The 121,896-nt window shown below is 32.3% G+C and overlaps 2 protein-coding genes across 2 annotated transcripts; one reads left to right on the top strand and one right to left on the bottom strand.

The window, feature by feature from the left end:
- The first annotated feature begins 10,831 nt into the window (after positions 1-10,831).
- Positions 10,832-64,371, top strand: LOC129225084 (integrin beta-PS-like). Its single transcript, XM_054859637.1, has 21 exons — positions 10,832-11,018; positions 12,835-12,893; positions 15,418-15,512; positions 18,405-18,512; positions 18,608-18,692; positions 18,775-19,003; positions 20,565-20,736; positions 23,612-23,695; positions 24,425-24,688; positions 24,778-24,854; positions 33,031-33,082; positions 34,829-34,984; positions 36,083-36,225; positions 38,654-38,726; positions 39,113-39,194; positions 39,819-39,928; positions 40,526-40,624; positions 40,714-40,843; positions 41,510-41,629; positions 51,109-51,275; positions 59,278-64,371. Exons 2-21 carry the CDS (start codon positions 12,842-12,844, stop codon positions 59,344-59,346), a joined length of 2,367 nt encoding a protein of 788 aa, XP_054715612.1. The 5' UTR covers positions 10,832-11,018; positions 12,835-12,841; the 3' UTR covers positions 59,347-64,371.
- Positions 64,372-75,745: 11,374 nt separating this feature from the next.
- Positions 75,746-80,002, bottom strand: LOC129224270 (nuclear pore complex protein Nup160-like). The gene has a single exon (XM_054858697.1). The coding sequence runs from the start codon at positions 80,000-80,002 to the stop codon at positions 75,818-75,820; it is 4,185 nt and encodes a 1,394-aa protein (XP_054714672.1). The 3' UTR covers positions 75,746-75,817.
- Between the last annotated feature and the right edge of the window lie 41,894 nt (positions 80,003-121,896).

Below are 121,896 nucleotides of genomic sequence, written 5' to 3'. Positions count from 1 at the left end.
GGAGCCTGTAACCCCTAGAGGGCGCGTCCCCAGGTGGCGGATAGGGGAATGCCTTCATTGGTTTTCCAATGGGTGGTAGAAGGGAAATAAAATACCTTCCGCGGACCAACAGGTAGAAGTGCAATCTCTCCAAAGCAATGACAGACACTTTTGTATCTATAATGGTAAAGTTGTGCACATTGCCAAGGCAGTCATCTTACATACAGCAAAGTTAAACTGTCGAAAATCTGGCTAAAGCAGACAAATTAACATTATGAACGTAATTTTCATATTGGTTAAATGGATGGTGACCTAAATGCAATTACCAACTTTAATTTTTACGGAAAATTTTAGCTAGGCTAATGTATTGGCATACAGCGAGCGAGCGAAGCGAGCATGGATCGCGAAGCGATCCACAGGGAACTGCGTAAGCAGTTCCGGGGGTTGGCGAGCGATAGCGAGCAGGGGGCGATAGCCCCCTAGTTACCTATAATTTTTCCTAATTTTGGGAGGATCCCGGGGTCCCTGGACTCCTTATATATATGCCCTTGTCCGTAACCGATCTTTAACTGTTATTAACGATCCTTTTAAAGTATTGATTATCTTTGCAAACACAGACCATCCACATTTTATTGTTATACCTATGTTTAAGCAAGAACTTCTTTGTATATAACATTTTTAGTTTTTTTTCCTGGTGCTATAACATTGGCCGTGTGAAAAAAGTCTTCTCTTAAATCGATCCCTGCTACTTTTAATGTATGTCCTTGTGACTTATTAATGGTTATTGCAAAACAAACTTTAACAGGAAACTGCACTCTTCTAACTTCAAAAGGATAGTCCGCCTGTGATGATGTTCTTAAAAACTACGTTTCTAGTTTTGAAAAAATAAAAGCAAAAGACAGAAATATTATGATTTGACTTGAGAAAAGCCTCGAAGAATCACGTGAGAAACAAAAACAATATCAAATTTATAGTTCGCTATCGACCAAAAGTTGAGATGAAGTACTGAATAATGATTTGAATGGAGGAAAGCCTTCGAAAATAAGGAATTTGAATTTCAATGATAGGTTTTAATTTCGCAGAAATTAAGAGGTTTTAATTAATTTCTCCTGAACTAATTGAGATTTCAAAAAATCCTTTCTTAGTGGTTACTTTCGTAATCATGCGGACATGCCTGCCAAATTTCAAGTCTGAAGCTTCAGCGGTTTCGGCTGTGCGTTGATATATATCTTAATATATAAAAATCAATGTCCTGAGATAATATATATACATATATATATACATATATATATACTAGCATTCCCGTACCCGGCATTGCTCGGGTAGTGGAATTAGCTGGGGTTAACAGTGCTTGGTGCACCTAGTTTCGAAAATCCCCTGTAATAATAATTACTTATTTTAATATATAAAAATCTTCTGTACGGACGTTTGTCACCATAAGGCTTTTAAACGGCTGGATCAATTTTGATCAAATTTTTTGTGTGCAAGCATGGTTTCGAAGCGCGATGGATCGAATCGGAAACGTTTTTGTTAATTAATTAATTAATTTGAACATTGGATGGTTATACCTCCCAAATGATTAATATTTATTTTAACCTATTGTTGAGCGAGAACTGAAATAAATATTTAACCTGTTGCCAAAGGACAATAAGAAAGCCAGTTCTGCTTTTTGGAATGAAATTTCCTACTGTGATATGTCAATTGAGAATAGATAAAACGTAGAGAGAGAATGAAGCTTTCCATTTCTTAAAAGCAACGATTTTAGGTCCCGTGATATATTTTAAAGTAAAGTACTGGATGGTTCACGCAAAACGTGTGTTCTGTCGTCATAGTTGAACCATGTGACCGGATCGGTGCTTTAGGTTTTCTTAACCAAATGATCAGAAAGTACCATACCTAGCAACATTTGTTTCTCGACTCAAATCCATCTGAGTTTTGGCACCAATGTCAAAAATACTTTAAGGATTATCTAATTAATCAGTACATTATTAAAGGATAAAATGATGGAATTTAAAGCCGAAACAAATTTTATTTTCGTCCAGATAAATTACAACAGGGTAGTTCTGTACACAAAAGATCAGTGCAGTGGACGATCTTTATCTTTGGTGGAAAGAACAAATTAGGCAATATATGAAGTTTAAAAAGTTTTCGTTCAAAAGATCGGAGCGCTAATCGATCGGAGTTGGCTTCGCTCACTTATCGGCTGGATTACAGTAACGTGGTGGCTTGGCGACTTTGGCTGTAAACAATAGAGTTGTGTGATCATTTGTTTACAATTTAAAGCTACTGTTAATGTAATTTATTGTATATTTTGTTTATTTGGCGAATTATTTCCAATTGCAAAGAGTTGCTTTTCGTTTTTAAAGAGTTTTTAGTCATTTTAGTTGAAGAAAGCGTTTATTTTACATCGTTAGGGGTGGGGGAGGGATGAGTGATTTTCGCTTATTCAGAAAACTGTTTTTACCTTTATCATTTTTTATACGATATCTTTTTCATTGTTTTCTTCTTTTTCATATGGGGGATGTTGCAACGGGATTTCCCGTTTGTTTTAGATGGGTAGTTAGTTTTTTACACTTAATATCTGAGGACGCTTTTTATCCTTTGAGTATGGCTGAAAGAACAAACCATCAAGTACGGGAGAAAAAATAGTTAATAAAACAACTGCTCAGTGGGCATTAGATAAATCAAGTTGTAATAAATATACGCATTCTGACACCAAGCAGCTTAAAACCTTTTCTTTTTACTTATTTTTTTCAACAAAACTACTTCAAACACTTGATAGTTTATTGAATTTTTTTTTACTTTTCAATTTACAAAGTTTGAACAGAACAACGTCTGTCGGGTCCTCTAGTTACCTATAATTTTTCCTAATTTTGGGAGGATCCCGGGGTCCCTGGACTCCTTATATATATGCCCTTGTCCGTAACCGATCTTTAACTGTTATTAACGATCCTTTTAAAGTATTGATTATCTTTGCAAACACAGACCATCCACATTTTATTGTTATACCTATGTTTAAGCAAGAACTTCTTTGTATATAACATTTTTAGTTTTTTTTCCTGGTGCTATAACATTGGCCGTGTGAAAAAAGTCTTCTCTTAAATCGATCCCTGCTACTTTTAATGTATGTCCTTGTGACTTATTAATGGTTATTGCAAAACAAACTTTAACAGGAAACTGCACTCTTCTAACTTCAAAAGGATAGTCCGCCTGTGATGATGTTCTTAAAAACTACGTTTCTAGTTTTGAAAAAATAAAAGCAAAAGACAGAAATATTATGATTTGACTTGAGAAAAGCCTCGAAGAATCACGTGAGAAACAAAAACAATATCAAATTTATAGTTCGCTATCGACCAAAAGTTGAGATGAAGTACTGAATAATGATTTGAATGGAGGAAAGCCTTCGAAAATAAGGAATTTGAATTTCAATGATAGGTTTTAATTTCGCAGAAATTAAGAGGTTTTAATTAATTTCTCCTGAACTAATTGAGATTTCAAAAAATCCTTTCTTAGTGGTTACTTTCGTAATCATGCGGACATGCCTGCCAAATTTCAAGTCTGAAGCTTCAGCGGTTTCGGCTGTGCGTTGATATATATCTTAATATATAAAAATCAATGTCCTGAGATAATATATATACATATATATATACATATATATATATATATATATCAACGCACAGCCGAAACCGCTGAAGCTTCAGACTTGAAATTTGGCAGGCATGTCCGCATGATTACGAAAGTAACCACTAAGAAAGGATTTTTTGAAATCTCAATTAGTTCAGGAGAAATTAATTAAAACCTCTTAATTTCTGCGAAATTAAAACCTATCATTGAAATTCAAATTCCTTATTTTCGAAGGCTTTCCTCCATTCAAATCATTATTCAGTACTTCATCTCAACTTTTGGTCGATAGCGAACTATAAATTTGATATTGTTTTTGTTTCTCACGTGATTCTTCGAGGCTTTTCTCAAGTCAAATCATAATATTTCTGTCTTTTGCTTTTATTTTTTCAAAACTAGAAACGTAGTTTTTAAGAACATCATCACAGGCGGACTATCCTTTTGAAGTTAGAAGAGTGCAGTTTCCTGTTAAAGTTTGTTTTGCAATAACCATTAATAAGTCACAAGGACATACATTAAAAGTAGCAGGGATCGATTTAAGAGAAGACTTTTTTCACACGGCCAATGTTATAGCACCAGGAAAAAAAACTAAAAATGTTATATACAAAGAAGTTCTTGCTTAAACATAGGTATAACAATAAAATGTGGATGGTCTGTGTTTGCAAAGATAATCAATACTTTAAAAGGATCGTTAATAACAGTTAAAGATCGGTTACGGACAAGGGCATATATATAAGGAGTCCAGGGACCCCGGGATCCTCCCAAAATTAGGAAAAATTATAGGTAACTAGAGGACCCGACAGACGTTGTTCTGTTCAAACTTTGTAAATTGAAAAGTAAAAAAAAATTCAATAAACTATCAAGTGTTTGAAGTAGTTTTGTTGAAAAAAATAAGTAAAAAGAAAAGGTTTTAAGCTGCTTGGTGTCAGAATGCGTATATTTATTACAACTTGATTTATCTAATGCCCACTGAGCAGTTGTTTTATTAACTATTTTTTCTCCCGTACTTGATGGTTTGTTCTTTCAGCCATACTCAAAGGATAAAAAGCGTCCTCAGATATTAAGTGTAAAAAACTAACTACCCATCTAAAACAAACGGGAAATCCCGTTGCAACATCCCCCATATGAAAAAGAAGAAAACAATGAAAAAGATATCGTATAAAAAATGATAAAGGTAAAAACAGTTTTCTGAATAAGCGAAAATCACTCATCCCTCCCCCACCCCTAACGATGTAAAATAAACGCTTTCTTCAACTAAAATGACTAAAAACTCTTTAAAAACGAAAAGCAACTCTTTGCAATTGGAAATAATTCGCCAAATAAACAAAATATACAATAAATTACATTAACAGTAGCTTTAAATTGTAAACAAATGATCACACAACTCTATTGTTTACAGCCAAAGTCGCCAAGCCACCACGTTACTGTAATCCAGCCGATAAGTGAGCGAAGCCAACTCCGATCGATTAGCGCTCCGATCTTTTGAACGAAAACTTTTTAAACTTCATATATTGCCTAATTTGTTCTTTCCACCAAAGATAAAGATCGTCCACTGCACTGATCTTTTGTGTACAGAACTACCCTGTTGTAATTTATCTGGACGAAAATAAAATTTGTTTCGGCTTTAAATTCCATCATTTTATCCTTTAATAATGTACTGATTAATTAGATAATCCTTAAAGTATTTTTGACATTGGTGCCAAAACTCAGATGGATTTGAGTCGAGAAACAAATGTTGCTAGGTATGGTACTTTCTGATCATTTGGTTAAGAAAACCTAAAGCACCGATCCGGTCACATGGTTCAACTATGACGACAGAACACACGTTTTGCGTGAACCATCCAGTACTTTACTTTAAAATATATCACGGGACCTAAAATCGTTGCTTTTAAGAAATGGAAAGCTTCATTCTCTCTCTACGTTTTATCTATTCTCAATTGACATATCACAGTAGGAAATTTCATTCCAAAAAGCAGAACTGGCTTTCTTATTGTCCTTTGGCAACAGGTTAAATATTTATTTCAGTTCTCGCTCAACAATAGGTTAAAATAAATATTAATCATTTGGGAGGTATAACCATCCAATGTTCAAATTAATTAATTAATTAACAAAAACGTTTCCGATTCGATCCATCGCGCTTCGAAACCATGCTTGCACACAAAAAATTTGATCAAAATTGATCCAGCCGTTTAAAAGCCTTATGGTGACAAACGTCCGTACAGAAGATTTTTATATATTAAAATAAGTAATTATTATTACAGGGGATTTTCGAAACTAGGTGCACCAAGCACTGTTAACCCCAGCTAATTCCACTACCCGAGCAATGCCGGGTACGGGAATGCTAGTATATATATATGTATATATATATGTATATATATTATCTCAGGACATTGATTTTTATATATTATGATTGATCATCGTATTTATCGGTGGGTTGGAGGGGTTATCAAAAACTAACTGTATTGAAAGCCCATGTGAGCAAAGTAACAAGCATTAACAAATCTCCTTCCTCGCTCTATCTCTCTGTTGATTGCTTCATCGATGTGTCTACTCCAAAAAAGAGTCTACCGTGCACTACCAATTTGCAAAAGAATACATAATTTTAAAAATTGTTTCCCTATTTTTCTCCGAATTTGACTCTAATCTACAATCCACTCCTTCTTTGTAAGGTTTCAAAATGCAGAACTTTATATATATATATATATATATATATATATATATATATATATATATATATATATATATATATATATATATATATATATATATATATATATATATATATATATATATATATATATATATATATATATATATATATATATATATATATATATATATATATATATATATATATATATATATATATATATATATATATATATATATATATATTTATACGCAGGGAACATTCGGCGCCGAGCACTTTGACCGCCAGGAACATTGATGGGCGCCGGGAACTTTGGGTACGCAAAGTGCTCGGCGCTCAATTGACGGCGCCAATCGACGGCTCCTAATCTTCCTAGATTGGGCGCCAAACACATTGGGCCCAATGTTCCTGGCAACCTATATGCTCGGCGCCCAATGTTCCCGACGCCCACAGTGCTCGGCGCCCAATGTTCCCTGCGCCCAATCTTCCCATTTTGCTTTCGAGCAATTCAAAAAGGACAGCAGGCAAACACTTTGAAAATGCGTAAAACATAAAAAGAGAGCATAGCTTTATGCATCACAAAGAAAAAGACAAACATAGTGAGACACACACACAAAAAAAAAGGAAAAATAATTTGAATTTTGACATCTTAAATTCAAATTATGTTTTTCGCAATCACGATTGTGTGTATAGGCGTGTGTGTTTGTGTGTGGGGGTATGTGTTTATGTGTAGGCATGCTGGCATAAGTGTGTGGGTGTGTAATGAATGTATCTGTTGGGGGGGGGGGTATGTGTATGTGTGTAGGCATATGTGTTTTTGTCTGTGTGCTGGCATGAATGTGTGAGTATAGTTGTGTGTATGTTTTTGTGTGGGTGTGTGGGTGTCTGCATGTATGCGTGTGTGTGTGCATGTGTTTGTGTGGTGTGTGTGTATGTAGTTGTGTATGTATGGCATATCGACCGTTCCCAAGCGGTAATTCTGTAAGCCACGATATGTTTTGTAAGACGGCTTGGTTTCTTCCGTGCTGGATAGATGGAGCCACTACTTTTTCATCATTTTTTGCGCTCTTTTTAAAAACGTCTTATGTCTTTTGAAGTTTTAACCATGGATAGCTTACTATCCGGCTTTACTTATTCAAATATTAATATTACAAAAGATCAAAATTAAAATTTAACTTTCAAAGTAAAAGAAATCACTGATGAAAATTCTGAAAATGTAAGTTTTAAACTTTCTTTTCTTAATTTAATTGCGAATAATCCCGAAAAACAAAATTAAAGCGGATTTAAATTATTGGAATTTAAAAAAAAATGTGACAATCCATGTGCCTATATATATATATATATATATATATATATATATATATATATATATATATATATATATATATATATATATATATATATATATATATATATATATATATATTCTTTTTTTTTTTTTGGTGATGGGGGTGTGATCGCTTCCTTTTGGGGGGAGAGGGGAACATATTCACCCTTAGTTTTATTTACCCATGTTTTGCAGCATTTTTTAAAATTAATTTTCTGTTTAGTTTGTTCTTTAAGTTTTGTTGTTTTTTCCACCAGTACTTAAATGTTCTTTACTTAATTGCTATGTTGGGCCTTTTTAGGTTAAAGATTTCTTAGATTGTATTTGTGTTTTAATAGAAATTGAATTAATTTCTCTTTTGAATGGCTTATACAGATTTAACTTAAATATGCTTGTTAATATTATACACAGAACTGGTTACAGCAATACAGTGAAGAAAGAAAACGTACTTGTCGTGTTGCAACAACATATCCGAAATAAGGGAGATTTAATAAATACAAAATCAGCTATCGCTGTGTGCATAAGACAGACAGAAGAGTTCATGGGGATGGTCCTTCAAAGCATACAGGATCAGAGCCTGATTACCGCAGGGGCATGCGGGGCACAGGCCCCTCCTCTTAGATTTCAGGGGGTCCAAAATCTCCTTTATTTATCATGTTAATTCAAAATAAATAATAATTTTCCTCAGAATCTAGAGTACAATGATGTCATTGATATTTTTGCAAATGCTAAGCAAGGAAAAAAATCTCTTATTTGTCGATAAAAATTCCCCTTAAAAACTTGATCTCTGTGCAAATACTAAAACCACTCCCAGTTTAGTCTGTATTTACTATTAAAAGTTATATCACAGATAACTTTAATATTTACGGTTTACTGCAACGGGCAAAGTGCAACTACATCTCTAATAATTATTGTATACTATATTACTTCTACTTTTTAAATATATAGTACTATATTTTGATATGAGGTACCACCAAATTTAGCATGGCTGTGCTAATACGCAAGTATCGAAATATTTTATAGATTCATTACATAGAATAAGCAGGAATAGGAGGGGTGGGGCACAAAATGAATTTCATGCCCAGTGTTCTCAAAAACCTTTGTCGGGCTCTAAGGGGGCCCTGAAATAGAATTGTGCCCCATGTCCAATGTCAGAATGATCAGGCTCTGTATGCACTGCTAAATTGACAATTACAATACAAAGGCAAGTTACTTTCAATTAAATGTACAATATGTTTATGAAATCCTTCAGCAGCTTTCATAAAAAAAAATCTCGAAAGAGTGCTACATGCAATATACCAACAGCTCAGTTATCTCATCCAGAGACTGCGGTGTTGTCCAGTACTGGACAGAGGGGTGGCAATTTAATGAGAGAATTTTTATTACATTTCTATACACAACTTTTTTTACATAATCTTTCTTGGTGAATTACGACTGCGGTGGCTTTTCGAGGGGCGGTTTAACAAGAGGTTTAACTGCAGTTCTGCCTTAGCTCTGGCTTAAGGCAGTAACTTACTCCTTAATAATACCCAAGAACACCATTGCTGGTGTTTCTCGCTGGTTTTCTTAATTTAATTTAACTGCCATTCTGTTGGTACTCTGAGCACCAATAAGAGGATATTTGCCTCCAGCATGGTTATTGACTGTTCCAAACTGATGAGTTCATAACAAGGACAAAACAGCAGCCTCTGGGTGGGATAACCAGGCTGTCTGGCAGATATGCATGCACATTGCATGAATAAGACCAGTCTGGTTAGTAGTTTTTACAATCCAATACCAGTTTCTGGTTCTCAATTTGCCTTTTTATTTATTTATATTAAGTTGATAAGGGTAATGATGATCTTTTCTTGAAATTATTTTTAAGCTCATAATCAGAAACATTGAACCATAATTTGGTTTTTAATTTTGATAATATAAGAACTGATACCCCCTATCAGTCCATCCCCCCGATGGACAGAATTAAAAGCATGATTATTTGAATGAAACAGAACAGAATTTTTTTTTCAAAAAAATAATCATTTCCATTTTATGTTAAATGCCCCGTTAAAAAAAAAAAAAAAAAAAAAAAAAAAAAAAGAGTCAATGTAATTTTTAACATGAAAAGTAAACTTTTGAGCATTACATACATGTTATACACCGTCATAAAACCTATCGACACATGATAAGGTGTCATAGATCATTTTCTCTTGAATTTCAACATTAAGATTTTTATTTTTTAATTTAAAAAGAAGATAGTAATTATATTAGCTATGAAGTTTTAAGGTATTTTATTTCTTAATTAATTGGTAAATTACACGTCAATAGGTGCACTGACTGATTACTTTTAATATCTTCTTCTCACACACTAAAACAAAGCTAAACTAACTGAATTTCTCAACAAAAATATAAGTTTTATTTCATGAAATAAACAATAAAATAGTGGTGCCATCTAGTGTTCACGCAAGAATTAGCACGTCTACAGAATTACCGCTTGGAAACGGTCAATATGCGTAGGTATGCGCGTGTGTGTAGGACATGGATGCAACCTGTAGACGGCTTTCGCTAGAGCCGCTATATAGACGATATATTCGGGTATATTCGCTAGAGCCGCTATATAGTATATATAGGGGCCTTAGCTTTCGCTATAGGAGCAGCATCGTGAGGAGCCCGTCGACGGTGACGGTGCGGATGCTGGCGGTGGGAAAATAAAATCAAAGGACGCCAAAAACAGTCAAATGAAAGCAATAAGCAATCGTGATTGCCCAAGAAAAAGAAAAAGAAACGTACCCCCGCCCCCAAACATGGCCTCTTTTACCACCGACAGAAAAGTTGTCCGGACTACAAAAAGGACCCCAGACCTGAATAAGCTTAGAACCCCGTTAAGTTTTGCATGTATTCTTCATGTGTAGAAATAAACAACAGTAACAGCCTCGTTAATTCATTTCTTCCAAAACAAATGAAAAAATTCCTTTTATTTTTGCCTTAAAGGTCCTTTTAATAAAAAAGAAAATAAAAGAAGAAGTTTTGCTTTGTTAAGCTATTTTTGTCTTATCTTTGAAATATTATTCTCAAGCTGCTCTTAGGAAAAGAAACAAATCAACCTGTGCAGTTTATCTGTAATCACGTGGTCTAGATTTAACCAACTAAGATGTCACTTATATGCTATTGCATTAGGATCAGCTTTTCCTGTGGTGTGAGGGAGGGATTACTAATAGAGAGCTTCCGGTGACGTCATGCAATAGTCTGTGACTCTTTCATGACATGCAAAGCCATAAATAGACAAAGCAATATTATGCTCCGTCTCTGTTGTAAGTCGCTGCCTCTCCCTAAATTTTAGTTGAATGTGAAAAAAATTCGCTTGTTTTTATTTCATGATTTTTTAAATCGAATACAACAAAACAACTCCGTTATTTTGGATGCATACTATATTTTATTAATACTTACTGTATAAGTTTCACATAGGTAAGTTTTCTTAAATTTTAGTAAATTCTGAAATTCTTTCAAAATTGTTTAAAACAATTTGATTTTTCTAAATTGAAAATTTTATTGCGTTAAATTAAATATTATGACTTAATTTGCTATGAAACTTCCTTCTAATTTATATGATGCACACTTTGTTTCACATGTTTCGTATGTTATGCTCCGAATTCGAAGAATATAATGTTATACATAGCTTCGAAAGAAATTTAAATAACATTTTCTCTAGAAATCTGCAATCCTAGCTAGCAAGTCATGAAGTAGAAATCACGTAAAACTTTGTTTTTTTGTTTTGTACCAATTCTGCGATCGTACAGTTTTTAATAAGTTTTATTTGTTTTGGGTTGGGTCTTTTAGAGTTGTGACATATGAATTGCATAACGCTTCAAATAACTAATTGAAATCATTCTTTGTACATTGTTACGAGTATTTCGATTCCTTGATTTAAAAGTGTGTCACCTGGGTTAGAATATTTCGTTAAAACAAATTGTAAAAAAAAAAAAACATGTGTTTGCATTGCATGAAACATCTGCTTTTTAAAAGATGCTTTTTATCAAAGAAAAAAGCACTAATTGAAATTTGTTTTGAATTTTTCAATAATGTTGTTTCAAATATTTAAATTATTTTAGTTGAATCAGTTGGAAAATATTGTTCCCCTTTCTGTGTAAATTTTTTTAAATGCCTTTATGTAAAGAAGTTTGTTGGTTAATTATTTTTTTTAGAAATAAAATTCATTATGTCAGCTCTTTTTCATTTCTGAATTGAAAGATTGTTTACAATTTATCATTATCTAAAAAGTAAAACCTTGGTACCTCTTGAAATAAAAATGTTATGAAGTTTTATCACTTTGTTATTTTATATATTTTAAGGGGAGAAACCAGTTTAGATAGGTCAAAAAATCCACTTATTTTTCATGCCATAAAATGTTAGTAAAACTATTCAAGAATATGTTGCCAAAATTTCAGTAAAAAGTTCTGATTAGTTCCGATTCTATAAGCACTTGAGTGACTGGAGATTTGAAAATGTTCACAGCAGTTTTTCACAAACGTACTTTTCTCAAAACAGCTATTATTCAATTGGTGGGCTTTCTAGCTCGAAAAGTTATTGACCAATCTTTCTGAAAATTTGTGCGAATATATTCTTTTTTCAACTATACTCTATATGAACCTAACTCTGGGATGCTATTATTAATAAATATATATATATATATATATATATATTTAATGCAAGAAATGTGAAAAAAATAGTAAAAAACTTTGACATTGTTTTCAAACACCTCAAAAACATGCAAGTTTAAACTTTTTTTGATCACTATTAGGTTTATATTCTTAGGAAATATGTTGTTTATAAGAAAGAAAAATTATGATGATCATAGATAAAAATTGTTGCTTGGGTAATGCCCACTCTGATGGTGAATATACAGCAGCTTCTAAGTCCACTGTTTCTGGTGGAAATGATTTGAAATAATTACAAGGTGTACTTCAAAAGTTGAATTGAAATCCATGTTTGAACAAATTGTGATTATTTATTTCTTTCCAGTCAGAAAGATTCACTAAAAAGACAAAAATTTTGGCATCCATAAACTGATTCTCCCCCCCCCCCCTTATTTGCTTGTCTATGTTTCCCATTTGAATTGTTTCTTCTGTTATTTTATATATTTTAAGTTAAAAAAACTAAAAATTATTTTGCTATCTTTATTTAAAATAGAAAGTAAACTTTAAAATATTTCTGTTAAAAAGTTAAATTTTTTTTATGTTTCTCTCTTGTGTACAAAATATAATTCCACTTCTTTATTTTGCAGATACACCATGAACGTTATTCTGCTTTTGACATCTATCATTGCTTTAAGCATAGCTCAAGGTATTTGAGATTTTGGAATTTAAATTGTTTTCTTTTATGTTTTATACTGTCCTTAATTATTATTTACCAGCATTGTTTTTATTAAAAGAAAAATAAGATTATTAATAACTGCATTATTTTCTTTACTTTTCCCTAAAATTATCGTAATAAAAATTCTTGCTGCAAAAATTGCTTGCTCTATAAAATCAACATAAGTAGGTGTCAAAGTGAAAAAACTGAATGTCATTTTTAATAAACAAAAATTATACATTTTGACCATCGCGAATCTCAATTGCAACTAGTCAAAAACAAGCAGCTAGGTTGCAATTCAAAAATTTTGCCATCAAATTTTGCATTGAGGATGCTGAATCTGGACATTAAATAATTTTAGTATCTGTTATTTACTTAATTGGGATCTATTTATCTTGAATTTTTAATTTTTATGAAACCCCTATAAATATTGACCATGAAATTATTGCTATATACATGTTTGCATATTTATATGAATAGGGGAGGGGGGCTTACATTTATAGTTGAAATTGCTTCAACTATAAAGTTTTGTAAAACCAATAAAATCGTGTACTGATGAAATATTTTTATGATATGTTATTCCTTTTGAAGGAGAACAGCTGCTAGTGTTCGAAATTAATGTGGTTAATAACAATTTATATTCATGAATTTCAATTAAACCAATCCTCTTATTTTTTTTAAATGTATAAAGGGTTCTTTATTACTAGAGTTTGCAAGTGAAAAGTAAGTCATATTCCCATACTCATGACATCTTACCAACAAATAATTTCTGATTTTCTTGTTAAAGCTGGGTACTTATTCAATTCAAGGTCTGATTTTAAGCGAGTTGGACTGTACATTCATAAAATATGTTATCAGGGGTCTGTCCAGGATTTTTCACAGGGTCCGTTTTTTGTGAAAAATAAAATAATTTTGTGAAAAATCAATTAATTTTGTGAAAAATCAAATAATTTTTTTTTTTTGTTGTAAAAACGAAAGTTAAGACCCTTGAGATGGTGGAAACAGCATCATTGACACTTCAAGTTGAGTGTTTTCTCTCTTTTCTGTTGAGAATATCATTCTTGAATGTTTTTCTAGTATTTGGGGAGGGGGGGGGGAGGCATCGCTCACTGGGAGATAGGCACCCCTCAAGTATCCATGTTTATCAACCATTCTTCATCATGTTAAATTATACTTGAAATGTTATTTGTATAGTATTTAAAATAACTGTAAGAAAAAAAATTCAGTCGGGGGTTCAGCATTTAACTTTTTAACCCAAGACACTGTTTAAGAGCACAGAGTTTCGTTTAAAACTTATAAACTCCAAGATTTTTTACAAAAATAAAAAAATATTTTATTTGTTTACCTCTTAGCTAAGCATACTAAACGTCGAAAATTCGAAAAATCAGATTTCCATAGCGGATGCAAAGAGATTGCAATCATCAAAGTGTAAAATAAATAAGAAACTGCTTCTAAAATAAATATTTTTGATAAATAATAATAATAAATAAATAAAATAAAAAATACACCATCGAAAATGGAATTTCACTTTAAAAACTTGAAATAAGCTTTGTTACAAAAATAAAGAGACTTTTCATTTATTTGCATCCTAATAAAGCAAAGTTAGCTTGAAAAAAGAATAATATATGATTCTCATATCGGATGTAAAAAAATTGCGTTTTTCAAAATGTAGACATCTATAGAAAAAAGGAATGGTAAACAAAAGAGTTTATTTAAAGTTAATTATCCTTTTTAGCATCGAAAAACCAAACCCATATAACTTTCTCCCAAAATAACAGTTTAACATTGCACCGCCAGACGCTCAAATTCGCTGTATATTATTGATCATTAAATCATGAGTGAGGAGAAAAGTGCTTACTACGCCTATTCAGAGAATGTTGACGCTTTTTCAAAGAAGTTTACAACAACACCGCTGCATAAAGCAAACTAGCAAAATTATAAACCAAACTGACTTTCAGCTGTTAATTTCTTTCAAAGAAACCAATAGCAGGCATTATATTTATTTGGCCGTAGTAATTATTTATGGCTTAAAGGAGCATCACAAGAGTGCCCATTTTTTTTTCTTTTGCAAAATTAGCTGATATTGTATAAGTTGATTCCTCTAATTTAACTTTAAGAAAGGTTCCAAACATTATCGTTTTTATACAGGAAATATGCTGTATTATTTTAATTTGAGATTTGCTCGTTCAATAAACAATTTGTGAAAGATCCGTTTTTGTTTATCAGAATTTTGTGAAGGGTCCGATTTGGTTGATTGGATTTTTGTGAAAGATCCGTTTTGGTTGATCGGATTTTTGTGAAGGGTCCGTTAACGGACCCAAATTTGCTCTAGCCAGACCCCTGGTTATAGACCATCTTGCTTTGCAAAGCTCAGTGAAATACTTAAAAAAAAAAAAAAAAAAAAAAAATCAGCAAGCATGATTTTATTAACCTTTTAAAAGATGTGCATATATAGATATCTTTTGTATAATTTTTTTTTTTGAAATATATCCATTTAAATATTTTATATTTTTAGCTCCAGAAAAATTTACCGGTAATCCTTGCATTTCTAAAGAAACATGTGGTGATTGCATAACAGCTGATCCAGAATGTGCATGGTGCTCACAAGAAGTAATTGTTTATTTCTATTTGCTTTTTTCTTGGATACTATTTGATATACAGTCGAACCTCGTTATCACGACACCTTTGGGACTGTCAACAAAGTGTCGTCATAGCCGGAGCGACGTCATAACCGGAATATTTAAAAATTCATAATTATACATTTGTTAACATTAAAATTAGATTTAATGAAGAAAATAGTAGTATGTATATATACATTTTAAATTAGATTTAACTAATCTAAATTTGAATTATTGGTAGATATAAAAAAAATATTTATTTCTTAAAGAAATCTTCACTTATTATTATTATTTTTTGTGTAACTAAAAACTTTTCTAACTAAATAACTTTTCTATAGCATTTTTAACACTCCTCTTTTCCACGAAAGTATCAGCAAGAAAGAAACTAATTCAAGACTCTCCACCTGCTTTGAATTCCTTTCTATTGTCCCTCTTGTCAAAGTATGAAACCTGTACCTTTCAGAACTTATCTACTTGCCCCCCCCCCCCCATTCTTGAGGTGTCATGCCTGGTCAAATCTCTTGCAGAGTCCGAAGTTCCTACAACAAACATTTCCTGATGTTTTCATTATTTTACAGAAAAGTTAACAATTGCAAAGAAATATTTGATCCAGTCGGCGCTGTTCGAAGTGTCGTCGTAACCGGAGGTGCACCAAAAAGACTGTCGTAAAATCCGGAGCTACTTAACGTTAGAATTATGTGGCATAGGTTCGGGACTTTGAAAAAGTGACGTGACATCCGGAGTGTCGTGAAATCCGGGTGTCGCGATAACGAGGTTTGACTGTACATGAAATACACTGCCAGCTCAGTCAATTCCAGCCAAATACTGCAGTTTTGTGCTTATATATTTGATATGTATAAATAATTTTGATTAATTAATAAGGTTAGAAAAATTATAGTAAATGTAATTTTTCTAACTTTTCTATAGTAATAAGGTTATTATTGCAAAAAATATATATATCTGGATAAATTCATGCCTGTTTTTGGTGTAGATATTGATAAAACTTAGAGATGCAATTTTCAGTAATCCAAGAGGATGAACATCACTGCTTTGCAACTCTTTAGATATCAGATTCAAATTCAATTGTTCTTCAAAGTTCAAGGAAAGAATACAGAATTAAAAGTAATTGTCACATTAGAAAATGTCAGCATGACCTATCTTTTACAAACATCATCAAAAAGAGGAGACTGCTCTTTAATGTATTGGAAATAAAGTTTCAAATATTTTCAACTAGCTGAAAATAATTTTTCAGCACCAAAGAGTACCACATACGTAAAGTGGATGAATATTTTTAAAAGCTGAGATTAAATTAAGATAAAAAAAAGGCAGTTAGCTAAAAATACTGAAAATTATTGTTTCTGCTTCATATGCATTTGTATATTAAAAAACAAAATAAGAATTCTTTTCAAACACTTTTTCAATGAAAAAATATCTATATATTTTCATTAAGTAACACTTATGTTTTACAAACCAAACATAGGTACAAACTGATGCAATGTGTCAGAATTCACCACAAAACTATCTTAATAGAAAAGTGTCTGAATGAAGATTGCACCATAATGTTTTAAGTTAATAAAAACTTATAGTCAAAGCTGAGAGTTACTTCATTTCTTTTGACGAAATTCTTATGTAGAGTAAAGAAACTGAAAAAGATTTAATAGATTAAGGGGAATAATGTATGTCTTTGAGAAGAAGGCTTTGTCTTACAAATTGTTAAAATGTAAAATGATTTTATGCTAATTTTTATAGCTGTCCAATGAGCATATTTGCTGTAGAGGTTTTGTTTGTAAATATATTGTATGATTTTAAATTTTGTATGGTATATGGATAGTAACAGAGTAATATGCAGTAAACTCCTGATTATTGGCGAGTGAGTAATCCGTGGCCTTTTACATTTTCAAAAAAATTTTTTTTTCCTGTTGTTGATTGACTGAATATAAGTAAATACATACATTTTAACTTTACAAGTGCAACATTTACTTTTAAACATTCCTATTGCTTTCTCCCTCCTATCCAATGACGTTAAACCTTTTAAGGTTACTGAAGCCTGACTCATTAAAACCTGCTTTTTACATCAACATTATGTACTGCTTTGCTTCTTAACTACGTATTGATCTTAGGACTTATCCTACTTACTGATTTTTATATCCTGCACTACTTACGTGCATAAACAAGTGACTGGATCAGTATTGAAAAAAATTCCCTTCCCTTTGCATACTGCACAGTTTGGTGAAACCTAGATTGATCTGCTGCAGTTAATCTGCTTGTACGATTTGCTCAAGTATGTGTAATCTGTTTGCAGTAATGAGCGATTTTTTTCTAGCTTAAGCATACACTGTTATCATTTCAGCTATACTTTCAATGTGCACAATTTTTATTGATCTTCTTATGCATTATTTGCATACACTAACACCATATTAACCTAAATTGCAGATTATCTGCAAATTCGCTAATCCTCAGTTACCGTGTCACCTTATTCCGTGGATAATCGTGAGTTTACTGTAGTTTTAAAATTAATTGTTATGTTTCAGAGATATTATGAAAATATTTTCATGATAAAAATACTCATACATCATTCCTTTAAAGGTATTCATAATGAAAATTAACTCAGGGGTTATTATTTGTTGCACGATCTAAATTTTTTTTATATGGTATGGCCAAGGCAAAAATTTAGCATTGATTGTTATACTTCATAGTGATATTGTGAAATATTTTTTAATAAAAGTACTTATACATCGAATAAAATATTTTTATAATAAAAGTACTCCTATTCAAGTATTCATGCAGAAAATCCTCTCCCCCCCCCCCCCCCGCTTGATATGGGAGGGGGATTATCATATTTTATGGCATTTAATAAAAATATTTTAATAAAATGAATTCTTAGGATTTTACATCTGATGGAAGTAGAAGGTGTGATTATACAGGAAATTTGAGAAACAAATGTGCAGATGACCATATAGTTATGCCTGCACAGGAAATGACAAAACTTAAGGTAATTTAATCGTTATTTTTTAACAATTTGAAATATTTTCTTTAGTATAGTCCTTTATCAAATAATTTTTATAAATATTCTCTGTATTTCTCTAGGACCAAGAGCTCAGCAATAAGGGAGTGAAAGAAGGTGAAGCGATACAAATTAAACCTCAAGAAATAAATCTGAAATTAAGACCAAGTAATAATTTATTTTAGCTGCTTTATTTTTATTTATTGTATTCAATAATATTTTAACAATCTTTTTTTTTCTCCCCAATCAGATTCTCCTTTTCCATTAGTAGTAGAATTTCGGCAAGCTGAAGATTACCCCGTAGATTTATACTATCTCATGGACCTTTCAAATTCAATGAAGGATGATAAAGACAAGTTGGCAGAATTGGGAAATACATTATCTGGTGAAATGGGGAAAATTACAAGCAATTTCAGACTTGGATTCGGATCATTTGTAGATAAAGTTGTTATGCCGTATGTTAGCACTGTCCCAGAAAAGTAAGTTGATACATGTATGTAGATACAAATATTAAAAATAAATTTGGCTAATGAATTTCATTTCAGAAGTTTTCTGAGTTATGTCGAGTTAAATTATGGTTTACTAAATGGTCTTACAAAAAATCCTCCATTGTGTTACTGTGGGTAATTAGAGTCAAAAAAAAAAAAAAAAGAACATAGATAGTCAAACCTGTCTATTTCGAATTTCATGGGAAGGGAAAAAAAATTCGAGATAAAGAGAGGTTTTGAGATACATAGGTTTTGAGAAACTTACTGAAATTTGGAATCTGATGGTGAAAGTTTTTGAATTTTATACTAAAGACAATACATGCAAAAGATTCAAATTCTTCCGTATTAGTTTTGTTAAGTATTTATTCTACTATTTTATACCATGTACTTTATTGCAAGTTTAAGGAATCATTTTGACAGTAATGAAATTTCAAGCTTTCCTTTTTCAAGCAAAATAGTTTTTTATTGTTTTATGGTGCCTAATTGTTTTTGGATTTAACTATTCTTTTGAGGTTGGCGATTTGCTGAAAATCCATCATTGGAAAAGTCTTCCGCTTTTCTTTGTCCCATTTATCCACTTACTGGAACACCGTTGGTCCTTGCATTGGAGGAACCACTTTATTTATTTATTTATTTTCATTAATGGATTGCCATCCAAAAATTCTAGAATTTTCATTTTTTTCTTCTTTCTTTTCATGCCTATAATCGGTTTTTAATTTGAATGACCTTTAACCACAAACTTGAAAAACTCACCCCACATTTCAAATCTGTCAAGCCCACCCCTCACCTCATTGTCCCATTCTTTGTCCTCTGTTGTGCTTCCGAGAAAGTGCTCGGAACGACTGTCCTTTCTTTGGTCTTCCTAGAAAACCAACGTATTCCTGGACGCATTTCTGCCTTTTTTCCACTGCCCTCTGTGCCTTTTATTACATACTACTGTTTCTGTGTTTAAGGGAAGTTGTTGTTAATGGTTTTGAATATTACTGGGCTTCGAACCCGAAAATGACCGCGTCGCTGGAATTCGAGATATAAAGGTTTTTGGATATTTTGTTTCAAGATAAACATGGAAAATACATTGAATTTTGGCTGCAAATGCAGGGAAATTAAAAAAAAATTGTGACAGACAGGATTTTGAGATAAGCAGGTTCGAGATAAACAGGTTCGTTCGACTTTATATATCTTTTTGTTGCAATTAAATATTCTTTTTCTCGGATAATATTGTCCCGCTATAATTTTAATTTTCAAAAGGGGAAAAAATTCCCCCTTTTTTAAAAACTTGTGCTGTAATGTTGGTAAAAAAAGATTAGATGAGATGGTTTTCCATTGCATTTTGGTCATTTTTTTAGACAGATCAAATTGATATGGGACATTCTGAATTCGAAAATTAAGTCCTGATTCTAAGTCAGGATGAAATGTTATAACAATTTAAAGTACTAACAAACAATATAAGGTTAATTTTATTTAAATCGATCTGCATCTTGAATCTCTTATACTATTGTGAAATTGATTGATATTTTTTAACTTATCTTTTAACCCAGGAACTTATTTTTAGACTTAAACAGCCTTGCACTGATTGTGCTGCACCATATGGATTTTTGAATCATATGCCTTTAACCACTGAGACAACAACTTTTGCAAAACTTGTGAGGGATGCTAGAGTCTCTGGAAATTTGGATGCACCTGAAGGTGGATTTGATGCCATAATGCAGGCAGTTGTTTGCAAGGTATGTATTCATTTTTGAATTTTAACTATCTTTTCATTTTGAGGTTAGTTTCTTAAGTTTTGTTTAATATTTAGTCAAATTATGAATTACACGGCAGGGTTTGAAATAGAGCATGGGATTGCACAAACCACACTCAAAGTTGATAAATCCTGCACAGCCCACAGTTTAAAATTAATTTCAGGAATTTCCAAGTTCATTTGCTGATAAAATAAAACATTTATCAGCAAATTGAAATGTGATCGCTTCAAATAGGGTTACCAGCCATAAATACCATCTATAAAAGTATTGTTCTAAAGTTATTTTACTTTAATAAACTTTTTATTTACCGTTTTTATACCATTAATGCTTTCATTTTGAAAAATGCAATCTGATTGCATCCAATATGAAAATCAAACTTTTACTCCTTTTTTCCAAGCTAACTTCGCTTTATATGAGGGCAAATAAATGAACAGTCTATTAAAACCATCATTCCAAAATTTTAAAACGAAATTCCGTTTTTGTTTAAGAGTTAAAAATTTAACTGCTGAATAGATGGTTTAATTTTAGTTTTACTGCAACTGTGTCGATAGATATTAATGATATGTTTATCATAGGCTTCTAAAATGAAATTCTAAAATAATTTTTAAAAAATTAATTCTTTTATGAGCCGTTTTTATACTTTTGGAGTCTTCACTTTGAGAATGGCAATCTCTTTGTATCTGCTTCGAGAATCAGATTTTTCGAATTTTTCAGTGTAATACGCTTTGTTAGGAGATAAACAAATAAATTCTCCTTTTATTTTTATTGATATCACGAAATTTAAATGTTTTTAACAAAATTCTGATATTTTAAAGAGTTTCAAAGAGTGAAATGCTCAACCACTGCTTGTTTTTGTTTTAATTAAAAATGGAAAATAATATTATTTACAGAAAAAAGAAAATTTTTCACAAAAACACCCATTTTGGAATTTCATTCTACAATCGCCCCCCCCCCCCCCCCCCAATAATTTGCTTTTTCATAAAACAAAGGACCCTGTGAAAAATTCTGGACAGACTCCTGTTCAATAGCCAATGCATGTTTGCAAATATCGGGTGCCCACCAAGGACGAGGGGGGGGGGGGGTCATCAGATTGCACCATTGAAACTTTTAGGGGTAGGTAATTTGAAAAAGGTTTTTGGCTCACTTCGGGGGTGGGGGGGGGGGGGGGGGGGGGGGTTCGCTCTCGAGAGGGAGTGTTTCGTAGTATTTAGGGAGGTGCGCCATGGTTTGGGGGGGGGGGGGGGCACCTCCTGCCTTATTTCAAAAACAATTTTAAAAATGACTCGTTTATTATTATTATTATTTTTTTATTGAAGCCACGCTGGAAGTTTTTGCAGACAGATTATGAAGTTCTAAAAGCTTGTTGCAGACAGCTATAAAACTTTTTGCCTCTGGGACTATAATATTTTCTGAATTAGTCAAGATAAACTTTTGAAAGGAGTGAATTTCATACACATATCTTGAACATTTTTGGACATCTTAAATTATTTAACACCAAAAGCTTAGGCAAAATGCACCAAAATATTTGATTTAAAAATTTATATTCTCAAGATGAAAATAATTGAGTTTGCCTTTTTTAAAAGCAATTTTACTATAAGAACCCATGTAAATACTGATTGGATCAATGATTTATATTTTTCACAAACTAGAAAACCCTTTTTAAATGGAAAGTTTAAACAAACGACTTTTTTCACAAACCAATATATTGAAGAAAGTATTGGATTCGTAAAACTATTCCAATTAACAATTTTGACAGATTTGCACATTTTGAGGTGTGCTGAATCCATTTTGACCATTTTTGGAAAATGTGTATGTCTGTTAGACCGGATCTTGGTAGTTGATCAAGCTTAAAAACTACTGTATGAAGTTTAATAAAATTTGGTACATGTATGCGCATACTTCCATGTAAGTTTCTTTTCTCCTTATTTCTGACTATTATATCTCAAGAAGTAAAGCAATGGTTCAGGTAAAATTAGATATCCAAGTAGGTCTCAAAAAGGAAAGGCATAAATTTATTTTTTGTGCTAGTGTTTTGAAAGGGAAGGGGGCATTGCAATAGAATGTTCTTTCTCTTTCATTGTGACTGCTGTATTTGAAAAAGTAATGGGAAGATAGAGATGAATTTTGTCTACAAGTGAACCTACAGTAGCAGATTCTGATTCAATTTTGGTGGCTGATTTTTTTAGTCATTGCATGGGCTATAATCAGCTTTGTGAAGTCAACAGTAAAGGATGAATCACATTTAAAAGTTTTCTTCACTGTCCTTGATTGTCTCAAGTACAGTTAAAGATTTAGAGATCAAACAAGGTATGAAAAAATTTGAAATAAACCAATAATTCCATTGTCAGGTTTCATCTTTGTAGGACTATTAATTAAAAACTGAATTGGCATTCCCATGCTATTTTGGAGGTGAAAACATAGTTGTACAATTAAATTATTGGTACCAATCAGAAGCGATTTTTCCTGTCTACTATTTTATTGGTTTATTGTTTGGAATTTCCAAACTTTAAGCCTTTCACACAATTTAATTTATTTGCAGAAAATTGGAGAAGTGGTTTTTAACTTTTATCTGTTGTTACTGCTATTTGTTAACAAATAAAATGCTTGCAATTAACTCAAGCAAGGCTTTGAAAATGATTTTCAATTTCGGCTCTTGATTCTTCTGCAAACAGCAAAAGATTAGCCACTTTACGTAAGAGACAAAAATTATTTAAAAAAAAGAAAGAAAAAAGAAAAAAAAAAAAGAAATTGTTTTAATGGTTACAAGATACTATTTGGAAATTGTAATTAAAGTTGTTTATACTATAGAATATTTTACTGTTTCTTTAAAAAAAAAAAAAAAACTTTTTAAACTTAGGACCAAATTGGATGGAGAGAAAAATCAAGAAAGATGTTGGTTTTTTCTTCTGATAGTGGCTTTCATTATGCTGGCGATGGAAAAGTAAGCAGATTAAATTATCTTTGAGATTTAATATACATGCATTATATATGCATATTTTATTACAATAATTCATGCAAACAAAAGCATTTTTTTCTAGCAAGGAAAATATTTAATTTGCATTTAAAAGTGTTTTCCACTTTCTTCTTCTGCCAAATTAACATAGAATTTTGAGCAAAATATTTTCATTTTAAATTTTAAGCATTACAAAGGCAGTTATATACTTATTTTTCTTTTTTACGAATACTTTCTTAATTCAAACCAGCAATGATTTACTGTTACAATTATTTAATACTACAAACATTAACCGCAATTGTTTAATATTTTGAAACTTGGAAAGCAGTTTTAAACCTTTTGTACAAGCTGTAATTATATGTTAATATATCGCTTATTTGGATGAAGATGCCACAATACGAAGAAATGAAGTTTTTGCATTAAGCAATTTGCATTAAGAAAAGTAAGTTTGCTGTGCTCTCCAGTGGTTAATATTCAAGCAAAAAATCTGTCATTATTTTCTAAAGAAGATAACATTCTTTAAAAGCATTTAAGCCAAAAAAATAAATAAATAAATAAATAAATAAAAATTTCTTATTGTGGCATTCTTTTTTTAAACGAGCAATATATTGTATATATGTATACTTGAAAAGCTGATCTTAAACTGAAACCAACATGTACTGTATAAATTATCAAAAAGAAACAAAATCTAAAATTGTATTTCTTTTTTTCTTTTAGCTGGGAGGTATAGTAAAGCCTAATGATGGTTTATGCCATTTGGACCAAGATGGCTATTATACTGAAAGCACTCATCAAGATTATCCGTCTTTGAGTCAAATTAATCATAAAATACAAGAAAACAAAGTCAACATTATTTTTGCAGTGACTGCAAAACAAGTTCCGGTTTATGAAAGACTGAGCATTTTATTGGAAGGTTCTAGTTCAGGAAAACTTGAAAATGATTCCTCTAATGTAGTAGATCTTGTTCGCAACCAGTATGATGTAAGAATTTTATTTTACATAATTTCAAATATGATGGCACATGTTCTATTTAGTTTAATTAATTAATTTGTTATTTTGTCATTTTTTAGAAAATTACTTCAGCTGTTGAAATGAAAGATAATGCTGGAAGCAATATTGAAGTTACATATTACTCGACTTGTCTCGGGTATGGTGAATTTTATTTTACTTGATTGAAAAAATCGCCTTTAATTTCAAAACTCTAGTTATTATTACTTTATAAGTAAAGAAAGTTTTTAAGAGAATTATATTTAAAATTTATGAGATGATTATATTTAAAATAAAAAAAATGGTTATAATTTTTTTGGTGGTAATCAAGTTTTTGAGAGAATTATATGTAAAATTTATAAGAAGATTAATATTTAAAAAAAAAGGTAATAATTTTTTTGCAATTGCCTTATTACATTTAAATTGACTCTTTTTTTCGGTTCTGTAAAAGCAGTATAACAAATAAAAGCGTGAAAGAAAATTTCAAAAAGAACCTTAATAAGAGAAAATGATATTTTTGGCTGTGGAAGCCAATAGTCATTTGGAGACGGATTAGAGGGTTATTTAATGTAGATCAATATAGCATTGAATGTATGCAAAAATATTTGTTTCATAAATTTTGGTACTTGAATATATTTGTTTAATGGTGCTAGTCAATTAGAGATACTTTATTATTTGTGCTTACATTTATTGTGTGCCTAGTTATATTTAATTGACAATGTAATCAATGTCATCTTCAAACTTTAACTAAAGTGTTATTAAAAAAATGAAGTTTTGCTGCTAAGATTTAGAGGTCTAGTCTCTGTCCATACGTAAATAGCATACGTTAATCGTGACGTCATTGCACGAGCACATCGTAACGGACGCTAACAACTTACGCACTCACCGTACGTACGGTAACTACTGTAGTCTCTGCCCAAAAATACCGGGAGTTCGTTAATACTCACTGGGATAACGAACGTACGGTAAGCATTAAACCACGCCTTTCTTCCTGTCCCTGTAAGCCAATGGAAAATTAGAATCGTCGACATGAGAACGCTCAGGAGACGAGGCTAGCCTCAGTTTTGTTTTGATTCTCCTTCCGACGTCTGCTCTCAATCATAGAAAGATGGAAAAAAATGTTCTTGTTGTTACTTACACCACTCGGGTATCCAAATCAGAAAAAAAGGCGTAAAAAAAGAGAACCTTTTGACCTAAGAATCATAATGATAATAAAAAAGAGTATTTTTGTTGGAGTTTTTACCATTTTTTTTGGAGCATTCAGTAACAAGTTCCTAAAAATTAAAATATCAACTAGCAAAGAAAACAAAGCAATGAAAGGTTCTAATTAAATTCATTTTTAATATTTCTTCATTGATCTGCCAATATGATAATGAAATTACAAAATATTCCTAATGTAGTGAAATATCATTCTTTGAAACATTATTTTGAATTGTTTTGTAAATTATCAAAATAGCTTTAACACTATAATGATTTTCAAGAATTTGGCTCAAAATACTTTTGTGCCAACTCTCAAATAAAAAACAGGCACTTCTGGCAACATGGACATATCCACCAGGGGGGGGGGGGTTCAAGGGGGGGGGGCATTTGTCAATGAGTTTGAAAGTGTAAACATCTTCTTCCAAGTCCATTAAAAAAGAAAAATTATTGGTGTTGAGTTAATACTGCTATCATTTTAGAATTACATTGCTTCCAAAATCTTGGGGGGAGGGGGGCTGGGGCTAAAAGACCAGTTCCCAAATTGTCCAAATTATGGCCCTGCCCAGGAGGACACTGAACTTAAATTTTTGGGAGGGAAAAAAGTCTTCAATTATTTGCCAAATGGAATGCCACAAATATTGTCGCTGAATGAGGCTAATTTTGCCTAACAGAACTCCTAATTTTGCTGAATCGGCAAAAAAATTTGTCGAATAAGGAAAATTTTGGGAGGCCACAACGACTTTGCATTGGGACTATCCTGGGCCTGCCCTCCCCTTCCATGTTGAGATGGTGACACCCTTGTGGCACCTGATTTTGTGGCACTTAGACAGAGTTTGAAAGCAGTTTTTTCTTCTGGATTGGACAATAGCGATGTGAATCTTCAGTGGGCAGAGTTTAAGGAAAAGCTAGCAAAAACGGTTGGGGATTATGTCTCTTTTAGGAGAAAGGGTGTCCACACTGAAATTTGGCCAATGTGGTTCTCCAGGGAAACTAAGGATGCTTTAAATTACATTTACGGATTCAGAAAAGAGAGTTGGAGCAAAGACTGGCAGATAACATAAACAGGAATCCCAAGATGTTTTTTACATACGCTAATTCGGGGAAAGTTCGAAATAGTCATATTGGGTCACTGGTTGATGAGCACGGAATTTTGATTCAGGACGATAGTGATATTGCTAATGTTCTTAATAACTTTTTTTCGAGTGTTTTTAATGATAACTGTATCTCAACAGTTGACACCAACAAGACACAAGCTATAGTACAGCTTGAGGACTTTGTATTTTCCAGGGATGACGTTTTACTTCATTTGAAAAAAATTAAAGAGACTAAGGCTCCGGGACCTGATAATATTTATCCAAAAATTTTAGTTGAATGTGCGGAGGAATTAGCAGATGTAATCGTAAATATTTTCAATGCTTCTTATAACTCGGGGACAGTGCCAGAGGACTGGAAGCTGGCTGACATTACACCGCTCTTCAAGAAAGGGTCTAAAGGGAGTGCGGGAAATTATAGACCTGTGAGTCTAACTTCGGTGGTTTGCAAAATTTTTGAAACATTGATAAAAATTAAGATAGTAAATTTTCTAGAGACTAATAATCTATTGACAAGTTTTCAGTACGGTTTCAGGAAAGGTAAATCTTGCGCAACTAATTTATTACATTTCTATGACAAAGTTACCATGGCTTTGGACAATAAGAAGCCTGTAGATGTTGTTTACATTGATTTTCAAAAAGCTTTCGATAAGGTACCGCATGTTGCTCTACTTAGCAAATTAGCTGATATAGGAATAGTAGGGAAAACTTTCATTTGGGTAAAAATCTGGCTAACCAGAAGGAAACAAAGGGTAGTTGTAAAGGGAAATTATTCTAATTGGAGTGAGGTTTTAAGCGGGGTTCCTCAAGGATCAGTGTTAGGGCCTGTTTTGTTCATTGTTTTTATGAACGATATTCACAAAAATATTTCTGGGTACATGAATTGTTTTGCTGATGATGTCAAAGTTATGGGGACTGTAGAAAATGAAGAACAAGCAAAACAGCTGCAAGAGGATCTAGATCATATTACGGAGTGGGCTGATAAATGGGGTATGGCTGTTAATGTTGGGAAATGTCAAGTGCTACATTTAGGGCATGGAAATAAGTGTACAAGTTATTATTTGCAAGGTTCAGTCATTAGTCAGGCAGACAAAGTTACTGATCTGGGGGTTTTAATAAGTCAGGATTTAAAATTTAGCCAACAGTGCAGCACTGCTAGTAACAAAGCCAATAAGATGCTTGGGTTTATCAATAGATCTATTTTAAACAAATCTAAAGAAGTTCTTCTGCCCTTATACAGAAGTTTGGTGAGACCTCATTTGGAGTATGCTGTTCAGTTTTGGTGTCCTTATCTTGAGAAAGACATTAATGTATTGGAAAGGGTTCAAAGGCGAGCTACAAGGCTAATAAATGGACTTTCTCACTTAGACTATGATTCCAGGCTTAGAAGGCAAAAAATGTACAGTCTTGAGCAAAGAAGAGACCGAGGGGACATGATTCAGTTGTTTAAATTTATTAAAATGAAAGATGTTACGGGGCTGAAGTTTAGCACTGAAAACAGGACAAGGGGGCATTGTTTTAAGCTATTTAAATCTCAGGCTAATATGGACGTTAGGAAAAATTATTATTTTAGCAGGGTAGTGGAACCTTGGAACAGTTTACCGGAAGAGGTGGTAATGAGCAAGGGAGTAGATAGTTTTAAGAGGGCCATTGATCTTCACTGGGGATTGTAAATTGACAAGGACCAGTCTAGCTGGGCCCAGAGCCTGTTGCTGGTCGTCACTTTTGTATTTGTATTTGTCTGGCCCTGATCAAGGATTGGGCCAACCAGGCTCTGATCTATAAATTTTTGGGCACCCCAGGCAAAAAATTAGCAGAGCCCCTACTGCCTACTGGAGTTCTACGCCACTGAAAGCCGGGAGCCCCTTTAGTATAGTGAGCCCCCCCCCCCCCCCCCCCCCCGTGCTGCAGGTAAGTAGATCTGGAGCTGGGGATAACTGAGCCCAGGTCCAAGGAGTTTAGAAACCCATCTCTCTTTAAATATCCAATGAATGAAATTTAATTTGTATTTATTAGGCTTTACATATGCAATTACGAAAAGAAAAATAATTGCTAAAATGTTTTTTCATGAATTTCTTTCTATTTGCAAAGTGAAAATTAAAACATCATTCAGAACAATTTGCATAACAGATTATCTAATAGTCGATAATATTCATTTCTGTGACTGCCTGTCCCTAACCGCATCCCCTCTGAACTGGAAATGTCTGCCAAGTCAATACTGGTACTGTTGAATACATCAAACTCTAGGATTCCCCGTACCTACCATTTTTGTTCTAAACTGTTGGATGGGGACCTGAAGACAGCTGTTTTTTGATCCAGGTCAGAAGACGAGTAATCTCTGGTCTAGCACTCCCAGAGGTATTAATTCTTTGATGGACTTTGACTGCGACATATTTAACTTGCCCCAGTCACCATTAACAAACATGGAAGATTTTTGACCGGCTGGCCTGGGACCTTTCGGGTAAGCAGGGGTCCTCCCCCAAGAGCAAAAGCACCCCCCAAAAAATACCTCTTAATTTTCTTCTCCCCCCCTTAGAAATTCTATTGGCGCAGTCTGTACCATGACCCCTTCCAGGTGGGCACCCCTGAGTTAAGAGTCTGACACCTTACCAATTCGGCCAACACACCCCACCTTTGGATAGGGGTTGTTAATCTCTGTATTTATTGCACCCTGTCTCACCCCTCTGAACCTTGAGGGGCCAGATATCCAGTACTGATTATGTCTTGAGGATATCCAAGGATGTCATGATACCCTAAAAAGCATAAAATCTTTGAGGCGGATGGCTAACAGGTTGGCGTGCAAAGTGAGCAGGGGGTGGGGCCCCCTAGTCTAAACTATTTATTTCTGTGTCTATCTTCCCTGGATTGGCCGTGTCTACCTGTACCATTGGATACAGGGCAACTGGGGAAGCCATTTCCACCCCTCTCTTTAACACCCCTCTAAACCTTTAGAGGCCTCCATTCCTGGGGATATCCAGGGATGTCTCGACACCCCTAAAATCATTAATAGTCACCTGCTGCAAGTGGCTTTGAGCCCCCACAGGTTGCAACCAGGGGTTGGCGAGCCAAACGAGCAGGGGGCAGAGCCCTCTAAAATTCCATTAGAATTATACTGCAGTTTGTACAGAATATGTTTTAATATTCCGTTTTATAATAAAATGACAGCTTAAGTAAGGAAATTTGTTTGAAATCAGCCGAAGGAATACAAATAAAGTGCATATTGAAGAAACAACGATGAACATTAATGTAAATTTGCATTTATTGGTTCCGCAACTATGTAAAATTTTGTGATGCGTATTAGGGGAATGATGATATGTATAGTGAAGAAGATGAATTCCAGATCCATCAATTGGGTGGTAAGGGGACCCTCTGGATTTCAGAAACAATCAAATTTGGCATTATTGTGCACGCATTTTATTGTTTTCTCCATATCAAATGCATCGAGCACAAATCTTTAGCCCCCCCCCCTCCCATGGAAAATTGTGAAATGAGACCCTACTGTACTTTGAGGGGGTCCTACGGAAGTATACATGTGTATCTGAGCTTACAGCTATTATGTGCAAAGTCTATGATAGCTGCTGAGTGTTGAATTTGCTCCTTTGAGTGTTCAACAAGAAGAAGCAGAAATATTGGAATGCATCAAAAGACAAGTATTTCAGGAGTCTCATACAATGTGTTGAATAGTTTAGATGCAAAGTTTGTCAAACTTTTTTTTTCTGACCAAAAATGTTCAGATTAACCTCACAGCAATGAAACATTGCTTTCCATCAGCAATATTACTAGCTCATTTGCTCCTTCATCATTATGGGATTACCAACTAATTTACCTTATCATTTGGCAAACACATCATTTTTAATTCCTAGCATTCATTTATATTTATTGATAGGAGTGAAGTAAAAGGTATTCCAGGTTGGCTCTAGAAACATTGTTGTTTATTTTATTTGCAAAAATTAATATTATTCGACATGAAAATGGATCATATCAAATCTATAAATAAATAAATAAAATTCTCAACCTGACCATCTCAGATTTTCATGAAAGTTTTGGAAGCCCTACTCTCTGGCATCTTAAATGTAACAGTAAAATCCCTCCTAACAGCCACCACTCTGATGCAGACAATGTTTTATTCTCCGATTGCAAGGAAAATGACATTATTAAACCTCTGTCCTGCGGACACCCATCTTTTGCCGACAAAATTTTTTCCCGGTTAGCGTCCGTATTAGAGGGGTTTTACAGTATATAATTTAAAAAAAACTTTCATACTTGATTAGTAATTAGTTTCTGAAAGTTGTTGAAAAGCACTTCTTTTTAACTTGCTGGCAGAGCTTAAAATTTTATAATTCAAGCTTTAAGAGAGCTACAGAGCTGTATTATAGCTCACTTTAAATAGAAAGACATGCACTTCAGTTAAATGTGTAATTTAAATACTTTTCGGGAAAAAATACTCTTTCTCAAAATTTTTAAATTAAAAAAAATGAGAATAGGGTCATTTTATAAAAAAGAGCATGATTTTTACTGTATTTGAGTGAATAGGGCCAAAAATTTTCAGAGTGGGACTACAACAAAATTTAAAAAAATAACTTTTTTAAAATTATTGAAATAAAAAAATGTTTAACTTGCAAGTCAGAGATGAAAGATCATGAAATTATCTTTAAAATGTGCTATTGTACAGCTCTGTAGCTCAAAATAAAAACTTAAGTTATAACTAGTGATGTGCCGGATCGTTAGAAGTTCAGATCTGCGGATAAGGATCACTAGTGTCTAGATCCGTGAGAACTTCTTGTGGGTCAGCACACGCTAGAAACTGAAAGCAGATAAATTTTAAATCGTGGAGCGACAAAGAAATTCTTATTACTCGCAAGCATAAAGGTGTAACATTGTACTCAAAATTTACTTTTATGTAAACAAGCTTATAACCACAACTTGGAAACTCCTAACAAATATTAAACGCAGAAAGTTTCATTCTTTCGACTAGTGCCAATATTTAAACACACATATAAGATCACACTATTAAAACAGCGAAAAACACTAAGTTGGTTTTTAATTAATATCTTCATTAATTCATAGGTGTCCACCAAAGGAAGGTCAGACTATGGCATTGAAAATTTTAAGAGGGTTGTTTTCAGGGGTATTTTTCTCTGTTGCATTTGGGGAAGAAGTGGACACCCATGGGTAATTAGTGTTACTAAGACACTTTCTAAGCTAAGAACACTTTCGATCAAGTCACCCTTTGAGCGTAAAAAAGAATGAACAAAATCGTTTCATCTGTTTGGGGGCTACGATTCCACAAATACACACAAATATACATGTCAAACTTCTCTTTCTTAATAGAGTCAGGGTTTAAAAATTAACTTTTTTAATTTCTGAAATGATTCCTTATTTAACTAAATCAAAACACCTAACTTACATAGAATTTAAAAATTTAAAATTGTGAAAAAATATTTTTACCTGAAATATTTGTGTTGTTACATATCAAAGCAAGGCACATGCAGTTTTTTTTTTTTAATGAGCTATTATGCAACTCTGAAGCTCCCGTAGAACTTGAGTTAGGTATAACATTTCAAAACACTACCGAGAAAATAGTGTTTAACAAATTCAGATATTAATTATTTATCAATTGTGTACAATAGATTTTTAAAAAAATTTATATATATTTGAGGTGTCAGAGAGTAGTAGGGTTTCGAAAAGTTTCTTGAAAATCTGAAACGATCAGCTTGAGAATTTTGTTTATTTTATTGCTTGGTTCATGACCCACTTACCTGTCGGAAAATAACTAAGCCATTGACTCTTTAACTTACGCACAAAAGGTTTACGCCAGAAAAATCATGGCGTTAATTTACCGCACGTTCGCGTTTTGGTGGTTGCCTTTTGCGTCCGGTAAGAAAGGGCAGAGACTAGCGAGTTTTGTTGCGTACGTAAAAGTGACGTCACTGGTGGGCGTGGCATGCGCTAAATTTTTACGTATTGGGCAGAGACTAGGCCTCTTAAGTTGTTTTACGTATTTTTTTCTTTTCTCCTAATTGAATTTTTTGTCTCCTCTTTTAGGAATAAAAAGGAAAAGACAAATATTTGCAAGGGTCTTAAAGTAGGAACTAATGTAAGTATCGGTTATATATATCCTCATTATTCTTGTATATATTCCAAATTACAGTCGACGCTCATTATAACGACCACACATTATAAAGACCGTCCCATTATAACGACCAGTGGTAAAAGTCCCAACTTTGTTCCTATGAACTCTATGTTAATTTGCTTTCATTATAACGACCTTTTTGTATCGTCTAATCCAATACAGCGACCGAATTCAGCGGACGCTATTTCTGGTGTTCTTTCCAATAAACAAATTTGTAGCTTGAAAAATGACTTTGATTATTGTTTACGGACATCTGCCTGAAGTTTTCAATGTCAAATCGAACTTTGAGAGGGGTGGAGGGATTACCATTCACCACTGCTAGCACAGAAAAAATAATGGGAGGAAAAATCGAGAAATTTCCAGATTCCTAAGAAAAGAGAGTTGACAGATGTGTTGGTAGTTTGGTGTTTGAATCTAGTGGTTTTTAAAATTTGGGGTTCTCGAGGGACTTTTAAATGCTTCTTTGAAAAGCAAGAAAAACACAATTTATCACCTATATCTGAAACAGAAATAATGTTTCGCAAAAATCTCTTCTGTCAAAAAGGCAAACATCTGTCTGGTTTTATCTTCAGAAAATGTTGTGGTAGTAGTAGTAGTAGCAGATTTGCAAGTGTGTAACATTTTCCTCCCTATATTTTCTACTTTAAAATTTGGTTAATATTCTGTCATAATATTTTGCACACGATTTTTCTAAAAAATTCCTATGATAAAAATAATTTGGGCATTTAACTGGAATGTTTGAAAAAGTACCATTTTTTTCGGAACAGCGGGGCATGCATGATGACCGTGTATATATTTTTTTAATTATACCTCTTATAACGACCACTCGTTATAAAGACCTTTTTCTCTGGGACGGAGATGGTCGTTATATCGAGCGTCGACTGTATTTGCATTGTTAACAGTCATCCATTGGAGCAATTACTGACAAATCAAGACTGGAGCTGCTTTTCCTGAAAATGAGCTAGGATAACCAATCTGTGTTGATCAAGAGTTGGATGTAGCTTGTGCTGGGACAACCAACTTAGACTTGGAAAAACGTTTTATACCATTCTTCAGTAAAAAACAAAACATGAACATTATATGTAAAGAGTATTTGCTTTGACAATATGAAGAAATAAGCTTGAGATGACAAAATTCTGAGTTCTTGCAAACATCTTAAAAAGTCAAAAAATTTTTTGATAAACAACTTTTTTGACAAATTTTAGGACATGTAATTTAGATTTAATACCATGCCATTGTGTACTGTCAGAACAAAATTCTATTCTTAACCAAACAATCAATCCTGTTTCATTAACTAAAACAACAAATGGAACAATACTGTCAGAAAATTGATTACATGATGAGTAAAACCTAAAGTAAAATGAGTATTTCATATTTAATTTGAATTTTGACTAAAGTTTTTTGAAAACTATCTTATTTTTAAAAAAACAAGCCTCATGTTTGAAAGTTAATGTAATGTTTTAACTTGAGATGTACTTATCATTTGGACTTCAGTTGTGGCATGTAATGTGTTTCTGATTTCATGTACAACTTTTTCTAATACTGTTCAGTGAAATTGTTAAAATTTATAATTGAAGCTAGTAGAAAAAATGCTTAGATTGTTAGGATAAATTGTTTTTTGTACTGTACTAATTTTTCGTATTTGTTTTGTTTCCTTGGTTCGTCAGTTTGAATATTAAATATCCAAGTTAAAAATAAATATGTTTATAGGTGACTTTTGAAGCTAATATCGAAGTGACTTCTTGCCCTAAAGATCCCAAGGAATGGGAGCAAACATTCCAGATTTATCCAGTTGGTTTAAATGAAGCTTTAACAATTCATCTGGAAATGATCTGTGAATGTAATTGTGAAAAACCTGAAAATGAAGTAAGACTTGCTTTCTTATAGTAAAGTAATGAACGTAGTTCTATGGAATCCACACTCATTAATCATGGTGAATGTATTGATCATTGTACATTCAAAACAAAATTAATTGTATGTTAAATATGAAACATAAGTAAAAGCAGGATTAATGTTTGACTCAAAATGTGTCATTTAATAGTCGTACTAAAAAGGCTTTGAGAAAACCCAAGAAACATTAAAGTTAATTAAAAATAAAGTGTAACCTCAGAATTCCAAACTTCAGACATCTGAAATTCTGGCTAAACCAAATAGCTTGTGAAGTGAAGGCCCATAATTAGATAAACATAAGCTGTTGAATTGTGGCTTTTTTCAATTGTTCCATTACTATTTATGGTTCAGAAAAGTTGACTTTTAGTTTGATTTTTCTTCCAATCATTGATTGTAGTCTTTCCAACATCAAATTCAACAGCTGATTTTGTTCCACTTACTTTGTCTAAGTTTGAGCACTTGAAGTATTCTTTAACTATGTAGGCAGTGTTTACGTTTTGTCGACACTTTACTTCGCAATTAATCTACTATGAGCAGGTAATAAAAAGCTTGCAACTGTCAAAACAGTAGGAGATTGATCAACTTGTACATGACACTATCACCTAATTGATATGTGCCTTTGGGCAGACACTTCATGTTCACTTGCTCTTACTTCTTAATATTGTATTGTACTTACAGCAATATTCCTGCTACTATAAAGTAAATGACATATTAAACACTCGTGCTTTATCACGGGAAAAACTGCTTTATTATTTTATTAACTTAAAACAAAGCATTTCAGATCACTATCGAGGTAATAACAAGCGTTTAAACAAGTTCACATAGTAAATCCAAACATATTTATTGTTTATCTTATAGTTTGAACATAAGAAACTTGCCTTATATGTTAATCAAGTGTATATGTAAGTGTTAGGGATCTTTGTTTTAAAAATGACAACCTTCCCCTTTCCAACTTTATCTTAAAAATTTTCATATATTTTCTCATGAACTCATCATTGCCCCTAATTTAGCTATTATTTCTTAATATTTATCAACTACATTTCTTATGAATTGATTATGTATTTCTATTTTTAGGAAAAAAATAGTCCTAAATGTACTTTTGGTAATGGAACATATGAGTGTGGTGTCTGTAGTTGCTATAATAATCGGTATGGTCGCGAATGTGAGTGTGATGCTAAAGATAGTGACCAGGCCACCGATGATATTGGATGTTATTTGTAAGTATTATGGATATTTTTCATATTTACCTAAAGTTTAGTATTTATTTCAAATACTGTCTTTGATGCTCTCATATCAGTGGTGTATATTGCAAGGAATGCAGGTAGATGCTTTTGGCATAGACAATAGGTAAAAGACCTATAATAAAAAAGGTATAATATAAATGTTGAACATGTTGTGCTTTAATTAAAAAGGCGTTTTTATTTAATCTTTTATGATTGTCTGCCACAATCACGCATTGGCAAAACCTTTCAAAAATGGTTGTGAATCGTTGGATGGCGGTCCGCGGTCAGGAGTGCTAATTTTCTAACCAACGCAAATGTCGACCATCTTTGAGAGCTAGTTCTGTCTGACTGTCACCTAACCCTTCGTTTGTTACCATGCGAGTTAAATGTAAATGGGCAGTTCTCAAAAGGTAGTAGCAAACATAGACCTCAACTTTGAAGCTTTAACACCAAATAACTTTCATTTTAATGAACTCAAAAAATTTTGAGTTAAATTATTATACTCTATAGAGATAAGAATTGACACAAATTATGGAAAAAATGCTCTTCAAATACCCTTTTAAAATATTTTCTTTGCTAAATGGCACAATTTTGGACATTCAAAATGTTAACTGAGCAAATGTACCATCAAAAAAATAAAAAATAAAACAAAATAAAATTGTTTCCATATGTTTCAAAAAAAAAAAAAAAAAATTAAGGGTATGAATGTCAAACTGAATATTTTTTTGATAATTTTTCCACACATTTTTAAAGTAAAGACATATTTATTTTGTAAACGATTTTAGAAAAAAAGGAAATTGGAAGTTTGATGTGTGTCCAAGCGTTACAATCTAGACAATGCTATTATTTGAGAACTAAATGTATGATTTATATGTTTTAGAGGTATTTTTCGATTCTCAAAATTAATTTTTAATTATTTTCAAGTGTTTTCATTTGTTTTTATGCAGTATCTTTGAAGCAAAGTCATTTTTCTTAAACCTATATGTGAGATGTCTAAATTGCGTTACGATCTAGATGCCGATAATTCTGTCCATTTATTCATTATTATAAATGACCTTCTGTCTTGTAACCTTAATAAAATAAAGGCTATTATAATGTTAATTTCTGTAATCCATTGGTATTTTGCACAATTAATACGTTATGCATCGAACATTTACATAAATAACAGTAGAAACACAAGTTTGCGATCGTAACAAAAGCATTTATTTAAACAAAACGGCGGCAGCTCATAACTCTACAACATTTCGAACATGATTATCTGTTATTTTTCTGATCTTTTGGATAAAATGTTTTCTAATTATGACAATAAATCAACATCTGAACTGCAATTATTTAATAAATAGCTCCTCAATGTTCTAATATTTAGATATTACTCTTCTGTACACAAAAATCGCCAAGCAAACCCCGATTGGTGACAACTCACAGTATACGATAAGCAAAGGGTTACCAGTGGGAAATTCCGGTTTTTGCCAACAATGTCAGTTTTTGCAACTTTATCACCTGCGCTGGCAAAATGAATATTTTATTTTATTTTTTTTGGATTCTACAAAACCATAACAAAATTTTCTTATTTAAAGACCAGTAAATAAAGTCATTCAAGTACTTCATAAATCCTCTATTTTTCATTGCAGAGTTTAAAAATAGATAAAATTTTCGTTGGAAAAGTTCAAAAACATTGAAACTTACATTATGATGATGTCCAAAATCTGTTACCTACTGGAACACTATGTCCAAAATCTGTTACCTACAAACTGATAATTAAATTTGCCATTTATTAATTTTTATAAATACCTGCTGTCTTTTTATGTTTGTATATGATGTTCAAGGTGTACATAATATGCAATAAAAAAATTGATGTCAAATTGCAAAATTTTAAAAATTGCTCAGAATTGATTTTTTTTGTTCCCATCTTTGGGGAACTACCCAAATAAACCATTTGGAAGATGTTGAATTGAAAATTGGAAAATGTGAGAGCTCTGTGCAAAGATGGAGCTTTGATTGTGAGGATATATTTGGCTAAACTTTTCCCCCCAACAATATTACATCCACCCTACAGCCCCACATTTTTGAAAATCCTTGTCATTTTTCAGACTCCTTGACTTTTTTCCTTAGGTCTTTGAAAACCCTGATTTAAAGACCAATCTAGCCCTAGTCTTCTTTGCCATTTTGTCACAAAAAATAAAGTTACTGACCATTCTGCTAAAGGTTATCATTAGCAGCTTGTTTTAAATCTTTACTGTTGGAAACTCTGTATTGGAAACTGCTAGTGGTCTGATTAGTCTTAGCAGCAAAATATTTTAAACAGCTCTGTTTACTTCAATTTAACATGCTTTGCTTTGTGCAACTTTATGCATGCCCTATTTTATCCCATTAAAGTATGTTTTTAATTATCAACATAAAACTAACCTGTCAATGTTTCTAGTGGTAATGATACAAAACCATGTTCTGGAAGGGGCGTCTGCAGATGTGGTGAATGTGAATGTTACAAGCGTCAGGTAGTTACTTTTTTGTCATTTTTTTGATTCTCTGCTTATTAAAACATAAATATGAAATTCCCTATTACTAAACAGAGCATAATAGATATTTCAACTTTTTTTCAAAAAATGTTGAAATTTATTTCTGGTAATTTGAAATTACTAATTATTCCAAGAAATGTAGTAAAGTACATCAAAAGTAATCGAAATGAAAAAATAATTAGTGGAGCCTAAACACAATTAAGTCCTGTACACATGATAAATTCCGGTTTACTATTTCCCCCCCATTGCTATGCTTGTTTATAATAGTATTCTAGTTTTAGTGAAATTTCAAAAGTAAAATGTTCTATCGCATTTTACAGAGAGAATGCATAGTTATAATTAATAATAATAAAATTTATTTATAGAACCCGGAAGAAAAAGTTACTGGGAAGTTTTGTGAGTGTGATAATTATTCCTGTGACAGATCTGATGGCAAAATTTGTAGCGGTAGGTTTAATTCTTGTAATAAAAATAAAATTAATTGTATTATTATACTTTTTGTGACATTTGCATTTCTAATCTTTTTTTTTTTAAATTTGTTAGTTCATAAATAGTAATTTTCTTAATGTGGGAAAAACCCAAAAGTGGGTCACTAAACTATTTTGAAGACTATGAAGTTTCTTAATCTGAAACATTATAGGATATATTAACTTGTAGGAAGAAATAAATTTTTGTTTCGAAATGTAAGGCAATGTAAATGCAATACTAATAATTAAGCAAGTATACACTTGCAAATACTGCATGTAAGTACCATGTATTCAAAAACTTATGTGCAAAATTAACAGGCATTGCAAAATTGTTGAACTAAGTTTAATTCATTTGCAACTGTTTATTGCTTATTTTATTAACTTTGTGCAATGAAAAAAAAAATCAAAGCAACTGCATGTAGAATCTATCGAATGAATTGCTAAATTTGATTTTGCTTTTTAAATAATCAGAGTTTAAACAATATTGGAGGCTTGTTAAGCAACTTTTTTGTTTTATTACTGTAAGAAATTAGTCTCATTACCTATGTTACATTTTAAAAAGTTATAAAAAAGGAAGTGAACCTTAAAAACTAATACCTACTAGGTCCTGATCATGGTGTTTGTGATTGTGGAAAATGCAAATGTAAACCTGGATGGAAAGGATCCGATTGTGGATGCAGAGATACAAATGAAACGTGTGTTGCTCCAAATGGGGTATGTATAATGGATTTAAATATTTTGCAATCAAACTTTAATATTCTAATTTTTTATAAGTTAAATATTTTTTAAAGAAATTTTTGTTCTGAATTGATGGAAACTTTTTTTTTTCATGTACTATAAAATATGATTTAAAAATAAGTGTTTTCAAACATGCTTAGTAAAAATTTTATAAAAAATATCATTTACTTATTTCCTGATATGTAATAGGATGAGTATTAAAAATAGTGGTGGATTAAAATTATTAATTTAAACTTGACTTTTTTGATTTATTGTGTGTGAAAACCCAAAATGAAACATAATAGGCATACACATAATAAGACAAAACATAATAACATAATAAGACATAAATAAAAATAAGCAAAAAAATAAAGTAAATAAATAAACAAATAAAATAAAATACATTTTTTTCAAAAAATGTAGTTTAAAACTTCTGAATTAGAGCAAAAAAAGTCACTAGGTTAAATTTTATTGTCAATTACATTAATTCTGAGCAGTGCAGTCCCTCTTATATGTGTTTTAAAACATTGAATTTAAGAATATTTTTTGCATTACTGCCATTAAAACAAATGAAAAACAAATTTAAATTTTCAGAAAATATGCAGTGGCCATGGGACTTGTGAATGTGGTAATTGCAAGTGTTATGATTCAGAAGAAGAAAGATACAGTGGTTCTTTTTGTGAACGTTGCCCGGTAATTTAATTTATTCTATTTTAATTCTTTGTCTTTCAGTAAATCAGAAATTTTTTAAATTATTTTAATTTTATTTTCAAATATTATAGACATGTCCTCTAAAATGTGATGCATTCCGAGATTGTGTGGAATGTCAGATCTTTCCAGATGACAATGACGTTAATCCTGAAAATTGTTCTGCGTGCTCCTTTATTACTATTGGAGTTGACAAAGTGGAAGGTATGTTGCATAAATTGATAAGAATTTTTCTTCAAATTCTTCATTATATATCGCTTACAGCTATTGAATTAATGTTGATAGGGAAAAGAAAAACATGATAAAATGCAGATCGTCAAAAATCTGCAAAATAAATAAATAAATAAATAAAATAAAAAATAAAAGAAAATAAATTAAAAATAAAAAAAAATAATAAAAAAGTAATAAATAAAAATAAATAAATAGATGAAATACAACAAAATGAGTTTGAATTTTCAGATCTTGAATTCAAATTATGTTTTTTCCAATAATGTGTTAAACGCTGATGCCTGACGACGTCAAGTATGAAAGTTTACAGAATTGCATAGGAACAGATAAAAAATTGCTGAATAAAAGCTTTTTTCTGCATAGTCTTAATTTCAAATAATTAGATTTAAAATAAGATAGAAAATTTTTGGTCAATCTTAAGCTTTTAATTTAAAAAAAAAAAAAAGCCTTGAAAAATCTTAAAACTCCTTTTTCATGTAGTGTGACAAACATTTGTAGTTGGAGAGTTTTTACAAGAGGAAATGAAAATGTTATTAAGGTTTGAATATTTGTATATTAATTATGATATTCATTCATTTGATGTAGTATGAAAGTATACCCTATTTTCTTAGTTAATTATGTGTTTATTTTAATCTTATCTAGTAAAAGAAGAAGAAAATGAGAAGTTGTGTGTATTTAGAGATGACAGAGATTGCCAATTTACTTTCAAATATAAGCTGGACGAAGAAGATCAACCCATTGTTCATGCTCAGCGAACAAAAGGTACAGTCTCTTTTTTAAGAATAAGTGGCAAATATTTTAAAGCATGTATTTATTTTAAATGAGATCAAGTCTTTGTTTTGTTTTTCTTCTTCATGAAATTCTGTATAACTTTTAGCGCTTCTGCCATGAACATTTTATGCTTTTAAAGCCGTAAAATTTAATTTTAGATTAAATTTGAGGGCCATTTTTTGAGTTCAAAATGTGCAATCTCAAGCATTAAACAACTTTTTTCTTTATAATTTTTATGCAGTTTTAAAAATTTTAATTGCATTTAAATTTAAAACATACTTTAATTTGTAAAGACCCTAAGGCCATGTTTAATTTTTTTTTAAATTGAATTATTAAACTGTAAAAGTAATTATACACAATTTAATCCAGTGGTTGGAAGTAGCGCGCTACAAGTAGTGACGCTACTGTAGTAGCTATGTTTTTAGTAGTTTGTAGTGTAGGCACTACTTTGAAAAAACGAAAGTAGAGTAGTGAGTAGTTCGATACCAAAAAAAGTAGTTTGTAGCGATTTCTAAAAACTACATTTAAAAAAAATTCAAAAAAAAAAAAAAAAAAATCCAAATAAAGAAAAGAAACAAGGCCACAAACAAATCTGACTGGTGCTTACATGAGTAAATCTTGCACCAATCAGATTTGTGAGACTGAAAAATGTGAGACCGAGTTGACCTCTGACATATTATTTTGACGCCATACATTCTATCTGTTTTACGCCAGAAGTCATTTGGCATAGAAATTTTCACATTTCCCCAACATTCACCTTGTATAGAGCATGGCTTACGAAGAAAAGAATAAGTGATAGCTGCCAATTAGTGCAGCTTTTGTGTTTTCTGGCCTGACATTTGTTCTTGCCCACGTATTTAATTACAGAAGAAATAAGCAAGGAACTTGTGTTTTCTGGCAGTAGAGAATGTCCCGTGGAGGAACATTTTAGACCCTGACTGGTTAACCTTAAATATTAATGTTATAGAAATGTATGATAACGGAATTTTTTCTGTTTCATGCAAACTTTGCCGCTTAAGCAAAAAGCTTTCAGTATCAATGTCATACGCATATACAATTGAATATCAACTTACTCGAGGGATGCGTTCCCAGACTCCTTGCGTAGGTTGAAAAAGTGTGTTATTGAATAAAAATACTGTTAGGATGAAGAAAACCAGTGGAAGAGAATGGTATAGAATGAAACAGTTCGGTGCATATAATATGTAGCAATAATAAATAGCAGCACTACAGTAGTACTGTACAGTAGATAGAGTAATTATATTCGAATCATTTTTAGCTGTTCATGCATATCGAAAATCTTTACATTTCTAGAGTTGTCAGAAACTTTCTATTTTTACATTCATTTTCAAACTTAAGATAAACATCCCGCTTATGTGAAATTGTTTCATCAACGTCATAATTAGAATAAAATGAATCTTAATTTTACTGATGCAAGACAAGAAGCAAATAAGTTAATTTTTGTGCTTGTCGTCCTTTTTCTTTTTTTATTTGTTGTAATTTGAGTTTCATTACACTACTTTTTAAAAAAATTGTTAGTTTTATTTATGAAATATATTGTTCATAACTGTATTAGGGAATACGTTACTGACAGGCCGAGGAGTCAGTCACCTTTCTCACCTTTAGTCACCTTTTGAAAATTTGGTTACTTTTAGTCATTTTTTACAACTTTTATCACCTTTCTCACTTTTCTTGAAATGTGTCTTACTAATTTTTTTTAAAGTAATTAAATCTTTGAAAAGTATATGAATGATAGCATTAAAAGTGGAATTAATTAAAAAAATAGCCTTAAATATGCCCCCCCCCCCACCTTGTTGTTGTTTAAGAAAAATAGCTATGCTACCAGGAATTCAGGGAATTTTTTTTTATCACTTGCAATTGCACCCTATGAGCAGAGCCAGTCTATCTCTCCCTTCTACAGATGGACTTGCTCCTTATTTTCGGGAATGTATGCTAAAAGAAGCGTGTTTTCCTATTATACTTTGAGCTGTGATGAAACTACCAATGTCAAAGACAAAAAAGAACTGCAACGAATAATAAAATATTGGTCTGAAAGCCAATGTTGCATCACAACAAGGCATCTCAAAATTTTTTCTTGGGCAAGGCAGTTGGTGAAATTTCGATTGAGAAGCTATGTGAAGCACTTACCGAGAGTAATTATCCATGAATAAATGTCTCATGCTTTCCTCAGATGGTTCTTATGTTAATAAAAAGGTTTTTAGGTGTTTGACACTATTATCCTTGAGACACGAGAAAAAAGCCTAATAAATATTGGTACTTGCAGTATTCATACAATGCATAATGCGTACGTCAAAGCATTGCAGTATTAAGTGAAGAAGCATCTGAACTTAGTACTTATAGCTATTTTGATGGTTGGCCTTCCCGTTAGGAGGACTTCGAAGATGTGCAAGCTCAACTAAATACACCTCATCGCAGTGGCGCCGACTTGGAAAAATTATTGAGGGGGCTGGGCCAGTCATCACCGGGGGTTTATGGGGTTATGTAATCCCGCGGAGGTTACCCCCCCCCCCAAAGAAAGGTCGTTTTTTGTGCCTTGAAAATGCCAATTTACATACTTTCTGGTGTGTATAATTTAAACAAACAAACAGTATGTGACATGGCGTTTTCAAAGTAAAACAATCCAAAAATTGGTATACAAATTTTTCTGGTTCAACTAGATCATGCCACTTGTCTTAGTAAGAGACATTTTTTTGTTCTATTTTATGGGGAGTCATGCAGTGCCGTAGCTAGGCATGGAAAATGTACGGCGCTTTACTTCCATTGAAGGGCACTCCCAGAAACTCCGACTTTAAAAATATTGGGGGGAGGGGGCATGCCGCAGAAAATTTTCTAAATCTGAGATGAAAAATAGTGAGTTTTAAAGTTTTTTTAAAGCATTTTAAAGTCATATAATCAACATTAGAACCCCGAAAAGTCGACAAGCCCGACACATATTTTTTGGCTTTGAAAAAAGGAAAAAATAAATACGAACACACACAGTATTTTTGTAAAAAGGTAATTTAATTTAAGCATGCTTTTTAAGACCAGTTGTTTTTTCATTAGTGATATCGGCTAACATATTCAAGCGTAAACGCAGTCTCTCAATGTCTAGGTCACTTTTGAAAAACTCAGTTGATTTTTCAAAATGTTTCACCTTTGTTTAATAAAAGCAAGCACTCTTGTTCAACTGCAATGACCTGTGTGCGTCCAGTTGATGTAAATCGCCCAACAATGCAAAATTGCACCATTTTACAAACCTCAATGTATATTGCCTTGTAGTACACTCGAGTCCCGACCTACGCGAGGGATGCATTCCAAGACCCCTCGCGTAAGTCAAAATTTTGCGTTGTGGAAAAAGGTATGTGTAAAATTTTTTATAAACGTACCCATTTATTTTAGACACTTGTAAACACCCCGTCAAACTGTTAAAAACCATCTCTTAACTCTACTCTAACTTTACATTCCTGTTTCTTATATAAAGAACTGAATGTTACTTGTTTTTTAAAAATACCGTTTTATTCAACATAAAATACTGCTACGATGTACAAAATCAATGATCAATGGGAAAGAAAGAAAAAATAAACCGGTATACGGTAAGCATAGTATATAGTAAGAAAAGCAAATGCATCTTTAGTTGTACTGAACAGTCGATCCATTAATGATATTTGTACACAATACATGAGCAGTTTCCATTTTCATAAATATTTGCATTTTACTAAGACACTACTCGGTGAATTTTTACGGATTTCATTTTCTTGACTTGTAATTGTATGTATGGAAGATTCACTCATATCTAATTCTCGTGCTACCTTCAACGCATTTTTAGTTGAGCTTCAGCTTTTCAAGAAGCTCTAGCTTTTCTTTAATTGTCAGAAACTTTCTCCTTTTATCTTCACAAACTTTAAATGAAACAGCGCTCTTAGGTGTCATTATATTTCATTAACTTTCGCATTTAAAATGAAAAAGGAACTTCCACTCTCAGCGATGCTAAAAGGAAAAAGATCCATTCATGAAAAAAAAAAAAAAATTAGTAGCCAAAGCCGATACGAACACACCACGATTCCCTCCCGAGAATTTTCGTGTTGCGGGTGCGGAATTCGCGTTAGGTCTGAATACTGGAGAAAAAATCGCGTTATAGCCATTTCGCAAAAGTAGGTGGAGTCAACTGTATTCCTTTTGGATTTTGAAAGTGTGCGGTGAGCTGCCTTCGTTGTTTTCACTTCTTTGGTATACGTCGATTCCGAGGAAGGGAAGGATCATCATTTTGTGAAGGTTTTCTTTTAAACACAATTCCTAAAAGTATTCAAAATTATCACGCCTCCCATTTTATATACAAATCATGCTCTCATATATTTTTTCCGGGTCAGCAACACTTAGGTGAGCGCGCCGCAGCGTTGCCCACCGGCAACAGACTTGACCCGTAATTCGCACACTATAACAAATTTTTACAGTACTCGCAGCACTGTTACACTATCATTATTCACACCACTCGTTTTCAGTTAACCTGCTTACACAACCGTAATAATTATTTGTTTTAACTCATTACTAAATGTATTTTACAAGGTAAACTATCTTCAAATAAGGAAAATAAAAGATAAATTTATGAGTTTAAAAAGCATAATGTAATTAATAATTTTTTTGATTTATTGGGGGGGCTCTGCCCCCTCAAAAATATTTTTGAGGTGGCTCGGGCCCCCTCAGGCCCCATGGAGTCGGCGCCACTGCCTCATCGCAAGTTCCTGAAATACACAACTACCTATTGGCTTACTCTTGGACCTGCAGCAAACAGTCTACTGGAACAGTGGGATGCTCTTCAGTATTATTTTTTTAAACATGTGCCTTTAAAAATGAATTCAGCTATGCAAAGCAGGTCATATAAAGCTGTTGCAAATGTTTTAAAAAGACCTTCTATAAAAGCTGAGCTGCATTTTATCATTTCATCTGCTGATTTGTTTATGCAGTTCACGAAACGCTTTCAGTGCCAAGCGTCTATGATACATAAATTGTACCAAGAAATAGAGACCATTGTTCAGACTTTTATGGCTCGGCTAAAAGCCTCTGCTATAAAGAAAGTTATTTTTGAAACGTAGACACGGATGAATTGGTTGCAGTTGGTAACAGACTACTTTTGAAGATCTTGTTGTTAGTGGGGAAGGTGACAGATGAACTGTCAGAACTGAAAGAAAATGAAAAGGTTATGTTTTTAAGAGCTGTTAAAAAGCATTGTGTGACTGCATGCAAGTTGTAATAGAAAAAAGTTGCATATCAAACGGGTAACTGAAAAGTTTTAAATTTTTGGATCCAAAAGAGAGAAGTAAATCTAGAAGCTGTAAGGATTTGATAAAGGTTGCCAAAATCATGCCTCTTAATGTTCCACTCGATAGGTTGCGAGATGAATAGAAACTTTTGCAGCTAGAAAAAGATGATAAAGCATCCGAAAACAAAACCATTGATATCTACTGGCAGCTGCTCATTTCAAAAAAGGACTCAACTTCCAATGACCTAAAGTTTCCTAATGTTTCTAAGGTGATAAAAGCTTCACTTGCATTATCACATCTTAATGCTGACATTGAAAGACTATTTTCCTTTTCAAAGCACCTTTTTGGTGAAAATGAAAATAAAACAGCAAGGACTGAAAGATTTTTAAGCAGCATACTTATAGTTAAAGATGCTGTAAAAGAATATCCTCATTTGCTTTCTTTACCAATTGGTCCAGAAATGATTAAATGTGCACAGCAAGCACACGCAAATTACACAACATACATGGAGAAATGTAAAAGGAAAAAGGATTTGAAATCGAAACAGAAGCAAAAAGAAGAGCAAAAAAGAAAGGATTGTGAAGAAGAAACTAAGAAAATGGAAAAAAAATTAAAACATCTATTGAAAGTGAAACGGTAGAAATCTTTACAAAAAGCATATAGGCTATTTTGGTAAAAGTCAGTAAAAAGAGATAATCCTTTTCTGTTTTTTGAGTTCTTAACAAATTGCTTTTGGTCACCTTTTAGTTACTTTTTTGTCACCTTTTAGTCACCTTTGTTTTCAAATTTCTCACTTTTTTCAAAGGCCATCAGCAGTCCTCGGCCTGTACTGATCAAAAGCATCATAAGTTCATTTAAGTTGTGTACATTTTTTTACAAATGTCCTAATGGAATTTAAAACAATGTTATTTTGTGTTCACTTTATTATAATTTAATTTAAAAAAATGAGAACTAGTATTTTTTTTTAGAAACATTATGTAGAAAACTAAAATCCATAAATAAAGCTGATCTAACAAAAAGTTCATGTATTTTCTAAGTGGAATCAAGTATACCCAATGAAGGGATCATGTATCCCTTGATGTGGGGATACATGATCCCTTTATAAAGTTATGGAAAAATTATTTTACCAAAACTATCTGTTTAATTTCAACTAAAAGAAATACTGATTAAAGTGAAAAACAACGTAAATAAAGCACAAATATTGGAGTAGATACAGCATATAGCTATTTCAAGGCTACAATGGAGCCTCTTCATCAGTGCAAAAAGCTCACCAACACAACCAAAAGTTGCGAGAGAACTGACAAGAACCAAGTGGACACCGGTATTTATACCAAAGAGGGCCAACCAATAAGGATACAGGAACAAGACATCAAACAACCAATCAGCGAACAGCATGTACACTCCGGGCTCAAAGCAGGGGGAGAGACAACCAATCAGAAGCCAGGCTCAAAGCAGGGGGAGAGACAACCAATCAGAAGCCAGGAGACAAAAAGAGTGCGAGACACCGAAGAAACAAGAAAGGCAATTATAGAAATTGCTTCCAAATATCATGAAAAAATGGAGTGCTGGAAAAATCATTGACAAGAGAATGAGAATTTTTCCAAACATAGTAAGCTTCCCAGAAATCGAGGTCATAAACCGAAGAACATTTACAAATAATCTTTGCAGATGAAAAATCAAAACAGTGACCAGAAGTCCAACAATGCTGAGCGATGGAAGAACGAGCAAGTTCTTTATGTTTAACATAGTTTTCGTGCTCTTTCAGACGGTGCTTGAGAGCACGTTTAGTCTGTCCAACATAACCAAGTCCACACTTGCAGGAGATGCTATAAATACCCCAGTTGCTATGGCAATCAATGGGGTCCTTTAAGTTTGTAAATTTTATCTTATTAACAGGAGAAAAAGCTGTATCAAAACCAAATTTCTTCAAAATCTTTGCAACTTGATGACTAACTTTCGGATAATAAGGCAAAACAATAGTATACGAAGCATTGGAAGCAGAAACCTTTTCAGAATGAGAGGGCTTAATTAACTTATTATAAATTGAATCAATGATGCTAGGAGAATAACCACGATCGAAAGCCACTGCTTTAAGATAAGAAAGCTCAGCTGAGCTTTCTTATCTTAAAGCAATTGCTTTCGATCGTGGTTATTCTCCTAGCATCATTGATTCAATTGCTGAGCTTTCTTATCTTAAAGCAATGGCTTTCGATCGTGGTTATTCTCCTAGCATCATTGATTCAATGCTGAGCTTTCTTATCTTAAAACAGTGGCTTTCGATTGTGGTTATTCTCCTAGCATCATTGATTCAATTTATAATAAGTTAATTAAGCCCTCTCATTCTGAAAAGGTTTCTGCTTCCAATGCTTCGTATACTATTGTTTTGCCTTATTATCCAAAAGTTAGTCATCAAGTTGCAAAGATTTTGAAGAAATTTGGTTTTGATACAGCTTTTTCTCCTGTTAATAAGATAAAATTTACAAACTTAAAGGACCCCATTGATTGCCATAGCAACTGGGGTATTTATAGCATCTCCTGCAAGTGTGGACTTGGTTATGTTGGACAGACTAAACGTGCTCTCAAGCACCATCTGAAAGAGCACGAAAACTATGTTAAACATAAAGAACTTGCTCGTTCTTCCATCGCTCAGCATTGTTGGACTTCTGGTCACTGTTTTGATTTTTCATCTGCAAAGATTATTTGTAAATGTTCTTCGGTTTATGACCTCGATTTCTGGGAAGCTTACTATGTTTGGAAAAATTCTCATTCTCTTGTCAATGATTTTTCCAGCACTCCATTTTTTCATGATATTTGGAAGCAATTTCTATAATTGCCTTTCTTGTTTCTTCGGTGTCTCGCACTCTTTTTGTCTCCTGGCTTCTGATTGGTTGTCTCTCCCCCTGCTTTGAGCCCGGAGTGTACATGCTGTTCGCTGATTGGTTGTTTAATGTCTTGTTCCTGTATCCTTATTGGTTGGCCCTCTTTGGTATAAATACCGGTGTCCACTTGGTTCTTGTCAGTTCTCTCGCAACTTTTGGTTGTGTTGGTGAGCTTTTTGCACTGATGAAGAGGCTCCATTGTAACCTTGAAATAGCTATATGCTGTATCTACTCCAATATTTGTGCTTTATTTACGTTGATTTTCACTTTAATCATATTGTAGCACAAAGCTTATATGATAATTTTTCATATAAAAGAAATACTGTCAGATAGAGGATATTTCTTCACGTACTTTTTTTTGTTGAAAAAAACTGATAATTTGCAGCCAAGAAAAAATTTGAAAACTAAAGTGGGGATCAAGTATCCCCAGTCTCCCCTATATGTTACTATGTTTTTTTTTGGTCACTTAAATTGACAGTGTTATTTTAAGGAAAATGTTTTTTTACTTCACACTTCAACTTTTCTTGGCTCTTTTTTAAAAAATGCTAAACTTTGAGGATTTTTTAAATGTAAATAAATGAATGATAAACACAATCTGTTCAAAAGTGATTGATAAATAATTTAAAATGTTCCCCTGCAACACAAAAATTTCACTTCTGTTGTGTGTCTTGACTTACGCCCCGTCTTTTTCATTGGACTTTGTATTTCAAAATTTAGTAATCATTTTACAATGTCGGATGTGTTAAAGGTGTTGCAGTTGATTCTAATGTAGCTTGAATAAAATAGTTTTTATAATAAGTCTACTTAGGTTAGTACAATAATGTTTTAAGTCTTGATTTGCCATATGTGAAGAACTAAAGGCATGAGTTTTTCAAAAATATAATTTCCTTTAATAAGGTACCCTATTTTCTGAATCTTCTAAATCTTAAATCCCCAAATAAAATTGAATTTGGTGGTAAGATGCCTCCAAGTAAGTTTAAAAAAAAAAGTTTAATATGGCTTGTATTGTTGTTGAATCATTTTTTACCTTGTCAACACTAAGCAAAAGAAACTTTAAGCTTGAAACCAAAGGAGACATTTTTTACTTTATTATTTCAACTGTTAAATCCTCATGTTACTGTCACCAATTAAGGGAAAACTTTTTCAATTTCATTGAAATTTTGCCATGAACTGTTATGTTTTAACTATTGAAATTTTAGCAGTTTTGATACATGAGTTATTTTATGATGTTCTAAACATTCTTTGTAAGATGCTTTGATGAAAGGATTATTATTATTGTTATTAATTTTTTTGTCATAACTTTGAAATATTCTTGTAAACTTTATTGCATTTTTAGATTGTCCTGAACCTGTTAATATACTTGCTATTGTCTTGGGAGTTATTGGAGGAATTATAGCTATTGGCCTGGCTCTCTTACTAATTTGGAAATTGCTTACAACTATCCATGATCGACGAGAATTAGCCCGATTTGAGAAAGAAAGACAAATGGCCAAATGGGATACTGTAAGTTCATAACATTACTCCTCAGTTGAATTTAATTTGTTGTACACAAAGTTATTTTACTTTTTCGGGGGGGGGGGGGGGGGGGTAAACCGATTAATTACAAAATATTTTAAATTCCTGTTTGTGTATAAACACAGCATCTGCTTGTTACTACAGTGGAATCTCAATAACTCGACACGCTAAGGGAACACAAAAATATGTCAAGTTAAGCGAATGTCAACTCACCCAGGTTTCACAATTTCAATTCCAGAGTTTTTTGTATCGCTTATTTACTCATGCTTACCATTCAAGTTATGAAAATATCAATTACAGTAAATAATTTTTTTTTTCTTTCTTTCTTTTTTTTTTAAGAGTACATAATATAAATAGAATTATTTGAATGTTTTTATTTTGACCTACCAAAGCTATGATTTAACTACAGTGAAACCTCAATAAGTAGTCGACCGGTTAAGTGGTCACTGCGTTTAAGCGGTCGTTTTTCTTTGGTCCTGACAAGGTCTCATTCACAGTAGTGTAAAATGACCCTCCTTTACTGGTCACCAAATTTAATTTTACCCGCTTAACTAGTCACTCAAAAGTTGTTTTCTAAAATTCCTTTTCCTTATTGGATCTTAGAAAATAGTGTCTGACTTAGTTGAAAGGTGATATTTATTTTCCTTGAAATCTCGATCCTCGGTTCTGGTCATTCAAAGCATAATTCTTGCTGTGACTCTGCCAAGTGCCAAGAATATAAATCTAACTCTTTCCAGCAAAGACAGACAAAATCTAATACCTGGAGAAAGTTAGTCAGTGTTTAACATCCGTTCACAAGGAACAAAAAACACAAAATTTAAAGCTTGATGTACGTTAGAGGAGATAGTTCATTTCTGCAAGCAACAACTTCATCAGTCAATATTGAAGGATTGTATTAATGTACCGTGACTACATTAAAATAAGTTGTTGTTATTAAGTAATGTATAAGTAAGAGAAAACAAAACAAAGTAACTATCATTAGTATTTTCCCCCCTTTTTAAAATTTCCTCTAATTTATAGACATTTCTTACATAAGCTATTGTTTTTCTCACAGAATTCTACTGCTATTCATAAATATTTTTAAGACGTTTTTTTTTTCTTCCTTAATTTCCCACTCCACATAAGTAGTCACTCCGCATAAGTGGTCAAAATGTTTTGGTCCCTTGAGTGACGACTTAACGAGGTTTTACTGTAGATCCTATTTCTACAAACTCCTTATTTAATATTATTAACTCCTTATTTGTTTTTCTTTTTCATGTTACTTACAACCCCTTAATTTTTATATTGTACAGTTCAATAAAAATACAAATCATCACTTTCAACCATTACCAATTCATTGACTGCTGGTTAAAGATCTTTTTTTAACTTTTGATTATTGTTGAAGGCCTATAAAATTCCTTAGTTCAGCATACTATCTTGTTAAAGGGTGCTTTCTAGAAGTTTTATCATTGTAAGGATGATAGTTGAATGCTGTAAAGGTCTAGACCTTTTGTCATTTCTTTGAGCTATATACAAAACTCCCAATATCCAATGCTCAAACATTTGACTGAAATCACTTTTGTGGGTACCTTTGTACCTTTTTTTTCTTTTAGTCCTTAAAAATACTTTTTTCCTCATCAATTTTGTCTCTTAAGTCTTTTTTTTTTTTTTTTTTTTGCATTACAATCCAAAATGCTTGAAAAAACTTAATAGTTAATTTGTTTTTAACCAATGAAAAATGAAAAAAATCTTAGATTTGGTTTTTCCTTGGCTGGTTATGTCACAGTAATTGCTTTGCAATTATCAATCAATAACCATTACATCTGTTCCAAAATAATTTCTTCTGGCTTAAAGGCATTTCTGAGAAAATACTCTTTCTCATTTTCTGAATAGATGTTCCGGTTTTTTGTCTTTACCCTTCTCTGTTCATGTAGGCTTTTCTTAAAAATTATAATTAAATTCAGATGGTGACACACAAGAAACAAAGTCTCTTGTTCTAATTTCAGGTGACTATGAAGCTTCTGGGAGCATATTTGTGGAATTTTTTCCACAAAAAGATAAAGAAATAATGCTATTGGGTGTAGGCTATATAATGTGTGTGTGTGTGGGGGGGGGGAGCATTGTTGAAGTATTTTAAATTGAACCCCCACCCCCATCTCATTAGAAATGTTTTACTGATCACAAAAATAGTATTATTTTTTCTGAATCATCAAAATTGAGTAAACTCTAGCCTTTTACTTGTTTTGTACAGTATGCCATTACATTGGGTGATGGGGGAATGAAATCGGTATTCATTAATTTTTATTTTATAAATATTTTCTCATCAAAAATATCTTTTATTGATGGACCTAATTTGGGCCATGCAAAATTAATTTTACTTGCTTCAGTCATGGGTGGAAGCCTAATACTTCCTGTGTTAATCCTTCTTTTCTGTTCTAAAGTGCTGTCAGTTAGCTCAAATCAGTTTAAAAAAAAATCAATTCTAGTAGCATTAAACGTAACTAGTCTTTTTAACTCAAATGTAATGAAGGCATTCCTAATCAAGATTTACCAAGTGGTAGTTTTAATAGTAAAAAATTGATTAAAAAGGATTAAGATTGAGTAAAGTAGATTGTTTTCATTCAAAGCACTTATTTTGATAAACTTAAGCTCTTTTATAGGTGTAAACATACTTTCAATACAAATTACAGTAGATATTAGTTAAATTAATATTTAATAAATTACATTGGGGTTCAAAATTGTTAAGTTTATTTAATAAAAATGTAAAATTAGATTTTTGTACGCTTTTGTAGAGGATATGATGTGTTAGAAAAAGTATGTTAACAGCTCCTAAGGTACCAGTAGTACATGCAATGTATTTTCTGTCCACTTCCCCCCATCTGAACTATTTGGAATATTTTTATCAACAATAGATGAAAATTTCCAATAAATAAGCCTAATATTGTACGATTGAAGCAGGGGTGTTTGTGATCCGAAAATTTTGGGTTGCCGTTTCTGAAAATTTTGGGCTGCTGACAACACGTTCAAGACTGAAATGCATATTTGAAGAGTTTTTCCAGGGAAGGGGCGGGGGTTGTACTTCCTCATAGTTTTCAAACATTTTGCACTGTTTTCAGAAAATTTTACTTGAGCCCACTATCACCGATGGGTTGAAGTCTCAAATATAATGCATACTGAAAATGACTCATTTAACTTTAATAAATCACAGTTACCAACTAATGCAGCAGTTTTTACAGTGAGATATATCAATAACTAAAAGTGAATAATTGATAATATAAAATGCAACCAAGCAATAGAATTAATTGATGTTTGGAATGCCAGTGATTGCTTCCCATCTTCATGCCTTACAATTAAAAAGAAGTGCGACAAATTGTATAAACATATGAACAAATGATTGACAAGAAGAATAAAAACAAATGGCAAATTCTTGGCAAAAGACTTTTTGATATAGTAACGCTCCCTCAATATAGAATAAGAAAGGTATTTGATAAAAATTTTTATATTGGTAAAAAAACAAGAATGTTATCCGAAGTAAATGATGATTGCATTAAGAACCTGGAGGGAAAAAAAAAGATTATCAGTGATTCTGGAATAGGTACTTTTTTTTTTGGGGGGGGGGGGGGGTTCAGAGAAACTAGTAATTGCATATTCATTAGACTTTGTTTCTTGATTAATATGAAGAAGTAAAAAGGTAAAAAAAAAAAAAAAAGAGAAACAGAAGAACTTAAAATAATTTTGTACTTATCTCAAAAACAGATTCTTTCAAACAGTGTACATAACACAGACAATGACACAGTGCAGATAATACATTAAAAAAAGTGCTTAGCACAAAAATAAATAAAGAAAAATTAAATATCGAGTATTATTCCAACTAATTATGAAGAAATTGATGAAATTACAAAGCAAATGACACAGGATGGAAATAATGATGGAATAAGGTCAAGTTCTGAAATTACTGGTAACGAGCTGATGTGTGCATCACATGACTTCCTTTTACTCCAATTTATTGTCATTTTCTCATTATTGGCAGTTTTAATGTGATTCAATAGTTTACTCTTTAAATATCACCAACAGTGGCCAAATTGAAACCAGATTAAAAAAAATAAAATAAAATTGCCAAATTTGTCGCCAAGTTTGCGACAAAACTTGGCTACCAAAAGACTTGCGATATATCGCCAAGTGTTCGACAAATTATAACACCACTTGAGTTTACATCGAAATTAACAATCATTTCCCCCAAAAAGAGACAAAAGACCCCCTTAGGAACATCCGAATGCAACCAAAAGGGGAGGTGCATAGCTCGACTCCACTAGGATTCTACGTATCAAATTTCAACTTTCTAGGACATACCGTTTTTGAATTATGCAAGATACATACACACATACATACGGACGTCATGAGAAAATTCATTGTAATTAACCCGGGGGTCATCAAAATGGATATTTCGGGTGTCTTTACGTTCCTAGGAATACATCCACTTGTGGTTGGGTCGAAAAAAAACATTCATTCGGGGGTGAACAAAATGGAAATTAAGGCCGATTTTTGAATGAAAATTTTTTCCCGAATACAATACTTCCTTTTTTGTAAAAGGAAGTAAAAATAATGAAAAATCAAGCAAAGAGAATTAAGTCAAGATTCAATTATGAGTAATTTAAAGGTGCTAAATGGTTATCAAGTTGAAGATATTACTACAACTGTTGATGATATTAGAGCTGTATTATGTAACATATCTGCTATAAATACAGAGTCGATTAAATTCAAGATGTGCCTGAGATTGAAATGGTTGCTGCAGTTTGAGATGGAGAGAGGAGTTTTGACAAAGTTATAAGCAAATAAGATGAAGGCACTGATACATATAGGATGAAATATATGAAAAGAGTTAGGAAAGACTCAAACTTGTACAGTGGCTCCCAAAAGTGTTCGTACACTTTGAAATTTTTTAGAAAAATCAATATAACTCGAAACTGAATTCGAATATGAACTTCAATATTTTTTCACATCATTCCTATGTCATTCTAAATACAACGCATTGGTTTTTTTCAAAATATTGACGGATCTTCTTTTTGAAATGGGTCAGAAAACGAAGAGACAGAGAAATAACACGCCACAAAAGTCATCGTACACTCAAATATTTTCGAATAAATTCATGATTAAAATTATCATATACCATTTTATTAATATTTTTGCATTGTGTTGACCCTTAAGAGTCATTTGACTTTAATTTTTTGTTTATTTATTCCTTAATATTGTGCTTATTACTGTAAAATGGCTGGTATTCGTAAAAACCCACAAACACCATTCAAAATTTGAAATTTTTCCACACAGTAGTGGTAAATTGGTTTGAAAAATCTCTAAATTAGTTAATTTATTTGTTTGTATAGTAAAGTGCTTGATAAAATGCTTTAAAGAAAGGAATCGGACCGAAAACAAGGTAAGAAAAGGTCAACCGGCAATGTTGACAAAACGTGATAGGAGATTTAAAGTAAAAAAATTTATGAAAAATACACATTTGAGTGCTGTAAAAGTTTCTGCAGAGGTAAATGAAACATTTTACATTTAATTTTCACCTAAACTTGTTCACCAAGTTCTCTGATTAGCTGGATTAAATGGGACCTCTTCCCGTAGAAATTTTCTTGGTCGTGCGAAAAACAGAAAGCTTCCACTTTTCGCCGCAAAATCAATGATAAATAAGCTAAAAACGTTTTAGAATCACGTCTTACTTACAGATAAAAATAAATTCAACTTTTTTGGTTAAATTGTTGTATAACTGTATGTAGAAGAAAAAATTAGGAACTTAATCTTAAGAACTTATTTGGATCACTTAATCAGGACGGTGGAGGTTTTCTAGTGTGAGGGTGCATATCAGCATCAGGACTTGGTAGTTTGTAATTTTTTGATGAAATAATGAATCATGCTGTTCTTTTAAATATTTTAAAAACCAATTTTGAACTCTTAGCCAAAAATTTGGTTATTGGAAACAACTTTGTTTTTCATCAAAATAACGATAAGAAGAACACGGTTTTCAACGTTTGCGTCTAGGGCCTCGAAAATTGTACTAAAGTTTAGAAAATACTCCCTCAATTTCCAGATTTTAACTTAACGTAACGTATTTAGAGATATCTGGAGGCTAGATTTCGAAAATAGGGCTTTAAAACGAAAATAGAGCTAGAAACAGTAAGACTCGAAGTGTGGTTGAACACTTACTCAGAAATTACGCAAAAAAAGAATAAAATCTATTCCCAGACGTTTAAAAGGTGTTATGAATACTGTATGATATTCTAATAATTAATAACTTAATCAAAAGTTAGATTATTCAATAAGATATAGACATTTTATAAAGTGTACGAAGACTTTTGTGAGATGAAATTTCCGGCACTTTTTGGTTTTTGATTTTTAAAAAATTAAGTTTTAATATTTTTAAAAATCTTTTCATGTAGTTTTGTTAAAAATTGATCATAGATCTTATAATTAAAAACCCATTCTGAAATATTAATTCTAACCAATGGATTGGGGCCCATTTCGTTGAAAGTCGTAGGTGTACGAAGACTTTTGGGAGCCACTGTATTAGATATGGCCTGTATAGGATGACACGCACAAAACCAAACACAAACAAATCATCATTATTCGTCCCACAATGGACGTTTAAGTACATGTTTTTTTTACAAAAACATTATTTTTGCACTAATTAAGCATATCTTAATAATGTAGCAACTAAAGACAGAGGCAATGTGTGGCTTAGAATGTATCATCAAGAACAATGAATCTAACTTTTTTATTTCCTTATGTTTGCAATGTTTTCGAAGCAATGCAAAAACGAAACATTAGAGTTAAAAATTTAAAAAACAACTAGAGTTTACACAATTTTTGTAATATTCAAAAAAATTTTCATCTGATATCATCTTTATATGGCATAGTATGATTTTAGGGGGTTGGATTTTAAATTCAGAAAACTTTTTTCCCCATAGCAATGTTCCCCCTTCCCAATAATGTGATGTAAAACCCAAAAGCTTTGCACTTTTTTTTTATATTTTATCATCAGATATGTTTAGGCATAGTATTAAGAACACTTAATTAAGATCCTTTTTTAAGTTTTATCAAAAGAGTCAAACTTTTGATATAGTTGAAACTACAAGATCTTTACAAAATCCACAAACACATTGCATTATTTATGAGACTTGAATCTGATGCCATGTTGAATACAATCAGTTAATCTGGCTATAATTAGTTTATTTTAAAATAAAATAATGAAAACCCGCTAAGTTTTTGTGCTTATACATACTGAGATCTTAGAAAACTTTTTCAGTACATTGAAAGGAAAGAAACAAGAAGCTTGATACTTTTAAAAGCATTTTGAAAGTAACCAAGGTTTTATTATCTGTACTTCATTTCAAAAGTTGTATGCCCCTAAAATCAGAAACCAAATGTGTTTTTAAGCATTGCAAAAAAATATTGAATAATTTTACCTAGCATCTTAGATATCCACTGAAAAGCTCTTCCTGTTTCATTTTTCAGAGAAATACTATAATTTTAGATTGTATTTTTTCAAATACTAATTTCATAACTTATAACAAAAGTTAAATTAATATTTTCGACCAAGTAAAACATGAGAATTAAAGCAGTACTTTTGTGCTGGAAATAAATTGATAAACACATTGTTAATGAAGCAATTTCACGTGTGTGTGGAAGTAGTTCTGTGTTTAGATTCTTTTGAACCTCTGCTTTTATGTATACGTTGTTAGTCTCTAATCCATAGTTTAGTTAGTTTTTAACTCTTGTAGATTGAAAAGATATGATAGAAAATAAATCGATAGATTAATAGATTATACAGCTCGATAATTAATCAATAGATTAATAGATTGCTTGATTTTACAAACTACTAATTTGCGAATAGGCTCAATTTTATGTTCTCTTTGTATCCTGAAAACAGTCCATAAAATCATGCATCATCTGTATTTTCCTTTTTTTTTGCTCATTTTCGTTAAAAACATTACTTTTATTCTTTTCAATCCAGAGTGAAAATCCTATCTACAAGCAAGCTACCTCTACTTTCAATAATCCAATGTATGGTGGAAAACAATAGAAGCTACACCAAAATGACTTTTGTGTGATGGGTGCTAAAAGAGTTTCTTGCAGTGGTTCAGTGATTTTAAGGTTTTTATAAATACTGTGCTTATGAATATTCTGAAAGGAGTGCTTATATTAAAGATAGTAACTTATGATCGTTAATGTTTGTAATTTTGAAAATTAACATTAAGAATGAAAAATGTTTTTTTTTTTCTTAAAAGTGTGCCAATTTCTTCTTTCTCAATTCTCATTATTATACTGTTCTTTTTCTTTCACTAAGTATTATTGTTTTATGTAATGAATACATGAGATGTAATATATTTTTGATCTATCTGTTGCCATTTTTTAACAATAGAAGCTACAGTGCTGGCCAAATTATTAGACTAAGACTGTTTTAAAAACAAATTCTTTATTGATTACCCAACTATAGACACATTAACGAATGGTGAAATAATTATGTAATATTTAGTATGCATTCCTTTGTTCTTGATGAGCATTTTAAGTCTTTTTGGCATTCTTTTCACAAGGCTTGCACCATTTCTTAACTTTTTAAAAAAGGAGGTAAAAAATTGTTTATACTCACGATTATATATACTCACTAATTACCTAAAACTAACTCTAAATATAACAGAACACACTGATAAAAAGAACTATTGAACTGTTTTAGCTGATTGAGGTTATGTTCCTGGTAGGTAGATAAACAAAGAACATAAACAAAGCAGACAGTGCTGCCACCTGCAAACATTAAATTATGCTAAAATAACATAATAATCAGTGTACAGTATGTACTGTACTTTAACAGTAAAATAAATAGTATTTTAGTACAAATAGTGTAAAAAAAAAAAGCTCTTTAGTCTAATAATTTGGCCATCACTGTAGAAATCCATTTAAAGTTAATGGAGCTGTCTAGTAGTGAAATTTGAAGTTTGAGAGTCAAAAAACTTTTTCTTCTCTTCAGAGTAGTTTTGTTTCAGCCTATTATGCTGTGAAATGTAAAATGTCATTTTCTTTAGTTAGCTATTGTAATTAGTAGATATCTCTTTTGCTTTTTATCTTCAAAGTGCTTTTGTGAATCTTTGTGTCATTTGCTAACTTTCAGAGCTTGCTGAACTGTTTACTCGTGCAATTACAATGACACATACTGCCATTTTTACAAGAATGTGTAAAATTAATGCTATGCTTTAAACCTAGCTTTAATAAGTATATATTTATTGATTTATATATTTTTTGCTTAGGATGTTGGTTTGAGTGTTTAAAGTAACTAAAATAGGTTAATGAAAATTAGTCATCATTGTCTTATATTTAGAGTAGTCGATTTTATTTTCAAAATATTAGTTTTCTATATATATGATCTGTTATCTTACATGCAGTCATGCTGTAGAGTTAATATCAATCAATGCAGTGTAAAAGAAGTTGGATTTTTTCAAAAAAGTGATTTGATGTTTGTATGCATTGGTCATGTACTAAAGACATTTTTTGTATATACAATGCATTTTATGTTATCATTTGTCACATTTTTAAATCTGTCAAAAATGTTTTTATTGCTTATGAGTATGATTGTACTTATTTTACATATTCTGCTTTCCTCTTGGTTAAACATTTCATACTTCTTAAGCTATACATGTTCAAATGTCGTCCATTTTTAAAGCATTTCAAGAACTATTTTTGCTACATTTTTTTCCCTTAATGTATGTGTTGCATTTGTTTTGCTTTGAAAAATTTAGATCTGAGCCGACAATCATTTCATTCAAGAAAAATCATCTGAATGTATCATTATTACTAAGTGCCATTATTATGTATAAATTATTTCTGTACTAATTCATTGAAGTGTCATTTTAAATATAGTCTCTAACAAATTAGTACTGTTAAAGCATTTACTAACCTAGGCAGCTTAAAAAGATATATTTTGGTTAGTGAATTTCATTATTTGTTATAGAAGCTAAATATTTTTGGTATCTATAAAATGTAGGTTATTTTATTAGTTGCAAAATTTTGTTTATTTATCTTGAGCGGGCAACTTTGTGCTTAACTTTTTTCCTCTTACATACAAAGGTTGAATTAAAATTTTGAAAAAAAAAATTTGTAATTGAAATATTCTGAATTTTGAATTGTTATTAGAAAAATATTTAATGGAAATTTATTAAACAAATTTACATGTGCCTGGTTTAAGTATTATTTACAAAGCAAGCAGCTTTGTATTGAATTGCTTGATTCAATTCCCCTCCCCCCCTCCTGTGACTTAGTGAAGAGGAAAATATTTCATAAATTTTATTTGGTGAAAAGAATGTGATTGTATTTTCCTACTATGTTAATAGTTTTTATATGGCTATTTTTGCTTCAATCTTGAAGTATTTTGAGGATCTGCTGACTATTTTTTTTTGCTGTTTTTAAACTGTAATTATTCTTTTTTTTTTTCTGACTGATCCAGAATTCTCCTGAATTGTGATAAATGCAATTATTTCCTCATATATTTAATGCTGATTCATAGCAAAATAATGAAACTTTAAATATTGTATAATATATATATATATATATATATATATATATATATATATATTTGTATAAAAATACCAAAAATATATGTATATATTTATCAGTGGCGAGAATTATGTGCTGCATGTACAGACGTAGGTATAGCCATGATCAGAGAAAAAAAAAGAATAATGAAAATCATAAATCGTTTCTAGATAAAATGATTTTAAAAAAAAATTAATCCTAAACATTTCTTTTCCCCCCCGCACCTTTTGAATGAAAACTAATTCACTAATAATTTTCAGAATTTGCTTTTGGCTGAATGTCATTCAGACAAGTATTTTTCATCCAACCACACCAAGCAAAACACACCAGCTTTAAGCATACGCTTTGTCACCTGAAATTTAGTGATAAGGAATATAGGAGTGTAATATCATCTCCCAGGGGGAATAAAAGGCTTGTATCATTTCATACTATTAAGAGTCTTTTTCATGTGGAAAAGAAATTTTAAGAGATCTGTCAAGCCCAATTGTTTTATCTTAATTATTTTGACTTTATAATAAAAGTTAACTAAAAAAATCAGCTTATAAAATATTAAATAGAGGAGGGGTTTGAAAGAGGTGCATAGTTAAGATATTGAATGTTTGAAGAAAAAAAGAAAATTATTGAAAAAAATACAGAACCTAACTTTTACGTATTGTAGCATAACATTTAAGTTTATTTTCCCATAGCAATGAGAAATATAATTATTTAGTTTTTTAACTTTGACAACCAGTCATTCTTCTGAAAGAGTAATAAGTTCCAATCTCATCTTGTGCCTAGTCCCTTAAGATTTTGAACTTCATTATCTCCTTGCATTTTAGTCGCAAATGTTTCAATTTTTTTGTGTTGGAATTATTTTTCAGTGGAGATTATTTCCCTAAATATAAGTAGCCTAGGGTCTATAAAAAAAAGGATTTCACCTTTTCACACTAATTTTCTTTCTTGCTTCCATTTTTTAATATCCTAACTCTGCACTTTTTTTTGAAATTGAAAGTATGTATCTATTACTAACATAGAAGGCTTGCAGGTTAAAAGGGGAAACGCTGTATATGAATGAATGAAACTAACTCACAGTTGTTGACTTCATCACTTACCATCAGCTTTGGAAAATTAAATTGATAACTTCCTGAAGAAAAAGAAAATAAATTGGTAAATTTTGATTAATCACAAAAAAAATAAAAAATAAAAAAAAACTTTTTGTAGTTACAGGATATTGTTGTTCCTTTTGGAACAATTTCTAAGTTCCAAGTAAGCCACGGATATTTGTATACATATATTTGTTATTGTGTCTGTAACTCGATAATTTTACAAAATATGCTTAAAATCATGATGTGTGAAGCACTTTTAATATGTATTCCATATGGTGGAAAAATACTCATATTTTCCAGTTAATGCATTTAGGAAGCTGCTTGTTTATACAAATTTAATGATCTAACTATCAACTTAAAATGAGAAAGAACAAGTAAAATTTGCCTGAACTTCGGATTGAACCAGGGACTTGGGTATTACCATTTCAATTCAGAATCCTCCAAGCTACCCATGCACAATGAAGCTAAAAAATCAGTTCCTGTGCTTTTGCTTGGGTAGCTCAGATGGCAGAGCATTGGAACTATGATTCAGTTTCCTGGTTCGATCTTGGTCCTAGGCAATATTCTTTCCTTTTTCTCATGTTCAGTCAATAATTGCAATATTTTGATATGTCTGTGTGTACAGTAGCCCATTATTATATTGCACTCATTAGGGGATGAAAAAAACAAACAATAAATCCTAAAATATGGTTATCACGACCTATTAAAGAATTATTAATGATTTGTGCTCACACAAAAACTCCACTTGTTCTTAAATTAGGATGACTGGCTACACAAAGCAATGCAAGAAAATAACCTTTTTAAGATAATATTTCTGATGTGTTGTTGAAATAAGGATTGAAAGCTGCAACTTATTGTAACCAATTCAGATGCAAAAAAAGAAAAAAAATCTCTGCTTTGTTCATCAACTGAAAATAAGAGACAGAGAAATTTTCCTGAGATGTACATTATTTTTACTTCAGTGTCAAACATTTAGAACAAGAAATAGAGCAAGATACAAAGAAATGCTATGATCCAGCGCTTAAATCCGGAAATAATGGTTAAAAGTTTTGTCTGTTTTGCTTCCCACTTGTTAAGAAATAGGTTGCATGTAATAAGTACCATGCGTAGGAGTTTTCTGCTATTAAACCTGCAATAAGTCAGTTGTTGGGTCCATGCAAACAGCTTCTTTTTTTTTTCAGCATTTAGCTTTTGGGGAAGCAAAGTATGAATATCCAAATGAGCTATATTATATAACAAAGGGTTATTGTACATACATTTGTTGAATTTCACTTGGCAGCCAAAAATCTCTATATTATTTGTCCTGAAATGTTGTTTTCATTATTGTATTTTTCATAAAATAGTTTGAATTAATACTGGATCAAATTAGAATCTCAATCATTTCTATTTATTTTATTCTACCAAGTCAAATTTTATGAATAAAACTCTTCAGTTGAATGCAGTTTTTTTCCTTCCTCCTTAAAATATTACAACAACATTAACAGGGGTTCAGATTCTTGGCCCTTGATTAAAAAAAAAAAAAAAATCAAAATTGGTATCTGTGCACATCTTGACAATCAACAATGTGCTGAAAGTGTACCACTACTGTCAATGCTGCACGCAGCCTATCAGAAGGGATGAGAGAAAACATGCCGTACAATGCTAGCTTTCTAGCCTGCTTCATTGTTACACCTCCTTCATAAACACAATGTTTGAGAGAATACAAACAAACAGAAGTTACAAGGGCTTTCGCTGGTGATCTTGCTGGATAGGCAAATCAGTCAAAGGGTTCTACCTTGAAACTTTCTTTTGGGATTGAAGTTTTTCTACCACTATATTTTACCATAAAATGATGCAAGTTCTTCCTCTAAGTGTTAAATGTGGCCTTGAGTGATGTTATGGTTCAATAAAGCATCGTTGTTTTTCACCTAATCCAGTGTTATCTTTACACTTCATCAACCTTTTTTCCGCCAGTAAAACTCTTAAATTTGTTAAATCATTAACAGAATCTTTTTTTAAAGAACCTACCAAATATTTAAGTGTTCAAACTGAATTTGTGTTTAGAAAGACAAGGTCAAAAACACACCACAGAAATGTTACATCACAAAAATAACTTCCATCTAAAGAATAATAATTAAAAAAAAAAAAAAATAAAAAAAAAGCTTGTGGATAAACAGGAGCAATATTACTATACTTTGCAGTCTCTAAAATTAAATTATACATTACGTTAATACAAAATAACCATGTTCAGTGCTATCTAAACTGAGGTAAACAATTATTACTTTCTGAGCAATAATAATGTCTGTACTGCATTGTTATTATACCCAGAGGATACAGCTTAGGGTGGTCCAAAATTTCGAAGGTGAAAATTTTTTGAGTCCTACCCTCCCATTTTGTTCCAATGTATTAAAAAATAAATCAGACAAAATTTGAAAACATTTCAATAATATTTAGAGGTAGCTCAACGCAGATCAAGTTTTCATCATTGCTGAATAGAATGCGTACGATACACGAATATTGACCTCACTAAGGTAAAATACAATTGCTATTTTTATTAACAAGAAAACAATTGCTTTATAAAATTGCTATTTTATATAGAGACTTAACAATAGCCTTTATGTAAATACAAGTAAATACATAAAATCTATTCCTTTAACAGTCATGATAGAATAAATTTTCAACTTGTTGTTGCTTATGTATGTATATAAATTGTTTTGGTTTTGATTTCACCACTGTTGAAATGGCAGTTTGCACTTATTTTTGAAACGCATATGTCTCTTTACTATAAAATAACTGAGCATGGCAAATACATCAATTAAATCAAAATCAGAGGTTTATCTTCTTAGTTCAACCATTAGTGAGCTGACAGGTAGTAAACTACCTTCGATTCGTATGGCATTGGGTACGTTTCTTCATAACCATACTGAATTAAAGAAAACCGTAAGAGAATCTTCAAGAAATACAATAGAAGAAATAAAATTTTGGCAGAAAGCCAGAATACCCGTACAAAGACCCCAAAACTGTCAGCCCAAGTTAGAAAAACTTTATTAACAATGGAAGTTATTGAAAAAAAAAACAAAAAAAAAAAAACAAAAACAGAAGTACAATGACACAAAAAAAATAAAGAAGGTTAGCTTAGCAGGACTGGGGCCTAACTGACAAAGTTTCTGCAATGTGCTTTGACACAATGAGTGTCAATACCGGGGAAAGCAACCGTACCCGTGTTTTACTAGAGCAAAAACTAAAGAAAAGGTTACTATATTTTCCATGTCGACATCACATTATGGAATTAATTATTGGTGCAGTGTTTAATAAATGTTTGGGTTTTTCTTCCGCACCAGACGTACCTCTTTTTAAACGATTCCAGGCCAACTGGGAATTATAGACAAAGACAAATACATCATAGGCATCAACAATAAGGACGTTTTAGCACAAGTGATAGATGTAAAGGATGATACAATAGTATTTGCTGAAAGATTACTACATGGCATGCAAGCGAGAGATGATTATCGAGAATGTCTTGAACTATGCTTAATATTTCTCGGTAAAGCTCCTCCAACATGGTATCAAATTTGTAGCACCTAGGGCTATGCATTATGCCAGATGGATGTCCAAAACTTTGTATTGTTTCAAAATATGGATGTTTAGCTGTCAATTTACCATCACGTCAATAGAAGAAAAAGGATTGCAAAAAATATGCATATTTGTTGCACGTGTGCATTTAAGGGCTTGGATGACTGCTTCTGTGCCTCAAAATGTACCGTATAACGATTTTAATGAAATCTTTATTGAAGTATGAAAAGATTGATGAAGACATAAGCAAAACTGCAACGCTGAAATTTTCCAACCACCTGTAGTATTTGTCAGAAGAGCTCGTAGCATTAGCCCTTTTTGCCAATAAAGTGCCACACTGAATTAAAAGACAGATGGTGAAGGCGATGAATAAAGTAAACGGGGAAAATAATGTGGTGAAGCACCCTAAGATTTTGCTAAAACATTTTATGGATATGAAATTTGAAGAACTTGTGACAAAGGGGTCAATTTCATCTTTTCAAAGCATGGGTTTACCTGATACCTTCAGATTTTTTTAACTTACAAAATGCTGGCAATTTTAATTGAATAAATTATATACTTTTCCTAGCGTCAATTTTATTTCTATCTGCATTTATGGCATAAAATCGTAAAACGCGGAACTTTGAGACTGTTGAGCTACCTTCATTCACATAAATCCAGAAATCTGGGAGCTTCAGGAGGATTTTAAGAAAGCAAAAAGGATTATTTAATGATAATGATGAAAGGGGTATAGCCCTTATAAAATAGTTTGATGGAAAAATGACACGCAATGAAGAACAATTCCAATTCTTGTTGCAAGTTGTTGCAAAACATTGACGAGCTTATCCCGGATGTAAAAAGCAGAGTTTGTAATGTGTACTAAGGAAAGTCATATACATAACTGTTGAAATATTATTATTATGTAACTATTTTTAACTTACAAAATGCTGGCAATTTTAATTAAATAAATTATATACTTTTCCTAGCATCAATTTTATTTCTATCTGCATTTATGGCATAAAATCGTAAAACGCGGAACTTTGAGGCTGTTGAGCTACCTCTAAATGTTAAAATTATGAGCTCAAACTTCACAATAATTATTTTTTACTCAGATGGAACCAAATGAGGGGGTAGGACCAATAAAAATCAGGAATTTTTTTAAAAGGGCCTTTTTTGGACCACCCTAATTTACAGCTGGGTGTTTTTTTTTCAAGGGATGAAAATACCTGCATTGTTTTAGAGGAGTGAAATATACCAAAAATTGAAGATCATTATATTAGTGATCCATGTCTGTCTGAAAAAAACTTTCTAAGGATGAAATGGAGGGAAAGAAGAGCTACATACAGGTGTGAAAGTTGTAAAGGTTCTTAAAATTTAAATTTCAAAGTAAATTTTTTTTAAGTGTTATACAGAAGATACCCTGGTTATCATAAATTAAGGAAAAAATCCCAAAAATGACAATTACCCAAAAAGTTACATGTGGAATTTTATGAAACTTACCCACAATATGCAAGACACAGTAAGATATAAAATAACATAAAAAGTAATTATCAGACAATTATGGCAGTGTAGGAATTAACACATCCCTAAAATGAACTAATCAAAAGTGTCAGTTTGCTATTGGAAAATTACCTTAAATATGGAATATGATCCCCTCTAGAAGCAATACAGCTCATAATGCAATGTATGATGCTGTCAATTATGTGGTCTATCAGTTCCATAGGAAGCGGGAGCCATTGCTCTTGCCAGACGTGGCTCCAAGGGAGGGGCAGGGGGGGCAATTGTCCCCCTGTCGGAAACGTCTTGCCCCCCCGTCGGGGAAAATTTTGTATTTCGTCGGGGAATCTGTTTGCTTTGGCGTTTATCGTAAATGAAAATTTTTTTCCTCGGATATGAACTCGAAAAACATTAGTAGAAAAAAGTAGAAGTATCTTAAATATTTAAAAAAAAGGAAACAAAAAATCAATTCCCTTCGGGGCCACCCACCCTGACACCTGCAATTTAGCCTGAGTCCATAAGTCCCCTTTTAACGTCGCCCAGATGGTGATAAAATAAGGGATAGCTATTGCTACGGGGGAAATGGTGTGTTTTTCATCCTTGAAATTTCTATTTATCGATGAGCTGGTTTCGACACCTCAGGGTGTCGACGACTAATAAAAGAGTGCAATCTCCCCTTGACTATCCACGTCCCTCCGAATGTAGTGGTGATTTCCGGTCAGATCTAAGGCGTCGTCATCTGGTTATCGGGTTACGAGACAAATACGTACCGAATGACAACAGCCAGGACGAGACGGGTGGGGGGGGGGGGGTCATCGGAGAAAAAACATGCTTCGGAGATTTTTCCTTTTCTATTACACTTGCTAAACAGCACTTCAGCCAGTGCAGACACACTATTGACGCGTTTTAAAATACTTCTCTGGGTAAATAACTGCAATATTATCTTTCATTTTCACTCTGTAGTTACAAGTAAGTTATTACTATAGTTATTTAAAATTTATCTGATTATTGTTGGATTATTCTACAACAAAACATCGATGAGTAAACGATCCTTTTACCTCATACAAGGAAGCGTACTAAAGTAGATTTAATTTTTTAGTGTAATGATGTTTTGTCGGCAAATGCTAAACGCAAGAAAAAAATTCTTTTGACTAATGTAATAAAAGCAAATACATGTTTAACATTTTAAATACATGTTTCTCAAAAACTTATATTGATCTTGTTTGTAGGCTGCATACTGGGGGATCAGGGGATCATACTAGGGGGCTGCATACTAGGGGGCATAATAGTTTTGCTGGGAATGAAGAAGAAATGAGAATGATTTAGTAAACATCGAGTTTGGCACAACTAAACAATCATTGGATTATTAAGCGTCGGGTTGGTATTGCATCAGGTTTGGGTTCTTTTTGAGAAAAATGTCTGGAGGAAGGGGAGGGGCGAACCTTTTGGAAAAGGCCAAATTAAATAAATAAATAAATCATGTGCTAAAGGCAATTGAAAATATATTTTGCTTCCAAATTTCATTTTTTCAGATGTTATCATGTAGTCGAAACTCATGTTTCTAACTTAAAGTAAAGCCTGCAATAAGCTGCGCTTAGTCCATACAGCTGTAATTATTTGATTGGACCAGGTCTAATTCAAAAGTCAACATTGCTCCTTCGAAATCGATCAAACCAACTTACAAACTGGTACCAGGCTCAGTCTTGTTTAAGTTTTTTTTGCAAGTTATGTTCTACTTTTTTTTTAATATGCTTTTTTTCAAGTGCTAAAATAGTGTAAAAAAAGCAGTGCTGCGGAGTCGGAGTGATTTTGGAGAGAAGGAGTCTGAATCGGAATTTGTTGGTTAATAATGACAAGAGTCAGAGTTGGAGTCATTTTCCCCCAATGGCCGTAACACTGCCAGTGATTGCTGGGTCGGAGTGAGAGTTGGAATCGAACTGACGTTAGGGTAAAGGAGTCGGAGTTGAGTACTCTAAAATTTTTGAAGTTGGAGTCGACCATTTTTCCTCCGACTCCGTAGATCTGCAAAAAAGCTCCATGTATGGAAATTTTGGGGTAAGACTTAGAATTTATACTTTTTCCTCTTGGTCTGGAAAGTGAGTGCAAACTTAAAATTTGAAAGTATGACGATTTCAACTGACATGATCAATAAAAAGTTTGAAACTAATGGTTATGCATTTTCGAATTATGAAAAGTGCTTCAAAATATTTTTAAAATAAAAAAAGGTAGGTATATAGTAAATTAAAAAAAAGAAAAAGAAAAAAACCTTAAACAAGATAAAATTGGTGCAATTAATGTTAATCACTTTGATACTTAATAAATTTGTTTATTGCGCGATTTTTCACCTTCGTTTGTTTATTAAGTTTAGCATGGTGCTGACCATACTATTAAGTTTCATTTCTTTCTTTTTTTTTAAAATTAATATTTATTTATTTATTTATTTATTTGATTGCACAACACACACACATTACTTTCGTTTTGTGCATTCAAAACTTAGAACCAAGTCTGAGAAGTTGGAGTCGGACTGATTTTGAGGTCAAGAAGTCGGAGTCGAAAGTTTAAAACTTCAAGAGTCGGGGTCGATCATTTTCAATTAAAATCTGCAACCCTGCCAGTTCTTGTGGAATCGGAGTCGAAGGCTTTGAAATTCCCGAAGTTGGAGTCGGTCATTTTTCCTCCGACTCCTCAGTCCTTGCTTAGAACTACTGGTGTGACTATTCATTTGTATAATTTCAATCTCGCTCACTACATTTTAATTTTTATTTTCTATTTCAAACATGCTTCGGCGGCTCACACATTTTCTTCCAAATAATCTGTGATTTGCAGGATGATATTTTTAAAAATCTAGGAATGAAATATGTTGGCGGTCCCTATAAAACTATCATGATTATTTATACGATCAAAAGAAAGAAAGGAAGGAAAAATCATGGATTTATTTTTATACTATTTAATTGCAAAATCCAATGCAGCCTGCCGGTTCCATCCACCACCAGCTAGGCCTAATCGATGTAGACCTTTTATTACCATAGAAAATAATTAAAATCCGTAAAAATTTGCACCTTTTCTAATTTTTTTAGCGCAAAATTTTTATCCGTTTCCAGTTTCTATTTGTTATGAAATAAAATACTTGTAATTGGTTTTAGCAAGCAAGGCTCTTCAAAAGATATTCATTTTTTTCTCTTGATTCTGCTTTTGCAATAACAAAACTTAGTAGTTGTGATTGTATTCCCTTTTTCGTGCTTTCCCAAGTTATCTCGGAAAAATAAATAATGAAAGAAAATATAAATAAATTTAATTTTATACATGTTCTGACTCGCGAGGTTCATCTTAATATAAAGCTAGGCATCGGGCCCAAGTTTCTTTTGAATTTTTTAACTTAATATTAGTTACTGTTCTTCTGCTTACTTAAGATGTGGATTTCTCTGCTCCCTAATAAATATGTTGATGAGCTAGTGGATGAGCACCGCTATACTCTTGAGCCCTAGAGTTTCCATCCCGTAAATTTGTGTGTTTATAAGGTTTGATTACGGAAGAAGGAGGGGGGAGGAACACTGAATATCTTAATTGGTCATTAACCTCATCACCCTAACGTTACAATACATGACCTACAATTTTGTTTCTTTAATTTTGGAACTTTTTCGGTTGTGCACCTCGACTCTCACTCCCTACAAAATACCATTACAGATCGACTAAAATCTCGTTTATTGGACTTCAATTTCTTAAAATTATTTGGAGGTGAGCATCCAACCCTTGTCTGCATGAAACCACTGAAGATCATCTAAAATTGCGTTTTCAGAGCTACAATTTCGAAAATTTTCCGGGGGAGGACCCCCTTCATTTCTGTAAGAGCAACATTACATTCACAACTACATTAATGTTGTTAAGTTTCTTTCTCTGCATAAACTCTGTAGAGCACACATTTTTAATGATTTTACATCATATTCAGATTTTTCGTCAAATTCTACTTCTTACACTGTTCTAGTTTATTGATGTCGCGATATGAACCTGCTCACAAAAGCCTAGTTTCATGTTTTTAATTTTAAATTTAATTTTATTTTTCTAATTATTTTATTTTATCTTTATTAAAATGTTTATTGTTTGCTTTTAATTTTTATGGGGAATTCGTGTTGTTAGACGCCAAGAATGATTAGTTTCTTTATCACCTAAATTGGGGGGGGGGGAATCTTGCAAACTAAAATTTGGCTATGCCCCCGTCGGGAAAGCTTGCCCCTCCGTCGGGGATTTCCTAGCGCCACCACTGGCTCTTGCAAAGCAGTATCAAGCGCAGCAAAGGTCTGAGGGGGCGGGTTGAGAGCAGCTAGGCGTCTCCCTAAAGCATCTCAAACATGCTCGATATGTTTCAAGTTCCAGGATCGAGCCGGCCATTCTATGCGGGATATGGTCCTGTAAACAGAAAAGCAGAGCTGCCCCGGCATATGGCCGTGCATAAGCATCAAGGATGTTATCTCTATAAACATGAGCATTCACCGTTCCCCTTGGAAAGAAATGTAGGTATGTGCGTCCATCTAAAGAGATGCCACTCCAAGACACTGCTTCTTTCGTGGATGTTTGACAGATGATAATGGTTTCCAAGTTCTCTCCATATCAAATAATGCCTACTATTGTTTTACTAACTGAATCTCGACACATCTGTCAAGAAAAAAGTTCTGCATTGATCAGACATCCATTGGATATGTTGTCGTGCGCATTTTAAACGGTCCCTTCTATGGCGAGGTGTGAGTGGCATGCAAATAGCTGGTCGCCTTGCACACAAACCGCTTTCGTAAAGCCTTCTACGTACAGTTCACGTTGAGAACAATCTTCCGGTGGCTGCAGCAAGGAAGGATCTGAGACGAGTCGGAGTTGTGGCTCTATTCCTGCATGCACATAACCTCAAAAATCGGTCCTTGTCTGAACCTCCTGGATGCCAAATTTGTGGTTTGAAATTGTCTCCAAAGTCTATGAACCCCAAAAGGACACATTTAGCCATCTGGCTACTTCTGTTTGACTTTGCCCTGCCTTTGGTCTCCCAAAGGCTCTCCATCGTAGTTCTGCAGGCAATTAATGCCTGGAAGTCATTGTTACAAAATGGCTATCTCGGATTTCTTATTGAAGCGTTACAGCGAAGCTTGCTCTCAAACATGGACTTTTTGTGCTTGACGCACTCTGATTTCAGTGCCACTAATTTGCATATTGCACTTTTATTGAGCATTGCTTACTTGGCAACATATTCAAATTTTATACAGTTTGGCTTATTTTTGAGAGAGTTATCGCTATTTTTGTGATTTTTCCTTAATTTATGATAACCAGTGTAGTTACAGAAGATATAAACACACTGAGAAGAATTCTAATTTTTGAAGAAGTAAAATTCTAAGAAATTGTTTTTTTTATTTATGAATGTATCTTTCAACATATGAAATGAGTAGCAGTTTTCTCTTAAATATGATCATAAAATACAAATTAAATAAAATTGTTACCTCAACTTCCTAGTTTCAATTAATTCATTAACTATTATATACTTTTTAACTTTTATTTTGTTCTGTTTCATTTTTTTTAAAGACAGAAAACATTTGCTCCTGGTTATATAATATTTTAAAAATTCCAATTCTTTCTTTTCCTCACTTTCCAGGATGATAAATTTCTAATTAAAATGCCAAGCATGAAAATACACTTGAATAGATTTTTCTGTTTCCTATTTATGATTTTAAATATGTAAAATACACCTATAGAATATAGAAGCTGTAAAAAAAAAAAAAGACTGTCAACAGCAATTGTTAAACTATGTATACACAGTATTGAAAAAAAAAAAAAAATACCTTTTTTGTAACTCATGAACACAGAATTATATACCTTTTATTTTTTTTTTGCTATCACAATAAAACGGGTTAAAGTTTGTGGTACTTAGAAAAATAATTAAAAATTATATGAAAACAAATTACACAACCATTGATTTCTTACAGAAAATCTAACTTTTAAAAATATATCCAGCACCTCTCAGCTTATTTTTTTTTGGAACTGAAAATAGATATAGGTCCCCTACCCCCCCCCTTTTTTTTGTTTCTTGGTAATAATAAACCATTTCTGAATTTATAACTAAATTTTCTGCTTGTTCTTTTACAGAGTCTTTTATTACATCAAGAATAACAAAACTATCCTAACTCATGCTTGGCTTATCACCAGAGCTTGATTAAGATATTGGGGTCCCTATTCCAAACGCTAGGGCTCCCTGCATATTGAAACTTTACAATTTTAGCTATAGGTAGGCTTGCCTGACGTCCCGGTTTTCAGACAAAATCCTGGTATCCTGGCAGGTTTACTTAGCATCCCGAAAAAAGATAAATTTGATTACACATGATCGCAAAGCTCAAAAAATAATCAACTGTGAAGGATTATTTAAAATATTAACCGTCATTTCTGCACCTCAAAGCCAGACTGACGCAAGTGCAAAATTTGCAATTTATAATTGTATTGTACAGTTGGCTCTCTGTTTAACGACGCTCTATTTAACGATTTTCTCTATTTAACGACGACTGTTCACGGTCCCAGATGGTCCACTATAGTGTTAAAAGCATTCTATTTAAGGACGTTTTCTACTTAAAGACGATTTTTTGTGGTCCCTTGAAAGTCGTTAAACAGAGAGCCGACTGTATATAGAATCCTAGTCCACATCGAGTAACGTAATTCTAAAAAAACCCCTCTAATTATTTACCAGTGTTAAAAGAGCGCACATCATATCCTTTGCATGTGCTAAACAAATGTTTTTCCTTTCTCCTGTGAAGGATAATGGACTTACGTTAGTCTGGCTCTGAGGTACAGATTTGTCCATTGACCAGCAAAATTAATATCAGATTAGTTTGTGAGGATTTTTACAAGATTAAAAACAAATAAGACTTTCTAAAAAGTTCTGGCTAATGCAAAGAACACATATTGGACAAAATTTTATTCCTCATTCAAAGTTTTTCTTCAACTAAAGTAACTTAAAAATATTAATCTATAATAAAATGCTTAAATGTACCTTCTTGTGTCATTACCCCTGGTTTAGGCTTATAATTATTAGTAACCATTTATTCATAGCATTGAGAATTGACATTGGACATAAATGTTCTTAGTAATAAAATTTCAATTGAAGAGGAAGCTAAAACATGTAGATCGAGTAAAAGAACTTTTAAGATGGTATATAAGTAAATTTAAAATAAATATGGAACCTAATACAATTTGTTAGGCTGTAGGTTTGTAAATTAAGATTTCTTAATCAATTAGAATTAGTACTTTTATTCATTTTAGTTTTTTTTTGCTAGTACCCAAACTAGTCGGGCAGGTTGGGACGCTGTAATGGCTTTTTAATTTTTTTATGAAAATTTAATTTGATGAAATAACAGTGAAATAAAATTAAATTGAAGCAAAATTGCATTACGTGTGAGCATTACATGTTCAGCTCAGTTTGTTGAAAATTAAATTTCTAAAAAGTGTCCCAAGGTGCCCCACTTTCCCTATTATTCTTTTGAAGCCTCTTCAACTCCCTCCAACAATTAATTTATAATTATAGTTATGAGGGATCAGGTCAAACAATAAGTCCTGAAAGGAGGTAGTCAACCTTTAAAGCATATTTGAAATGCCAACTTTTCTAAACTATAACTCACATATTATCTCATTTTTAGGTAAACAAAAGAATAATTATTAAAATACATCAAAATTTCTAGGAATCTCATGTTTAAAAAGAAAAAAAAGTAGGTAAACAAATTAAACCATTAGTAAAAGTCATTAATACAATAAAAAATGCTTTATTAAATATTAAACTGTACAACCCATAAAAAAAACATTATGAGTCTTTTATTCGGTCTAGCATCATACTTCAGCTCAGAGCAAGCAACTAGACAATTTGGACTGGGTAACCGATTCTACAGTTTGATTATACATTTCTAAAGTATCTAACAACTCTTGATGCAAGTCTTTAATGTTTACATTATCTTGTAAATCTTCAGCCGCATCCAGAATGATATCAATGTAAGTATGTGGCAACCAAACATGGGGAGAATTAGCATGTAATGAAAATTTTAGGTCAAAATCTTCTTTTCTGGTGCCTAACACAGCTTTTATATATTTCACAGTCAATTCCAAAGCATCTTGCAGAAGTCCATGGCAGATATACAAAGCAATTAATTCCGTAAAGTTTCGTTTTTGATATGATAATCTCAACCATGCAGGTAAAGCAGCTCCAAGAACTAGAAGTTTCTCCGAAACACATCTGTGTAGTAAACTTTTACCAGGGTCTTCATATTTTTGAAGATATTTTTCTAGCATATGCCAAGCATTGTTATGTTTAGTTGTAGTCATAAGATCCAAATTTGGATCATTAGGCTTTAATGAAGTGTTTTGATCTTCAATATATGTTCCTGAATGTAAAGTTGAAGCTAAGCATCTGTAAGCTAGAGCTTCAAACACTGGAACAAGAGAGAGGGAAAATGAATTTGAAAGCTGCAATGCAGCTTCAAACATGCAGCTGTTCAAAAGTAATGCTATAGTTTCTTCAGGAGAAAGGGGTGTAAGAACCAAATTAGACTTACGATGCTTTTCGGCATGCAGCAGTCTAGCTTGAATCAAATTATATTCCTGCTGAATGTCTTTCAGGCCTAGAACTTCTATTTTTACAGATGAAGGCTCATTTGAAACTTCTTTTCCATCTGCATCTCGTTTCGGTAAATTTTTATAGTCCATTTCTTCTACCGCATCCAAATTATTTGCAGCTGGCTTCACTATCCAGGCATATTTTGGTTCGGCCAAATGCAAACAATTAATAGCGGCTAAATAACAAGATGCTTGCTTTCTTAATCCTTTTAAGCCAATTACTTCTCTCCCGAATCTCATGGCCAATTCATACATTACAGCTGCCGCTTTGCGGTACTTTTTATGACCAAAGTGGAGAGCATACAATATTCCATAAAATGAAGTATTTTGGGAAAGATCCGAACACCTTGCTCTTGACTCTAATATTGTGACTATATCTTCTTCAAAAGCCAGGTAAGAAAGTTCAATAATTTTTTGAAATTGCTTCACTTCACACAATTTTACAATCAACTGACGAAGACAGTCCTTCCTTCGCGACGAGTCTGGATTTTTGTTCAATGTGTTAAAAGCTTTTCCACTATTTCCTAAATTCAGATGATGTTTAAATAAAATGGAATAAAATATAGGTCTATGCAAATCATCTTCTTGGATGCCTTCAAGAGCTGTTGATGCTAACTTTACCACACATTCCGATAAAGAAAACTGTTCGAACATTTGAATCACACGCATGAAGTATAAACTAACAACAGATGAACCAGAATTGTACCTTCCTTTTAACAGCTTGTTGCATAAAAGTGATTCTCCTTCAATATCTTTAGATACATCTAGGAAGATTGTAAGAGCTTTATCAGATTCTCCTAGTATTAAATAACTGCTCCCAACCAAAAAATTAACATACTGCTTATTCCACGAACACCAGTCACATAAAAGTCTATCATATTCTTGCAGAGGAAAGTATTGACACTGAGCAAATAAAAATTCTAGAAACATATTTCCTTCAAGTGGCCACAAGAGGGTCGCGGCAGCAACAACTAAAGAAGGGAATAACGTTGAGAAGTCTTCTTTTATTTCTAACACAGATTGGTGACTTTCCATGATTTTCCGAGCTTTCGATCCACCATCTTTTTTGAAAAACAAGTGACTTATAGTATGTCCCGCTTGAATGTCAGTTAGATCCGAATTCACCAATTCAGGCATTTCGAGAACACAAAACTGCTTAAAAGCCGCATCTTGCACAGATGGTGTTACAGATACACATTCAGATTGAGTACACCATAAAATTATGTAATAGGACCTGACAAGGGCGACTGTTTTTGGTATAATACTTGATTGTAACATTAGACTATCAAGCTGATCATTTTCCATCATGTCCGAGCCATAAAGTATAATTTCAAAAAGTAATAAATCTCTGCAGAAGTCGAATCTTTGTTTAGTGAAATGTGATAAGCCAGCACATAATGCACTTATTCCAGAGGAAGCGTTTGCAAATGCCGGGTACCTAGTAGAAGATTTACACTGCATATCTTTTGCATCAGCACTAAGGTCCAATTTGGCTAAAAGATAGTTTAAAGCCGATACAGTTTCCGCACATGCCGGTAATAACGAATGTAAACGACTAAAAAATTGACTGCTAGCTTCCATTTGTAGAGACTTATTGATGTCTGATGCATAAGATATTGGAGAACATAGATTGTAAAGCTTTTCTTCAAAACCCGTCAATAGTTTCCTATCAACCTTTTCATGCACGAGATCAACACATGTGAGAATGGATTTTAAATTATAATACAGTTTTTTATCTTCGGTTTCCAACGAACTTAAATGAAATAAAGAGTGAAAGCTGGGATTTACAAAAATTTCTAGAGGGTCACAAGGGCACAGCAAAGAATAAAATATTTTTTTGATTACAATCACAAATCCAGTAAAGGGATCCACTGAAATGCCTAAGGGCTTCATACCAACTTCATGATACTGAATGCAATTAGAGAAAAAACGGTCCCAACATTCCATGGCCGCTTCCAGATACTCTGGGTCGTTAGGGTCAACATCCCCGATTTTCATCAAAATTTCACCTTCAATAGCCGCAAGCACTCTATTTTTCAGGTTATCTGCTTGCATTGAAACATTTGAAAGAATGGTAGAATTTCTAGTGGATTGGCATATACTGATAGCTTTGGCAATTGTAGATGGTAAAAATCTACCAACTTTAAAAATTTCTCTCAAATAATTATCTTGAGGATTTGAAGACTCATAATCAATTGAATGTGAGACCCTTGGCTCAAGGCAAACAGGTATCCAACTACTTTGAAGTTCACTTCTTTGGCATGAATCAATTTCAGCAGTGTATACAATTGGTTGGTTCTCACAGCTCAACCAAAGAGTCCAAATATGGGAGTCACTGACACAAAAATCTACTAAATCATGTTGAGTTTGATGCAAAGTAGAAAGAAGAAGCAATTTACATCGATCTTGTATGAATTGAGGTTTAAATATATAAAATACTTTCCGTTGTGAAACAGGAACATATACACCTAAAATAAAATCGTTAGTTGAACTACAAACTGATTTTCGCAAATGACATTGATGTGTTGTAAAACTTCCAGCATTCAAATTCTTTTCAGAATCATAATTTTGAATGGAATCTACTAAAAGGCATTCTTGTTTCTTAAACGACCATATGCGTATCTGTAAATCCGTGAAGAGGGAAAATATTAATACATCTGTTGAAGTTTGATGGCAGACTAGGTTCATCGCTGCCTCAGTTTTATTATTTCTTATAGCATTTGGTACAAATCCATTGAAGATGCGAAAAAAAGAACCAGTTTTCATCAACTCTGTGGTGGAAATTTCCACTCCATTCCGATCAGACATCACTAGCATCATGACAGATCCAGCAGTGTTTGCCAATATGAAAACGGCACTGCCATTGGTTTCTAACCAGGAACAAGACGTATGTGGCAAAGGAATTCCCAAAGATACATGCTGCAATACTGAAAAACAACTTCTGCTGCGCAGAGTCACATTGGTAGTATCATAAAATATGGATGGGGACGATGATTCGGTCTTTTTTATTTGAAATTCATGCCCATCCAAACTAGTAGGATGAGGAAATGTAATTTTATGGATAGCTGAAACAGTAGCAACTAAAAGTACAACTTTATCACCACTCTCATGCACACTAACTCCGCGTAAAATCGGTGTGTTTTGAAACCGCAAACGCAGATGACTACCTTTCAAATTCAAGTCCATCGATACTTCTACAAGTTCAATTACATCGTGATTAGTTCTCCAGTAAATAAATCTATTACTGCAACATGATGTTAAATCCCCACTATTGCGATAAGTGAAGCACCCAGCACCTTCAAGGATCTTGATATCTTGTAAAGTACACTGAGAAGCACCAGCATTGATAGTAACATCATTCCACCTGTCCATAACATCGGAATGTGGGGTGATTTCGCGATACATTACAGTCTTCATATTGCAAAAAAGAGTCTATTAACTTTAAACTGCAGATATTATTTAGAAAAACGTACCATATAAGTAAAATTGTAGCTTTTTTAGTCAACAGAATAAAAACGGTTTTTAGTTTGGCGGCCACTCGGCCTCCTGCTCGTAGAAACAGTTACAGTTGCGGAGAAAGATATTATCCGTCGAATTTACGCAAAAAGAGTAGCACAGCCGATGGCCGAAAAGACGTCGACCGTTAACTTTTGTAGTTTGTAACTGTACTGGCGGTTCAGTGTTTACATTCTATTTCTATTCGCGCCTACTGATGAAAATGTGTTATGTATTTTCGTTCGCGATTTACTTTTGGTTTGTACAATTATAAGAGTTTCATAGTATATATGGCTTTCAAACTTAATGTTCTTTTTGTCTTTCTCATTTTCACTGAGTTAAACTTTTTGATAATAGTTGCAATTTTTTTGTACAAATTTGAATTGATGTGCGAAAAAACTTATACGAACATTTAAAAATTTCCGAAACAAAATTGAAAGAAAATAAAAATAAAGGTACTGTTCAGGAGGCTGAAATTTTTTCAAGCTTTTTTTTTCAGTATTTGTTTATTTTTTAAATTGAATGATCTCTGAAAAAAAAAAAAAAAAGCATTGGTATTACATAGCAATGAATAGCTTCTGGAAGCAGAGGGTTTCGGGAATGAATCTGACACCTGAAACACCATCTGACTACATTCTTGTAAAATTTGTGGGAAAGTCCTGGGTTCAGTAACTAACTGTTACCTTGGGTACTCGAGACAAGCCTTTCCCTTCAGTTCATACCAAAATAATTGAAGGTCTTAGTGACCTTGCCAAGGGTTGGCAAGAAATCGTGTCTGTACTGGATTTAAATGCTACATCTTGCCAGTGGCGTAGCCAGAAAAAAAATTCAGGAGGAGGAGAGAATATGGCGGGGAAAAATTTTAGAAGCGGGATTTTGCTACTTTTAATCTTTTTCTACCGTCTTAAAACAGAAAAAAAAAAAAAAAATCTACATTCCTCTGGGATACATATAGGGGCATTTCACGCTATTTGTGACATAGGGGTGTCCGTAACAAAACTTGTTGAAAGGTTAAAATTTTTATATATATTGAAAAAGCACATTCCAAAGGACATGCATGTGATATTTTTTTCTTTATTTACATGGGCGGATTTATGGGGGGTCAGAGGGGGGCAATACCCCCCCAGTTTTGGAAGGACTTTATGTAATAACACATCTTCCAAAAATTAAAAAAAAAATCATTATTTTTTCGTTTTTGAATAGTTCAGAAGAGCATGGGTGGATTTATATAGGGGGGGAGGGGACAATGCCCCCCAGTTTTGGGAGGAGTTTATATAGTAACAACTTATCTTCCAAAATCTTATACCAAAAAAAAATCATGATTTTTTCTCTTTTGAATAGGAAATTAAAGTTTATTTTTTCTTTTAAACTTAAAATAGCCATTTCTTACAAAGTTTGAGCAATACTGTACAAGTGTATAATCTCTGACTCAATTTCAGAGACTGGAAAGTGCAAATTATTGATAGGTTCTAAAATCCCTGAAAAGAATTGGCGTAGTATAGCCTACAAGGGCTCTTGAACCAAAAACCCAATCTAACCAACCAAACCTTGAAAATAATAAGACAAGTCTTTGAAACTCCTAAGCAGAGTGTGCTTCAATTTTATTTCTTATCAAGTGTATAAATTAAGAATAATGTTCAAATGGGTAGTATGTTACTCTCTTGATACCTATTCTCTAAATCTGTGCACCATTTCTTTTTAAACTTGCATCACAAAGGACTTTTAAAGCGTAAAACTTAAAAAAAAAAAAAAAATTGTTTGCCTATTATTTCCAATTAACCCTTATAAGACTTCAAAATGCAGAATTTTATATCCATTTTAGATAATTTCCTCCGGGGGGTTTACCCCCGGCCCCCTAAAACTGGAGATATTCTATATCCCACTTAAAAGGGAGCACTTCGTTACTCTCTTAATACCAGCCCCTTCCCTTTTAAGGTCAATTTAAAAAGGACAGCATGATTACACACAGTAATGAAAACGACATATAAAAAAGTAAAGAATGGCCTTACGCATCACAGAAAACAGACATAAACATGGGGGGGGGGGGGGGGCAATTAAAAATGTTGCTCTAAAAAAAAAAAAAAAAAATCCTGCCCACCCAGGAACTCAGTCCTAAATCCGCCTATGTTTATTTACTTTGTATTATCCATGTAATCGCAATCAAAACATCAAAAATACAACTTTTATCGTTATGGACTCTACATTGAATTTTTTTTCAATAGTGACTTGAACTGAATTTCAAGCCAAAACTGGTGCTTGGGACAAATCAAGTAAAGGATTATCTCTAACACATATAATAATTTTAATCAAAAAGTGCATTCGTTAAAAAATTATAAGTTGTGAAAATGGTGATTGTAGAGTCCGTAACAATAATTAGAAGAAAAGTTTTGTTAAAATTTTTATTTATGCATTTTATATCACTAAATTGAATATTTTCTAATTTCACCTATGGTGTTACAATATTCTAAAATAAGTTTCATGAAATTTTAAATTTGGTATTTTTTATTAATTTTCTAAATTTGTTTACGGACTCTACATTTGGCAACTGTTTCAACACAGCTCTTTCTTTACTGAAATGCTTGAATAGCCTGCACAGAAAAAAAAAAGATAAAAGTAGCCCTTTAAAGGGAATTACAACTTATACTTTAAAAATATTTTTGACTTTCAGAAGAATTTTGACTGCCCAAGTGTATAGGAGAGTCAGGGCATATTGGTTTGGCTCTCTACTTTTCTTCTTTTTTCTATCTCACCATAAAATTCAATTGGTAGTTTTATTTTCTATTATGAGTTGCATGAAATATTTCACATCATCCCAGAAAATTTTTAATTCATTACCTTTTTTCCCCCATTAATATTTTAAGAGAACTTTGTGAAGTGAACCAAACTGCCACAGTCCCGGGGTCCCCACATTACAAAAACAACTTCTATTACAATTTTAATGTTAAATATTATCCAACATTTGTACCAAAAAAATGTTTTGTGATTAGAATCAAAAACCAAAGTTTAAAGATCAGTATAATTAAAATTGACCAACATCTACTGTTATACTTTTTCAAGAGTCAGCACAATTTGTGTTTTTAGCAACTTCACTATTGCTAATACTGAATTTTTTTTTTTTTTATATTGTTCTAAAAGTTTTTGTGGGTTTTCTAAAAGTGAATCAACATACCCCAGGTTCTTGATCTAAAAAAAGTTGTCCTGATTTTTTTCTTTACAGCAAAAAATAAACTGCTTATACTTAAGAACTAAAAAAACTTATTTTAGGAGAGGAATTTAATTTATTGCTTCATTCTTCATGAAAACCATTTAAAAAAATAAAGTTGCTTAGTTATGAAAGTTAATCAATCAAAAATAGCACTGCCAAAAAAGCACTTTCTGAAATTTGTTCAAAATAACTGTACCATGATTTCATTATAGGAATTGTAGAACTATAGGTACTACTTTTTGTTGGTCGTAAATAAAAAAAAAGGTATTAAAATTATCAAGGCCAGTGTAACGAGTTCCAATTTCCCCTATTATCTTATGGGATGTTGACTGATCTGGTAGTCCCAAATTTCAGTATATTTCCACTTTCCAGTGTGACGTTTGAAAAATTTTCAGTATAAAATACCAGTACATATTATAGAAAAAAATCACTTTCACGTTAAAATAATGGAACAAAGTAAGCATGTCAGATGTCATTTAGTACATTAATATTAAGGCCATTAAACAAAAATATAAGATCTTTCATGTCTTATATGAGCAATCATACATTTAATTAAATGCAATCATTTAAACCGAAATTGAGAAAAATTTTGTTGCTTAAAAATATATGATTCCTGAAGCAAAAAATGTTGCCCTTTTAAATTGAATTAACAGAAAATTTAACTTACCTTTAAAAATGCAATTTAAAAAGTTTTGGCTTAAAAAGATCTTTTTCCTAACATGTCCCCCCCCCCCCCCATTGAAATTTATCCAGAAATTTCGATTTACCAAAGATGGTCCACTATTAATCACTTCAGATAACCAAGGTTCTACTATAAAAGTTAAATTGTTAGTAAAATTTGCATTAAAACCTATCATTTCTAATAATAAATTCAAGACTGAAGAAATCAACATATCACTTGGTCTGTTCCAACAGGAGGCCACCTTCAATCTGGTACCCCCCTCCCCCACCCCCTAGAGCTTGGGTGCACCTCGCCTAAATATCCCACATACCCCCTCCCCCGTAATATCAAAAACCTCTGCCCAAAAATGAAAAAAATACCCCTCAAAACACCCCTTAAAAAAACTTGGCACAGTCTGCGGCAACCCCCCCCCCCCGTGGGCACCCCTGACATATCTGATGAAGAAATAGCCATAACAGTTGATTTTATCATTGTAACTATTGAACAATGAGGTAGTATTGTTGTTGTTTAGACTCTATCATTGAGCTTAACACTAAAAGAGGAGAGCGAACTAATCGGTCCGTTTTTTGCCCAAGCGAGTATGGCAAAAGAATCGCACTTTTAACATTTAAACTCAAGTTTTATCATGTAAAGCCTTTTGCCGTGCATTTTTCAAATCCTTAATATGTTCAAATCGTTGTGGCAAAAGAAGCGGTCTTTTGCCATTAAACAAGATGTTTTATAATACAATTGGTTTTGCCAAACTCACTCGAAATTCAGACCGTGAGCCTCAGTGTAGAAGAATGGGAAGTTCTCTCTCCTCTTAGTGTTATAGCTCAATGGACTCTATAAACAATAATTCAAACAATACTCAATTGTGTGACAAATATGTATAGTCCGTAACATGTTCATAAACATGCAATTCTTTAGTAAATAATTCCGTAAAAAGTATTTTTAACCTTTTAAAAAATTATTTTGGTGCCTAAATGTATTATAGATAAACTGATATATAGTAGGAAACCTTCATTAGGTAAAAATAATTATTACTTTCACAGAAAATTTGAAGATAGTTTAAGCAAAAATTTCCATGTCTTTTGAGTGTAGAGTCCGTAACATGCTATATATCTTCCTTTATCTTTAGAAATTCAACACAAATCTAAACATTTTTCAATGCTATGACATAACTACACATAGGACTAATCATTTACAAAAAGTTTAACTTTGCTATTTGCACTAATCATGAGTAGGAGGCTAAAACATCCTTATGAAGTGTAGAGTCCATAACAGCCAAATACTGTGAAATGCCTTTATATCCGAATCAGTACAGAGTTGCTTCCAGTGTCATTTTAAACCCGATAAAATCCATTAAAATGTACATGTTTAGGGTTTGTTGGACTTCTGGCATTAGATCTTTCTTACTTGTGCTCGTTTTTGGTTAATGCCTAGTGCCCCATAAGTAGAAGTAAGAGATTACCCACTAGGTAAATTGTTTTGGCACCCAAAATTATTTTTAATTTTGCTTCTACATTTTTAAAATTTTAAAGTTATAAATTTGTTAAAATTTAACTGGATAAACCTAAAGTCTATGATAATCTGTATTTCAAAAACATTTATATTTCAGTTCAAACTTAGACTCTTTTATTTTTACAGGTAGAAGAAGAGAATGGCATCCATAAGTGCTAAAGTAACTTAGGTTTAAAATTGAAAAAAAAATGCATTATACAGAAAGAAGAAATGCTTTATTTCCATCACAGCTGCTTTTGGAGTGCATGGTATTAAAAAATAAATTGAAGATACTTCATCTGTTTGAGTTTACGTAACTATGTCTTGAAGTTTTTTTTCGACCTGAAATTTTGATGCCGTTTATTAACTTTCAAACTTATATAGTTATTTTGTTATGCAATAAGCATTCAGATGTATTCCTTATTTGAGAAACTGCTTAAAGAGGTATGTTCATGTTATTTTGATAATCTCTTTGACTATTTTCTTTGCTCTTAACCAGTGGTTGGAAGTAGTGCGCTACAAGTAGCGACGCTACTGTAGTAGCTACATTTTTTAGTAGTTTATAGTGTAGCGCACTACTTTTCAAAAAAAGTAGTGTAGGGAGTATTTTGATACAAAAAAAGTAGTTTGTAGCAATTTCTGAAAATTACTTTTAAATAAAGTTTCAAAAAAAAAAAAAAAAAGAAGAAGAAGAAGAAAGAAAGGCGGTTTCAAACGAATCTGACTGGTGCAAGTCTCTGGTTGGTGCAAGTAAAACTTGCACCAACCTAATTTGTAAGACTCTGGAAAATACGAGCTGACCTCAGATTGACGCCATACGTTCTATCTGTTCGACGCTTTAATTTGTTTCGCATCAAAATTTTCACATTTTCCCAATATTTACCTTGAATAGAGCATGGCTTAGAAAGAAAAGAATGAGTGAAAACTGCCAATGTAGTACCACTTTTTGCAGGTGCCCATATGGGGGACAAGTGGGGGCTCATGCCCCCATCTCCCCTTTAGAAATAAAAACTTCCTTGCTTTTAGTACTTTTTTCTTCATAAAAATGTTTAAAAAATTTTTCTTCACCCATTAATGAATAAGTTATTAAAAACGTCAATTTTTAATAATTCTAATCTGTACTGAAATCGGTTTCTATGTGAAAATTTCCTGCTAAACCATGGGGAAAATATCAGATCCCCCCTTTAAACTTTGCATATGGGCGCCCATGCCGCGTTTGTGTTTTCTGGCAGCTGATAATGTACCGTGGATGAACATTTTAGATGTCTATGAGGTCATTGTGCCAATATCCATCTAATATGGAAGCTACTGTAAATGTTGTGGAAGATGATATTGAACTGCCTTTTGGCTGGCTAACAACAAATATTACAATGTTATAGAAATGTATGATCACAGAAAATTTTCCGTTTCTTACAAATATGTTCGTTGAGCAAAAAGCTTTCGGTATCAATGTCATCTGCATATGCGGTCGAATCTCAACTTACGCGAGGGATGCATTCCAAGACTCCTTACGTAGGTTGAAATTTCTCATTGTGGAAAAGGGTATCTGTACGATTTTTTATGTAGGGGTGTCCACCTAGAGGAGGGGGGGGGGGATCATGGTGCAGTCTGCGCCAATAAAATTTTTAGAGGGGATTGCTTTGAAGGGTATATTTTTCATTTGGGGGGAGGGGTCTCTGCAATATTTAGGGGGTGTGCCCTTGCCCTTAGGGGGTGGGCACCCATTTCATGAGCATACCAATCATACTGAGACGTTTGAAAACATCCCTCAAACTGTTTTAACCCATTTCTTAACTTTCTATTACCGAATTTAAATTTTACTGTATTTAAAAAAAAACTGTGCTATTGAATAAAAATACTGTTAGGATGCCAAAAATCAGTGGGAGATAATGGTATAAAATGAAACAGTATGGTACGTATAGTACGTAGCAATAAAAAATGCAACACAACAATAGTACTGTACAAGTAGATCCTGTAATTATATTTGACACACTTTTGTGTTGTTCAGCCATATCAAAAATCATATCGTTAGTTGTCAGAGACTTTCTGTTTTTCTTTCCATTTTCAAACTTTAGATAAACAGCCATTTGTGTGAAATTATGTTTCATCAACTTCACATTTAAAATGAAAAAGATGCGGAGTGGCGATATGTAAATTAACAAAGTGATGTTTTGACTTGTACGATTGGGGAACTTCCGTTTTCAGTGATGCTAAAGGGGAAGTCCATTCACAAAACTAACATTTAGTAGCCAGTAAAGAAGGCGATACTTAAGCCCCGTGAATCCCATCCGAAAATTTTCGCGTTACGGGGTGTGGAATTCGCGTTAGCTCCAAAATTCATTATTTAAGAAAAGCTCGCTCAGGGTGGCGACAGGAACTGTGAAAAAAAGTTCCCTGACTTTTCCCTGATTTCCCTGATTAAGTTCACCAAATTTCCCTGATTTACGTTACCAATGATAATGGTTTTCTTTCTTTACTCTACTTGAAATCCACTGTATGTTTGTATAAAATGCAGTATTTTAAACGTTTTAAGTTGTGTAAAGTTGTTGAACTAAAGATATGTTTTTAAAAAATGCTACTTTTTTCATAAAATGGTTAAAAAATAATATCAAGTCAATTTTTTTGGGAAAAAAACCCAACAAAACAGTATATTAATTTTTCTACATGGAAAGATTATAGAAAATTAAAAAAAAAAAAAAAAAAAACTTTACTTCCAGAAATTACTTAGCATAAGAATTTTAAGAAACTATTAAATTACTCTTAAAAACATATGTGTATTTCTGATAGAACTAAAAAGTAATTGAAATTATTTTGAACTAAGTTTTCAAACAGTATAATAATTGTTGCAAGAATAACAAGTAATAGTGAAAGAATAGAAGTAATGTAGTTATTCTTATATAACTAATTGACATATTTATGCAAAACAGATGAAACCATTTGACATCCATTCATAGGGAGCTTTTCTCTAATCAAGAACATAGGTTTTAATGAATGAATACAGCATTTTAACAATAAAAAATAAAGATATTTACTTAAGTACACAAGTTAACTCTATTTCAAATGATTTCAGTACGTAACGAAAAAAAATCTTAGATTGCTTTTGTAACAAACAACTTTGAAATGCAAGAAAAAAAAGGAGAAAAAAAAAGCAATTAGTTAATTTCAAAATATATAAAAGAAGAATACAACTTGGTTATAAAATTAAAGAATCACTTCAGTCTGAAGAAAAGAAAACCTTTATAATTTACGGCGATAACAAATAGTATAACGGCAAAAAGCAAAGTTTTTTTAATTGAAAGTTCAATTTTAGCAATTAAATTAAAAACGCAAAAAAGTAATAACTTTTAAGCTTTTATAGTATTAATTCAAAAACCAAAGATTTCTTCTTGAAATTGTGATTAGAGTACGCTAATTACTTCGAGATAATGGAATAAAGGCAAAGGAGCTAAGGCATTAATGAAGGTTTCCTCTTTGTCTGTATGGTTGTTTATTTTACATAGCATTGAAAGCGTAAAAGGAAATTTCAAGCTAGGTAAAATAAACAACCTAACAGACACAGAAGCAATCTTAGGAAGTCATCCTGTGGTTAATAAGTAAGATTCAGTACTTTGATGTGGGGGAAAAAAGATGCACAAATATGCGGCAGTGTATAATCGCACCTCATTAATTTTACTTTTTGTTTGAACAGATAATTGGCGGAAAATGCATAGGGAATTAAAGTACAAAATTTTGTAAAGCAAAAGAAAAAAAATTTTTTTTTCTTCATAAAATAAATTTTCCCTGATTTTTTGTTATTTTTTCAAAATTCCCTGATATTTACCTGACTTTTCCCTGATTCATAAAGTTCCCTGACTTTTCCCTGATTTGTCGCCACCCTGTTGCTATATATAGACATTTTGGGCAAATCAAACTCGCACCACGGCATGATAATTTGATGATATGTTTTGGTAATGTTTCACATGCAGGGAAAGACTTTATTGTGACAAGGCTGAACTGGATCCGGTTTGCATATTACTCGTCCAAAGAGATATTGGTCCAGTGGCGTAACTACATACAGCAAGACCCCATGACACTAGGAGCCCAAAGTCAGAAGGGGCCTGAAAATTTTTAAACTTTGTTTTCATTCAATTTTATAAAATTTTTCATAAATCAAACTTAGTTCTAAATGCTTATATTTTTTCTGGGGCCCCCTAGAGCCCCGAGCATGTTGACCAAAGGCTCCCAATTACGACATCAGGGGCCCTATGCAAAAAACTTTTTTGAGGCCCTCTTGTAGCCAAATATTACAATATTTTCCATTAGCTAAAACAGTTTTAGGCATTTGGTGCCCCCCAAGTAGCAGGGGCTTTGCCATGGCGTCAGTAAACAAGGCCTGAGTAGAGAGCAGAGGGCCCACGGCCCAACTTCCATGCATGAAAACCAAACCTTCGTTCTTGCCTTGATAATATTGCCTTCCTTAGGTCACCTGCCATGGAGAGAAGGGGAAAACCCCTGAAAGAAAAGGAAAAAGTCCTGAGCGTGCCGGAGCTCGGAAAAAGACAATCAAAAGAAGTTTTTGGTTTAGATCTAGATTCTGGGGGGGGGGGGGGGGGGGCGTAGTCAGAAAGAGCCCAAAAGTTTTTGAGCTTTCTTTTCAATTTTATTAAATTTTTCCGTAAATCAAACTTAGTTTCAAAGGCTTATATTGGTTCTGGGACCCCCTAGAGCCCCAGAACCTATTGACAAATTGCCCCCGATTAAGATATTGGGGGCCCTAGGACTAACAATTTTTGGGGCTCTCCTCTAGCCAAACATTTCAGTTTTTGCCATTTGCTAAAACAGTTTTCGTCATTTTGGACCTTAAATAGCAGAGCGTGAAAACCAAACTGGTGCAAAAAGTATCATATATTGCCCTCTCTAGATCACCTGGACCCCGAGTCCTTTAAAATTACCAAAGATCATCTAGAATTGCGTTTTGAGAATTTCAATATCAAAAAATTTCTGGAAATTTCATCTTTTCCAACCTCCTTCCCCTTACATAACATTCTAAAAACGCATTTGAGGACCACTTTCAAACTTGCCTCGGACCAGAATTTTTCGAAAAGGCCAGTTTAAGGATAGCTTTACAATCTCAATTTTAAAACTTCAATTTTGAAACATTCACAAAGAAGTTCCCCAAACTTGCCGTCAATCTTAATATCACCAAAATTCGCTTAAAATTGCTGTTTTGGAATTTTAATTTTCGAAAATTCTGGAGCAGAGTTCCCAATTCAATCCCTTCTTGTAACATTATCAAAAGTGGCCTACAATTGCGTTTTTATGAATTTCATTTCGAAAAATTTCTGGGGCAGAGCCCCAGAACCCTCCCCCTCCCCTCCTTTTCACTGACAAAGGTGTCTAAAATTAGGTTTTTGGACTTCAATATCGAGAGATTTTCAGAAGAGTCCCTGTATCTTACCCCAAAGAGGACTCACAATCAGGTGTGTAAAAACTTTCGGAATTACAGGTGAGGCTCCCGAACTTTCCAAACTCCTAACATCACTGAAGAACATTTAAAATCAATGTTTTGGAAATTTGAAAAACTCTGGGGCAGAGTTCTGAAATAAAGGCTCTAATTTAGGACCCTTGCTTTTCATTTTATTCATAAATGATATTTGTAATACTTTTCAATATTGTGACTACCTTTCGTTCGCTGAATTTGTTACGGATTTGGATATCACTACTTTAAGTACTAAGCTTGATTTTGTGCAACATATTTACAACATCATTTCAAAGTCATATAAGGTTCTATGTTTTCTTAAACGTAAGTCTAAGGATTTTTCTAATGACCAAGTGCTTAAAACTTTTTATTTTTGTCTTGTGCGCTCCAAACTTGAGTATTGTAGTTTTATTTGGGATCCCTACTACAATTATAAAGCTAAAACTCTTGAGCAGATTCAATCTAAATTTGTTTATTACTTGTGTTACAGAGCTGATAATCAGGATTTTTTGACTTATTCTTACTCTTATTATGTAATATTTATAATGTTCCCAGTCTTAAGTCACACCATGAACTTTTGTATGTCTTCTTTTTTTCTATAACATACTAAATAATTTAATAGACTGCTCAAATATTGTTAATTCAATCCAACTTGCTGTCCCAAATAGGACTCAATGGAGTTGTTCTTATTTCAAATTTTTTTTCTACCAGACTTAACTATGTTGATAATTTTCGTCTTTTTAAATTTTACAAACTTTTTAACATTCATTGTCGTGATTTAGATACTTTTAACATGTCATTTTGCAATTTTAAGTTCAGATATGTTTTAATATTTCAAATGTATACAGTAAAACCTGTAAAGTTGACCACCTGTCTAAGTTGACCACTTTTTTCAGGCACGGAATTAGCCTTTATCATTTAAATCAACCTTTGTAAGTTGACCACTGAAGTAGTGCACTGCAAGTGGTCAACTTACACAGGTTTCACTGTAATTTGTTTTAATTGCTATTTTATGTATTATTTTTGCCTCTGTAATTGGATTTTTCCTATAATGTGCAATACTTTTAATGAATAAATAAATGAATAATCACCTCATTATACTTTATGTTTGTATATATATATATGCAAATACATGACTGATACTGATTTCTTTTTCTAGGTGAAATGTAAATATGTTTATTTTTCTCATCTGATGCTACTAAAAGCTTGTCCAAGAAATTTAAACCGTGTGTAAACTTTCTTAGTGATCTGGAAGTTTTAAAAACAGCTGAAAGGAGGCTACCAATGTCCATGGGTCTAATGCCATGGACTCTCCATGGCATGGAGCTGCAAAATGCATTTTACCTAAAAGTTTTAAACAAAATTAATGTTCTGACTTCTGCAATCTAAAAGTTTCTGACATTTTTTTTTTTTTTAAGAAACAAAAATGCTATGTGCAGCATATGTGAGTTGCTTACACTTTCCAGGGTTATTATGCAAGTTTTTATTGTTTATCTTGTTTAAAATACATTTATATCATTACTGGAATATGTTTGTTTCCACCCTTTTTTTAGAAAATATTATTATCTTCTAAGAAATGTCGAAATAGTTATCAGATATCATAAATCTTTTAACAAACTTTATGTGATGAAATTCTCCATAAGTGGTAAACTTATGCTTGAAAGCTTTATCTCCACTCCCTTTCTAGCAAATTTTTTATTAGAAAGTGAAAGAGGGAAAGAAATGTATTGCGCCAAATGCATTTGTTAAATGCCAGTACATAATTATTTGACATGCAATCATTCACTTAATTATTCAGAATTTTAATCATTTGAAACGTTTTAAAAAGTAAAGGTATGGGGAAAAAAATCATGCCTGGAGATACTCAAGACAAACCAAAACCATTTACTTGTATGTATTGTGAAAAGAAATTTGATGCAGCAACTGGGCTGAAAAAACACATGGGAATGCATAATCAAAACCTTTTCAACTGTAATTTTTGCAATAAATCTTTTGCCAAAGAATGGTCTTTCAACAAACACTTAAAGACTCATAAAGAGAAAACAAAATTGTACAACTGCAGCACTTGTACAGAATCTTTTTTTCATGCAGGGGATCTTCTCAGACATATAAGAACTTGTGTTGCTAAAGAAAAATTGATTTTTGAGTGTAATTTCTGCCAGAAAAAATTTAGTCGTTGGAGTTTTTTTAATAGACATTTACAAATGCATGAATCATCACTAAAATTGTTCAATCAGTGTAATTCTGATTCTGGCAATCAAAGAGAATTGTTGGTGGTTTCAGAGCAACAGTTTGCTTGCAGTATTTGTCCTTGCATTTTTAACAAAAAATTCAACTTGGATAGACATATGAAACGCCATTTGAAGGATATTGGTCATGCTTGTAAGATCTGTGAGAAGGTTTTTACAACAAAAGAATATCTGATGATACATATGCGAATTCATTCCTCAGACTCACTTACATGTGCAGTTTGTAAAAATAAATATACTAACATCTTTGAATTTAATAATCATATAAAAAATCATTCACAAAAGAAAAGTTTAGAACAAGAAAATACTAGCAAGCCAGTTGCTGCGGCTAATCTTAACAACCAAAAAAATTTGTTTGTGTGCAGTTTCTGTCATATTCATTTTTTCAAGATGGAGGATTTAGAAAGACATGTTTCAAGTCATCGCAGAATAACTAATCAACATTCTGATGTCCCCTTGCATGCTGATCCCTGTAATGACCAGGGAAATTTAAATTATATAGATGATACCACAGCAGATGTTGCTGAATCTGATGATCTGATGGAACATGATGACATTTTTCTTGAAAATGTTGTTCCTTGTGAAGAAAGGGACATTGAAAATTGCTCACCTGCTGCTGTTAATACTCAAAATAATGAAAAAAAGATTTTCTGTGATACATGTCAGGCATGTTTTACTCATCTAGAAGAGCTGAAAACACACGAAGAAAGTCATAGTTGTAATTCACAATGTCAGATTGTGAAAAAGGTTCAGAATAATCAAGCAGATGGAGCTAATTTTATTTGTGATATATGTCATGATCACTTTGTTTCATTAGAATGTTTGCAAATACATTCAACAAATCATTCACAAAATACAAACTCTTGTGAAGAATACAACTTTATAAGTATGCAGACAGAAAATTTATTCATCTGTGATATATGCCATAATAGTTTTATTAATAAGAAAGACCATGACATGCATGTAAAAAGCCACGTCGACAGTAATATGTTTAGTGATGGAGTAAATGTTTGCCAAGACTTCGTAAATAACAGTAGTATTCAGTTAACAAACAAAAGTATTTCTGTTCCAGAAATCTTCATTATAAACGAAGTGAATTCTTTGGAAACTTGTGAAACAAATTTTACAGAGACTGGTTACCAAGAAAATACTGATTGTAATACAAAACAATCTTTTATATGTAATTTATGCCAAAATAAATTTATGAACCTTGAAAATCTAGATGTCCATGTCAAAAGTCATACGAATTATTCTTCTGCAAGCATAAATTCTAACAATTTAGAGCTTGATCATAGATTTAAATGTGGTATTTGTCAAAACAGCTTTGTCTCTTTAGAAGAGCTTAATTCTCACTCTAATAGCCACCAGCATGAAAGTAACAAGTGTCAAAATGTGGATGCTAATGAAAACACTGCAACAATAATTAATGTTCATAAAAATAGTGCATTTATCTGTGGTGTATGTCAAAATGAGTTTGAATGTTTGGAAGAACTTGATTCTCATTTAAGAAGCCATTCAGATAATCTATTACCCATCATGAACATTCATTCTGGAAGCAAACCTTTTATTTGTGGCATGTGTCAAAGTGAATTCACCCTTATGGAAGATCTTCGCATGCACGTGAGAAGTCATTCTAACTCTAGTGATAGATTTGAGCAATTACCAAAAATTGAAGATATTAACTTGTATGTACAACACCTTGGCAATGCTATCACATCACATGAAAATTCTTCTGATCTGGCAATTATTAATTTGCAAAAAGAAAATACTAACAACATTCTCCAGGATGAAAGTAATGAGTGTCAAGATATGGTCCCCATTGAAAATACACCAACAATAATGAATGTTCATACAGGTAGATCTTTCATTTGTGGTGTATGTCAGAATGAGTTTGAATGTATGGAAGAACTTAATTCACATTTAAGGAGTCATTCAGATAATCTATTGCCCATCATGAACATTCATTCTGGAAGCAAACCTTTTATTTGTGGCATGTGTCAAAGTGAATTCACAGTTATGGATGATCTCGACATGCATGTGAAAAGTCACGCTAGTTCTAGTGATAGAAGTGAGCAATTCACGAAAATTGAAAATATTAACTTGCATGAACAGCAGCATACTAATATCACATCAGATGAAAATACTTCTGATCATGTGGTAATATGTTTCCAAGGAGAAAACACTAACAACATTCACCAGGATGTAAGTAATGAGTGTCAAGATATGGTCCCCATTGAAAATACACCAACAATTATGAATGTTTATACAGGTAGATCATTCATTTGTGGTGTATGTCAGAATGAGTTTCAATGTATGGAAGAACTTCATTCACATTTAAGAAGTCATTCAGATAATCTATCTCCCATCATGAGCATTCATACTGGAAACAAGCCTTTCATTTGTGGCATGTGTCAAAGTGAATTCACACTGATGGAAGACCTTGACATGCACGTGAGAAGTCATGCTAGTTCTAGTGATATAACTGAGCAATTAACAAAAATTGTAGATATTAACTTGCACTTGCAGAAAACTACCAATGATATAACACCACTTGAAGATTCTTCTAATCTTCAGATGATAAGTTTGCAGGAAGACAATAATGCTTTTGTTTGTGGTATTTGTCAAAATGAGTTTGGAAACATAGGAGAGCTTGAGATGCATGTTAGAAGCCATGGTAATGATTCAGATGCTTGTGTATTTTCTATTGCTTTGAGAAAAGAAACAAATTTACAGCAAAATGACAGTTTTGTATGTAATGTGTGTCATGCACAATTTGTAAGAAATGAAGACTATGGTTTGCATATACAAAGTCATACAAGTGGTGCTAATTCATATCAAAATCCTGCTATTCCAGCTAAAGATGCTACCACATCTTCATTTGGAATACAGGATGATACTTGTGGTGATAATTTGATTTTTGATTCCTGTCAAAATGTTTTTAACAACAAGAATAATCTGGAAATGCATTTAAGAGCCCATGCAGAGGGAAATGAATCATGTCAAAATTCTGCTTCTGTTGTAAATGAAACAAACTTTCCTACTTCAAGTGATAACTCTTTCATTTGCGAATTGTGCCAGTGCATTTTTACAACCATGTCAAATCTTAATGATCATATGCTCATTTGTAGTGTTGATAACAATGTGCGTAATGATGAATCAGCTCCAATTCAAGGAGATTCTTATCTTAGTAATCATGCAGTTAATGGTTACTATATTTGTAACATATGCCAAAATATTTTTTCAAGTTTGGTAGAACTTAATAATCACACAAAAACTCATACTGCTGAAAGTGAAAAAAATGAAACTTCAAACAATGTTGAAAACGATGCAACAATAATCACCAATCTTGACACAGGAACTAATTTCTTTTTGTGTCAGCTTTGTAAAGATCAGTTCATGACTGTAGAAGAATTACGTATACATTTAAGTAATCACTTGTATGAAAATGGTACAAATAAACAAATTTTCTTAGCTTCAGAAATTGAGAGAAATGTAGATGAAAGTAATACAGCATTCATGTGTGGTATATGTCAGATCCGTTGTTCTAACCTGCAAGACCTCACTAATCATTTAAGCAATCATGTGACTGAATACAGTGTTCAAGATACGCTTGCACCAAAATCAAATTTTGTGAATGTAGCTGATACGGATTCTTTCATATGCAATGTGTGCAACATTCAATTACCTTCAAATGAAGAGTTCAACATACACCTTACAACACATACTACTGACAATGTGACAAACCAGTACACCCCTCAAGGCCTAAATGAAACCAGTACCATTAAAATTCATAACCCAGCATCTTTTGTATGTGGCATATGTCAAAGCACTTTTGATAATATGAATCATCTAGGTGCCCATTTAACTTTGCATGATATGGAACAAAATCTGGGTCAAGAGTCTGTAAATGCAACATCTGAAAATTCTTTTTCATGTAATGCATGTCAAAGTACATTTGTAAGTGAGGATGAACTCAATGATCATTTAAGAACTCATGAAGACAAAGAAAAAATCTATCAAAATCCCGTTATTTTTGAATGTGATACAACTGCAGCAGAAAATATTGTTACTAATTGCGCAGCTGTTTTTTGTGATATTTGTCAGTGCCACTTCATAAGTTTAGAGGAGCTTCAGGAACATTTACAAACTCATACACTTACAAATAATGAACCAGAATGTGTTTTCAATTTGGGGGTCTCTGCAATGACTGCTGTTCCTCTGAGTGATAAACCATTCGTTTGTGGCATATGTGGTCAAAATGAGTTCTTAAGTGTTGAAGAGCTTGACGTACATTTAAATTTCCACCTGACTGAAAACAACGCACATCAAAATGCTGAGCAAGTCTCAGGAAATAGTTCAGATATTTATACAAGTGAACAATGTTTTACTTGTAACTTCTGTCAGTGCCATTTCAGTAGTAAACAAACTCTGGATGCACACTTAGAAAGTCATGTAAACCATAGTGAAATCCAAGATGTGATTATGTTGGATCAAGCTTTAACTGATGTCAATGTTACAGTGGATGACATTTCTCTGATGTGTAATTTCTGTGATAGCTATTTTGAAAACATATATGACTTTCAAACTCATATCGAAACTCATACTGTTAGTAGAAATGAACAAGCATCCTCAGTGTTAAACAATCCTTCAAGTGATGCAACACTTATTTGTAACTTTTGTTGTGCAAATTGTGATACTGTTGAGAATCTCGATTTACATATGGCTTCTCACGTTGAACCTTTATGTCAGGAAAATTTACTTAATGGCTCAAGTGTTGCCATGGATGTTGATGTATCTCCTGAACCTTTAATTTGTACAGTATGTCAGAATCATTTCTCTAACATTAATGATTTGAATATTCACTTTAACCAACACAGAGCTTATGATAGTCTAGTTTCTGAAAATATGTTACAAGATGAAATCATTCCTAGATCTTTTATTTGTGGTTTGTGTCAAAATCAATTTCAAACTTTAGGGGAGCTTGATATACATTTAGATTTGCATGCACAGGAAAATTGAAAATTCAAATACAACTAGGGATTTTAATCAAAAGTGAAATAAAGAGGTCTTTGAGTCTTTCTCTGCAAGCAGATATTACTGTAATATCAAATCTGTGATACATTCTTGCAATGTGTCAGATCTAATTTCATTTGAGATTAAGTTAGGAATAAAATCATCCAATCTTAACTCTTTGGGAAAAGAGAATTAGGTTAAAGGATTTTATTAATTATTTTATTTAAAATATCCCTTTGAAAAATTAAATTTTTGATTAATTAGCTAGCAATGTTTAATTTTGATTTAATTTCATTTGTGCTTTTTAAGAATATGCTTCAAAATTAGTGATTTTGTAATGAAAATTCAGTTAAGGCCTAAATGTTTGGCAAACACTGCAAAATTAGGTGTCTCAGCTACCCTCTCTCAAGACATAAACTCCAACATCTTTCTAAATCAGATGTGAAAAATTCATTGAAGTTGTGGTTCTGTTTTTGAAATTTTAAGCCCCAAATTTATTTTAAGTGCAAAATATGTTTAGATAAATATATTTAGATATAAAAAAGAAATACTAAGCTTGGAAAAAATTTAATACTATTTAGAAATGTGGTAAAAGTATGAAGTATTTTTAACATGTTTTGACTAGGTTCTATCGTGTGCCTTTCTACCAACAACTTTCGACCCCCCCCCCCTTTTATTTGTTCAAACATAGAAATAAATATTCACTAAAATAAGAAAGTGAAGAAAAATGGTTTATGAGCCAAAAATTAAGTTAGGATATGTTGGTTCAGTTTCTCAACGGAATATAGTTTAACCGATTTCTACGATTACACTATTAGTGAGTTTTCTGGTTAAATCCCTTTCCTGATTAATGGATATTCATTATAAAATATTTGTTGTTATGCAAGATTTATAAATTATTGCATGTATTAAATATTTTAAAGGTATTAATGTGAAGAAAAGATATATCTATTTCAGATTGTTCCTTATTTTAATGTATATTGTATAAAATGTTATTTGCTTGGAAAAGTTGTAATACAATAGAAGATCTTTAAACTATTGACATATAAAGTGCCAATTCTTCACATAAACTACCTTACTTCTCAGAAATAAATATTAGAATGAAATAACCCATTACTTTATGAGGAAAACAAAAATTCACTCCTCCGTCCCACCATTTTTATCACAAGTGCATAGTTATGTAATGCATTAGAGAGAAAATGAGTGCATGTTTTGTTATTCAAAAACTGTTGACTTTCACAAAATAAAGAGAAAAAATTCTTATACAAAATTTATAGTTTAAAGTAAAGTAATATTAAAAAAGATGTGAAAACTTATTTGTCATGTGATATATCTGGAAACATTACATACAGTGCAATGACTTGTAGAAAAAGCACCAACTACAAACTGTAAATGAAAACGGAAGATGCAGAAGAATAAAATAATGTTTTACTATTCAAACCAAAACACAAGTAGTAACAGCTCATCAGTTTTTACTTTCACTGTTTCAGAAGCATCCTCTCTCCAATCCCCCTTCCCCCTCTGTCTGAAGTAGTGTATCCTTTCCATATTCTGCATAAGTCATTGCATAGCATTCTGATGCTTTAGGAATAATTTTACTGGCAGCAGCGCTATACAAATTAGAGTATTTTGGAAGGGTGCATATGTATGCTCGAGGCAGTTAATGCATTGACTGAGCTAATCAGCTTAATGCCTATTGCAGTTTATGTGTTAAAATATCCCAATGCTCTGCACAGGAAACATAACAGCAAGTATGAACAGTAAAAAGTTTACAAGAATGAAATGAAATATGTGATCATGATGAGCACAGTAAGTAGTACTGGATAGTTTTGTTAATGCAGCTGGATAAATATGAAGCAAGGAAAAGCCATTTTATATTAAAATTACTTTTTGTGAAATATTATTTCTGAATGATAATGCTGGTGCTATTATTAAATTGCTCGTTTTTTAAAACTTTATTTTTGAATATTGATAAAGCCTGCAAGATATAATACTAGATTAGTAAGGTCACTATATAATGCCAAAATCTATAAAACGCAAAAACAGTTGGCGCAAGGTGTTCTTTATAAAGATCTTTTATTGTATCATCAGTATTAGTAAATATATCATCATATCTTAAATACATTAGATATGTAAACTCTTGTATTAAGAGTGTATTCCTTGTTAAATCATTATGTGTCAAACACAATACTACATGTGCAATATTAATGTATGAGGTATAAATTAATGAAAAAAAAAAGTAAAACATTACTTGGATGTGTAAAATTTATGATTATGACCCAAATGTAATACTCCAATACCTTAATCACATAGTTGTGCAATATATTTTAATTGAAATGCCATTGATAGTTTGTTATTTCTAAAATTCATGTTGTATTCACATATGTATAAACCTTTGCAGATTTGTAAACTTTTGTTTGTAAGGGTATTCAATGGAAGCAGGTTCTTATCATATTGAAATTATATATTGAGAGCTGTTCTCAATTAATAACCGTTTAATTGGCCACGACCTAAAATTCCACTCTTAGATATATAGACTGAGTGAAAGAATTTTACGTCAAAGCTGCTTTAAGGTTTAATACAAATTTTTCTGAAAAATTATAGATTATGCCGCTGTGTTTCATTGAAAAATACTAAAGTATTTTAAATAAAATTTATTCAAGGTTTCAGTATTCAATTGGAATAATTTTGTTTCAAAGTGCAACTGTACGAATTGTAAATACTTGATTTTTTTACTTTTAGCAGTGGATTTCTCTAATTCAAATCCTTATTTTCGTATTACCACTGTTATTGCCTTGTTTGCCATTATTCTAAGTGGTGCTTTATGGTAAGATTTTGCGATTTAACTGGTCCGATAGGTAACGTAAAATCGGAGTTCCACTGTATTAAGATTATTTCAACCAACCCCAGTCTCCCCATATATTATTTTCTGCCTTAAAAGTCCTAAATTTATAAATCACACCAGAGTATGTGTCATCCTTCTATCATCTCACCCTCACTTTTGCTTCAAATTCATCATTATTTTAGATTCAATAGTTGCTGAAAACTATAATTTCTTACAATGTATGAATTTTATGCTTTGTGATTTTGTTGAGACTTGATAGAATGCAAATAATGATTTTGAAAAAGTAGGACTTTATTTTTAAAACAGTTTGATTTGTTCAACTTTTTTTCTTTTTTATTTAATATACAATAAAATTTAGATTTTACTTATATTTTTGTATCTACCCAGGGCCCGATGTATTCAATCTTCAGTTTTAGCCTTAGACTAAAGTAATTTCAGCTATTTGGAGGTCTAAATATTAGGGGCCCTAGGCCAGGGCCTAGCAGTTTGAGTCTCTTAGTTTAGAGATTCCCTCAGTTTTACTTTCCCTTTTCCACAGTAAGAAAGTGAAAATATTTAGTACAAGAAAACTACAAACATAGAAAATATTATTATCTGTTAATATTATGGAAAATATTGAACTGTAAAGAGTAAGAATATTCCTATAATTTTTTTAATTAGTAAGTTTTTGGAATTCCCTAGGTTTTTATGTCAATGTTGCAACACTGTTACACATCTGCATATCCTGTACGGGCATTGGAAAATAACCTAGACCTGTTACCCAATGATGAAAAATAAATTTTTGAATCAAGGATGAGACGGTGAGATTAGGATGTTATTTCTCAAATAATCATAATTCTTCAGTTTGTTTATTTATATTTTTAACTTGAAGTACTCTTCATAGAAGATAAATTTTTTATTTCTGTAATCAAACTTTTTATTTACTTAAAAAGTTAATTTTTGACATGGCCCTTTTTTATTTAAAACATTTCCGTCCTGGGAAAGTTTTGTAACTTTTACCCCTGACAATAAGTTAAATTTTGGTCTTTAATGTGTGTGTGTACAATGTTATTGAATAAGAAACTCTATTTTTCTTTCATAAACAAATTAGGACTGTTACTTTTAACATATTTTTATAGAGCTTTTTACTTTCACAAGTTTTTCTACTCTTCTTGTACCCATGTGTTTCCTTCAGCAAGTGTTAAATATTCTGTAATAAATTAAATTTTGGTTGGATGTATTTTCAATGTACAAAAGTTTCCAAATGTGACAAGTTTTTTTATGCGTGCACTTGCTTTCAGTGTATGCACAATATAAATTTTGCTTATAACCAAATATTTGCCATTTATTTCTGTTGAAATTTTGCTAAAATGTGATATTGTAGTACATTGCATTTAAAAAAAATAAAAGTTCCTTTTTAACATTATTGCACATTGCATTACATTTCTGATGGTCTTGTATACATACGTTATACAGAAAGAGTTCATTTGAAAAAAAAAAAAAAAAAAATAGTGCAGTATTTGAAAGTTACATGTCTTATTTGCAAGGAAAACTTCTAATCTGTGCATCCTTTTAAGTTAACTCATGTGTGCCAAAGAGAAAACTAGTTAGAAGATTTAAAATAATTTGATTAAGCTGACTAAAACTGAAAAAAATACTAAAAAACTAATTAAAAGAATCAATAAAATCAATTTTTGCTCTTTTTTATTCTGTAATGTAGTTAACAGTAAATTTAAGTTTAAATGTGTATAATGTTTTCACAACGAATAGAAAATACTCCATTAAAAGATCTTCCACTATTTATTTATTAGGAGTACGTATTTAAATATTAGTGTTAGTTTTTAAACATCTATCTTATATTTAGGGGCCATGGTAGCCCGATCGGTAGAGTGTCGGATTTGGGGCCGGAGGGTTCTGGGTTCGAACCTCGATGGTCGAAGACCCACCGTCGTCATTAAAGGGGACTGGGCGACGTTAAATATGCTCGTGGTCTCAATGTCCTCCAAGTGAAACGATACCTCTGGGGGTGCTAGCACCAGGTAGCTATTAGCTCCTGGACTAGTTCTAAATTCTCATTAACTGTTCGATCCGGTGATGGTGCTGCCATCTATCGGTATATAAAATAATGGAGGCAAGGCACTTAGTATGCAGTCCTCGACATAAATACAGTTGTAGTCAGTTGTGACTCTGAATAGGAATCTTATATTTAAAAAAAAGAATAATATTCTTTAAAATTCTGATATCAGGAAGTACAAAAATCAGAATATTTCAAAATAAATCCTTGAACACTATCCATTCGATGGTTTCCATTTATTGAACCTTGAACCTTATTCATTGATAAGCACTCCATGATATCTCAGGTTAATGCAAAGAATTAAATGAAAGTTGGCATTTGTGCACTTACCCTAGCACATTAATTTGACAATTGCTAAATAGTATCAGCTTTATATACTAAAGATAGTGTACTGAAGAGTTAAAACAATTATAGTAGGTTAATACCTCATTTTTCTTCATTAAAATTTTTTGCTAATAATATTGCAAAACGTGCATAAACAAGCCTCATTTTTTTCATACATTTTAGAATGTTATGTAACTAAATATATTACCAAAAAAATTTAAAATTAAAAACATAAAAAACGAGGCATTTTTACTATCAATAAAAATATTTTATTTTTCAAAACATTTTTTTTTGAACAATATAAATTCTATTAACAACAGAAGAAGATAAAAATTGTCCTTTGTATGGACTTAACAGTCGGGAATAGAGAATAACTGAGCTGAAGGTAAATATCATCACAATGAAGCCGAGAGCGGCATCACAAACTGCTAGAAAAAGCAAATTTAGCCCACCAGCGAGAGTCCACAGACATGGTACGGTTCAACTTGGAAATTGAAGGCAAAGCTTGGGTATTAAACAATAAGTTACCGCCCCTAAACCAGGGCTATGGTAGAACTACGTGCAATATATCGACAACCCGGTTATCCCATCCAAAGACTGAATTTTTGACCTTGCTATGGACTTCTGGAATAGGGAATGTCGGGGGGATAGGGCATGTAGCTGGAGAAGGATGTAATCATATTGAGCTGAGAGTGCCAACAAACTGCTAGAAAAAGCAAATTCATCTCACCAGCGAGGGTTCACAGACATAGTGCGAAATTGAAGGCAAAACTTGGGTATTAAACAGTAAGTTACCATGCCTAAACCAGGGCTATGGCAGAACTACATGTAATATACAGACAGCTCGGTTATCCCATTGTCACAACGCTCGTTAGAACATTTACGTATAGACGAAATCATTAGCTTTAAAAACTCATAAAATAAAACGACTCATTCATCTGGATTGTTCCACTTGCGGTCGAGAGAAGATTAGTTCGTAACCTTGATACTTGGACACCAAGCCCATGTAATTAACGTGTCGTAAGTCACGTCGACTTCTTTGTAATCGATTAAGGAATGTTTGTATTATGCACGAGGTTCAACTCGCCCCTTTACCCAGCCATGTAATCAGGGAAAAGTTGAAAGTTCAGGAAATCACATCTCGCGTGTCCAGAAGGAACAAGGGTCACTAGTTCTAATAGGAATATAAAAGCTTCACGTAATCAGATCAGATATACAGAGATCCAACGGAGAGTATTACCGCAGAGAGTAGATTCCGAGGACTGACAGAATGCGTGGTGAGTACTCCATCAGCCATCCCCTTTAACCCCCCTCTTTGATTCGGAATACTGAGAGTCCCTTATGCACGTTCTGTCATTTGCCTTGTCTTATGTAATAAACGATTGCATTTACAAACCATAGCCTGTTTAATGCCATCATTTCTACGTCTAAAATCTTATCCACTACTTACACATACAGACAGAGGCGTGACACCATCTACAGACTGTAGTTTCGACTTTGCTATGGCCTTCTGAAATAGGGAATTGTGGGGGATAGGGCATGTAGCTGGAGGAGGATGTCATCATATTGAAGCAGAGAGTACCAACAGACTGGCAGATAAAGCAAACTAATATCAACAGCGAGAGTCTGCAGATACAGTGCGGTTGATGGCATTAGCCTCCAGCTTGGTTATATCCTATCTAGTCCATAACAAGGATGAAACTGTATTTATTCTCTGGACAGGAAAACCAAGCTGTCGGTCTATTGCAGCACTGACTTAGGGGTGATAAGTTACTGCTTAAAGATGGTTTGCTAATGATAACTTAAAAGCAAAAGTATCTGAGCTTGTACCAACGTTAAAGTACAGTCCAACATCTATAACTTGATTTTTTTTTTTGACAATTTGAGATAATTTCCAAATCTGTATGGAAAATATAAGTTTTAGCATTGTATATTTGTCCATTACTTAAAGTCCAATTAGTCAATTTTTTGATAATCCAAAAAAGTTCTGGTTCCCCATGATTATTAGTTGAATATATCAAGCTTATCTGCTTTCCACTTGACATGATAACAACACTTTAAAATATGGAATAATATGTTGTAAAAAATTTAAACTATATTTAGAAAATAAAAATTGTCCAACAACTAATCAGTAACACTGGGTCGCGGGAAATGATATTTTCTTGATATCAAACTTCTCCATGCTTTTGTAGTTTTTCAGAAATATTAGACGAAAAAGAAAGCAAAATTGAAAATTGCACTCAAGAAGCTGGATTTGCCTCACCTGAATGCAGTGAAATGAGGGAAAATCAAGAAAACAAGCTGCAGCTGTGGGAGAAATTTGAAAATGGTTTTTCTTTGTATACTGATTTGAATCATTGCATCAATGTTATCATCCCTCCTTATTAAGTCCAAATACCTTGATAATTTTCATTTCTACTACATGGCATGAGATTACAAATTTAGTGCAAAAAATTAAAGCATTTACTTTGAGTAATCCAAAACAAAAAGAATGATGAACTATTATGAAAATATAAATGAAATTGTGTATAAGTAAGATTTACTTGATCTTTCATGATAATATTATGATTCATAGTTTTCTACATGTAATGTCACATAAAAATAAATAAAATAAAAAACATTGGTGCATAAGCTACCAATTTACACATTGGGGAAAATATTAAAGTTTCAGGTTCCTGAGATCTTTTGAAAAAAATTTGATTGTTTTTCAAAATCTTTAAAAGAAATAAACTATCTTTGCAAAAATCATACATGAACCTATTTTTTACTGAGCAATTATAAAGAACTTCACCTCTTTTTTCAATACTTTTGAATCCTGATTAATATTTTACTGTGGTTTTCTTCATATGTTTTAAGATGTTTCGAGAGAGCTAAAATATTCTTGGTATAAAACATAGTTAAACGGTTTCATTTTCTACAAAATAGAGTCAATTTTTCTTTTTTTTTTTGCTAGTTGGACAATTATTTTCAACTGGAATTTTGGCTGGTTCCTTAATTTCGAAACGAGTACTCTCCCTTTTGATTATATCATAATAATTTGAAATATTGGTAGCACAGTTGTGCACGAGAGTTGGATTTTTAAAATCTAAAACATCTGCATACACATGTTCTGGTTCAGGCATTGTCCGTTTGAAGCTGTTGTTGTTTACCCAACGAGCTTTGCTCAAATTTGACTGACTTCTTTTACTTGAATCCAAATCTTTACTAATTTTAACACAAATATGTTTATCACACACATCACACTTGAAAAAGATATTATCAACTTGAATACCCATATCAGTAGATGCTTACTGAACAAGTGCACTACATTGATTATTTACATCAGTATAGCTTGAAACATGGTTCATTAGATCCTTTAAATTGAAAAAAATGAATAAGACAAATATCACACTTGAACAAATTTATTGCAGTGTCATCACTTGAAACAGAGACTGGAATATATTCATGGTCAGTGGGTCTTTCTGAGTGGGATTTGAGGTGAATTTCTGAACTTTAGATAGTTAAGAATGCGGTTTTACACACAGCGCAAATAAGTACATCGATATAATGAACTTGCATATGTCTTTTTAGACTATCTTTAGTCAAAAAAAATTCTCACAAAACCTGCATCCATGCTGACTTGATGCCCTCACATGAATTCTCATGTGCTCATGTAAAGACGCATCATTGTCGGAAGTGTATGGACAAAGACTGCATGCATAGGGACTATCTGAATGAGTTTTCATATGAATCTTGAAATTACTTTCATCATAATACTGTTTCTGGCAAACCTTACACCATAAGTTCATTTCTTCTTTAGAACATAATCTCAAATGGTGTAGAAGATCACCTGCATGAGAAAAACATTCTTCACATGAGCGACAGCTGTATAATTTTCTTTTTTCACAATCATGTTTCAAGTGTTCATTATAACATAGTTTTGAAGTAAAAGACTGGTCACAAAACCCACAAATGAATTTATGTGTGTCTACATGTTTCTTAAGACGAGAAAGTGTAGGAAATTGGTTTCCACAATGTACACATGGAAAGTTTTTTAGTTTATCTGGAACTTCCTCAGACATGAGGTATTTATAAATCATATTATTATTATATAAAGAGATTAATTATAGTATATCTTCTACAAGGCATTTATTTTGAAAAAATTCAACAAACTGAATTTAACAGTATATGAGGTATTTATTTTAGTCAAACTGAAAAAATTTGGGTTGTGGCATTAAACTGTTTCACAAAAACTTTTGCAATGACAAGCTGTACATAAAATATTGCTTCATATGTCAGCAATGACATTTGTGCAATATTAGAGCTTGAAATAGTTAAACAATAATTTTGGCATTTTTAATAAAATAAAACAATTACATTCAGCCCATCATAAGAATTTCTTTTTTGGATTTTAAGTGAAATAAAGTAAAATAGTTACTCGTCAAGTTAATTAAAGCATTGTATCATCAGATTCTTGAGCATGACTTCAGTAGTATAGAAACAAACAAACTTGTAGTGTACCTGTAAAGAGCATTTTACTATCAGAAGAAATAGTGCAAATAAAAATCAATTCATATTGATTAAAATAAATTTATATTTTTTTGTTGTAATATTTAAATGTTCGTAAATATGTTAAGGAAAAAACGAAGGGAATAATAATAATAAAAATAGCATTCATAAAACATTATACTGAAAAAGTAGACATCAATATCATTTTGAATACAGAATATTTCCATGCAATCTAAAGGTGATCACGATAAAGCTAAGATTTTCAAAAACAGGTACCCTCTAAGACCTTAGGGGGGTACCTATTTTTGATGAATTTATGTATTGAGGATAAGGCTTAAATCTATTACAGTCAAAAGTGTTTTTCTTGAATCTGTTTACCTCAAAAACCTCAGTAATTCTAAAAATTTTCAATGTTCACACAATAATTATAGATTTACTTTAAAATTTTTCTCCATAGCTATTTCAAAGAAATTATTGCTAAACTTTTATATATATTTTGAACTTGAAACATAATTTCATTTCTGGATTTAAACTCAAGTTGCAGACAAAAAACATTCATTCCTTCCTGCATTCAGAGTTGCACTGTTCTCTAGTAAGGGGGGGGGGGGAGGACATGTAGAAAATCCCGAATTGAGAATAGTGTTTAACAACATGAAAGGGTCACTGTACAAGATTTTTTGTTTCAAAGTCATGAAGAAAAGAAATTTCATAGTGTTCTCTGCTTTTCTATGTTTCTGTTTAAAATTGTATAGAGAAATAGTAAGCATTACAAGAAAGTTGAACATTTTATTTACTGAGACTAAAGATCATAATTAAACAACAATGATTGAAAGTATTTTCCTTAAAACAATTGGAATACACACATTTGTTAGCCACCTCGGGTGGGAGGGGTGTGGAGGTACTTCTGTTAAATGTGTGACATGTATAAATTTAACTAAAATTTTCAATGACATTAACACAAAAGATTTTTAATCTTTGCCCGTTTTAATCACTTGAGCAAAGTTTCCCTATAATTGTCCCCTACAGTTGAGTACTACTAATAGTAGTCATAAGAAAAACTCTGTTCAAGCATTCATTTTTACTAATTTTAAAAGTGGTAAGCATGCAAAAATTATTTACCTATTTTGATAACTAAGTAAAATAAAGGTCAACAATGAATTGTTCTAACAGAAATGTACATAATCTTTAATGATAATATCATGGTTTACATGGTTTTTTACACAAAACTCACATTAAAGAAAATAACTATTGAACTATATTAACACATATGGGTCATTCAATGTCAAGTGATCCAAAGTTTTTTCCCTTACCTTTTTGTATTTCTTTGAAATTTGGCTCATCAATTGTACCCTTTGAGATAATCAAAAGTCCCAATTTTTAGATTTTTATCTCTATTATTTTTTTATTTATGACACTTGGATTTTTCGAAAAACCCTCTTTTTTTTCATGGATGCTTGAACATAAAATGGACGATAACTCAGCACCATATATAGATAGAAAGATTTAGTAAAAAGCATTTTAAAGTACATTAGTTGCTGTTAATAGGATATGCAACATGACTAATTTCAAAAAATAAAATTTATTTAAAAAAAATGAAATTTAAATTTTTCAGAAAAGGTACAATAAATTTTGTTTTATATTCTCAAAAAATTGCGTGAATTTTATCTTCATTTGTGCAAAATTTCATTGGGATCTCAGTGGGATCATATTTTTATGAATTTTTAAATAAAATTTGACTTATGAAATAAAGACATTTTTCAGATTCTAACTAGTTAAACATGGGGTTCTCTTACTGGGGATGGTCTAGTAAGTAGTAATTGATGATTACTGTACTTGAAATGAGCTGACATGAATTTGTAGATTGGTACTCCCCCCCCCCCTCTCCGCCACACAACCACTTTTTATCTTTTTTTTTTCAAAACTGTATTCAAAAAAAAAAAAAAAAAAAAACTGGCACGTAAGAGTTATAATCATAATAAACTGGGACGCACACTGCTAAACATCAGTAGTGACTAAGGCTTAGAAATGAGGGGGGGGGGGGGGGAGAGTCATAAAAACTAAAAGTCAGAAAAACTTTAACAGACAAGTAGAACCACTCATTTGCAGCTTTTTTCTTTCGGAAAGTGGTAGGAGAAAAGGGGGGGGGGGGGGCAATCTGGAATGAAGCTTAACAACATGGAAGGTTATGCTCAAACTAGCAAAATTTGTTTGATCTATAACTGCTTTTAATATATGTATAAATAGATCTCGCTGCATTGCTCTCCTTTACAACTGAAATTAAAAAGAAAACTAGCATTAAAGAAAAGAAAAAAATAGCTGCATTCCAAATGTTGTAGAAACACAGTTAGTTTTATGCGGACAGACATATGCTCTGATACTTAGATTTATTTTTAGTTTAGTGTGAAAAGAATGGAACAACACTGAAACAACACGGAGGAAACACTCCTATTTTGCTATGATTTTGGGGCAAACAATTTCTTTCCTCCTACCAAAATTGAAAGTTGGTGCAGGGGTAGGGGATGAAATGAATTATAACTTTCCTTATCAGATAGTGAATTAATCAAGTACACTTTGTGAAGTTCAGATTGAAAAAGAAACACTTGTTCTGAGAGAAAAAAAAAAAAAAGCATCAGGTGAAGCGTGATACTAGTATAGTGTTAATCATCTGTGTGGGTGGGTGGGGGCGGGGAGTTATGTACTTGTCTTGCTTTAAAGAAGAACATTTACCAGCTTTTAATATGTTTTCTATTCATTTTGTTTTATTTTATTCATTTATTTATTTTTTACATTTTGAAAATAGTTTTGGAAAAAAAAAATAATAAAAGTGGTAGTGCGGGGGGGGGGGGGGGGGGGGGGCTTTTTCTTGCTTTAAAGAAGAACATTTACTAACTTTTAATAAGTTTACTATTCATTTTGGTTTATTTATTTATTTATTTTTTTTTTTACATTTTAAAAAGTTTTGAAAAAAAAAAAAGATTAAAAGTGGTTGGGGTGGGGGGGTTACCAATTTACAAATTCATGTCAGCTCATTTCAAGCATAGTCATGATCAATTACTACTTACTAGACCATCCCCAGTAAGAGAACCCCATATTTAACTAGTTGGAATCTCAAAAATGTCATTATTTCATAAGTCAAATTTCATTTAAAAATTCATAAAAATATGATCCCATTGAGATCCCAACTTGAAAATTTGCACAAATGAACATAAAATACACACAAATTTTTGAGAATTTTTTTTTTAAAAATCATTATACCTTTTCTGAGAAGTTTAAATTTCATTTTTTAAAAATTAAAATTTTTCTGAAATTAGTCATGTTGCATATCCTATTGAACAGTAACTAATGTACTTTAAAATGATTTTTACCAAATCTTTCTATCTCTATTTGGTGCTGAGTTATTGTCCATTTTATGTTTAAGCATCCATGAAAAAAAGAGGGTTTTTTGAAAAATCAAAGTGTCATAAATAAAAAAATAATAGAGATTAAAACTTAAATTTTGGACTTTTGATTACCTTAAAGGGTACAATCGATGAGCCAAATTTCAAATAAATACAAAAGGGTGAGGGAAAAAATTTCCCAAATTTTGGATCACTTGACATGGAATCACCCATATCTGGTCGAAAGTATAAATATCTCGGGTTTCTGGGCAAGTGCTGATTTTTTGTAAATATATTTTTGTATATTTTTCCAAATTATCCCGGAGAAGGAATAACTTTTTGGAGTGGTTTTTTGTTTGTGTTAAAATCATTGGGATCACTAAAATATTCGTGGCACGTATCACAGATAAGATTTCTCACTTTTTATAAAAGAAGCAACTTTTTTCTCATTATTTTTGCTGTTTGAGTAATTATTATTTGCCATTTGAACTCTTGTTTTCATCATGAGTCAACTCCTTTTTGACTATATCATAATAATAAGAAGTCTTTGAAACACTTCTACTCACAAGATTTGAATCTAAAATATCATTCATAGTCATATTTTCTGATTCAGGTGTTGTTTGATCAAAACTGCTGTTGTCCATATGATTTTTGTTTAAATCCAAGTGACTTTTTTTATGCGATTGCAGATCTGTACTATCTTTAACACAAATATATTTTTTACACACATCACACATAAAAAATATTTTACTGACATGAATACCCACATCAGTAGATGCTTGCTGAACAAGAGCGCTATTCTGATTATTTATGACAGCATGGCTTGCTGAAATATGGCTCCTTAAATCCCCAAAATTGTAAGTAGCAACATCACAAAATCCACATTTGAACAAATTTACTCTGGCGTTATGACTTGAAGCAGAGATTGGTGCACATTCTGAAGGCACACTATTGTGAGTGGGTTCATGTGAGTAGCTTTTGACATGATTTTCAAAATTTGGGATATTTGACAACGCAGTCTTAGAAAACAGTGCATCCTTAGAATGAATTCGCAAATGCTTTTTTAGACTATCTTTTGTTAAAAAATCTTTCTCACAATACTTACATCTAGGCTGAGATATCATCACATGGAATCTGATGTGTTCAGGTAAACCAATCTGATTGCTAAAAACTCACAAACAAAGGTCGCATGTAAAGATACTACAGGGAGCATGAGTCTTCATATGTATTTTGAAATAGATTTCACTGTAACATTGCTTGTGGCAAACCTTACACCATAAGTTCTGTTCTCCTTTAGAACATACATGGTGAAGAAAATCACCAGAGTGAGAAAAAGATTCGTCACATGAGCTGCAGCTTTAAGGTTTTATTTCTTTATGATATCTCTTTAAGTGTTTATATATTATAACTTAGTTTTGTAGAAAAAGATTGGTTACAAAAACTACAAATAAAGTTATGTGCTTTTACTTGTTTCTTAAGATTAAATGCTGTATCAAATTTCTTTTCACGATATTTACATGGAATTTTTTTTGGTGTATCCTGAACGTCCTTAGACATATCAGATATGTATTTATCTTATTAGATTAGATATATATATATATCTTCCACAAAATATTATTTTGGAAAACTCAGTTAACAAGATTAAAATGTCTTCCTGATGAGAGAGAGTTAGGTAAAAAAAAATATATCTAATTTAAATCAAGTTGCTAAAGTTGGGTCATAGCATCATACTATCTCGCAAAACTTTTAAACCTTTCAGTGACAAGCAATACACTCAAAATAATGCTTCATTTCTTAGAATAAGGTCTGTATAATATTGGTGCTTTGAAATACAGTTAAACACTAGGGTCTGGTGGGGGAAAGTGGTCAATGGGGTAAAGTGGTCATAATTCAAATAAATGGCTATACCTTAGAAATAAATGTTCGAATGAATGTGAAAATTTTATTTTAGAGTAGTGCAGTTAGAAACTACATTTTGAATACAAAATTTTACAACTGGCAAAATTTTATTTGGTTAAAAAAAATATTTTGTGATTATGAATTTTTTAAAAATATAAACACCTTTTTTAACTTCCTTGGGAAATTTTGTTTGTTAGAATTATGAACAGATTGACTGCGCAGGAAGCTTCCTACATGTCTCAAGAACTCATACTCATTAGCAGTTAGCAGCATCTGTTTTGAATAATTTTTTAGAACAATTTTAGTAAGATGGGGTAAAGTGGTCATAATATTAGGCTTAACGAATATTGCTCTTTTAAAATCACTTAATCTTTAAGTATAAGGCAGATATAAATTAAATATTAATTTCACTTAATATGTATTGTTTTTACAGTAAACAAGGTTAAATATATGAGTATATGCGCATGCATACGCATATACTCGTGTAGGCACCTATATATACATATTTACATAAATGCACCAATAAACATGTATTTGGGTATCTCGTAGTATTTTTTATCTATACAGATATACATTCGACTATACACGTATATACCCGCTTATACTCGTACATATACGAACACTTATATATTCAGGTAGACACGACGTATATACGCGTACGTACTCGAGCTGACACTTACATACTAGCATATGATATACATGTATGCAGGGTGAGTTTAAACTCTTGGGCAAATTTTTAAAAGGTGTTAGAAAAGAGGATAAGAAGCAAGAATCATAAGAAACATATGGCCACAAACTCAACGCTGACGCGCTACATGCACGCAAAGCCAGAAACTAATAAATGCAAAACAGGTCACAAATTTATTACAAAAAAGACAATTTTACACAACGATTTAAGAAAGTTTTAAAGTGATTGATGAAACTTGTGGCCGGCATCTGTAATACATGCGTCGCAAGCACTCTGTTGCAATTACGAGACTTTTGAAAAACTTTCATCAGTGGCTGCGCCTTTGTTGCGATGCGTGTATTAGAGCTACTACAGGCCTTACTTTTTAACAACTTTCTAAATATTTCTTAAGAACTAAAATGTCAGGTAAAATCATCTTTGTGTAACAAATTTGTGACCTGTTTTCATTCCATCGATTTCTGGCTTTGTGTGCATGTAGCGCGTCAATGACCATAAGTTCCTTATGATTCTTTGCTTCTTATCCTCCCTTTTCACACCACTTAGATTTTACCCAAGATCTTAGATTCACTATGTAAGCATACATGTATATTAGCGGATATACTCGTAGATATACTTGGATACATGTACTGGTGTTTACACGTAAATGTACGTATATGCGTCTAACAAGTATAGAATCGTGTTTACACCTAAGCATACGTATATACTCTTGCTTCCACATATATATACGTGAGTAGACACGTACCAAACACGCGCTGGATATATCCACGAATTAACTCGTGTATACCCGTATATGTATGTAAGTACGCTACTGGCCGTTAAAATTGCTACACCAAGAAGGAATAGTCTGAATGAAACAAAATTTTGCACATGTGATGGCAACATTGACACTAGAAAACAATTACAAAATGAAAGCAAAATGATCATTTATTACTGGAAAAATCTCACATGAATGGAGGTTAAAGTACCCTGTTGCGCCACCTCTAGTTGGAATTTAAGAACCGATACGGTCAAGCATTGAGGTACAGCAGTTTCGTACGATGACTTACATCTTCTCGTACCACAGTTGCTGTAAATGCGCCACTAATTTGATCAAACTTACAGGCTGTCCAATTTACCGTCTCAAGTGATCCCAGATATGCTCAATTTGTGACAAGTCACAAATCGCAGACCAGAGCATCACGCAGACCAGAGAAAGTGATAATGCGGAAGAGGAAATCCCTTTACACCCTTGCTGGGTTTGACCGAGCATTGTCATGTTAAAAAATGGTTCCTGGGAGCCGCGTCGTGAGTGCAAACAGGTATGAGTTTGATCGAATGAGTGGCACGTTTACAGCAACAGTGGTACGAGATGACGCAGGACATCGTAGGAAACTGTTATGTCTCAACGCCCGATTGTTTCGCTTCAAGTACATTGTACATTCACGCTAGAGGTGGCTTAACAGGGTACTTAAACCTCCATTTATTCGAGATTTTTCCAACCATAAATGATGAATTTGCTTTAATTTTGTAATCACTTTCTAATGTAAATTTTATTATCACGTGTGTAAAATTTAGCTTCATTCTGGCAATTTCTTCTTGGTGTAGCAATTTTAATGGCCAGTAGTGTATCTATGTACACTTATATATGCGTATATACGTCGACTATACACGTATATACTCAGAAACTCAGATATGCACGTATATACTCGAGATACATGTGCAAACATGCAAATGATGTTCGTTTTGCGCGTATATACTTGCATATACATGTGACTCGTATATACTCGTGTAGACACCTATACACTCCTGTAGGCAATCACGTATACATGCTTATATGCTCGTGTATACACGAATATACTTGAGTAGGCACATGCATGCATGTATCTGATGTATACATGTATTTATTCATATATGTACATGTTTACTCTTGTTTACACGACACGTATGTACTCGTGCATACCCGCATATACTCGTACATATACTTGTTACTATAAAAACAACCGAAATATACAAATAATAGGGTTATTTGTAACAGTTTTGCAGCTGTTTTTAACTATGACCACTTTACCCCATGCTATGACCACTTTCCCCCACCCCATGGGGTAAAGTGGTCATAAATACAAAGGGAAATGAAAATGTTATAAAACTATTTAAATCAATATTTTTTTTCCTGAAATTCAATGTACAGGTTCTTTAATAATGCAATGTAAAATAATAACAAAAAAAAGCTGAATTATCTAAAGAATTTATTGTATTTATTTTCCACCTAAGTTGAAAACCTACGATTTTATGACCACATTACCCCACCAGACCCTATATTTTGCCTTTTCTAGTCCTCAGATAAGTGTTTCACTCAATCATAGCCATATGAATATCCTTTACGATTTTTAGTTGATAGAATAGAATAGTTACTTCCAGGGTTGTTTGGTTTAAACCAATTGTTTTTAAAAAAAAAAAAAAACATGCGTTTTTTTTTTAAATGTTTTTTTTTTTTTAACCAAAAAAAAAATCCCTTTTACAGGTTTACATTGATTTCCCCACACATATTGAAAAATGTAAAATTTCATTTATGCTAAGTTCCTAGCTAAGTTGCAGAGATAAACACTAAAATTGCAAAGTTGCTTCTTCAAAATGTATTACAAGCTTTAATCGAAAAAAAATATTAATATATTTTTATTTCATATATGTGCCATAAAGCAGATTTCAGTCAACTTCCATCATTATGCTTAATTTGCATGATTAGTTAAGATTTACTAAGGATTGAATCTTTTATTGTAGATGCAATCCATTATATTGCTCACTCCTGTTGCAGGGGTGTAACATTTTTGCCCATTTATTTGCACTTTCCTGGAATTTTAACTTAGACTTGTAAGGTAATCAACAGTCTAACTTAATTGTTCTGCAGGTGAACACAAATAATATTTTTTGAATCAAATTTAAAAAAAAAGTTTATACTTCATATTATGATACATAATAGTTCCTTATATTATAATGTAGGAAGATTAAAAGACAAATTTTTAAATTCCCAGAACAAAATGCAAATGTATGTGCAAAAATTGATTGAGAAATATATAAATCTTCACATATAAACTACACTCTCCATTGGTGTTTTTTTTTTTTTTTTTGGATTCTGTGTGCTCAAAAGATTTTGATTGGCTATACACCTATGCTGCTTTATGACTATTGGGTGCAGATAATTTTTAGTTTTTCCCCCCTTTTGTTCATTGGAATTGGGATTTTGGTATTTGCTTTGCCTTAGCTAACCTGTGCAGTTTACAAAAGTTACTTACTCATATAGTTTTAAAAAGAATGTCTGACATACTGATTGATACAGAGAAAATCAAAACTAATCAAGGAGTACGTCAAGGTTGTGGTTTATCCCCAACCCTTTTCAATATTTATATTGATGATATCCTGCGTACTTGGAAAGCATTAGTTAATGCTGGTATTAACCTAAATATGTCAACCTATGTTAATACATTACTCTTTGCTGACGATCAGGTTATTATCCAATCAAATGAAGACGATCTTCAAAGATCCACCTACATATTCCACAAGATATGCCAAGAATATAATATGAAGATCTCAATCCCGAAAACTAAAACAATGGCATTTAGGGGTAAAGAGCCAATTAGAAGTAAAATTGTTATTGATAATAGAACTATTGAACAGGTGAAGCACTTCAACTACTTAGGATGTGACATCACCTTTGACCACGACAATGATGTCCAAAACAAGCTACATAGGTTTCAACACTTATGCGGAACCCTTACAAGAATCCTAAAGGGAAAAACGAGAAAGGACACACAACTGAAGTTCTATAAGATTATGGCGGTGCCAACCTTACTATATGGCTCTGAAACATGGACTTAGAACAGTCAAGAAACTAGTAGATTTCAAGCAGCAGAGATGAAGTATTTGCGATCACTGAAGAACTGCACTATCCTAGACAAAATAAGGAACGAATCCATTCAAAGGGAATTACAGATATTCAGCCTAAATGAAAAAATCACGGAATATCGCAACGATTGGAAAAACCATGTTCGATGTATGGCACGAGGGAGACTTCCAAGAGCTGCCTTTTATTACAGACCAAGGGGCAAACGAGACCGTGGTAGGCCCAGGAAACGGTGGGGCGACCAAGAAGCCGCAACAGGCTTTATGCTTAATCTTTGAAGAAGAAGAAGAAAAAGAATGTCTAATTCTGGTAGAAAAAAAGACCTAATCTGGCTTTCATTTGATGAAATCAAAAATGAAGCCAGTATTTCATATCATAAAGGGTCTATATATACATGCATACTAATATGTTAATCAAGTCAAACATTTCAATCAATGTTTCCCCACAGAAAGCTATTTTAATTATTTAATTTAGTTAGAAGATTTTGTTCTAATCTCTTTAATTAATCAAGAAATTAGGTATAATGTGACTATTGAATAACTGTTAATTACATGGAATCTTAATTATCTTCCGAAAATTAATTGTTTTTCTCGCAAATAGTATTTAAACCAAAAAAACCCGGTTTAAACCAAAAAAACCTGGTTTAAACCAAAAAAAACCGTTTTTTTACCAACCCTGGTTACTTCAAGTTTATTAACGCATCATCATTGAATTCTTGAGTATGACTTCACTACTATAGAAATGAAATGGTAGTGTACCTGGAAAGAGCATTTTACTGTCAGAAGAAAAAGTACAATTTAAAATCAATTCATATTAATAAAAATTAATTTACAATCTTTTGTCAAAATATTTTGAACTCATTCAAATACTTTTACATTTCACTGTACCAAAAGAAAAAAAAAATAATTTCATGAAACATTTCAAAAGAAAAAAAAAAAAAATATATATATATATATATATATATATATATATATATTCCATACACAGAATATTACAAAGCAGTTCAAATATGAAAACAGTAAAACTAACAATAATAAACTTCTTTAATAAAATACCAATAATCAAATTTCAAATAGAAAATTTAAAAAATCCAGTTCTAAGAGCAAGTGCTTATCTTTTCAAAATGAATTTCTGAAACTAAATGTTCACAAATAATAAAATCATCATTGAAAACATCACATGTAAACTCATTCTTTATAAGGCCAAGATCAACTTGTGCACATTTCTGAATCTTGAAACGGGGTTAACCTTTTGCTGTGGCTTTCTTTGTGTGCTTTTAAGATCTTCGGGAGCGCTAAAATATGCATGACATTTATCAACAAATAAGAGACATATATCACTCACTTTTCATTTTTCTCATTGTTTTGTCTGTTGGAACAACTATTTTCGGCAAGAGTTTGCCACTTGAGCCATTATTTTTGACAGGCGTTCTCTCCTTTTTAACAACAGCAAAATAATTAGAAGTCTTTGTAACTCTTTTTTACGAAGTTTGAATTTGCTGAATCTAAAATATCATTGATAGTCATACTTTGTGATTTACAAATTGTTTGGTCAAAATTAATGTAGTCCATACAAGTTTTGTTTACACATTTATAAAATATTAAAGTTTCAGGTCTATGGAATCTTTAGAAATAAACTTCAAATTGTTTTTCAAATGTTAAAAAAAAAAAATTATCTTTGCAAACATCAGATCCATAGCAATGATCCCAACTATTTCATGTCTTTTTTTCAGCACTTTTAAATCCTGATGAGAGATTAATCATTTGCAGTGGTTTTGTTCATATAAGGCAGTGAGAAGCAAAGGGATCTAAGTGAACATTTTCAAGTTTTGAGTAAAACATGTTTAAAGATAAGGTCTTAGATAGGCTTTCACTGAAAAGTTTTTCTAAATCATGCTGTATAACAGCATCTACCAGGACTACTAGCACTATTTCTTGCCCCAAGACAGAGGAGAGGTAATAGTTATTTCCAAATTTTTAGTTTTCCCATTTACATCCTTTTGCTTCTCACCACCTTGTTATATATTTTAAGATTTTTCAAGAGAGCTAAAATGTTCATGGTGTAAACCATGGTTAAAGGACTTTATTTTCTACAAAATATGGACATAAGTTTTTCTTCTTTTTTGCTAGTTGAGTAATTATTTTCAACTGGTATTTTTGTTGGCTGATCCCTTATTTTTGATAAGAGTTCTCTCCCTAAATTTTGAGCACTGGATATTTATTTATTATATTAGGTTAGAGATTATGTATCTTTTACAAGTTATTTAGTTGACTCGCGCTAGAACGAGATTGCACTTACGCGAAACGGCTATAACGCAAATATTTCGCAAGTAACGGATTTTAGAGCAAAAGCAAATTTCTCGCCCACAACATGAAAAATTTTCAAAGGAAGTAGCAGCACGCAAGTAGCGGCTGCATTATTGGCTATTAAACATTGATTTTTTAAATGGAGTTGCATCCCTTTCACATCACTGACAGCAGAGATATAGTCACCGTACTAGACTAAACATTGCCTTTTTTAGTGTATCAAATAACCACTCAGCAATTTTCATTTATTTTTTCATTCTAAATATTTTGCAATTAATAAAATATAATAGCACTGCGGCATGGTGTTTTATCTAAAGTTTTTCAAGGTGGAAAGACAAACAGTTTCTGACAATTAAAGAAAAGGTTAAAATTCTTTATATGCTTGAACAAGTGCATAGTTGGTAACACATCAATTTTATATACTCTTATCCATAACATGAAATTTCGACTTACGACACAGGGGTCTTGGAATGCATTCGTCGCGTAAGTCGAGACTCTACTGTATTTTGGAAAACTCAGTTAACAGGGTAAAAATGTTTTTCCAATGTGTTGGATCAAATGAAACACATTTTAACCCTCTGACAGTCTTGGGTCTTGAGTAAAATGTGTTAAATTCTTCCCAATGAAAGTTTTTTTTTAGAGTAACATGCCATGTAAATCAAGTGTCCTACCTACTATCAACGCCCAGCTACCACCCTGCACCGCTGACGGTTTGACAACGAAAATGTAGCATCGGAAAAATAAGTAAAATGCTTTTGAAACACGCTCATTAGGGCGTGATAAAACGTTCAAAACTATCAATGAGTTAATCAAACTGCAAAAGTTGGGTCATAGACAGGCATGAATCTAGAGGAGGAGTCATGACCCTCCCCCCTAAAGCAACAAAATACTGCTTAAAGCTGCATTTTGGGGTCCTATACTTCAAAAAAATGCCTTAGACCCCTTTTTGAGCACAAAATTGCACTTTGACACCCCTCCCCCCCCTTTCCGATCTCCTAAACCAGAAGATGGATCCGCCCCTGGTCCAAAGTAAAATGCTATTTCACAAAAGTTTTAAACTTTTCAATGACATGCAACACACTCAAAAGAATGTTCCAGTTGTTTGTAATAACATGTGTATGTTGGTGCTTTGGAATACAGTTAAACAATAAATCTTATCATTTGTAGTTCTTAGATAAACCTATCTCTTGTATTTACAGTCATGAGAATAACCTTTTAACTTTTTTAACATTTTGTATCTTTGGATTCTTGAGCATGACTTCAATAATATAAGGAGAAAGAAACTAGTAGTGTGCTATGAAAGAGTGTTTTACTGTGAAAAGAAATAACATAAATTAAAACTAATTTTTAATAATAAAAATGTTTGAAAAAGAACAATCTTTTTACACTTTAAGAGTACTTTTGGATTTAAACAAAGAGAAAACATGAATTTTTCATTCATAAAACATTCCATAGAAGAAAATGATTTTCAATATTATTTTAATACAGAACATTAGCAAGCAGTCCAAATGTGAAAACAGTAAAACTATTTTTTCCAGGGTTGGTCGGATTGGACCCAATTGGGTCGGACCCAATGGGTTTTTTTGAAAATACCCATTTAAAAAAACCCATTATTTAGCCCAATTTTGGGTTTTTAAAATTTTCTGAGAAGTTTTTAAAAAAATTAATTTAAATACTTTTACAATTTAAACTTCTTTTTCATTTCTTCTTCACCACAGACATTGGACATAAAAAATGAATTTTTTGAAATAGTATTTCTCAACTCTTAACAGCATTAAAAAAATGTTTCAAAGATTTTAAATAAATATATTTAACTTTTTTTTAACTGATAAATAAATGGACTCAAATTTTTTTGACTAAGTCCTGTCAC

This window comes from Uloborus diversus, chromosome 6 (genome assembly GCF_026930045.1).
Source record: "Uloborus diversus isolate 005 chromosome 6, Udiv.v.3.1, whole genome shotgun sequence".
NCBI lineage: Eukaryota > Metazoa > Arthropoda > Arachnida > Araneae > Uloboridae > Uloborus > Uloborus diversus.
This window is presented reverse-complemented; position numbering and strand designations above follow the sequence as displayed.

Coding starts and splice junctions, on each gene's coding strand:
- LOC129225084 (XM_054859637.1), top strand. CDS start 12,842: ATGAACGTTATTCTGCTTTTGACATCTATCATTGCTTTAAGCATAGCT. Junction 19,004..20,564: donor GTTAGCACTGTCCCAGAAAA/GTAAGTTGATAC, acceptor ACTTATTTTTAG/ACTTAAACAGCCTTGCACTG. Junction 38,727..39,112: donor GTGAATGTTACAAGCGTCAG/GTAGTTACTTTT, acceptor ATTTATTTATAG/AACCCGGAAGAAAAAGTTAC.
- LOC129224270 (XM_054858697.1), bottom strand. CDS start 80,002: ATGAAGACTGTAATGTATCGCGAAATCACCCCACATTCCGATGTTATG.